The sequence below is a fragment of the Stegodyphus dumicola genome, chromosome 2 (genome assembly GCF_044657685.1).
Source record: "Stegodyphus dumicola isolate Sdum_Otavi_A_Nest chromosome 2, ASM4465768v1".
Lineage (NCBI taxonomy): Eukaryota > Metazoa > Arthropoda > Arachnida > Araneae > Eresidae > Stegodyphus > Stegodyphus dumicola.
The window spans coordinates 11,002,714-11,146,892 of NC_140769.1; the positions used below are offsets into that span (position 1 = coordinate 11,002,714).

A 144,179-nucleotide genomic window follows, 5' to 3' on the forward strand; every position below is an offset into this window, starting at 1 on the left:
ATAACCAAATGTTTAGAATGCAAAACCATTTTTTTTTGGGGGGGAGAGGATTTTTTTTCACTTGAAAAATGTTACAAACAGACTGCTCAAGTTTTTTTCAGTGACTCGTGTAAAACGAATGAAAAATAATGTACTACACTTGCAAAAGTTTTGCATGAATGTGCGAGTGAATATTGTTTATCTAGTTCTGAGTTATCTCGCAGTCAGCACAAGGGTAAAAAATATTTCACATGCCAACTATGAGAATACTTTAATTTTATTTATTGCTCAAAGTAATCTGTTATATCTACATTTAAATAATAAAACAACAAAAAATAATTTAAAAGCATAAAATTTTAGATAGGATCTTGGCATATGTGAACTGATGTACCATATCAGCTTTGGCAACAAGCCTGTTAAGCAAAGATATGTGTAAATAATTCATAAAATATTATTTCTATTATGTGATACACGCAAACAGAAAAAATAAATATAAAATCTGACATGTATATATAATCTTATTATCATATGATTATAGGTTTATCCATCAAATAATATAAGGAATACATCAGTATGACATACATTTTTGTATAATATGTGAAGGGTAATAGGTTAAAAACACTGCATTAGAGAAACCTAAAATCCATTTCTGAGTCAGACCATTGTACATCGTATTATGCAAAGCATCAATTTTTATTTTCATTTTCAAAGTGAAAAAAAAATATTTTATATGTATATTAATATTTTCTTCAATTTATAAATAAACTCTCACAAAATACAAATTTATTGAATCCATGAAAGAAATGAAAACATAAATAGTGGCAACACTAAGTTGTCTACTTGTGATGTTGTAGCTTCTAGTAGTGATGTAAAGATGATGGATGTGGTTACTAATAGAATGTTCCAGATTGAGAAAGTATGACCTGCAATATAGTTTTAAAAAATCAGCATAAAGCAAATTTTATAAAAAGCTGTGAAAATTACACTGAAAAGACAAAAATAGTTCCATGAAAGTAAGTCATATAACCATGTAAATATAGTCTGCATCTTCTGAATGTATTACCTGTATTTGTCTTGAGCTTGTAATTTTGATAACAATGTAGGAAAGAAAAGTTGTCAAGTTTAATACAGAACAAAAGACCTGTTGGGCTGGTGTTCAAAGCAGGTATGACACTGCACCAGGACTGGGTAAAACTAGATATACTGCTGTCTACAAGAAACACTTCTCCACCTTCAATCGTCAAAGCAGATATGAGAGCTATAGTATAAATGTGAGGTCGCCCTGTGGGCCATCACTGAAACACCACTACTTTCATCATGACTCATTTACTGATTCATTGAAGCAGACACTAGTCTGAAGAAACTACATTTCTTGGTCCACATAATCTGCTTTGAAGATGACCTAAGCGATTGGGGAAATCCATTCTTGCATTTATATCACTTTTGAGACATTTGGTATGTTTCTGCCTACCCTTTCTTATTTTCATGCTTGACTATACTTATATCTATAGCAAGTCTCCAAGCTAACAGCCTTTAGATGATAAAAGAATGTAAGTTACAGAAATCGGCATGTATGACCCTTATGAGACAAGAATTGGCTCTCGACTTAATGATACAAAATGATCAGATTTGGGCCATAATGAATTTGAGACTAGATATGCATGCAGCCTTTTAAACATGATATTAGACTTCCCACTGAAATTCAACTTTTAATTTCCCTGATTTTCTATGACCAGATGAGGGAAAACTCCTCTGAACAACATAATGTACTTAGTTATCAATGCCTGAATACTTAAATAATTCTAACTAAATTGAGTAATATTGTACGACTACTAAAAATACAATGCAATAACAAAGAACATAATAAAAATATATCTCATCTACTACTGTGAACAAATGACAGAAATATATACAATAAATATGAGTAGTATTTTTAAAAAGAAATTTAAATTCTGGGGGGGGGAGAAATTCATTCTATATAGAAGAAATTTGAAAAAGTACATCATAATAAATACTCCTCTTGTGGTGTTTCAAAATAAAACTGAAGAGCTTAGAATTACACTGAACTGAAACAAATTTGTGTATTTAATATAATATATAGAACTGCACAGTGTTATGATTTCTTCACTAATAGATAGAGAACAACTCACTAATAGAGAACTATGGATAGATCGAATGGTATCAAATATAGTGTAAAATTTCTGCAAGAAAAAAAATACAGTAAGCTTCATTTACTTCCTTTAACAAAAGCAATTTTCGTTTATTGTGCATTATAATTTTATTTTTTGAGAAGACTGATCTGTACTTTTTTTCTTTAACATGAAAACCTTTCAGAAAAAATTCATATTTTTTGCAACTTTGCCCAGTGATTTTTCATTTCCCTGAATTTCTAGATGAGAAGAAACCCTGTATTAATTGTTCTTTCTGCTATATAAATTTAAAAACAAAATTCAAAATAGATATAAATTTTTGCTTTAATTCTGCACATCCTTTAACTATTGGAAGCATTTTTTATGTCAAAACATATACTATCTTTGGAGTAGTCCACTATAAAATTAAAATGCAATAAAAAAAATTATACTTTATCACTTATGGTGCATAATTTTGAATTATTATGATTCTAAACCTCTCTATGTATATGGATTCCAAAATTCATTTATTTCTCCATGATCTGAAGAAGGAGGTGAATGCTTTCATAATCAACACTCTCCATACTGTTTTTAATTTTTTTTATTTACTATTGGATTTTAAAGTTTCATAAAATTTTTGCAGCTTTACACATTTATCTAGATAGGATTTATATTTTTCTTCAAAATTTGAACTTCAGCAAATAAAAATAAATCAGTATAAGCTATTAAATTTATACCAAAAAAGTATCCTGAATACCTGAAAAAATTCTTAAAAATTGCCTGGAGATCAGGTTTTTAATGTCACATTTTTTAAAATTCTGTACTTTTACAACAGCTGCTTACATATGTTTTATTTTCCAATTGTATTTCATTTATGCAAGACAAAAAGATTTATCCAACAGATTTTGGAACTTAATTATTTTCTCTTTCTGCTGACAATAAGAAAAGAAAACATACATATTTAATAGATAAAGATGTGTCCATTAATATTACCAAATACTAACTTCATCATCTTTAATGTCACTTGATTTGAAAATAACTAAGCAATTAAAAACACAAACATGAATTCAAAGACATATGCATTAAATTATTATAAAAAAATTAAAGAATTCCTAAAACTCACCAACAGATAAAAATGGATAACAGCAAACTAACTGGGAAACAATTGCACAGGCAGTCCCTTCAAATGTTTTTTTGGAATCTAATTTCAAAAAAAAGTTTACATTTCAGGAATATATTCGAAAACAAAGAAACTTTAATCCCATATATTTCCATTTACCTGATACTCTTGACATCTGTAAAATGACTAATTGATACCAATAACTTTTTAGTCGGTCATTCTTTACATATCAGAATAACAATGATATGTAAAAATGTTTAATTTAAGATTTAGAAGATTAAAAAACTGCCATTTTAAGACACTAAGTACAAGTTCTACATTTTAGCAGATGCATTCAATACACTATATAATGAAGTTTTTTAAACTTTTTTTATTTTTATGAACTAACTTCATAAGATAAAATAATGTTCCATATCAAAAGAAAGCTTAAATAATACTAGTTAGAAAATGCTTTAATAGTAGTTAGAAAGCCTGTCCGGTTTGATACTTAGTATGTCCTTCAAAAAAGCATATAACTATACAAATATGCTGAGGCATTAACTTCATGAGTGTGTGAAAGCCTTCTGTACGCAATGACACCTGTATTTTTATAAAGTGGTTCCTAGGATTCTACAGTGTGCATCATGGTATCAATGATGCGTGTGGTAACACTGGAGGTCAGGTGACTTTTATGGCTGTGCAAGATTACAGATTTAGAAGAATGTTCCTTTAATTTTCCTAGACTTGTGTGGCAACACATTATCTCATTAGATGAAGCCAAACGCATCAGAATGATAGGGCTTTAACAGTCATGGCTTATCTGAAAAGATATGCACCTGGCATTTACCATTAAACACAACACAAAGTGCAGCTAAAGAAAAAGCTACCTGGAAGTATCTTAGTAATTCAAACTCATGCTAACAGCTAACAACAACTGAGAGCAGATGCTCTCTCCGGCCTTATACAGTTTTCACCCAGTTGCCAAGATATTTCTAGTACTTCTCAAAATTACTAGATTGTTTTGGTTTGATTTATGTGATTATGGCAAAGCCTCCAGGGCTAATCTGCCTAAGGGGAAGGATGCCTTCGTAGAGGACTTTCTAAGGGAAACTGGCTCATATAACATTAAGAATGGAGAAAACCATGAAAATGCCCAAACAGCCAGGCCATTTGCAGCATTTCAACCTCAGACTGAACTACCAGTGTTCAGTGACTTTACCACTTGGCTGCTGGTGGGCCCTCGAAATTACTGGAAGGAATTATGAGGGTCGAATTATGCTTACAGTTAATATAGTGATCAGTTACATTTATTCGATTACAATACAGGGATTGGACCAAATGGTTGCCAAGTTTGGCTATTTGTCACCAAATTACCATGATACCCATTTATTCAGCATTAAACAGACCTGCCCTTGTATTCTTAATTTTCCAGGCTTGTCTCTGTATTATTAATTGTCCAGGCTGTCTTAGCTTGTCTCTTAAGATTTTTCATGTTGCATTATACAGAAAAATATAACAATTTCACATATAATTGCACTAAAATCATTTATCTATGTACAATATTCATAACAATAGTGAAGTTATGCATGAAATACTGTACTATAATATATCCTCACAAGTCAATAAATATTGGCCTATACTTCTGAATGATGAGTATGTGATAGTATTAGAATATAACAATTTAATTATTCTCTTTATTTCCTAACAGAATTTTATATTTTCAGAAAAGAAATTAACATCTATGCAGTGCCTGAAAAGCAATAATTTTTGAAAAACAGTATTTTTTGCTTTTAACTGATTTTTGTGGAATACTGAAGTATACTACCCTGGGTCGACAGTAATTAGCACAGGAAAAGTAATTGCAGTAATCAGCTGGGTTCATCACTGGCCCATGGGATGACTCTAAATGCAGCTGTTTATAAGAGCACATTTATATGCCTTAAAGAATCTTTAGATGTTTCAAAGGGAAAGAAAAATATCCCTTTGCAGAAAATCTCTGCAAAGGGATAATTCTCTGCTTTTTCTCAAATGGGTATTTTTCTCAAATCTTCGCAAAGGGATAAAATCTCTGCTCTTTCTCAAATGGGTATTTTTTATTAGTAAACTGTTATTAAAATGCTTTTAAGCAAATGGATTTTAGGATTTTATTTAGACAAATAAAATAAATCATATGAATAAAAATATAAGATATGACCATAAAAAATTAAATATTTTGCATCTGCAGGTAGATAATTACTATACAGTGATTAATTGTGAGATTCTAATTATGATCAAACTAAACTTGTGTGGTATTTCAAAATGGGAATAAAAATATGAATATAAAAAAAACTTACTTTTCCAAAAATGTTTACCAAATAGAGAACCACCTAATGCAGCTGCAGTATCACCAAATCCAACTGATATAATTCCACTTAGCAAGCATATGTGATAACCTACAGGGAAAATATAAAAAATTAAATTAATTTTTCCTTGATTAAATATAACTCCCACCAAAATTTTGAGTGTTCATAAACATATCAAGTTAGAAGTCAACATTTCATTTTGCCACTTAAAACATTAATTTAGAATGCTCATCATTGATATGAATATGATTCTACTCTAGATAAGAAACATACTAAATTAAATTTGAAATCAAGCATAAAAAGCAATCTTGAACTAATATAGATTTTAAATTGAACTCTTTTGATATTGAAGGCAATTTGATTTAAATCTTCTTCAAGCCATGATGGCATAGGGAACTATTAAATGCAATACAATAAAAAATATCACGCTTTTGCCTATTTGTTTAAAATCCTATATTTTTACTTCAAATTGACAATGAAATAAGAATATTTTTAAGACAAAATTTTCTTCAAATATTTTAATTCCAAGTCATTCTAATATATCATTATTTTTCTGATATAATTTAGTTAAGTCATATTAAATAAATTGGTACATGAGATAGGTTTCAAATATTATAAATTTAGAAAATTCTAATTTTATTTAAAATTTTGTTTACCTGTACAAATTTTCAATTAAGCAATTTCTTAAACTTCAAAAGCAATTAATGAAATGAATAAAACAAACTTATGGGTGAATGATATGAAAAACATTATAGCCATTCTTAACTGAAAGTGCAACAAAATGTCTGTTTACATTAAGGAACAAAGTTCTGCTTTCAAAAAGAATTTTAGGAGCACCTACTGATGTCCCTAATGAACCTAATAACTCATACATGTTAATTAACTAATATTCTGAAATTTCTATTTCATACGAAAAATAACTTTACAGTCACTGAAAATTATGTTGAACAAATGTATATTCAAGCAGAGAAAGAGCATCCTGTAAAAAAATTTTAAAAGTGGTTGAGCCAAATTGGCACGATTTGTAATCTCAGTATTAACGCTATTTTAAAAATGTCTTGCTGTTCATTACAGATTCAATATTCTATATATCTATGCCTTGTATACTGAACAGTAAGAATTTTGATTGCATAGAATGTTGATCCATTATGAAATGCCCTCAGAGGCAGATTAAATCTTATTTTTATTTCAGTAAATATATCGCGGTCACAATTAACTTGACACACTGTTTGTGCCTATTTCAAAATGTTTACATTTTACAGCTTTGCAGTAAGAAGAGACGAGCAGGCAGCAGTGCAGATAAGCCAAAGTGTAGAGAGCAAGTGCAGTTATGTTCAGGATGATATCTTAATTCTGAATGAGTTAATTTTAGTTCTCAATTCATTTGATTAGATAATTGATACTACTGTAAAATCATCATTGACTGTTTGAGTTTCAGTTCCACTTACATCACCATTACGTAAGAGTTACATTAGTCTCAAAATGATGTAGCGCAGAAAAAGATTACTAATTTTAGAATAGACAGCAGAAATAAAATTAAGACTTAAGGAATGTTGCTGATTGAAATCGTAATTTATATTTGCATATATATTTTCTTAAATATATTAAAAAGAACACTTTCAACAAAAAATGGTGTTCTTTATTCTTGAATTATCTTTACTTAACCTCCAACAAAAACTTAAGAAAAGTTATTTTTAACTTGCCCTCATGCATTTCTATTCAGCAGATAAGGTGTGGAATTTTTCTGAAATTGTGTGTTTTAGATATTTTAGTTTGCACACATGGCACATCAAAAATAATTTTTTAACATTCATACATTTATTTCTATATTCCATAACATAAGATATAAAAGAAAGAAAGAAAACTTGGCACTGACCTTTTGTTAAACTGTAAGGGTACAACCATAAAGGGCATGAGCAACCTATGAGGAGGTAAATATGAGTTAAAATTAAAACTCCAGAATCCTTCTCATCCAGAAATATTTGGAATGCGTTATTGATGGCAGGACCAATGATATAAACATCAAGAACTCGATACATCTAAAATTAATAAAAGATAATGCATTAAGAACTGATTTAAAATGTTTTGTATATCAAATATCAAATTTTATACTCAAGTTCCAAATAATATGACACAATAAACATTTTATTTGAAAAATCCACTACAAATTTCTGAATATCTAGAATATTTTTTCAATTTTTATAGTAAGCATGCTTTTAAAATTATAACTTCTGATGTATCATATTATATATTTATATGTTTATGAATGAAGGCAGAATTATCATGTAATAAATTAAATATTCTTTAGATAACTATTTTAAGGCTTTAGTAATTATAAGACTGCAAAAATTTGACTTGAAAACTATTTGATTTGCAATGAAATAAAAAATTTTATAGAATGAATAAAAAACAAAGAAAACTGCGACAACGAAAAAAAAATTAAATTCTGTACCAGGAAAGAATATCAGAGAAAATTCTTCTAAGCCTTATTTGAAAATATCTTCTAAAATATTCTTATAACAAAGCAGAAGTTTACTGCTTTTACATGAAAGAACTGATAAAATTCATAATTAGAAGCCTAGAAAAAACGTATCTTAAATAATCATCTCATCTAGATGCTGTTAAACAGTTAATAGAAAGGATTTCATTATTCTAGAAAGTTTGGATACTTCGAATGCATATTCTGCATATTATTTTGCAACAGCAAAGCAAGTAGTTTCTAAATATATTATCAGATGCCGAAAATAAATGAAGATGTCAAAATAAAAATTAATACAGAGATGATATTAGGCCTATGCAAATAACAGACTTTATCAGATTAGGATAATCACATACCCAAAACCCACTCAATTTTATACTTTGATTTTGATTCAACCATTATATATTACTTAACACTGCATTGGCAGTTTGAACTTATTGGACAACAATGGACTTATAGTGGAGCTTGTGAAAATGATAAATAAACAAGAAATCCTTAGCCCACAGAATAAAAGACTATTAGCATGCTTCTAGATAGGAAATGATCTCAAGCTCCCAGAATTTGACTAGGTTAATAGCAAATAATATGGAGAAGAATGCCTATAATGATAGATGAGTGGGATGTTCTCCCACGTCTCCATTACAGCCTAAATTTAGCCCCTAATATCATTACATCTATTTGAGAATAGATATGCATCCAGTGAAACACCTCAAGAGAAGATATAACAACTTCCAGAATGCTTGAGAAGATACATAGTGCAGAGTTCAGTTAGGTTAGATTATTTGTGTATGGCAAAACCCACAAAGGCTGTTTGTCTAAGAAGAGGGATGTTTTTTGTGGAGGATTTTTTTAAAGGAAACTGGCTTGCATTCATGTTATACATAAAGAAAACCATGAAAAACACCCATGCAGCTAACCCATTTACCTAAGTTACAATCCAGGTTGAATTTCCAGTATTCAGCAGCCTTAATATTCAGCCATTGGTGCTGCATTGCAGTGAACAGATATTAATTCACATAACAACATGCTTTGCAAATGTATGTGAACACTGCATTTTTTCAATCATTCCATTTTTCTGAATCATACTTGAATTCCCTAGTGAAGTTTTTATACGAATTTTCTTCAAAATTACTGTTTATTCTATGAGACAAACGTACTTTATCTTGTATCAAATTAAGCAAAACAGAAATAAGCCATTAAATTTCCTATATTTCAATTATTATATTTTATTAAATTAATTTATCATATTCATACAATAAAATTATTTCTAACAAGCATAACATTATAATAACTTAATATTTCAAATGTAATTCTTATAACATTATATATAATATATATAAAATCCTCCTTGCACATACCTGTTAACAAACAAAATTATATAAAATTCAATTTAAAGAAATATATTTTAAATAAATAATATCTAATTTCATATAAATCTATAAGCAAGCTACAATTATCCTCTTTAGATTGCTATCTTATGTACAACAGACACAGAGATTCAAATTATTATTTTTTTTGTGCATATCTTTAATCACACTACATACAAAAGAAAGAAAATATAATAAAGTTTAGTAGTTGTTGGTTATCCTTTATTTGCTATACATCAACAAAAATAGCCCACATGATGCAGATCCTTGCAAGTGTTTGGTAAACCTAAAAGCTGTTCTGGATTTGTCTACAAAGTAAGATTTTTATTTATTTATTTTTTGCTAATGTTCTCTCTCTCTCTCTTTCATTTTTGGGGAGCAAAGGTAAAAGGAGTATGGGGATGCTTTATTTTTTTAATTTCAATGTTTACTTCAATCTCAAGACTGACATCAACGTGTAATGGAATGCATGAGAAGATCAACAAAACAGAGGATTTAAATAACAACGTAGAATCACTTATCTTTTTACTTATCAGAGTTCATATAGACAGAAAAAGGCAAGTTGCAGAGAATAACAATCTGCTTGTAGCCATTCTAAATGTGAATGCCACGTAATATCTACTGGAGATTTAAATATATGTATATATCATCTCCAAAAGGTGCCAATAGATAGATGGTGGTTACTAGACACTTAGCAGCATAGATGTGTAATGCATCTTAGCGGCACAGATGTGCAATGCCAGTGCAATAGATGATAATGCCCCTCCTCTTTATTGTTTTTCCCAACTTTAACCACATTTTTTTAAACTTATGATTGATTATTTTGTTAAGTAGCTTTATATACTTTAATTAAACAAAAATGCTTTTGTTAAATGTCCCAATGCTAAGATGCATTGCACATCTATGCTATCTTCATTGCACATCTATGCTGCTAAGTGTCTAGTAACCACCATCTATCCATTGGCACCTTTTGGAGATGATATATACATATATTTAAATCTGCATGCTATTGTATGTTATTTATGATCCCTGTTTAATCCTACTAAAAGTAAATAAGAATATGATAGCTGAAGCTATTTGACATCACAGAGAGTGTAATATGAAACATATGCAATATAATTAAGGTAAAATTTTTACTAGCAAATTATTCAGTATACTTTATTTTTACACTTGGATTAGCCCCCCCCCTCAAGTCCTGTTTTCTAACTGTTTAGAAAGAAAACTCATTAATTATTTTAGCAAGGTTAATTTTTTTGGGCTCAGTTATTCTCAAATGAGAGCAAAGCTAAATTGGTGACCTTTCCTGTCTCACATTACTTCATAAATATTGTTTGGTTAATTTCAGTTTTTAGAATGATTATTCGCCATTAGCAACAAACCATAAGATGCTGTTTATACATCAGGAAAACTCAATGAAACTTAACTGTGATTTATTATTCACAATTCTGGTTGAAAAATGAAAACATAAATATCATTAAAATGTTTAAGCATTCAATCTTTTAAAATAAAATTTCAAATATAAAAAAAAAATGTATATTTCTTCTCACTCGGGAATCCCTAAGCTCAAAGCAGCCCTAAGGCACTTGCTCCAGCAGTAGTTACAGCCCTAAAGGGATACTTCATGGTGTTTTGTTAAACGGTGAATAACCAACAAATACCAGAACTTCTTTGATAAAAAAAAATTAATAAATGAACATTATCATTCATAAATAATAAGAAATTACCTCTAATACAATAAAAACGGTTAATGCGATTCCTGATGCAAGATGCAGTAGTTCAAGGTCATATATAATGCCAGGTATAAATACAGCATTTACTATAATGTGGAAATATTTCCTAGTTATGGTTGATACTTTTTGATTTTGAACTTGGTTGATCCATATCACAAAAAAGATAGATGTAAATGTAGACACAACCCAGAACAGGAGAAGAAAAATCTTAAAAAAAATTTTTTTAAATTATAAGATTTACAAAAAATATTTCTACTTAGATTTCTTTAAAATTATAAGTTTCTAATGGTATAGTATTTTATATATGAACTCAATACACTGTTCAAATTTAATGGTACAGATTAAATTTAACGGTAATTCAGAATACTGGCAATAGATAGAAAATTTTTCATAACATGAAACATTTAAACTTAAACAGAATAACTATAAATGACACAAATCATTTCATTATGAAATAAATACTTGCCATAATGGATAAATGAGCAAACTTGTATTTATGCTTACCCTTATCTTGTTTTTTAAACAAAACAACAATAACCACATAACTGGATTTTCATCAAGGACATAGCTCCAGACTAGTAGCATCAAAAGCCCAAAAGAAACACAACAGATGTGGAAACTTAATCCATGTCTTATTTGTGTAAATTTATGCAGAACATACACTAATAAAAGACACCCTAAAAGTAAAACCTGTAAGTTCAAAACCAAGAATATTTCAAGAAATATCAAAGAAAAAAAAATCAGTTTTAAATTTTATTATTACAATTTTTTAAAAAAAATGAAATACCTGCATAAACTTTACAGAAACTGGAATTATATTTTGTAATGATTTATCAGGGAAAATATCCAGCTGGAATATTAAAAAAGTGTGCATTCATATAAAGCATATTAATTAATACATAATTCACAATATTACTATATAAGTTATACCATTTATTATTTGTTGTTAGAAAATGTATTAGGCCATTCAATAGAAAAGTAGCAAAGTTCTATTAAAATTGCAAGTATGGCTGATATCATTGTGGTATTAAATAATGACTTGCAGTTACCAGCAGATGATGTTAACATAGCTATGATGTGCATAGGAACTTAAAAAATAGTTCCACAAAATGCCAGAGCCTTTTTAACAGTACAAGAAGAGTGGACTTTTCAGTGACAGATTTAAGAAGAACATCTCATGTAAAATTTTTATTAGCATTAAAATATTCGCATTAACATTTTAAGGGCTATGTTTACTATTTTTAGAAATGAATTAATGATTTGGGACCCTACTGCAGCATGGGACTCTTCGGATTCGGACACTTTGCAACTTTAGCAGCTAAATAAATTCACCTCTGGAAGATTTTTGTTAAACAAAAGAGTGAAACCTATATAAGTTCATTATAGGATGTGAATTCAGTATGGTGATAGGTGTATGAATTATGTTGTTGTTGTTTTCTTATTCTATATGATCTAGCTACAGGCTAGACAAAGTCCACGGGCCTAAGAATCTTCAAAAAATCATACACAGGACCTGCACAGTTCAATATATGATTGGGAGAGGCCTATGCAGAGCTGCAGTTCATGCACATCAGATCAGTCTTTTGCCTCTGATCAAATGAGACATACCTCACGTGTCAACTTGTGAGCCTGCTAATGGTGGATTGAATGACTCTATCAGCCTTGACAGCAAGTGCACCACTTGGAGCCTGCCATTTATACCAGGGGTGAACCAGGGGGATTTTCCATAGCTACTGATTTGAAATTTCTATCTTGGAGCAGATCTCAGAGAAGGTCAAAGAGTGATTTGAAATCAACAAATGTCAGAGGCTCCCTCCTTGGCCAAAAGGTCTGCAATTTCATTGCCAAAAAGACCAATGTAAGAAGGAATCCATTGAGAGTAGATTTTATGCTGTTGAGAAAGTTGTTTAAGAGTATTAAGTACTGAAATAACTGTTTTGTCACCAGCCTTATTCCAGTTACATATGTGCTGGATAACATTACGATTGTCTGACAAAATCCAGATATTCACAGTTGGTGTTACAGATTTAATAGCCCTGGGAGCTGCATCAATAGCTATTAGCTCAGATCTAAAAACAGAGCAGAAATCAGGATTCTTCATCTTAAATCTAAGTGAATAGTCAGAGGCCTTGATGAAGATTCCACTACCACAATAGCTGTGATCATCTTTACTGCCATCAGTATATATATGAATAGCAGTTGCTGGAATTTGGCCAATGATTTGGTCAATGAGCAAGCTGACGTAGATACTAACACAAATCTTGATTTTTGTTAATATTAGTCACAAGTTAAGGTTGAAAATGTAATTCAGGCAAGCCCACAAGGGGATTAAAGATAGCTTTCAAGAAGTGTCTCTCAACTTCCTGATCCAACAAGTCCATCAAACAAATGAGAGAGAAAGGACTGTCTTTCTTTAATTTCTGCCTGTTACTCCAAATACTGAGATAAGTTGCAGTGCAATTTTGAATGCTAAAACTGTAGAGCTTGTTATAATACTTCGAAAGTAACTAATTTCTTCTCAATTTTAAAGGCTGAATATCACTTTCAAATAATACCAAACCTATGGGGCAGCAATGTCTCATGCCAGTAATAATAAGAACAGCACTTAATTTGACTCTTTCTAGTTTTGCTAAATTAGTGGGTGATGCACAAAAGTAAACTTGGAAACCATATTCCAATACAGGTCTGATCACAGATGTATAAGTTAATGTGAAGATGCTGGCATCTGTACCCTAGTCTCTTCCTGTAATATATTTATGAATAAATGAATTATGTATAAGTATATACATAGATCAAAAAAAGATGAAGACCAGTGTTTTTTAAAGTAGAGTATTCTTTTCTCTTGAGCCTAGCAGTCATTGAAGAGAATATTGCAGCCAATAAGAACATGATATGGGAAAACTGGCACAATAAATGACAGAAGTGTTATCATTATTGCACATTAATATTGGATCACATTATCCCATCAATCCTGACCATGTGAAATTCCACAAAGCATATATAAAATGGGTTCACAAGAACTTGACACCTAAAGCATTATTTACACTGAGCTTCTGCATCACTATGACCCTGAACGTGAAGTTTCCCAGCAGCATATTGCCATTACCTACAGCAGCTAAGTGCACTTCTGCATGGAATGCATTTATGAGGTATAGTGAGGTTTGGTTATCAATGCATGAGGGATATAAATCCATCAGAAAGGATCTGTAGAGTACCCTTTCAGGCACTGGCATAAATTAAGGACTGAGTTGAACAGCAATATTATTAGTTCTTCAGTGTTTGCAGTAGATATTCTTGAAATAAAAAATTTTAGTTTTCCAATGAATGTTTTAATATAAGAATGAAACAGATAATTAAATATATTTATAAGAAGTTGCAATATTCGTTACAGAGTGGTTTCAGATTTTTACAAAACTCCCATTTACAAACTACTTGTTTTTATGTACTATCACACTAGTCACAAAAATTATTCTCTAGAACCAATGGCAATTTCCACCCTGATTTTAAAATTACAATTTCACATTCTCTTTTTCTTTCTCTTTTTTAATTCATATTCTTATTTTCTTTACACTTCTATGCCAAGAATTCGATGGAAGATGAAATTTTCTTACACTTTCAATGCACACAGTTTATTAAAGTTCTTTTGGTAAAGGAATAAGCAACACTGATCCCCAGCACAGTAGAGATGAAATCTTGATTGCAAGTTATACCAGAATAACTTAAAAAAAAAAAAAAAAAAAAAAAAAAAAAAAAAAAGTTTTTGAAGATCTAACCTTTCAGAATTCTATGAATGCAGATCAGAATACACAAGCAAGCACAAATAAATTATAACGAAGCAAATTTTTCCTTGCTTTCTTACCATATCAGATGTTTACAAGCATTAATTTTATGGAACCATATTTTTATTAAAGTATAGTTATGAGGTAAATAAAAGTTGGTGAGATTTTTGGAATCTAAAAAATAAAAGTTGAGGCATATTGTATATTTTTGCTTTTTAATTGCATTTCAGTTTACACAACCTTGATTTTATAAAATCTTTAACAGTCCATGCGAGTTTGTAAAATCATATGTCCATTGCACAGAATTAAAAACCCCATATTACAGATCATAGCTTGAAAATTTCCACAAAATCAATCATAGCCACTCTATCAAATTTAAAAAAAAAAAAAAAAAAAAAAAAAAAAAAAAAATCAAGTTAGAAATTTTTTAAAACATTTTAAAACAAAATATCATATAAAATTAAATGTTCCATATAGAAATCTATCAAACTAAAGTGGCCTCAGAATATTCCTATTACTTGGCACTTTTATCCTTCATATATAAAATGCTAAATTTTCTTTTTTTTTATACTTTACAAACATGCTACACTTTAACATCAGTACGTATTAATATTATACAATTGAAATTTCAATAATTAATATAATGTTTATTGAAACACAGACTAAATAAAAACATATTGAGTTTCAGTAAGTATGGAACATTAAAGAAATCTTAAATCTTAATACAACATATAATATTTTACATTTTAACAGAAACATTATAAAATATTTCTCCCACTTTTCCTAGCGTGCCTTCGTGGTGTAATAGTTCAGCTCGCTGGGCTGGTATTCCAGAGGTCCGTGGTTCGATTCCCGTAGAAGGCAGTTGCATATTTTTCATCTTTTCTGCTTCCACTCAACCTAATGACTTTACAAGTGGCACCCAAACTAAAAGGGTTGTGGATAATGATTCTCCGCACCCAGGATTTGGCGACTAGGTCCCCTAAAACCCTAGTTTCCCTTTAAAAAGGGGAGTATATAAGGTATTTCTCCCACTTTCCCTAGCGTGCCTTCGTGGTGTAATGGTTCAGCACGCTGGGCCGGTATTGCAGAGGTCCGTGGTTCGATTCCCGGCGAAGGCGGTTGCATATTTTTCATCTTTTCTGCTTCCAGTTAACCTAATGACTCTACAACATAATTTATATTAATATTTTTAGGACCAAATGCATATTTATATTTTAGTTGTACAGGGTGTCTCAAAATTCCACATAGAGACCACATAGAGGGTAGCTAGACAGCATTTCTTCATAAAAGCTTTGATGCCATACAGAGAATATGAATCATATGAGGAATGCTAAATTGACAGACATGTATACTGTAAATCAGTTGATGGTCTTAGACAAAACACTACAAGAATGTATCAGGAAAAGTATCCAATGAAACTTGAACCATAGCACCAAATGTTTTGCATTTCCATCAGAACTTCTGTGAACATGGTTCCTTCAGATTTGGGATACAAGAGATAGGATAGCCATGTTTGATTTTAACTCTCATCATGAAGGATGGCACGTTGAATGCTGTGGATGGTGATCCAGGCACAAGCATATATGCAATTGGCTACAGCAATAGATGCATACTGAGCCAGTTTATTGTGCATGCTGTAGCCTTACATCTATTTCATCTGCAGTGCATCAATTACTGCAGATGGAAGATTACCTAAGACACTTAGCATTTAGCAATGTATATTCTGTTTCAGGATGGAGCATTATTTTTCCACAAAAGGGTCTTGTTTCTAGAATGGTAATGAGGGCCCAGAAGAATCCATACACTATGGAATCATCTGTTGTACAAACCTATTTCACATTTAATGTGTAGGCAGGTATCATGGATGACTGTTTAGTTTGCCTATACTTGTAACCACCCACACTGAATGCTTAGAAATAAACTTGTCCAAAGGCAGCTTTGTCTGATTGACTGAATGATGCTCCCATGACCTTGCATCATCAGTTTGACATTTTAAAATGAAGGAGCTCCAGCTCAGTATGCTATTCATGGTATTTGGATTGGATCTTTGAGAATTGATGGATCCACCACATGGCTCCCATATTTACCAGATTTATCTAGCATAAATTTACTTTGCATGGAATTTTCAAGGTCATTGTACACAAAGTGTTCATGGCTTCTGACATGAATTGCCATTGCAGCTGTTGATATCTCCGAAACTTCACGTATCTTTGAAAACCTATCCAGCCTGTATAATGGTTAGTGACACTAACTGATGTAACAATGGGCCTGGGTTTAAATCTCAGTGAAAGCATGGATGTTTATAAACGTATAGTGTCTATGTTATAAGGGGGCACTCAAAATATACAGCAAGCTGAAAGTCCTCTCAAGAGATTGATGGTAGGGCAAGAGGGCAGAAGATCCTCGAACTGCCCTCCCCAGGGTATTTTCCCTTAACAATGGGCAGTTAACAACAGTCAGCAGAAAGTTAGCAAGGAATGATGCAAGGCCAATAGTTAGCAAGACCTAATGATACCTAAATATACCTATGGAAAAGTACAAATTCCAGCCTTGCTTCAACCTGAACTTGTAACTTTGAAAATGTTTGGCAATCTTTGTGGCATCAGTAGCCGACATGCATCATTGTGAAAGATGGTATATTTTAAACACTTTTTGAGATACGATATTTTTTATCTAACACTTAGTGTACTGTTAAGGTTCCCCTAATAAAAGCTCTTTACACTGCTTTCCATATTGTGCTCTTTCTGTGTATTTGTGGCTCTTCTATTTCCTATGAGTGATGTGTCCAATCATGCTTTCGTTTGTGAATATGGTTCAGATGTATATCACCTCCCCTTAAAGTCTGTACATGGAGTTTTGATACACCCTGTATACTATTTAAAACAGATAATATATTATTATATAATCTTCATTCTTGTTAAACAATAGTGTTTAATAAATTATGAATGACACATAGACACTTCAATTTGCTTTTAGCAACTCAATCTCAAATTGCTTTAAAATATAGCTGTTAAGTAAAACATGGTAACTGGCTGTGTACTATTACCTATTATTAATCAATTAGTACACTTTTTGCTCTTACATCTTTGATATTACTATCTGTAATATTCAATTGTTTTATTAAACATGAAGATACATTAAGCATTAAATGCAGCAAAAAATATATCTTCAACATATACAACTAGAATATTAGTTTACTACTACCATTTATTACTCAAATTTATCATAAAAACTTTCCATACATAATTTTAATAGTATTAATTTGCACTATTTTGTGACATATAAAGTAATACCAGGTAATGTAGGTATTGGCAGACAAAAGATGTAAATTTAAGAATCAGAAAGTACAACATAATACTATAAATGTGTATTTCCTTTTCCTTTTGAATTAGTAATGAAAAAAAAGTAATAATAATTATTTTTAAGAAAATTTTCCTTATGACTGTCTTAAATAGATTATTTCTCAAACCTTTCTTTAAATAAAAAATATGGATACCTCATTCAGAAGTGACAAAATGCAAGAGAGAATAAAAAGCAAGATTCCTTGTGCTATTATTTGAACTTCTCCTAAAGTAAAAGTCCTAGGGCAGTTTGTTAACAGGATAGAGATAAGTAAGTTATAATACACCATCATGAAGCAACATACAATGAATGAAAACCATATACCTATAAGTAAACCAACAATTAATATGGGATTAGAAACATATGATGTACATGTATGCATACATAGTAATATATGCACCATTTTCATAATATAAAATTTTGAATTTTTCTGTACTTTTTGTTTCTTTTATATTTTAGAATATATTAGGCATCAACAACATCAACATGCCCATACTGTAATAGAAGGGATTATTTTTTTTAATATGAATATGGAACATGAAGACTACCTGCCTGGAGAGGATTCTTTCTTGGAGAACTTTCTAAGGAAAACTAGCTCTTATTCATGTTACACATGGGGGGGGGGAAATGAAAATCAACAACACACCCAACCTGTTTTTTCAACCCATAACCACTTGGCCATTGGTGATGCCTACTGTATCAAAAAGAAGAAAGAGCACTGAAAAATGTTTGCACGTAGAACACTAGTTGATTGCAAATCAACCAAAAGTAATTCAATATAAAAATCTGCACACAAAATAAAAATGAAATATCACCAAAAGTAATTTAAATTTTAACAAACATGTATATACATAAAAAAGCAAATTTAAAGTTAAAATAATAAGCAAACATATAACAGAATTAATTTTTGAACTAATATACAATATCAATTCAGATAGCATAAGTAAATCAAGTGCAAAACAAAAACATGAAAATAAATTCACCAATTTAGCAAATTAAAATTAATCTAAATTTTTTTTAAAAAAAATGCGTAAGTGAATGACTGTTGAGCAGGCAGGAGACAGACTAATCAAGGGGAAGTTGCCTCCTAATTTAACTCTTCAATCATTCAATTCGTGTTTCGTCATTCATGCAAGCAAGGGTAAAATATTGTAAATTAGTTCGAAAATTAATTCTTTTATATGTTTGCACATTATTTTAACTTTAAATTTGCTTTTTTACGTATACACAAGTTTGTTAAAATTTAAATTTCATTCCTTGCAGCAATGGCGCAAAGAATTAATTAAATTTGTATTTATTCAATTTATTCTTTTGAAACCAAGAGTAATTTTATTGAAACTAGCCCAACATTGTCAAAGCACTGTTGCTACTATATACATATTAAAAGTTAGTATTAGGTAAAAAGAAGAGATTTATTTTTAACATGTTGACTGCCAACTATGAGATAACTCGTAGATTGCATTTTTTCCTAGAACACCAACTATGAGTTATCTCGTACTGCGTTTACTTGCCATTTTTGTGCAGCTACGATTAAACTCGGAATATATCAGTGCTAATATTGATAGATGGCTTCTGGGAAAAGAACAAAAAATCAATGCTGGCTTGCATAAACAGAAAATTTATTAAAAAATTAACAAAAATATAATTATAAAAATTAATAACATAATATGATTACATCGATTTGGCTTCTCGGACCAGAATCCGAAAAGTGCCATGGCAGTCAACGTGTTATTTTTCTGAAGTATTTATTTTTGCTTCATTACATTATGGTTGACCTTCAATAAATTTCTAGCGCTAACTTTTTTTAATTCTGACAAAAAAAGCTGCACAAAATAATTTTCATTACAAATTTAGTATTTTAGTATTCGTCACTGCTTTCATCAGTTTTTAGTTAGTGAAAGGGCGAAGAAATGATACTACTTACTATTGTCACCATAAATTACACTTGTTTAATTATAGTTCTCCATCAGAGTTGGGTATACAGGTTGCTAAGCTACTTTCAAACAATAAACTTCACGACTATATAAAACAATATTCACGACTATATAAATCACGTATGCAAATAGGAAAAACTTGTCTTTGAAGGTTCGAAACTAAAAGTTAATGGACCAAGTAAAAGAAGATCAAATTTAGAGTAAAGAAAGGGAGTTGAGAATTCCAGCCCTTTTGAGTTAATGGCAAAATATGATGTACTGAACAAACTCATACAGTGAGCAGTAAAACATGAAAGACAGGTTGCATACTTTAACAGGCACATTAAGAATTAGTAATTACAGTTATTCCCAATGAAATTACTTAGTCAGAAAATGTAGGACTATGAGCAAATTATTCAATAGCTACAGTTCACACATTGTAAGCCACAAAAAACAGCTGAAGATGATTTATTAAGAGCACTTGAAGCCCTTTCAAGATCTGTTATTAATAAAGAATATTCTTCTGAATGTTATGGGATTGGAAATATCACTTGAAAAATCCTTAATGAATTACCTGAAACAGTGAATAATCAGTTAATGTCTCAGCTTTTTAGTGTTGATAGATTACAAAATGGCATTTGTCTTCAGTAGTAGCCTTGGCAAAAATGTTGATTTGATGGGTTTTTGCAAATGCAAGAAACAATGTTTATGGCAATGATCTGCATATGTGCGTTTCTTCTATTGTTCCTTTTAAAATATAGTGGTTTTTCATGCATGCTTATAGTTCAGGTTTCTTTGGCTAGGGAAAAAAATTCACTTTTAAAATATAATTTTTTTTGTTGCAACTATTTATTATGGCTTCTATTTTTAATTTAACATCCAACTGAAATAGATGCTATACTTTTTCTCCTAGAAAAATTATTTTAAAAAACAAGAGAATTTGTACAAATGAGCATAATATGCAATCATATATTAGAAAAGAAACCATTTGGGGATGCAACATCCAAGCACCAAGTCAGCAATGATAATGTGTTTGAGGCATTATTAGCAGCAATTACTAAACTGTGGCCATCAAAATGAATTTGCAAAAAATGAATTTCACAGTATGTTTATCTATGTTACTTTTTAAAACAAACTACTAGCAGAATTGTATTAAATAATATAATAAATAAACTTTTATAATTTATTTAATTAATATAATGAGCAAAATTATTAAATACAATATCAAATACAAATTCATATTAAATTCCTTCTATGTGTATTAATTAAATAACTTAAGTTGATATTGAATAAAACTGCCATTTACTCAAAACTTATTTCTGATTTACAAATACCAATGAAAAACATTTTCCTTCATAAAATTTAGTTTCTCAGTATATATACAGTTCTTTATCTTTTGAAGATATACTGTTAAATAGAGTAAATTTTATGTAAGTGTTGCTCATTAATATTAAAATACTGTCCTATAAGATTCAAATAAAATGTGTTTTTTTGATAACAAAGACAATAATATGATTCTGACATAAGAGAAGAAATAGTTCTTATTTCTTAAATGGTAAATGTAAAAAACTGGATTATTAAACTAAGATATACAGTACAAAGTCTTTAATCCAGACGTCCATAATCCAAAATGATCTATAATCCGTACCTCAAAGCTACAAACTTTCTGCACAAGCATAAATGCATAATGAGTGTATGCATGCGGATAATACCTTTACGCATGCACGTTTAATGTATAACGTACAGTATAAGCTAGGCTAAAATTATCTATTTCAGTTAATGTTGCAGGTTGCGTTGTTCCTTAATCTTCTAATTGGATACGGCTTATTATTTTTATCAGACTGTTAGAACAGTTTTATAAAAAGTAAGCTTGAACTTTTGATTACGTCAAAAAGAGTTTCTGATTCTGGAGCTGCCGAAGGATCTACAAAGCGAAAGCATGTTTCGATGTCCATCAAACAAAAAGTGGAATTGCCACAAAAAATGGATAAAGGCATATCCTTTGTTTCTCTAACCATTCCGAAATCTGTTTATCAGTTTCACGGTGCTCTGTGGGGGGGGGGGGGAATCAGAGCGCGCAATGAACTGGAAGTTTATCTGTCAGCACTATCCTCATCTTCAGGGCAGATGTTTTTATTTTATTCGACTTATAATTCCTTACTAAATGTAGTATTTCATCTCGATGTACTCCGTCTTTGAAGCTTTTTTTTTTTTTTTTTTTTGTAAATTTGGATACTGTTTAGATCATAATTGCTCTTTATTTCATAAATTACGGTTTCATATTTTTAATTTTATAATTTCTGCATGCCATCTTACCAGATTTAAATTGATGACCTATAATCCGGAAAAAACCCTAATCCGGAATCGCTGAAGTCCCGACGAGTCCGGATTAAAGACTTTCTACTGTAGTATATTCCCTAAGAAGATAATTTACAGTTTCAAGCAATACTGGTCTTTGAAAGAAATAGTTGACTTAGAGAGGTGATATTCAATACTGGTGTTAATTTAAGTTCTAAGAAATATTGGCCATTTTTAGAGAGGGTCAGTATAAGAAGTATATATGATAAAATATAAAAAAAAGAATATAAATATTCTATAAAATATAAGCCAAAAATTGAGGATATTAAAAGAATAATATTTAGCAAATACACAATATTAATATTATTAAATAAAGAACTTGAACTTACTCCATGGATGGATGTACCAAACTACTGCTGAAGCAGGAATGGCAAGTATATAACATATATAATTAGCAGGAACATTATGCTTAATTTTACACAAGAACAAATTTTCCCATAGATAACCAGATATGATAAGCCAGATGCAAACTGTGAATAACAACCTATAGACACCTTTAAAGAAAATTCATTTTGCATAAGCAAAATTATTATCACATTATCACAAAATTAGATAAATTATTACATTTTTTAGCAAAGCAAAATGCTCAGCAATTGATATACTATATATTTTGACTCTTGTTAGAAATGAAATAATAATCTACTAAAATTCAAATGTGATATCAGATCATACTTAATATTCAAATCATATGCAAGTACACTTAAATCCCAATTTAATGATCGCCTAGAAATTAAAAATAATAATTAAAACATAATTATATTGCAAATTGTTATTATAATATAATTATATTGAAAATTATAATTAAATTAAGGTTATATTAATTTGAAGAAAAGTCTTAATACACTTTTAAACATATATTATAAAATGATAAAACTTCTGTTTGTATTTATCACTTAACTAGACCTCTTATGTGCTTTAGTTAAAACATAGCAAAAATATTATTCTTTATAAAATATTTTGAATACGAAAAAAATTCCATAGTATTTTTTATACATTTGAAATTGCACAAATCACAGCAATCATTAAATCAAGATCATCATTAGACTAGAATAGCATTATAAATGATAAATTCAAAAATTACTATTTAATCATCCTGGTTACAATTCATGTATTGCTATGATTATCAGGCACAGCAAAATTTAAATTGTTACAATTAGCATAAAATGCAATTCAATGCACAGAAAAATTTTATGATTTAAGGGGCCACACTCAAGTTTAAAAAAAATAGAGCTAATCATTCTAGTTATTTCACAACTCAGCATATCAGTCAGGACACTGGGTACCTTTTGATTATTTTTACCATTACTATAAAATTGCAAATTTGTTGAGGATTAAATTTTCACCAAGCTGATAACACCAAAGATAAGGGCCATTTTCAAAATTGCAGTGCACGAAGTATTTCATAAAAGAGCAACCAATCAATAAAATGAGAAAGAGTGAGAAACATCAGTAATAAAACACGTGCTTTTTCCAAGAAATCCTTCTGCAAATTTTCTGTACTGTTGCTCACCCCATTTACACAGCAATTTGTTTTCATAAAATAATAATAATAATAATAACTGGAACATAAAATTGTTCTTTGAAAGATCCGTGTAAATAATGTAGCTTCACTGGTGTTGTAATTTTACTGGTACTGCATATTTGATGCAGATAGCGATTTTTCAGAAATTTTGACTCAACCGTTTTGTTCCACTATTTAGCTACACTTTCTGAAATCTGCATTTTTTCCTTACTATGCAGCTTGTGGAAACTATGAGTATATTAATAGAAAGCATGGTGTTATAAAGTTCTTTCCACCTTATGAGCCATCGATGAATTGAAACAAAATTATCCTATATATTTTAGATTTTTAATACTTTCTGATTATCTACACTTTTCCAAGAAATCCTTCAGTAATTTTTTAATTTTTTGCACTGCTGTTTGCCCCATGGAAACAGCAATCTGTTCTTACAGGGAGTTCACAGAATTGCATGAACTAGACAGTGCACACAATTTTGCACTGTGCACTAGGCAACAATAACTAAAGCAAAAATTTGCAGTAAACAAGATGAAGTTATCTTCAAAGCAATTTCCAAGCTGTGTTTGATCAATTTGCTTACAATTTTTCACATTGCATTTTCATAAATCATGTCGTTTTAGAAACATAATGTCATAGAATGCAAATTTTTGCATTTTCTATTGTTGGGGTAAATGCCACATTTCTGCAGATACATAATGTTTTCTTTTTCATCAGCCAGCAAACTCCACAATCGCATTACAAGAAAAACAAATATACTCAATACCAAAAGAAACACTAATATACTCAAACAGATGTGTATTACATGCATAGCTGGGCTGCCATATATATGATTTTTTGGTGACACAATGAGCTGCCACATAACTATTTTGAAGACATACTGTACTACCTCGTGAATAAATTTCACAACTCTTCAGCGGGATGTGAATAAATAGAAAGTACTAGATACTGTTGCATGCTACAGTTCCTAAAAGACTTTCTTAATAACTATACTGGATAACATAAAGAAATTCAAACTTAAATAAATAATAGTGCACACAGCAATTTAAACTAGGAATAAATAACCCAAGGAGAAAAACAGAAACAATGTCCTAAGTGCACAAAGAATATCACATATGAACAAAAGCAGATAAACCCAAGAGAAATGCTCTCTAACAAAACAATCACACACAGAGACACACACACGTCAAATGGTGTCTCTTTAACAAAAAAGTATCAGGTGCACTTTTGAATATTTCAAGAAAAACCATTCCTAAAAAACTGAATATGCATTTTCTGGGAACATCCAGAATGTCATCAAGTTGACATAGCAAAATGTCACCTGTTTGGCACATAAAAATTGTTGCTAAGGCACATTAGAGGGTTTCTCTACCCATATCACTAGTTCTCTTAAAGGTATCCTTATAATTCAACTGTCATCTATTCCGGATTTAGGATTTTTCTTGGTATTAGATCATCAATTTAGATCTAGTAAGATGGCATGTAGAAATTACAAAACTAATGAAATAGCGAACCATTTATGACCTTAAGGGAATCAAAATTTACAAAAAAAGCTCAATATTTATTTATTTATTTGCTTTATTTAACATTCCCTTCAAAGTAAATTGTTTTTCATTGTTGTTTGTTTCTTGTGCTAATACTTTCTCTTTAATTCTATCTATAGACATAATTTCTTGTTCAGTTATAAAGTTCCATTGTTCGAGTCCTGTAATTACCACATTGAGAATTCCCACTAAATTGTCAACTGAATTTTTTTCATTCTCAGCAACTCCTCTATCACTTTCTTCACTATTGGTAGAAATATTTTCTGGATTTAAGTCAATACTACAGATTTTTGCCATCCTTTAGTTGACTGAAAAACTGAATATGCATTCATGCTTATAGGGCATTGTCATCATAATGAAAAAAATTTGTCATATCAGCTTCATTTCAAATTACCACATCTCCACATTTCTTTACAAATTCCATTATCTGGAAAATTTCACTTTTTGTTTGCAATATTTAAAAACTATCAGATTTACAGCTATCATCATAAGACTTTAGCTACATCCACTAAATACTATTGGCGATGTATCATGAGAATGAGAATAAAGACATGTTGTTTTTTAAAAATTTGTATTGCTTCTATCCCATGCTGATGAAAGTAAGCCTGAATTAGATTAGTTTAGTTATTTATTATACTTACATCTCTTTCTTGCACATACTTAAGGGCTTATCCAAGTTCTGAATAAATAAATTCCTACCCATACTTGAAGTTTATCCAGGATCGGCTCAGTCTATGCGGGTCCTAAATTTTGATGCCAAGTTCCTCCCTAAATTCTAAAAATTTTGCTGCCCCTAATTTTGCATTCCACTGCCTTTCCTGAATTCTAAAGATTCTTTTAATTTTGTTGCTAGATGCTTTTCTTAAATTCTAAAAATTTTGCTTCTCCTAAATTCTGTTGCCTGTTGCAGCTCAACCAGCTCTGCTGCCATCCTGGGCTTATCTGAATAACAAATCAGTTACTCTGAATTCAGAGTATTAAATGCTTTTGGCCTATGAATACCACTGACAAAATGTATTTTTAGCATACATAGAGAAATTTCTGTTAAATTTCTTGTCATCTACTTCCTAGCACAGTAAGCTGAAGTATGCAATCATCACCAAGCATACATGAAAGGTGCTCTTTTGTATTCAGTTACTACTAACAAAAGTTTCGACATCGCTGGGTGAATCACTTCTCAAGCTGCTGCATGCTGATAGTCATGCGGTGATAAAAGCAAAAAATAATAAATAATGATTTGCCAAGTTGGCATAAATTATTCAGTAGGTGTAAAATCAATGATGTTTTGATGTAAATATATCAGTTCTAGATGTGTGATATGCAAAAAGCTGGCTGTAGAGCCAAATTATTGATCATACTGATTTATAATAATAAATGATTGTTTCTCCAATATGGAGACCTTTTATTTAGTGCTAAATTTAATTTAAGGAACAGGACACTCTACATTTTGTTATGAAAAAATATCATATATGCATGCATAAAGCATACAAAAAAAAGTGTTGCAGCAGGTCCTGATTTTAGATTATTCTGGATATTGGATGTCAGGATTTTAGATTTTGTATTGGATTTTGGATGTACAATCCACACACACACAAAAAGGGAAGTTCTATATCTCCTCTTCTACTGGGACGATTGATGAAATTCAAATTGCATTCTTCATGTCTCGAAAACGCAACTTAGGATGTATATTAGATTTATAAATAGCACTATTCTAACATAGGTATTTTGACACAAAAATCGTACTTTTTCTGAAATAACATACCAATTTTTTACATATTTCGATTCTACGACTAAAATTATGCCTAAATATGAAATTTTGTAAAATTTGGTGCAAAGTTTATGGAGAAATTCAACAATTTATGTTGCTGTCTTTTTTTTTTTTTTTTTTTTTTCAAGTTTACGCCAAGAATAGCAGGGCTGTGGAGTCGGGCAGATTTTGGGGTAAAAGGAGTTGGAGCTGGAGTCGCTAAAAACAGGTCGACTCCGACTCCATGGACAGTTTCAATTTGAAATGAAATTAAAATTAATTGAAAAAAATTAATGACAAGCTGAGTTATTCTTTTTATTTATGGACTGTATACATTAATAAATAGCTATTTTCTATTTTACTGACCTATTAATAAATAAATATAAGGGAGGAGGATGGACGTGATATTTGCCATTAATGATTAAACTGATTCATTTAGTTACTTCATTTAGTTACAAATATCACTGGTAAATTTAAATAAGCAGCAATAGCAGCAAGAACTCCTAAAATTGATGCCATTCTTAGGAAGCAAGCAGGAAAAGGAGCAATTATTGATAAAGCAATGCGATAAGAAAGTACATATTTGATGATAAAGAGGTTTTTTAGAATTAAGAACTTTTTAGAAGATGTAGATAACTCTAATGTTTCACTAACAGAAAGACTGTGAAATGATCTTTCAGATCATTTCACAGTCTCTTCTTTCTATACCATATATAGCCACAACAAACTCTTCTTTCTATACCATATATAGCCACAACAAAGCTGCAATTTGAAGAATTGACAGGAGGCGATAATGGGATGTTTGTTCTTTCTGAAATGGAGGGTTTATTGCAGAAGGAATAATTTCTTCAATGAAGAAAAGAGAAACTAGTTTGCTAGACAATGAGATCTAGCTGAGTTCAACATATGGAGATCTGAAACACCGAATTTTCTTGGATGATGAACAAATTAAAAAGGCAAAGAAAGCCATCTATGAACTTTCACTAAAAATGAATTATTCTCAGAACAATTGGAGAATTCGAATCAGGACAGTCAAACTGAAGACATTGCAATTGAGTGTCTATCATTCTTTCCCACTGATGAATTAGATTTTGAGAAATATTTTTGGATAATATTGAAAAGGCTAAGATAAAGTGAATGAAAATAAAAAATAAAATAATAATAAAAGAAATAAAATAAAAAAAAAAACACCCAAGAGCCTTTCAATATAAAAATGAAAAAATACAAAGAAGATTTCTACACAGCCTTTGAAGAAATAGAAAAGTATGATTGCACTTGCAAGACACCTCTTTTAGAACTTATAAAAATCTATCCCAAAAAGTTAAAAGAAGTAGCCCATAACAGTAACAGCTCTTCCTTCTACTTAAGTTAGTGTGGAAAAACTCTTTTCAGCTCTGAAGCTTATCAATAGCCCTCCAACAAAGAAGATCTTGCCGAAGCTATACTGTTTCTTAGAAATAACTAATGCCAGTTTTTCCATTCCATAACAAATGCTAATTAATATAAATAATTTGCTATGCCATGAATTCTTTTTCCTGTAGCATCTATTACTTCTTTTATATTAAAAAAATAAGCTGTAACCCATGTGTATATGTTTACACACATATATGAGTCAGAGTTGGATTCATTAAAATTCCAGGAGTCGGAATTGGTCATTTATCCAACCGACTCCACAGCCCAGAAGGCGAACTTCTTAATATATGGCAACTTGGTCACTTGGCGAACTTCTTAATATATGGCAACCTATTTTCATTTCCCTTTTTACATCGTAGGTGACAGGGAAAAAAGTCACAATTGTTCCTTCTTTCAAATAATGTTCTTTATATCATATTTTTAATTATAATTGTAATTATTTTAAGTAATTTATTCTTTTTGAATTTCATTTTAATGGTTTAAGTTGTATAGTTTCTTTCAAATAACTGATTTAAAAATTTCTATTTACTTATTAAAAGTGCATAGTTTAAATAAAAGGTGCATGGTTATTTTTTTTTTTTTTCAAATAGTTTTCTTTATACTATATTTTTTAGTCATAGTTATTATTTTAGGTAATTTTTTAATTTTTAGACTTTTAATTGTTTGTGTTTCATTGTCTCTTCAGATAATTGTTTTAAAATTTTATATTTATTCATTCAAACTGAGCATTTTAAATATATTTATTAATATACATTTTCCAGCATTTGATTTTATTTATTTTAATTGTGTTTCTTTCGGAAGAATACTTTGTGACCCAGACTACAATGCATTTGAAAACTGCATATATTAAAAGAGAAAATACAGTAAAGCACAGTTAACACGTCTTTCAATGTTCCATTCAGAAAAGATATTTATAAATAAAAGAGATGTATATCTGATATTTAATTTAGGATGACTTGCATACATTGCTTTAAACAGTTTTATCATTGTGCCCATTGCTTTACACAATTTCTATCATCCTACATTTAGTTTCTTAAAATGTTATTCATGTTTTAGTCAAATATTTTATTTTTGAAACCGCAAGAATCAAATATAAGATCAAAAAAGTTCTAATTTAAAAAATTACTAAATTTTATTCAAAATTTTTTTTTTCTTCTTAATGACTTGCTCTTTTTCTTCAGGCAATCTGCAAGTATATTAAAAAGCATCCAACTTTTTCAAAACATCTTGGTATTTCTGACATTCATTTTAAATAAAGTTATCACCTTCCATTTCATAAAGGCCCACAAACAGTTGAGTGGTAAAGTCATTGAACATTAGTAGAGTTTGCTTCAAGGTTTGAATCCCGGCAAAGTGGTTGCATGGGCGTTTTCCTGGTTTTTCTCATGTGTAACGTATATGCTAGTTGGTTTCCCTTAGAAAGTTCTTCACGAAGGCATCCTTTCTTTAAAGACAGATAGCCTTGCTTTGCCATAATTTAATAATCCAATTCAATCCATTTCATCAGTATATAGTCAAAGCCGTTCTCAGTCTTTAGAAGCTAAGCATTTTGAAGGCATGAGATGAAAGAAAAGACTGGTTTCATCAAGATGGAAAATGTCTTTAGATGATATCCATATACGTTTTAGAGACATTAGGATTTTTTGGAAGCAGGAGACTTGAAAAATGTGCAATGCCCTCACCACGAACCTTTCGAATACATGCAGAGTATGCAGATCATTACACCGCGAAAGCATGCTAAGAAGGTGAGAGAAATACCTTATATACTTCCCCCTTTTAAAGGGTGACTGGGGATTGGAGGACCCAGTCGCCAAATCCTGGTGGTGAAGAATCATCATTCACCACATTTTAGTTCAGGCGCCACTGTAGAGACATTAGGTATGTTTTTTAGAAGCGGGCGAAATGAAAAATAAACAACGCCCTCTCTGGGAATTGAACCACGGACCTCTCGAATAGGCACTGAGCGTGTAGACCACTACACCACGAAGGCACGCTAACAAGGCTGAAGTAATACTTTATAACATCACTGGATAAATTCCTGAATCTTCAAATAATTTGACTGAGGAAATCATGGAATGTTCCATTTATGATACGACATGATGCTCTATGATGTAATTTAAATTTTTGAAAATCAGTCGCTCTTCAATTTAATCTGCAATGATATGGTTTTTGTCTTTTCTGTTAGTACTAACTCAATTGCTGCTATTTGCCGGTGTGCACGGTGAAGTGTTTTCTCTCTGAATACCCAACTTCTTTGAAGTAGATTCCCCTTTAAATTTTTGCTTTTCCCCTCTCTAATTTACTTCTTTACTTCTACATTTGTTTTCAGTGCTGATACAAGAAAATTAAGATTTTTTGATTGTTACACTTCCATCATTTTTGAATTCTTGTCAAATTTTTTTAAATATTTGTTGGATCAAATGCGCAGCTGAATATAGCTTTTCATTTTCTAGACATTTTAACTATAAATAAAGTTTTAAAGCAAAGTCCAAAGAATAAATATTTGAATTAAGAGATTTTTGTTAAATGAGAAAGAAATAAACCACTCTTCTTCTTCTTCAATGGCCAGACAGCCCAGGATGGGCCCTTGCCTTCTTCAGAATCGAATTCCAAGCTCTTCTATCCCTGGCTATGGACATCCAATTGGTCATTTTAATAAACCACTCCAGCAGCATTTATTCTGTACCACGGAGTGGCCCAATTTTTATATCGGGTGCAAACACCCGATATAAAAATTAAGTTACTATTTAGAGTTTTTAAGCCTTATAATTTCTATATTAAAGAACATGTTTTTTATATAATCTACAAAATGAGAGAAAATTACTACTTAAAATATTCTTTAAGAGAATTAATGTAAAAATTTGTATTTATATATATATATTTTTTTTAAAGCTGGTACATAACCCAAACTTTCAACGTCCTGTTTGCTTAAAAACATTGTGAAAATAAACATCAAACGAACTTTCTCAGTTTTAGACAATTACATTTAAATGAAGTAAAGTAGCAGATGATAACACACCGAAGGTAAAAATTTACTCTTACAAATATATATGTTAAAAAAAAAAAAAAAAAAAAGTAGAAGAAAGAAAGAAATTTAATAAAAAAGTTAAAAATTTGAATAATGTCATCGATAATTTAAAAAAAAAAAGCTTTTCATATAGTATTAATAAATATTTATTACACACTATTGAGGAAAAAAGTTCAAACTTTGAAACTTAAGGTTAAAAATAGTTGTGGCAACTCACTTTAACAAAATCCATAAACCACATTTGGCTTTATTATCACTAAAAAAAAAAAAAAAAAAAAAAAGAGGAGGAAGAAGATGCCAAATTTCAAAATGCAAAAATATGTAAATTCGTGTAGACTTAGAGAAAATTTTGAATAAAAAAACTCTAATTTTTTGCTTACTTTAAGATGATAGTAAAAATTTTATAGGTTATAATTGAAAATTTTTTTCAAAAAATTTATAAAAATTATTTAAAAATACAAATTTTAAAAATAAATCATAAAAAATGAGTAAATTTTATTTGGAATAAACTGAAATTTCGAAATACAAAAGGAAGAATCAAAAATGTTTCATAAAAAAGAGATATTAATAAATATATACCAAATTCAATTAACATTGAGGAGCTAAAATTTTGACAGCTAAACTTTTAAAAACTTCTCATGTGATTTTTACAAAATTTGGCATTTGGCATAATTTGAGTCGTAGAATCGAAATATGTAAAAAAGTTGGTATGTTATTTCAGAAAAAGTCTGATTTTGCATCAAAATAACTCTTTTAGAATAGTGCTATATATAAATCTAATATTTATCCTAAGTCGCGCTTTCGAGACATAAAGAATGCGATTTGAATTTCGTCAATTGGCCCAGTAGAACGAGAGATATAGAACTGTCCCCCCCTTTTTTTTTGGCGCAGTGTACATGAAATAAATATTTTATACATATTATAAAGGCCATAAATTTGAATTAAACTAAAATACACCATAAAATTATTACCTAAAATGCACTAATGAGTATATAGAAAGAGTTCATACAACTAAAAATACATAAAAGCTAAATTACAAACAAACACAAATATTTACAAAATTTATAACAAAACTAATAATATTTCAAGATCACCTAAAAGCTTTCAAATTTAGATTATTATTTTTTTCAAACAGCTGAGAGAATTAAATGGATGAAAATGGTTAGACTATTTCTATCTTTTTTAACTTTTTAGGTATTTTCAGTTTTATTCTCTAAAAACGTTCTAATACCTAACTACTACTGACCTAAAGATACAACACCTAGCACTTTAATTGTAAATTTTATTTTATATATAAATAGAGCTCATGAATATTTCCAAAGCACAAAAAAGAACTATTCTGGTTTCGGGACTGGATTCAGGAAATGTGTGTATGGGAGTATGTGTTCATGTATACATGTATAAATCTAAGTATAAGAATATGTACGTACACTGAGAAAAAAAGGGGGACAGACCTATATCCCCATTCTACTCGGCCAACTGACAAAATTCAAATTGCATTTTTCATGTCTTGAAAGCGAGACTTAGGATATATATTAGATTTATATATAGCATTGTTCTACCATAGGTATTTTCACACAAAAATCGGACATTTTCTGAAATAACATACCAAAATAACATCGGATAATTTCTGAATAACATTTTTTTCCCATATTTCAATTCTACGACTCAAATTATGCCTAGTATTAAATATTGTAGAATTTGGTGCCAAATTTACGGAGAAATTCAAAAATTTATTTTGGCACATTTTTTTTTTCAGTTTGGCCAAGAATAATTCACTTAGCAAACTTCTTAATATTATGGACACCAATTTTCCTTTTCATTCTGTTATGCCAGAGCAGGAAATAAAGGCACCTCATCCGGAACCTTTTTACATTGTGTATGAGTGTAAAAAATGTCACATCCTTTCTACTTCCAAATAATTTTAGCAAAGTGTTTAAACCACATCTGATGTTTTATCGCTTTCAACAAATATGCCAAATTTCAAAACTCGCCAATATATAAATTCACGTATATCTTCGGAAATTTTGAATAAAAAATTGTAATTTTTTGCAGGTATGCTTAGAAATACGTCTACTTTAAGATGATGGTAAAAATTTTATAGATTATAATTCAAAATTATTTTTGAAAAAATTATAAATTATTTAAAAATACAAAATTTAAAAATAAATCATAAAATATGGGTGAATTTTATCCGGAAAGAACCTAATTTCGAAATGTGAAAGGAAGAATCAAAAATGTTTAATAAAAAAAAAAGAGAAATTAATAAATATATACCAAGCTAAAAAAAAAAAAAAAAATTGAGGAGCTAAAATTTTGAGAGCTAATTTTTTAAAAACTACTCATGCCATTCTTGGTAATACATATCCATAAATCTAATACATATCCTAAGTCGTGCTTTCGAGACATGAAAAACGCAACTTGAATTTTGTCAATCAGCCCAGTAGAACAGGAGATATAGAACTGTTCCTTTTTTTTTTCGCAGTGTACATATGTATGTGTATACACACACATATATGTACATACATACATTTCTGAATCTGGTCCTCATAACAGAAGAGTACCCATCAGATAATTGAATCAAATTTTAACTAGGCATTAATGTTGTTTTGTGCATTTGCTATTAATATCACAATTTAAATGTACCTACTGATATTTAAATTTGATAGCTGACAAAAAAAAAATTTAAAAACAAAAAGGAAGAAAACATCTCCAAAGCTTTTAAGCAAAATTAAGAAAAGTATAGATTTTAATACTTAAAAAAGGTTTATTTTTATATGAATTTCATAGATTTTAATAAAAATTAAAACAAACATATTTGTTTAAGAAAATCAGTAATAATAATGATACTAAAAATATATCTCACCAGAATTAGGGGTAATTGCGTATGGAAGAAGGCACAACGGTAACAAGAATGAACACCACAAGCCATGATCAGCTCCTAGCCTTTAACAAACAAAACACAGAAAATTTTATCAAATATGTGTGGATTGAATAAGTTTATTTATCAAGATAAATCTTTGACATGATGAGTTTAAAATACTTCTTTAAAATTCTCATAAAATTAGAATAAGGAATAATGAAAAAAATCTATATCCTGGTCACCTCAAAAGCAATTTTCTTCTTTGTCACTATGTGCCTTTGTGGTGTAATTGGAAGCAGATGTAGCTAGCATTTGTAGATATGGAGTTTAAATTCCAGTGGAAGTATTGCAGGTTTTTCCTGCTTCAAATAGCCTAAAAGATTACAGTGGCATCCAGTTATAATGTGGTGGATGATAATACATCCCTACTTGGATCTGAGTGGCTGAGTCCTCCTTCTCCCCGTTCACTAATTAAATGAGGGAGAATGTAAGGAATTTTCTCCTTCCTCAGTATGTCTTTGTAATGTAATTAGATGGCCATTTGGCTAGCAATCAGGAAGTTTTGAGTTTAAAACAAGAGCAATACTGACTTTTCCTGTTTTCTGGTTTGAGAAGCCTAATAGCCTCCACTACCTAATTCTTCTAAAACAGAAATTCCTAATCTTTGGTATGCATACCCCTGGGGATAGTGATGGCTTAATCATGGCTGCATGAAAAAATTATCAGCAATAGTGAAAAACAGCCCAGTGTTTTAATAAATGCTGATAAAAAATAAAATATTAAAAAAAAGTATCAGCTTGGCATTGAATAAAAAACAAAGCAATTCTGATTACTTCTGATGTGACTGTTACTAAATAAAACATGCTCAAAAACAATGAAAGCTGTTCCCTTAGGCATCGTATCTAGCTGTTACCTTTCCTGCTCTATCAAAATATGGTGATTGTTGGCAGCTAGTAATGTTTTCAGTGCTGAGTTAATCATCAAGTCAGTTATACAGATCTCTTTCTTTAAATCGTGATGTGCAAATCAGTTTGAGTGTAGTTTTTGTTTTAAATTCTTGTTTTTTTAAAAATGTTAGCTTTAAAGTATTGTTTATGTAAAATTAGATAAGTAGTTAAAAACTAGATCTTTGAGCAGAACAGAAACTGCTGGTGGATAATAGCCCTGCTTCGGTGTATGTTCCAAACACACTTTTGGAGACCACATATTTCAGTTAATACAATGATGAATGGCTTCAAGACTTGCATAACTATCCAATATTTTTCAAAATAAACAAATAAATAACAGTTTAGGACTGTCAAACAGTTTCACAAATGTTTTCAAAGTATCTGATAAAAATTATTTGATGCTCCCCAAAAACCCAAATTTTTTTAAATAATCTATTGAAAAAACTCAGATTGAATTATTTGAAAAATTTTATAGACTCCAGTCAAATGTATGAGTTTCAAGTTTCAAACAAAGCTATAGAGAACATAATCATCCACTTAAAAGGGTTCCATGGAAGACATGGATCTAGACAAGTAATGATTGATGAAATGAGAAGGATAATTAGATTTCAAACCCTTTCAATGAAGATTAAGAAAGCCTCAAAAATTATGATTCCCTACAAAAAAAAAAGAACAACTTATATTTCCTGATTTTTATTCATTGCAGTTTATTACTTTTAAGATATTAAAATAATGATATTGGACATATGCAAGGATACTAGAGGGGGAGGTTTGAGATACCCTAAATTATGTGTCATAAAGGAGTATGCAAAATAATAATTACGACTATTTTATACAGTCATGGAGATTGGTGATGTTGAAGTGACATAGCTGATAAAAGTAATAAACTAAACTCAGTGGCATAACAGCCCTAATGGGTCAAGGCCTGCAGTACCCGAAATCTGAAAATAAAAGCTATTACTTGATAAAAGCAATATCTTTTATTTAAAAAAAAAAAAAAAAAAAAAAAACTCACACTGAACACATTCTTGCTTACAAAAGCGTAATCTTGATATGAAAGAAATACAGTCAAAAGTCTTTAATCCGGACTCATCGGGACTTCGGCGATTCCAGATTATCGGTTTTTCAAGATTATAGATCATCACTTTAAATCTGGTAAGATGGCATGCAGAAATTATAAAATTAAAAATATGAAACCGTAATTTATGAAATAAAGAGCATTTATGATCTAAAGGGTATCAAAATTTACAAAAAAAAAAAAAAAAAAAAAAAAAAAGAGCTTAATATTTATTTGTTTACTTTATTAAACATTTCTTTCAATGTGCTCATGCGTAAAGCATACATTACACATAGTCGAAATTAGAAAATTGCAACCAGAAAACTATTTGATCTGTATTCGCGATATTTATAATGATGATGAATTTCATTTAAATCATATCAAAGAGGGAGTACATCGAGATGAAATACTACATTTAGTAAGGAATTATAAGCCGAATAAAATAAAAACATCTGCTCTGAAGATAAGGATAGTGCTGACAGATCAACTTCCAGTTCATTGCGTGCCGTGCCGCGTTGTTTCCCCCTTTCCGCAGAGCAGCGTAAAATTGATAAACATATTTCGGAATGATTAGAGAATCAAAAGATATGCATTTCTCCGTTTTTTGCAGCAATTCCATTTTTTGTTTGATGGACATCGAAACATGCTTTCGCTTTGTAGATCCTTTGGTAGCTCCAGAATCGGAAATTCTTTTTGACATAATCAAAAGTTCAAGCTTACTTTTACAAAATTGCTCTAACAGTCTGCAAAAAATAATAAGCCGGATTCAGTTAGAAGGTTAAGGAACAAAGCAATCTGCAACATTAACTCAAATAGACAGTTAGATAATTTTAGCTTAGCTTATACCGTCCGTTATACATTAAATGTGCATGCGTAAACGTGTTACATGCATGCGTAGATGCATATGCGCATGCGTAAAGTATTATGCACATGCGTTAACACATTATGCGTTGACGCATGCGCAGAAAATTTGTAGCTTTGAGGTCCGGATTATAGATCATTCCGGATTATGGACATCCATTCCGGATTAAAGACTTTGTACTGTGTATCTTAGTTTAATAATCCAGTTTTTTACATTTACCATTTAAGAAATAAGAACTATTTCTTCTCTTATGTCAAAATCATATTATTGTCTTTGTTATCAAAAAAACACATTTTTTTTAATCTTATAGGACAGTATTTTAATATTAATGAGCAGCACTTACATAAAATTTACTCTATTTAACAATATATCATTGAAAATCTTCAAAAGATAAAGAACTGTATATATAATAAGAAACTAAATTTTATGAAGGAAAATGTTTTTCATTGGTATTCGTAAATCAGAAACTTTAAAGTAACTTTAGTGTTTTTATTTATTTCTAAAAAATAGAAATAAAAGAAAATAAGGAATGGAAATCTATATTGTTCTCCCATCCAAAGGTTTCCATGTCTTCCTTTTCTTCAACAGTTAATTCTTGAAGAATCTGAGCAAAATCAGCTGATAGCACATATTTTTTTTCCACGAAAACCGATATAAAATTTACAGAGCCAAATGTATTCAAATTAAAATAATACACGGCAATTATAACACAAAATTACAAAATATTTGAGGAAAAAAATATTTTCCAAATTTTAAAACACGACCCGGCGTGTGTCATAACTTTTATGAAAAAGCTGCCATGTAGCACAAAAGCCCAGTTAAAAAAAAAGGGAAATGACGTCCTGTTGGCACATTGCATGATGTAGGGAAGGGTAGAAAGGAGGAATAGAAATGACCTTCAGACATCTCAGCTTCGATATGCAAAAAATGTGCATTAAAAACTGAATTTGTCATAAATTTTGCGCATACGCGCGTGCTGGAAGGTTAAGCACAACATTACAATTAACAAAAAAAAAAAAAAAAAGGCATTACATAAAGTTTGGATGGAGGCAAGAGTCAATAAATACAACATCCATGACGCCATGGCTAGAACCTGTCTACCGTGGAACTGTTTGCTCTATGAACTGTCTCCCTGACAGGTGGTGCCATCTCTTGGGTGTAACCAAAAATGACACAGTACCACTCCAAAGTACCACTGGTATGTTACAAATATTTTGGATTAAATCTAACTATTCATCCAGATCTGGAAGTTTTTAGCTGTTCAGCGACAGGATTTAGATCTTCTGCTGTTGATAATGTTGATGGAAATGTTGTTGGATCTTTCATAAGAAATGCTGCCTTGAGATGATCTATCCCAGTCACTGATTCTTTTCCACTGCACAGGATGGTGAAATGTTTAGGTGCAGGTTTCACAACTCTGAATGAACCATCATATGAAGGTGTCAAAGTTGGTTTAACAGCATCATTGGCACAAACACATAGGAAGATGTCTGACGTGGAGGATGTATAAAAAATAACTTGATACATTGTGCACAGATGCCAAAATTGGGGAGATGCTAATCATTGCATCACATAAATGTTGAAGGATCAATGCTTGGTGTGGATTCTGGATGAAAGAATTCACCAGGTAGAAGAAGGTCTGTGCCGTTGACCATGTCAGCACAGGCACTATCAATGCCTTCTTTGAATGATGTATGAACTTCGAGCAAGTCAAGAGGTAACACTTCTGTCCAATGTATGCTAGCTTGTTTCAGAGATTGGTGAAATCGTCCCACCATTCCATTTCTGGATGGATGATAAGGTGTTGTTCGGAAATGGCAAATGCCAAGAAGAGAGGTGATTGCTGAGAACAAATGAGATTGAAATTCTCAGTCTTGGTCAGCAGTAATAGTAATGGGCATACCAAATCGTGAAACCCATTAGAAGATGAATGCCTGAGCTACGGTTTCAGCAGAGATATTTTCAACAGGAATTGCTTCGGGCTACCGTGTGAAATGGTAGATGCAGGTAAGAATATAATTATAACCATTTGAAGGAGACAATGGGCCTACAAGATCTATGTCTATGTGATCAAAATGCCTTGATGGAAGATTAAACTGTTGAATGGGACTGTGAGTGTGACAAGAGATTTTACAGCGTTGACTTGAATACATGAACGAATCCATTCCGTCATGTCTTTGTTCATTGCTGGCCATACAAATCTGCCTGAAATTAGCTTTTTGGTGGCATGAATTCCAGGATGTGCCAAACTGTATAAAGCATTGAAAACTGACAGGGATATAAGGATGTATCTTATTGCTGTATGTGTCACAGTAAATTTTAAGTGTTAGATTAATGTGGAGTGGTTGTAACTCAAAGGAGGTTTGTGGATTCGATATCAAGCTCTTGAGTTCCTCATCATGCATCTGGGCTTTTGCAAATTAAAAAAAAAAAAAAAAAATCTGGAGTGGTGAGTTGAATGTTACATATCCCGGATAAAGTGTCAGAAACACAATTATCAGTACCAGAGACATGTCTGATGTCTGTTCTAAATTGAGCAATAAAATCCAATTGTCGAAGTTGATGAGAGGAGCATGAATCTGCGTTTTTTTTTTTTTTTAATGTGAAGATTAATGGTTGATGATCAGTGAAAATGATGAAGTCATGCTCTTCCAAATTGTGTCAGAAGTACAAAGTAACCAAAGAGGTTCTTGCCATTTCTGATATGGCATCGGAAGCGTGAACCCCAACATAAAATTAGAGTCCATACTTGGGGAAGAAGTGGTTAGGGAGTCTGGAGATTGCCCAAGAGAATAAATATGTGTTGCATCAGTACTTCAAACATAACTCACACAGCGACTGATTGAAATGCACACTTCAAAGGTGCTCATTCATTTAAAGTGGGCCTGCCAGCAGCAGCATCAAATTGCTGAATTTGCCAGACCTTTGGGGATCTTAGCAAACGAACTGCTAAGCAATGGTTCCAAAAGTTCCAGGTCAGGGGATATTTTTCTTATTGATGCACCACGCAGTAGGCCACAAGCGCTGGATGATGAGGCCCTGAGTGCAGCCATAGAGAGTGACAGTAGCCAAACATGTGATGAGCTTGCTGCACACTTCCAGGTATCTGATGAAACGATCAGACTCCATTTGCACCACATAGGAAAGGCATACAAGCTGAGCAAGTGGATATCCCACCCACTGTCCGATGCACACAAGCAACAGTGTATAGCTGCCTGTATGTCATTACTTACTTAACACAGCAATGCATCTGTATTTGATAGAGTACTGAACAGCGATGAAAAGTGGGTCCAGTATGACACACCCAGGCATTCCAGACATTGGTTGTCACCACGGGACCCTGTGCCTCACACACCACCCACAAAAGATCATGCTCTGTATCTAGTGGACTAGTCGCCAAGTGGTGTACTATGAGCTCCTGGCAGTGGGCAAAATCATCACAGCAAGCTGTATTCCCAGCAGTTGGAACATGTACCTCAAGCACTAATGCGTTAAGAGCCAGCATTGGTCAATCGTATCGGTGGGCTCCTTCTCCATGACAATGCAAGATCGCATGTGGCTCGGAAGACCAGGGACACCATTAAGCGACTGGGCTGGGAAACACGACCCCATATACCATACTTCCCAGACCTCGCACCAACAGACTACCCCTTTTCCATTTCCTGAATAACCATCTTTGTGAGAAATCCTTCAACAACCTTCATCAGACCTCGAAAAGGCCCTCATGGACTTCTTTGCATTCAAAGCTCTCGAATTTAACTGCGAGCCACTCATTGGCAAAAGAAATTGGATGCCGATGGTGATTACTTTGAGGATTAGCCGTGATTATTATTTGTTTTTCTTTCTGACTGTCCAAAATGGTAAGAACTTTTTTGGTTACCTTGTATTCAACAGCACATCAAACAACAAGCTGTCATATGTGCTGTATTTCCTTTCAGCAGTGGTAAGCTTCCTTGAAAAGAATGCCATTGGACAAAGTCCTTTAGTTCTGTGTGCCTGAAGCACAGCTCCTATGGCTGTGTCAGATGCATTTACCATTATAGACAGCTGATCATTAAGTGAGTGATAAGAGAGTGTGGCTGCATTTGCAAGATCATTTCTGCATTACACAAATACAGCAAATGCCAATTCAGTTCATGGGACAGCTCGTTTGTAATTTTTTTTTTTTTTTTTTTTTTTGGCTATCCTTCAGAAATTCATGAAGAGGTGCCTGTGTTTTTGCAGCATTTGGCAAAAGCATCTGTAGAAATACAGCATTGCTGAGAAACGTCTCATTTCAGAGATGGTTTTTGGTTGAGGCAGGTCATTGACTGCTTTGCAGGGTTCGTACACATTTCTGCACATGGAAATTAAGTACTTTTAAGAACCATTAATGAAAAAAATTAAGGACCTATGAGCAAATGGGAACTGAAATTTAATTAAGAATATTATCTATGCCTGAACTTCACTTTTGTAATGCCATCCTAAAAAAAAATAGAGAGAGATCCGTAAGTAGAATGCATTATTATTAAACATAGCTTAATTAACATAATTATTAATAAGTTTCAGAATAAAATTAACTTTATGAAATTTATCAAGTAGCATTAAATATTTTACACTTATAATAATTGGACATATTTGAAAGAAGATAAGTGACATTTTATTTATGTTTTACTAATAGTTAGCTTTATGTTTATTATTATTATTAATGTCAGTCTAAAGGCTTAGTAAATAGTAAGCAGATTTTATGTCAAGTGGCATAGGTTTAAATGAGAAGTAAGATCCTAATCAGCATGATTCATAACAAAAGACTGGCTGTTGTCGACGTTCCCTAGAGAGAGATTTGCTGATCAGAACAAACCTAAGAGGCTTGATGTAGGCACGGTTGGTAAGTTCTGAAAGTTAGCTGGGCTCCGTCTGACACAGTTAGTGTCATAATTTCATGTAGAGTTCCAGGGGTTGTGACTCAGATAATATACGTTAAGGTTCTATTAAGCCAGCACAAGAAGTGCTAATAAGCACCAGAGGTGATAAGTTATTTTTCAGTATTTTAATTGTCACTAGATGTGAAGAATAAGTTTTACATGAATTTTTACATTTTTGTGTTTTATGTTGTGACCATGGTAAGGGTTAATGAAAGGCAATAACTTGCTTTAATATGCAGATATAATTTTTAAGGGTAAGCAGTTAATTATAAGTAATTAAATTAGGTATTAGATAACCTTAGTCGTTATGCATTTACGTGGCTACTATTAAATTTTAGGTTCTTACATATTAATGCAACCCCCTTAGCGGTCCCTAAATTTGCTGGAAGTTCCTAAATTTTTGTATGCGTCTGTTTTTGTTCTATTCAAAGTTCCAATGGTTTTTATAAAAATATTGAGGTATTTTTGCCTTAATTTTAAAATATGAGTTTGGGGAATCAGCCAGCAGTAGAAGAAACTGCCCTTAAATTTCTGCCGGAATACAGAATTTTGCTGAAAATTTTCTAAAGGGAACAACGAGAAAATGCGTTTCCTGGATAGCTGTCATTACCGAGGATTGCTTGAAGCTGAGTCTCCGCAATTCTCTGATTTTTTGGCTTTCTTTCTTTTTTTAAGCTTTAAATTTGCTTTTTTACTTTTATACATGTTTGTTAAAATTTAAATTTAAATTTGTTTAAATTTATAGACTGTAAATGTTCTTTTTAAATCAACTTTTTTATTACGATTATTTTTTTTCATATATTGATAATACTTATCGATCTGCAATAAATATCGGTAGTTTGGAAGTCTTTCTTTTGAAAAAAAGGCTGGAAACCATAAGCTTACACCCGATGAGTACTTTTTAACCTTTCCATCTTAAAAAATTGTCAACTTGCGTCAGGTGGTTGCGTTAATACATAAGTACCAAATTTTATTTGTTTTTTAACAATATTTGTTAAAAAAGCCCTATTAAAATCACAATCTAATGAAATTTGACAGTTTAAAATACCTATAATTTATGACATTGATTCTAAAATGATACTAAGATAATTACACATTAAAAGCTAGAAAACATTTATGACATTTATGTTTTGTAGAAACAATCCTCAACAAAATACTTATGCGTCTTTTTAATTTGAATCCTTCCCAGACATTTTGGGTAATTTATATCGATTTCCTTCTATTTAAGCATCTTTTCCAATAATTAGAAATTTGTCTCAATACACAAAAGAATGTCCTCACTAGTTTCTGTGTGTTTTATCTCCTAGCCTGCCAACCTCTCCACAATGTACTTATGAGGGTTTATTTGATCTGGTAAAAGTTAAATAGTCTAAAAGCCCCTGGCAGATGTGAAGCAAATTATTGCTGTGTCTGAAAGTAACTACAAAGTGAGACAAAGGTTTAAATAAGCTTCTTATTTAAAAAAAAAACTTAGAACATAGAGGCATGTTCTTATGCTAACAAAATCAACTGCAGCTCATGGTGATGTAATTAGACAAGAAGAGTCAAATTCAAACTAAAAATATCAACTAGTGGTCAAAGACTAATTTTAAGACAACTAATTAATTTTAAAACAACTAATTTTAAGCTGGCTTAGTAACTCTAAGTCATAACAAACTCAAATGTTTGCAGCGGTAATGCAAAGACAAATAATTACAAATTATCAGAGCTGGCAGGAACTAACGCAGGGAACAAGTGGAGGTCAGAAACACTCTTATCTTACACTCCAAAAACCTCGGTTTAAAAACCGCATAAGTGATTTGCATTCTGGTGAGGAAATAGAAATAGGAAATTATAGTAAAGGCTGAAATTGTAAACAACTAATTTGTATAATAATAACTGTACACATCATTGAAGAATAATTTTCTTTCTCTTTATGTATTCAGCTTCCTTTTCATTTTAGAATTTTTGGATTTAATTAAAGATTTCTGTTATTCTAAATAAAATAAAAGAAATTAGAATGTATAGAAAAAGCTGCTAATTTTACTTCTTTAGTAATACGAACATTTATAAGAAATATGAAATATAGATGATAAGGTCCGGTTACAGAGCTAATGTGGCATAACTTTTAGAATTTAGTGACACACCGAGCAGCAAAATATAGAAATGGCAAAACTTTTAGCATTTAGAACAGGCACTGGAAGCAGAATTTAGAAAGGCACCAGGCAGCAGCAATTAAGATCCACAAAGACTGCATCAGGTGGAAAAATGCCTAGTATCAGCCATGTGTATGATGCATTAAGACATACTACATGAATCCCTTAAATTGTCAGTTTTCAATTTCTTTATTAGTAAAAAAATTTCTTTCTATAATGCCTGTCTGTATGATAAGAAGCATTTCTGATATTTTCCATGCTCATCTCTAGTGAGAAGTAGAGAAAATAAAGGGAAGGTAAAAATGTTAAGAAAAAGATTCTAGTATCAGAAGTGAAACATTCAACTATAATGTTTTCATTGTTCTTCCAGACGTTCTCCAAAAAGTAAGAAATTACATTTAAATACCATGGAGACGTTTTCCATTTTGTCACATTTTTCTGGAATCTTCTAGAATCATGGGTCTATAAATCTTGCCTTCATATCTTTCTAAACTTTCCAAGCTGCAATGTCTAAAATCCTAAAGAAAAATTACTTCTACCAATTCTGTAAAAGCATAAAGCCAAAAATATTTTGAAAAAAAAAAAAAAAAAAAAAAAAAAAAAAATCTCAGGGAAAAAAGTGTAAAATTAATTTTATAAAGAAAACTAGGACTTAAATTCTAAAATTATGTACTAGACTTAAATTCTAAAATTAGATGTGGAAAAGAAAAAGAAAGGAAAGAGGAGCAAAAATAAATAAATAAATGACTAATAAAATCATTAATAATTAAATAATTATTAAAATAATTCACTAATTAATGCTTAAAATAATTAAATAGTGTAAGTTAAATTTTTTCAAAATACAAAGAGATAAATTAAAATTTATTAAGTGATTTTTAATATAATTTTATTACTAAAAATAAAATTTTCAAGATGTAATTTCTACTGAAATTTTGCTCAGGTACATAAAAGAAGTGTAGGCTCCAGGTAGACTTATGATTTAACTGCAAAGTTAAGAAGTACTGAAGCAGGGATCCTGTGGGCTCGGTCGTAAATTAAGCTCTGGAGAAAACTGATGCAGATTCTGAGAATTCTGAGATAATTACATGGGAAAAACTCTTACTATAAAAAAAATAATAATACATTTTTAATTAATTACATAGCTATTTTGCTATTGCTAAGAACTGTTTCGTAAAAGGTGCTTTACAGCATCATACCTTGCTTATTTTTCACATTCAAAAATATTGTATAATATGTGGCAAAAATGGAACTTTATAATATGACAGTGAAAAATACAAATGATTTATTTTAATGTTATTTCTTAAATATAATTTCAAAATATTAGCATTATTTAAATGAAATTTATCAATGTTAGAATGTTCTGAAAAAAAAAAAAAAAAAAAAAAAATCGTTGAAAAATTCCCAGATTAGTTCTAGTATTTACATTCCTGGTCATTGTAGTGACATAGTCTATCTTTCAAAATTCATCATTCTTCTCCAATGTCACTCTTGGGATCTGTGGTCAAGACATTCATGCGAGATGCTAGACATGTCTGGCTCAATTACCTTTACAAGGTAATTGAGCCAGACATGTCTAGCTCGGTAAAACCATCGAAACTAGTCCTGTGAACATTTTGTAAATATAACGCTGACTTTTGTTGTTTGACTTCTGAATTAGTATGTCTAGCTCAGTTACTGCCAGATATTTTTCAGATATTGTAACATTAATATTACAACGTATTATTAATGGAGTGTAGGAAATTAAATTAGTCACATAATTATTTTCTCCTTTTGATTTTCAGATGATAAAATTAATTTAAACAAGACAAAAAATAAGTGAGTAAATACAGTAATTCTTTTAATATAGTTATGAATTTTCACCAAAATAGTGTAGTTACAACTTGTAAAGTATCTTCAATTTTTTTGTGCAAAAATCCTATAACATTTCCCTTTCAGACGCTAATAAGAAGTGTAAAATGTGCTATTTTTAACACACAAAACTCAGTAAAATTGTGAAAATTTATTAAAATCATGTTTTGAAACAGCAGTTTCAACAATCTGATCAAAATTAATACCCACTGCTTAGAAACTAGTCTACCACATTAAATATACTCTCATTCATTAAATAAAACATCATATCCAAACCAAATTTCAAAAGAAAAAACATCAAAACTTAATCATGAGAGAGATGAAAGAAAATTACTTATTTTAACTTAGCAATACCCATCTTAATCTGACTATACTCTCTTCCAGTCTTAAAACTACTAATATATGAATTTAAAATGTGTCATCTGGAAATTAATTTGCATCATGCCATTACATAAGATTAGCTCTCTGGATATTTTTTATCCAATCACAGTTCAAAATTGAAGCAAAGAGGCCAACTGAAAGGCACACTCACTTTTCTGCCTTCCTCTCGCTGTGCTAACATGTGCTACTGATTTGTTTGCTTCAACTATTGTCTAATGATATAACAAGCTATATAAAATTGTGGGAGTGCTTACCACACACATAATGATGATGTATACAGAATATTTATCCTAAAAATTAATTATAAGGAAATAAAATTATGTGCTGAATTCTACCTCTCCTATCATTTATATATACTATAAATAGCAGATCTGTAATGCAATCCAGGAAATATATGAACAAGTTTCTACTGTATTCTTTTATCACATATATTTCTAATTGTATCTGGATTTGTTATGGTATCCATTGCTGAAGACATTAAGAATTTTTTACTACTGTTAAATTAGGAACACAAACTGAAAAAAAAACTCAAATGACATTGATTGTAACATTTTTGTGGCTGATTATGATAGTTTTACTAATATCTAATTAGCCAAAACTTTTGCAAAAATTATTAGTGTACGATATCCTGGTAAATAAATTAAAATACTCTTTAACAGAATCACAATAAAATGCACAACAAAACTGCTATGAAACAAATAAGATTAAAATGATCAGAATACAGCCTATTCTTCTCCACAGCCCCCTTTCATTAAAATTTTAAATTCCTTATACTAAAATGTGAACATTTAAAATAATTGCACATATTTGTAATTATTTTTAAATTTACAACTACAGTAAGAATTTTACATGTCAACCAAAGTAATTTCTGCTTAGAAATAATCATACTTCCGAGTGAATAATTAAAAATTTATTTGATAATAAAGAAAGTAGCAAAGTAAAAATGAATTAATTGAATAGGAAATTTTTATACAAAAATTTTTAGATAAAATATTCATATATTTTATTACTTATATCTAGTTACTAACTAACGCAATTTATTGGTGTTTTTCAATATTTTTTTACTCCAAAACGGAATTTAAAGTTCTAATCAAAGTGCCAACATTAGAACTAATAAATTTTTAAAAAATATTCATCTTAATATATCTTAACGTCGTATCTTCACAGACTTACAAGTTCACATGCAATGAACGATTTTTACGTTTTCAAAAATAAATCACTAATAAACAATAATAATAATAAACAATAGTAATAAATTTTCACATTACTTTCAGAGAAAGAGAATTGGAGAGTCTTCGATTCTCACCTTCTCCAAGACGTTCGAATATATATATATATATATAAAGAATTTTTACTACTAGATTTATATCAAATAATTAAAATGAAAATGCTATACTGATAAAAGTGAATAAATTTATCTATATATCACAAACAAAGTACAGAAAAAGAAAATAATTCTATTACCGAAACTTATAATCCATAAATTTATCTAAAATAATTGAATCGAAGTCTAATACAAGAAATTAACTGGCACAGTCAACATTGCAACAATTCTTTATCAGCAAGATTATCTGTTTTATCATACCTAAAACAAAAACTCATCGCGCCTTTGCTTTTTTCTATGCACACTATGTAGCTACCAACTTTCATCGCTAGATGGAGCCACCACCGCAAGATCTTGCTATCAAGTTGACTAGTAGTTGAGTACCTCTTTTGCGTGATTCTGTTATAAACTTGTGAGAAAATTCAAAAAATCAAAATGTGTAAATATAACCAACTAGCTCTTCTATATTGTCTGATTATCGCCTACTCCTTTAAGATCTTGATCTAGGCTATTAGATTTTAGAGGCCGTAGGATAATCCAGTGGCGAATTTAACATGCTGAGGGCCCTACATCTTCTGAACTTGGAAGCCTTTTATCTTAAACCAAAGAATATGTTTAAAATATTCTAAAAATTAATAAATGGTCTGTAAATCCATTGCAATTTCAGTATCACAAATCTGTCTGTAATGATAATTATTCTCTAACTCCTTATAATCACTTTCCTCTCATCTTAAATCAAAGAAATTGAGGACCTACGAAAATTATATGCGTAGCTCCTTTAGTTATATTTATAAGGCCTAGCTCACGCAATAAAAATTTTAACAACACATAATAATCATTAAAAATAATTTTATTTGTAAAAACCATATGTTTTCAGAGGCATAACTTGCATAACTGATGTTGAATTTCTTAAGATTTAACTTTTTGTTCAGTAATTTTAATTTCTTTTTTAAATATATATATATTTCTTTTTAAATTATTATTTTACTTACTTGAACTTCGATTTAAGCAATTTTATCGTTTTTTTTATTTCTTTACTCAAAGGGCAAGAAGAAGCTGAGAAGTGTGGCTGTAGGCGTTGCCAAGTGAGCTGGTGAATTTTGCTTCTCACTTGATCATCGTTGTTTATCACATGATTAAAAGATGTCTGTGAAGGTAGGAAGAATGCCGAAAGAAATTAGTTCAAGTGCTGCTGCAAAAGAACATACTTTGGTTGTGACGAGGGATTTTATATCTCAGCCAAGAATTAGTAAGAATTTTTAATTCCGAGTCAGATACTCAAATTAACATGTATATATGATTGAGCATATTGGTATTTAATTTGGGCGTTTTAAACATTTACTAATGTAAAAGAAGCATAAAAAAATTAAAGCATTAAACTGTGTTTTCGTAATATAAAAAATAAACATTATTAAATGATAGTGGTTTCAAAAAGTATAGAATTGTAGTTTTACTTAATTATGAACAACATTTTTAATGCACTTATTAACAATATATTATATTATATACCTTGCAATATATATATCATATACCTTGCAAATGATGCTTTACATTTGAAAATCACCTAGAATATCTTAGATTTTATATGTATAGAGAGCATATAGATATACTTAAGAATATGCCTATTTCTTCCATGTACCTTTGCTGTCTTCAGACAATAGAGTCATAAATTCCTCTACTTATCTTTTCAGGTATTGTTGAAGTAGGACATAAAATTGAATTTTATAGCGTTATTATTGAAACCTTTTTTTTTTTTCATTCATTCTGTGTGGGGGTTGAAGGGGTTGATTATGAAAGCTATAAAAATTAGTTAACTTTTAGTTTTCATAAAGATTTAATTTTCCAAATCTTATTGTTCACATTGGTTAGGTTTGCAAATATGAGATCTAAATTTTTTAGATTTTCATGTATATAGGTCATCTAACTCAATGCATAATTCTTAAATCTCTAGGTATATAAGCATTTAAATTTAGATTAATTTAATAATTGTATATTGCAATTGATCTAGGTCAGTATTTTTTTACCTTTCTGGTAAAGCAGCTTCAGATTATTTTTATTACATTGATTATAGTTAGTATTCTTTATATAAAAGTAATTTGCAATTAGATTTTATTTTATTCCTCTTTCTTTTTTGAATATTTACTGTGATATATTTTATACATTATTTAAATGCTAGTAATTAAAGATATAACTTCTGAGAGAGATTTTCATTTTCTCTTTTATGAATGACTATGGAATTTAATTAAAATTTTTCCTAAAGAGAAACCAAGAATTATTTTTGATTTTATTCTTCCCTTTTTTCTTCCCCCCCTCTCCTTTTTATTATTAACCTGTTTTCTGAAAAATTGACTAAATGACATAATTTGGATAATTGCGTAAGATCAATAAATAAACTAGCTGAAGAAAAATAATTTTATCACTAACTTAGCACAATATCAGATAGTAAATACTGCATATTGAAATTATTTTATTCAAAAATAAGGATGGATTATTAAGAATGTCATACTGATAAAAGTTTTACAAAGGAAAAGTATAAGTATTTTAATTTATATTTTTAAGTAAAGTGGTATCATGTACCATTTAATGCAATTTGTGCTGCTCAGAAATTCTGCTCCATTGCTTTAGAGGTTATACTGATCTTAAGAATGATTATGGCCAGAATTACTATTCTGAAAACTCTGATGATTCAGAGACAATATGGATAATATAACTTGAACTAAACACACTATATGCTAGTAATATTAATAATTTGTAATTATTATTATTCTTTAATGTAATAATAATATTAATAAAAATCTTAAAAGTATATAAATAATAATGATTATAATTTTAGTGAAAATTGAGCTTAGCAATTGGAACTCTGCTGTATTTTAATGTATGCTTATTGGTAAGGCTCCCTTAAATTTTCTTCGTTTATTCTTTCTATTTCCATTTAATAGATATTCACATTCTTGCTCATAATAATAATTTAGATTTTGGGATTAGAGTATTTATCGTTGAATTGTGAATGGAAGCATTTAGATGAATTTGCAGTAGTATCTTTCATATGTTATTTAGAGTTTTATTACAATTATTCTTAAGATGTAGAAACTGTTTCAGTCGTGGCTGAAGAGAAAGCAGCTTAAAGGAGATAACATGACTTAGGCAAGCATCAGTGAGAAGAAATGAGTTATATATGCTAGTTTGCTGGAGATGATTTCATGCTCTTCAAATAATGTATCTGAAGAGATATTCAAAGCAAGTCATGGCTAATTTGAAATGTCTGAAGGGCAAACTGTCATTCATTCCATCATAAGGCAGGTAAAGCAGCAGCAGAATTCCTCAAAGCTTTTGTAACACGGATAGAAACTGTAGGTACAGACCTTCCCAGCATGTCTTCAACTGTGACAAGATGGCTGTTCTGGAAAAAAATCTCAAGCAGGACTTTCATAATGGTATAGAGGACAAAGGTAACCACAAACTCATGAAAGTTTGGTTGACCCTTGCGCTGCATTCAGATTCAATTAGCGACTTACAAAATAAAATCAGCTTGTATACCATTTACGAAATGCTGGCAGTTCTTCGTAGAGTGGATCAACCCGGCCTTTGGTTTTGCTGTTGAAAAGTATCTGAGGAAAACTAACCTAGCAGCCCTTCTTTTACTTGGCAATGCTGAACCAGAGAGTTAAAAGTTAGTTCTCCAACACCATCCCCTCAGGCCACAGATCAACACATTTTGAAGTTTAGAAACTCCTGAAACCTTGAAAAGTTCAAGGGCTTTCAGCACTATCCCTATTCTATAGCCCATACATCAACAGATGATTTCAAATTTTAGAAAACTCTTCTTTGGACACTTGTTTTGCCTCTGCTTTGATATGATGGACAGCATTAATCTCTCTAATGCAAGTTCTGGAAGAATCATTAAATTTTTTCAAAAAGCCTGAAAATTATGAGTTTGGTAAGGCAATGTGTTTCAAGCAGAGCCAGAACTGTGTTGAAGAAGCTGCAGTCTGAGGCTGTGTCCAAAAGAGATTTGAGATTCAAACTCGAACCTGTAGAGGAAGTGTTGAAGGAGATTCTGTGCCTTGGAAACTCCATAGTCTGGAGGTGAATGAGGAAAATGTAAATGAACTTGCTGAGGATCATTCAGAGAAACTTAACAATGAAAGAGTTAAATAAAGTACAAATCAAGGAGCGTAGAAAATTTTTGGAAGAAATTAATAATGAGGAATTGGAGGTATAGGAGTGTATCATTTCAGATTAAATTAAGGGTATTCTGGGATGCAGAGTCCTACTTCACTGAAAAAATTGCAACATGCTGCGTTACAGCCAACGCTGTGGAGTCTGAATCGGAGTCAGGCAGGTTTCGGGGTAAAAGGAGTCTGAGCTGGAGTAGCTAAAAACAGGTCGACTCCATGGACAGTTTGAATTTCAAATGAAATTAAAATGAATTGAAAAAAATTAATGACAAGCTGAGTTATTATTTTTATTTATGGACTGTATACATTAATAAATAGTTATTTTCTATTTTATTGACCTATTAATAAATAATATAAGTGAGGAGGGTGGATGTAATATTTGCTATTAGTGATTAAACCGATTCATTTAGTTACAAATCTCACTGGTAAATTTAGGTAAGCAGCAATAGGAGGAAGAACTCCTAAAATTGATGCCGTTCTTAGGAAGCGAGCATGAAAAGGAGCAATTATTGATAAAGCAATGCGATAAGAAAATACATATTTGATTTATAAAGAGGTTTTTTTAGAATTAAGAACTTTTTTAGAAGCTGTAGATAACCCTAATGTTTCACTAACAGAAAGACTGTGGAATGATCTTGCAAAATTAGAGACTCATCTTTCTATACCATGTATAGCCACAAAAAAGCTGCAATCTGAAGCATTGACAGGAGGCAAGAATGGGATTTTGTTCGTTCTGAAATGGAGGGTTTATTGCAGAAGGAATAATTTCTTCAATGAGCAAAAGAGAAGCTAGTTTGCTAGACAATGAGATCTAGCTGGGTTCAACATATGGAGATCTGAAACACCGAATTTTCTTGGATGACGAACAAATTAAAAAGGCAAAGAAAGTCATCTATGAACTTTCATTAAGAATGAAATTATTCTCAGAACAATTGGAGAATTCGAGTCAGGACAGTCAAACTGCAGACATTGCAATTGAGTCTCTATCATCCTTTTCCATTGATGAATTAGATTTTGAGAAAAATTTTTATATAATATTGAAAAGGCTAAGACAAAGTGAATGAAAATAAAAAGAAAAGAGCCTTTAGATATAAAAATGAAAAAATACAAACAAGATTTCTACATGGCCTATGAAGAAATCGAGAAATAATGATTCTGCTTGCAAGACACCTCTTTTAGAAGTTATAAAAAAAATCTATCCTGAAAAGATAAAAGAAGTATCCTTAACAGTAATAGCTCTTCCTCCTACTCAAGTTAGTGTGGAAAAACTCTTTTCAGCTCTGAAGCTTATCAAATCGGATCTACAATAGCCCTCCAACAAAGGAAATCTTGTCGAAGCTATAATGTTTCTTAGAAATAACTAATGCCAGTTTTTCCATTTCATAATAAATGCTAATTAATATAAATAATTTGCTATGCCATCAGTGTTTTTTTGCTGTGGCATCTACTACTTCTTTTATATTAAAAAAATAAGCTGTAACCCATTATATGTTTACATATATATATATATATATATATATGTATGAGGGAGATATATATATATATAAGGGAGACAGTGTCGTTAAAATTCCATTAGTCGGAGTCTGTCATTTTCCGTACCGACTTCACAGTCCTGGTTACCGCACTTGCTTAACACATTTCAGAAAGACTCTTAAAAAGAGAATGAAACAAACTTCTTTGGACAAGTTCTATTGAAATGCATTTGAATGAAACTTGGAATGAAAGTAAAAGAGTAGTGGAGGAAAAAGGTAGCAAAAGCTGGTAATATATAATGAAGGTATGATATGTGTAAATAAAATACAGGAATTAAACTCTATAAAATTAATTTATTTCTTTATGTTCTCTTTTACATACTTGTATTATGTTTTATGAAAGTTTTATTAGCTTTCTATATAATACAATGCATAGGGGATTATTTAGAGTAAAGGAATGAGTTAATGGCATTTAAATGTATTTGAATGGGAAAAATTATTTCAGGTTATAAATAGATTGGCATACAAGCTTGGTCTTGTAACAGATTACTCGTATGCAGAGGTGCCGCTGTGTTTTTTAATTATTTCATATCTTATCTATCGTATCACATCAAATTACAAACAAAATGTTTAATATTTTTAATTAAAAAACTTTCTTTTATACACCAGTAATGGACGTTTCAATTAGGTGAGGTGCTCTGTATTTCAACAAAATATGCAAGATTTGGAGGGGGAAGATCTGTGTTTTTTTATACATTGTCATTAACATAGTTGCTAAAATATATGATTAAACATAGATAATAGCTGAACTGGTTATTGGGGAAATGTTTTATTAAAAGCATTCAGAATATGTACTTAGGATGTATTATACTTTATTTATATTTTTGTATGCTATTTGATTTTTTTTAAAGGTTACTTAAGCCAATAGTGTGTATTATGAAAGTGCTTGTAGTTTATATTTCAATGTTGCATAATTATTAACTAATACAATCTAAACAACCACCTATTCATGAAAAATAATTTTAAAACTGAAAATTAGTTTTACACCATCAAGGGTAACTTGTCTGCCATTATCATTTGATAATGTACAATTCATTCAGAACTGTTGCATTTTTTTACTATTCATTCAAAAGTATTCTATTTATCCTTTTTTTGGAGGGTGGCTGCTAGAACACATCTAGTATTTTAATTATTTTATATGCCATTTTGTCTTCTCTTTTTAGAATTATATCATTAGTATCATTTTTATAGGTAAAACATTATGTATCTGTTGTTATTTAGTGCTTACTCTTTTATATTTTAATTACATCATTGGATCTGAATAAATGCTACAAACATTTCCATGATGTTTAAATGTAATTTGAAAAAAAAAAATTATTTAAAGTGATTATTCTGATTTATTTGACTGTGATGATGAATATATTTTGTGGCATATATTTTCTATTAATATTGATTATTAACATTTTTTTAAGCATACAAAACAGTTTCTGGTGTAAATGGCCCTCTTGTCATTTTGGATGATGTTAAGGTATGTTTTATATTCATAAAAATGTTTTTCTATTTTATGCATCATGTTTTTATGTTATAGCTGCTAATTTCAAGTTACTGTGGTTCTAAATAAATCAAACTCTAGTTTAAATATCAGGTTTTTTTTTTTTTTTTTTTTTGTTTGTTTGTTATAAACATTTTTTATATTTATCTTCTACTATCCCATTTTACCTTCGATATCAGAAGAATTATGATGGAAAATGAGTATACAATCAATTATCCAATGAAAGACATCTCGTCACAACACAAACAGTTTAATATTACAATTCTATTTACAAGTCTAATTAAGTGTTAGTTTTAGCTTTGACACCTCAAAGCAATACTCAGAACATTAAATGGCATAAAATATTACTCATCAGGTTTTAAATACTCATGAAAAACATCTCAAAAAGTCATTATTCTCATTACTTAAAACGAAAGTAAACAATAGAACAAACTCGAAAACGTAGATGTCAAAACTCAACTGTTGCCAATCGCGATTTACTAAATTACATCAAAATAAAGATAATAATCAGGTAGAGGTTCAACTTCACATCCTCCCACCTAAGTTAATATTTTTACCTCAAAAATTTAACTTACAATAGAAAATTGTGAATATTTTATAAGTTACAAAAAGAAAATTATAAGTAATTCATAAGTCCAGTCTCTTAGGTACTTTGATTGTACTACCTGCTCTAGTCTTTTGAAGCTGAGGTTCAAGTCCACACACGTTATCAAAGGAAGAATTGGCACAGGTTTCACCTCCCACCTTCGCGGTTGAAAATTTCTCAATAATGGGATCATCGTTGGAAACTTCAAGTGGATACAATCTTTGAATTGGTCTTAGCAAGTGTCCATTAGCTGTTTTAAGCTTGACAAGTCTTGTAATTCCATCTTTTCCTGGAAGAATCTGAATTATTTTACCTAATGGCCAATTGATTAGCTTGGTGTTATCACTTCCTATCAATACAATATCACCAATATTCACTTTCACAGATTTTTTTGTTTCCTGCTTTTTGAATAAGTGCTCCTAAATATTCAGACCTAAACCTGTTTCTCAAATCCTTTTGCAAGTTTTCTCTATATTTGACTCGCTTATTAAGACTTTTATGCCCAATGTCATCAAGATCTGGAACACCACTTATTTGATTATCTTGCAGAAATAGAGATGGACTTAAAGGCATTAAAGTAGCATCACTTTTAGTTACATATGTCAATGGACGGGAATTAATTACTGCTTCACAGTCACAGAGAGTCGTGTTCATTTCTTCAGAAGTTAGCGAAGCTCTTCCTAATACTCGTCTCAGCAATTTGTTAAAAATTCCTATCAATCTCTCCCACCAGCCTCCCCACCAGGAGGCAGTTGGTGGGTTGAACTTCCACTGAATTGGTGGTATAGATGTGTCTTCAGTGATTTGCTTCCAGTTTAAGTCTTGAAGTACATTTGAAGCACCAACAAAATTGGTTCTGTTGTCACAGTATATGATTCTGCTCCGTCCTCTACGAGCTATAAATCTTCTAAGAGCTAGTAGAAAACTCTCAGTAGACATCGATTCAACCAACTCTAAATGGACTGCCCTATAAATGGCGCAGGTAAATAAACAAATCCAAGATTTCTTGTTGCCTTTCAGGATTACTGGTCCCGCAAGATCAACTCCACAGATTTCAAATAAAGCTGCTTCTCATAATCTATCTTCTGGAGGAGCCCCAGTATAAGTTTCTAGGTTCTTTGCAGAAAATCTTCTACACACTGTGCATTGATTGATGATAGATCTCACAGTTTTACGAGCATTCAGAATCCAAAATCTCTCTCTCGTAGAATATTTATTAAAATTTGAGTACCAGCATGTGCATTTTTCTCATGATAGTATCGCAGTAGTCTCTTGACAACCTCATGATTGGATGGAAGAATAGCTGGCGTTTTAAAGTCTTCTGTATCCTCACGATAAGTTTAGTTTTTAGTCTGAGGATTCCACTTTGATCCTTGAATACTCCTAAAGTTCTTAATTTCTTATCCTTTTCATTCACAAAACAATCTTCTTGAACCATTTTGATCAATAACTTCTCAGCCTCAAAAATTTCATCAGAATCAAGGTTTCCATGCTTTCTCACTGTTTTTTCTGTTCGACAATTGGAGGTGAATCTTAGGATCCAGGCAATTAGATTAACTATCCTTTTGTATTGGGAAAAATATCTGTAATACCAGTCTCTCTTGGTAACCAAGCATGCAGAAACTAAACATTTAGTTACAGAAGAAACTATGCTCTTTTTCTTTTCTCTAACAATCTCAATCTCATCTAAATTTAAGTCACCTTTAGGCCAATCTTCTTCAGGCAAGTAAAGCCAACTTAGACCTAACTACCACTGAGATTTCAATAAGGAGAGAGCTGAACAACCTCTACTCGGAAGATCAGCTGGATTCATGCAACCAGGAATATGTCTTCAAGAATTTTTATTTGTTAGTCTTCTTATTTCCTTCACCCTATTCTGGACAAATACACTCCAGGTTTCTTCTCTCGTTATCCATGCTAAAGCAGTAGAAGAATCAGTCCAGAAGTAAACTTCTTCACTCTGTATCTCAGACAAAATTGAGGACAAAAGGCAAGACGCTATAGTAGCTGCAAGTAATTCCAATCTCGCGATAGTAGTTTCTTCTTTTCCAGTTGGTGTAACTCTACTCCTGGCTTGTATCAGTTCTACTTTAGTAGAATCAAAAGTTTTTATACGAATGAAAGCAGCCACGGCATAAGCATGCTTACTGGCATCACAGAAAATATGTACTGAAGTATTTTCACTCGTACTCCTTGAACCAAAATATCTTGGAAAATGGATCTTTTCCAGATAGTCAATATCTTTCAACCATTTTAAAAATGTAGTTCTCATACAGGTATCAACTTCTTCATCCCAAGTTATCTTCTGCTTCCAAGTTTCTTGAAGTAATAACTTAGGGATAAGGATAACAGGACAACATATACCAAGAGGATCAAACAATCTATGAGCTGTAGATAAGATTAAGCGCTTAGTCACTTTTTCAAAACATAACTCTTTTATACTACCAGTATTTATCCTTAGAGTGTCAGATTTTTTATTCCATATTAAACTGAGCACATTTATATCAGCAGAAGCATCAGCATTAATATCATTGAACTCCCACCCTCTAAGCTCAAATTTTCTCTCAGCCATTACCTCAGTTGATACGCTAATAAAATGATTGAGTTCTTCTTCATTTTTAACACAACTGACGCAATTGTCAACATAAAAACTATGCATAAGTTTTTGAATGACACCTTTCGTATATAAGGATTCACCGGTTTCTATTTTCTCTAAAACAGTTTGTAAATGAAGCTGAATAGTAGAGTTTAGAAGAAAAGGGCTACTTGCTACACCAAAACTACACGGCAGTGCCTGTATACTTTCATTTGACCATCACTATCAAGCCATAAAAACCGCAAAAAGTCTCTATCAGTAGGTGAAACACTTATTTGAAGAAAGGCTCTTCGTATATCAGCAATAACACCAATCTTTTCTTTCCGAAAGCGTGTTAAAATACTCGGAAGCTGTTCTATTAGATTTGGGCTTTTTTCTAAGCAGTGATTAAGACTAGGAAATCCCTTTACTTTGGCTGAAGCATCAAATACTGGTCGGAGTTTTGTAGTGCTATTCTTTTTGATAACTTCTCGATGAGGAAGGTAAAGAACTTGCCCTTGATAATTTTTATCAGCCTCTTCAATTACTCCCTCTTCTAGCCATTCCTTGAAAACATCTCCATGAGCTTCATAATTGGACTCGATTTTAAGACGTTTAACAGTTTTGTTCAGTCTTCTCTCGGCTAAGTCAAAATAGTCTGTTAGTGGTGGATGATATTCCAACCAGGATAAATCAACCTCAAAACGATCATCGACTATATGAACTGTATTTAGAAAATGTAACCAAGCAGCTTCTTGTAGTTCAGTCTGGTTTTTCTTGACTGATGGGTCAGTGATCCCAAGTCCATAGATCTGTTATGGTCACCACAGTAGATAACAAGGATGTAACTAAGAACGATGATGAAAACTCACTTTTCGAAGTATTCGGCATTCGTCCCATAACTGACCATCCAAATTTGGTCTCGATAGCTACAAGACCACAAGGCAACTCACGACGACCACCTGTCATGAGTTTTCCAGCTACATCAGCCCCAATAAGAATCTCAATAGGATTTTGACAATCATCCACAATATTTATATTACAGGCTGCTAACTCTTTCAGACAAAGCTTGTTGACAATAGGTGGCACTGACTTACAAATAATTTGTTGACTAAGAACTTTAAAGTCGCAATTATAATTCCCATGCACACTCGATAAATATAAAGTGTATACATCATGCTTGCATATCCCTGAGTCCTTCCCTCCAAATAAAGAGTGTTGTAAATATTCACAACTCTGACGTTCATAGTTCATTTCTTTAGCTCTACTTTTTAATGAATATGATCGCTGTGAAGCAGTATCGATAATAGCTCTTGCGACGGGTTTTTTCCCATTACTTCTAATTATAACTTTGAATGTTTGAAGCATTACGTCCGGAGTAGAAGATAAATTTGAAAGAGATTGATCCACTTCAGCACTAATGTTAGTTTTCTTTTCAACTTCAGGTGATTCTTCATTTTTTGACATAGTTATTTGGTGCATCTTTCTACACAGAAAAATATGGTGTTTTTTACCACAACACAAGCAACCAGCTTTCAAGTTACAATCCTTGACTGAATGTCCAGATTTCAAACATAAAAAACACTTGTGAGATTGATGAACCAGTGACTCCCTCTGCCTTAAAGGTATTTTTTTTACTTTTAGACAGTCTCCAGAAAAATGTGAATTAGAACAGAATATGCACTGTTTTGATACTTGAGATGAGGTTAGAAGGTCTGTTGCACTAGGTATATTTGAAAACTTTCTACTCTTACATTTGTTCTCTATTACCTTTTTCTCATATGAAAGATTATGTTTTACTTCTGCTTTTGGTTTCGATGTTGTTGAAACTTTGAGAGGCTAAAAAAATGCGTTCTTCAGCTTCGACTTCGGCTTGTAAAAATTCTAAAATGCATTCTAAATCACTTTTCTCAATTATAGTTTTACTTTCGTCTGAATCATCTAAATTCTTCTCGAATTCTACGATGAGCAGATCTATAGCGCTGCCAAGCAACAAGAGTTTCTTCGGGTAATGATGATTCAACTAGTGGAAAAAGCATTGCAGCATATTTTTCCCTAGTAACACCTAATAATTCAAGTGATCGCAGTTTACTCTCAAGTTGATCGAACAATTTTCTTAATGAATTTTTAGAAGTGTTCTGTTTTTGAAGAACTAATACTAATAAGTCTCTGACCTATACCTGAATCAATAGTTCCTCTCTGCCGAAACGCATTTTCAGCTGTTTTAAAGCTTTTTCGTAACTATTACCCCCTGGGGGATAGCTTTTAATTAATTCTTCAGCAGGACTGCCTTTTTACATTGCTTGAGATAAATACAAAAATTTATCGTGAAAATCGATATTAATGTCCTCATCAATTTTTTGAAACCCTCATAAGTATCGCCAATTTCTTACACTACCGTCAAAAGTAGGTCATTTTATTTTTGGGTAACGTAATAAAGTGTTCGGCTGCGAAACAATGTTCAAATTTTCATTTTTAGAAGATAATTGTTCACTCACTAGTGTTTCTAGCTTCTGTTTTAAAGATCTCCATTGATCAATATACATTTCTGACTCATCTACCTCTTTCTCTATTTCGGTATCGGAAGTATTTTCAGAATACAACAAATGTTTATATTTCTCTTCACATGTTATTATTAATAAAGCTTTCTCTTCAATTAGCTTTAATTTATTAATTTTATCAGCATGATTTAATTTGATTTCTTCCTCATCAAAAGTATTACATGCTCGAGTAAACAATCTTCTAAGTTGCTTTCTATCTTTCAAAACAATATCTATAATGCACAAAGAATAAAAGAAAATATAAAATATTTTTTCACTCACTCTTAAAAATGCAGTCCTGTCTCTTGGATGCCAGATATCCCGTTTTACCTTCGATATCAGAAGAATTATGATGGAAAATGAGTATACAATCAATTATCCAATGAAAGACATCTCCTCACAACACAAACAGTTTAATATTACAATTCTATTTACAAGTCTAATTAAGTGTTAGTTTTAGCTTTGACACCTCAAAGCAATACTCAGAACATAAATGGCATAAAATATTACTCATCAGGTTTTAAATACTCATGAAAAACATCTCAAAAAGTCATTATTCTCATTACTTAAAACGAAAGTAAACAATAGAACAAACTCGAAAACGTACATGTCAAAACTCAACTGTTGCCAATCGCGATTTACTAAATTACATCAAAATAAAGATAATAATCAGGTAGAGGTTCAACTTCACATTTACAGTGGCCTTGGTGAAAAAGCAGGCATAGGAGCAATTTGAGCTTACAAAAGGTTGATTTTTGTTGCCATATGTTATAAATATTCATCAAACCAAAATTGATTGTAGTAAATGATAAATCGACAATTCATTCAATATCTATTCAGTACAAGCTATTTAATGTATACAAAAAGAAGGAATTTATTACAGTATTTACATTTATTTAAAGTAACATAATTTGACAGAACTTGTATAGCTTTTAATTAGCGTATTTAATATAATTATGTAAGTAATTTAAAATAACATGTATTAAAAAAAGTGCCAGAAAATTTTGTTTAATATTAAACATACCCCCAGAAAATTACATTTATTATTTTAGTTAATATAATTTTATTAGCAATTTATTTTTAAAAAAAAATGTATAAACATACCAAGAAATTCGTTTTTGCAGACTTCTGGTGATTAATATTCAGCAGTTGCTGCTAATAATGCCTCAAACATCAATTATAGCTTCTTTTTCTATTGATGGAAGGTTGAAAATATTATGTAATAATGGGTATTTTATAATGAAAAAATGCTATATTGACACAGTGCAATTATGAAAAGACTTTTACTATTTGTTTCTGACAGGTAATTGTTTGTTTCTTCCACTTGCACAGATCAGTAACCATTTGTGTGCAGAGATGCATCGATTCCACTTTCTTGCCAAGGCTGCTACAGAAGACAAATACCAAATTTTCTTCACTATTTTCGTTATTTTATTTTCAAAAGAAAATATAAGATGTCTGTCATGTTTTGACGTATCTGAAATCTCAACACTTAGCAACTCTTATTAAATTAACAGCTTTACAACAATATAAACTAATATAATACACTTTTATTTTTTTTACTTTTTGTTTCCTTCACGTTTACTTCTGTAAAGAAGCCATTGTTGATTTACAAAGAATCTGTGATCAACATTGTAGTTTTTTATGCCAACAACTAATTCAGCAATGCCAGCCAGGAAAACAGCAGTTCTGAAGTAAATTTTGAAGTTTCAAAAAAGATTGAAAAAGAATTAAAAGATATTGTTGCGTGCGTACGGGTTCGTTATGAATTGAATATACAAGTTCGATGAAAAATGGATAAAATTTATTATTATCACAACAAATAAAACAAAATGCTCAAATTTCCTCAAATATTCGTACAGTATTACAATATCTTGCAGTAGTTATCTTTTAACTACTCAAACGTTCAACAGAACTTAATTCAAAATAGCTAGAGAAAGCTAATCTGCGAATTCACTACAGTTAACAAGAGCATTTTCTAAACAAACTCTTAAAACAATAACTAACTAAATTGAGATGTTTTCCTCCTCCTTTTTATAAGCTTTTTAAGTCACGCGAGATTGTTCTAGCAATTTCTCGAAATCAGAAAGATATTTATTTATTAAATGTTAAATGCAAGTGCTCTTGTATTTTTAATTTCCCGGCTTATCTTTCTCCATCACTTGCTGCTCTGCACAGGGAATAAAACAATTTAATTTATAATTCTACTAACATTAGCTATTTAAATACCAAATCCATAACACTGCCCCTTCCCCAAGGACTGCACGTCCCGGGCAGTACAATCCCTGGACAAAACTAAACCTGGGAAAACTTATAACTAAGGCATAAATGCAATAATAAACATTACATTATAATAACAACTACATGAACAATAAATGCAATAACTAACTTAAACAAATCAAATGCTATCAAATATTACATACAAATCAAATACTAAATACAAGTCAAATCAAATACACATTTAGAAACAAAAAGGACCATGGTCATACACTATTTACAATTATTTACACTACGTACTATGGCCATAGTAATGAGCTAACCTGTCGTAATGAATGACTTTAGGTTTAGAGTTCAAAGACTTATGGATCCGAACCACGACGTCATTCAGCCTGTTTAGGACTGTGTACAGACTATCCCAAGATGACTGTAATTTCGGACGGAGTTCTTTCCATCGAGTCGGATTCCACAACCACACCTTTGTTAAATCATCTAAACGAACCATCAACTGATCCACTGGCTCGTGGACTCGTAGAGCTCTGACTGAGTAGTGATCTTTACAATTTTCTTGCTGGGCTGCCTCGAATTTCATGACATACACTAGAGCGTTTTTTATGTCCTTCACATCTGCCATTTGCACAGCTTTCTGTATTTCAGATGCCATCCATGAAGTATTGCAGGGACAGGATTTCCCTTGTTTCTGTCGGGCACTCCGAAAAGGTGAAATGGGACAGCCTTTCAACATCTGTGGCAAGTTCCTGGAGTGTTTCCGTTCTCTTGATGGGACTTTGAAGCCTGGTGTAGTCTTTTAAACATTTCTTGCTTAACTGCAGCTCCAAGGTGCCGGACAGATCTTCGAAATTTAGCCTAGGTTTTGGGGAAGAGTCTGAAGGATAGCCGCTGCATTTGCTCTCAAAGAAGCGGCGAAATGACAGGTCTGAGCTTGGGGATCCCATCCATTTGCTTCCACCACTATAGAAAATTGTGTCTTATATACTTGTCAGGAGGTCTTCCAATCGTATGTGGATAGCTTCAGAAAGGGACGAGTCGGCATGGGCAGAAATTTAAAGCCATTTGATTTGCTCCCTGCCATTGCTACGAATTTCTTTAAATTATCAACTTCTTTGGCTACTGCAGAAATCCTGTCATCAATTTGTTGTCCCATATGTTCTTGGACGACAGATACTTTTTCTTCAATTTGTTGTTCAATTCACTGTTGAACGGCTGGAACTCTTGCTTCAATTCATTACTCCACAGTAGAAAGTCTCTCTTCTATTTGTTCTTTCACAGAAGAAACTCTTTCTTGAATTTCTGCAGCTTTATTTTCAACAGCGTCTATTCTGCCCTCCCTACAATCAAATTTTTCTATTATGCAGGTAATCTCTTCTTTAACTGATTCTTGGCCCAATTTCATCTCTTCCTGCCTCACATTCATTTCTTCCTTAAACAAGGCAAAGGCTGATATCAACTGCCTTAGTTGTTCTTTCATCGCTCTTGTTATTGACATTCAAATCCCACTGCTGCCACCAAAAATTGTTGTGTTCGTACGGGTTCGTTATGAATTGAATGCACAAGTCTGATGAAAGATGGACAAAATTTGTTATTATCACAACAAATGAAACAGAATGCTTAAATTTCCTCAGATATTCGTACAGTATTACAATATCTCACAGTAGTTATCTTTTAACTACTCAAACGTTCAACAGAACTTTATTCAAAATAGCTAGAGAAAGCTAATCTGCAAATTCGCTACAGTTAGCAAGAGCAAATTTCTAAATAAACTCTTAAAACAACAACTAACTGCATTGAGAGGCTTTCTTCCTTTTTATAAGCTTTCTAAATCACACGCAAGATTGTTCTAGCAGGTTCTTGAAATCAAAAAGAGATATTTATTTATTAAATGCACATGCTCTTGTATTTTTAATTTTCTGGCTTAGCTTTCTCCATTACGCATTGCACTGCACGGGGAATAAAACAATTTAATTTATAATTCTAACATTAGCTATTTAAATACCAAATCCATAACAATATCTAGTATGGACACCACATAACGTCCTTGTACAGCCTATTAAATAATACACATTTTTGCTGCATTTCACTAAGCTAATTTCTTCAAATTTTATTACAGTTATATTTCTCATGAATCAATTCGGTTCTCACTTTGCAGCAAGGCAAAAATGTGTAAAACTTAAAACATCTTTATTAAAAAATTGTTATACAGGAAAACATAAAATGCCCAAATACAGTTAAAATAGTTTTAAAAAATTTTTAATATTAAAATTGCAGTTTTTATGCCAAAACGAGCAGTTTGGCCAACAGGTATGAAGGTATATTTTATAGTGCACAAAATCAAAGCTTACTTTTGGGCCAACTCAGTCAAAAACACTGAAGTTGGACCAACTGACTTAATTCACTATTTTACTTCTAGTTTCTCTAAAGGAATATAAATGAATGACGGTCTCGTTAGGACCACTTTAAAATTTTTCAACATCAGCCATTATTTCCATGCCTTAATTTAATGTGCTATTGATTCAATTGATAATCTTTATCTTGATCTGTTCAGTCCATTGCAGATGTGACTATAGAAAGGGTTTTAAGATACAATGCCTTTCAAAAAAAGCTGTTTTGGTAAAATTAATTTGAGATATGTATGTCAGGGTTGAATTAATGCAAACTAAGTACACTTTATTGAACCTCTGTATGGGTTTAGCCAATGGTACAACTCTAATATACTCCCTAATTTCACCAAATGTGGCGATATGTGTTCTGCGCTGGTTTTTGGTGCGATTGCGTGTTCTATGGCAACCCTGTTGACGTTGAAAAATCTTTCCCTGGAGCTCGTTGGTTCGCCTCTGTGTCTGAGAAGATGGGAGGGAAAGATAAAATGGTAGTTCGGCAAAAGGAAATATGATTGTGGCTATCCTGTTGAGGGGTAGTCGGTATTTGGAACTGTGGAAAGAGGGTCTGGGAGATTATTTTTAATGGCAGTGCATGATAGAAGTAGGGATTTGTGATTTTATTTATTTGTGAACCATAGTATAAATTTTCTGGATAGTGTGTCTGGCTGTCATGTAAATACGATAGTGATTACGTGGCGGCATGTTAAAGGCGGTATGAAATTTATATTTCTGCTATTCGAAAACGCATTAATTCATGGTAAGTGCATTTTATTTTATCCTTGTTCTTATTTTGTAGAATGTTATGTTCATTGGTTCTTTAGTATGATTTTCTGTCGTTATTGTTGTTTTTTTAAATTGTTTGAAATTTATTTTAGTTTATTTTGTTGTTTAGTGTCTAGACTGTACAATTCGTAGATGTTTTTTAAAGTTGAAACAGAACGCTGTGTACATGGTATTATTTGAAATTTATTGTTGTTATGTTATTTTATTAAAGCGAGGAGTGCGTAGATCGTAGATTCCTTCCTCGCCTAAATTGTGCAATTCGTAGAATTTTTTTTAAGTTTAAACAGGATGCTGTGTACATGGTTTTCTTTGAAATTTATTGTTGTTATGTTAATTTATTAAAGCGAGGTCTGCGTGGTTTGTAGATTCGTTCGTTGCCTACAGTGTGCTATTCGTACATGTTTTTTTAAGTTAAAACATGTCGCTGTGTACATGGATTCTTGTCAAATATTTTTGGTTAGAAACTTTACGTTTTTGCTGTCTAAATTTTTTGTTTTTGTTTCGGATTTTTAGCTAAATTGTGTGTTCAAAACGTAGTTTTTGGAGACATTTTAGGCTAAAAGTTCAAAATGTAGACAAAAAATTTAGATAGTAATATGGCAGCTTAAAGTTTCTCGCCAAAAATATTTGGCGAGAAATTTGGCGACTTGAGGGCGCATATCAGAGTAGTTCCTAGCCAATTTTTAGAGCTTTTTTTCTGCTTGTTGGCTATTCAGAAACTTTCTCTGCTATGACCATTGTTGTAGTCCCAGTAGCTTCCAAGGTAATATTGGAAAACCAGCACCAGCTCGAGGTATTTTCAGCACTTTAAGCAATCAGTACAGTTTCCAACCCATATAAATTGACTGTTTATATTTCAAACCATAATATACTTATATTCAATTAATTTAAAATGTAATTATTGATGTGTAACTGGATTGAAGAAATTTTGTTTAAATTGCTTTTCTGAATCTCTTCAAGCTTTATGACTTATGGCATAAAACAGCAACTGTTTACTATTGGATTTTTACTGTGCATGAATATTTGATTCTGATTATATATAGCCATTATAATTACTTACAGAGTGCAATTTTTTTATTAGAATTAGCATATAATTGTAAGTTTTTCCCCTCTCAGTTCCCAAAGTTTGCAGAGATTGTGCAGTTAGTTCTGGCTGATGGAACTGCACGTACAGGGCAGGTATTGGAAGTCAGTGGGAAAAAAGCTGTTGTACAGGTAATAGCTTCTTTTAAGTATTAAAGCCATTAAAAGTTTTTATTTATATGAAACACAAATTATAAATTCTTAAATTATTAAAAATATTTGTATGAAATGAATTGTACTGGCATAGTGTCCTTTTTGAGGAGATGTTGTAAAACATTAGTTATTTGGATGTTCTTCTTTCAAGGCTATGCAAATACGAGGGCTATCCAGAAAGTAGATTACGTTTTGGAATAAAAAAATAAACAAAGTATAGGAAACAAATTTTATTATATACAGATGAAAGCCACACTCAAATACTACTTTTCTACATAGTCACCATACAAATTAAGGCATTTATCGTAGCGATGTACGAGCTTGGAAATTCCTTCGTCGAAAAATTCGGCCGCCTGCGCCTTCAACCACTTCGTTACCTTTTCTTGCAGCTGTGCGTCGTCATCAAAACGCTGCATAGCCAGCCACTTCTTCATTGCTGGGAATAGGTGGAAGTCGCTCGGTGCCAGGTCGGGACTGTACGGCGGATGAGGAAACAACTCCCACTTAAAAGATTCAAGAACTTTACGAGTGACATTTGCCGTGTGGGGCCGGGCGTTGTCGTGAATCAACAAGATCTTAGAGCTCAACATTCCTCTGCGCTTGTTTTGAATTGCTCTTCTGAGTTTTTGGAGAGTTTGGCAATACCTTTGAGAGTTTATTGTAGTGCCTCTTTCCAGGAAGTCCACCAAAATTACACCTTTTCTGTCCCAAAAAACAGTCGCCATCATCTTCCTTGCCGACATTGTTTGCATGCATTTCTTGGGTTTTTGGGGAGAACTTGTGTGCCCCCACTGCATTGATTGCAATTTCGTTTCACAGTTCACATGTTTCACCCATGTTTCGTCACCAGTAACGATGCGATCGAGTAAAGAGTCACCATCCTTATGGTAAGCGTCCAAAAAGTTCAACGCTGCAGCCATTCGCTGATTTTTGTGGTCCTCTGTCAAGATTTTTGGAATCCATCTTGCACAAAACTTGTGGTAACCAAGCTTTTCGCTGATGATTTCGTGCAACAAACTTCGCGAAATTTGTGGAAAACTCAAAGAAAGTTCCGTTATTGTGAAATTTCGATTTTCACGGACTTTAGCATCGACTTTTTCGAGAAGTTCGGCGGTCACTATGCTGGGTCTCCCACTTCGATCTTCGTCGTGAACATTGGTTCGGCCATTTTGAAATCTTATGACCCACTGACGCACTCCACCTTCAGTGATAATGTTGTCCCCATACACTTCACGAAGCTGCCGATAGATTTCTATCGGTTTACAGTTTTTTGCAGTCAGAAACCTTATTACTGAGCGCACCTCGCAGCTCGCGGGATTTTCAATTAACGCAGACATTTCAAACCGTCACAGTATCTGAACGGAGCACAGCACGAACCTCTCACTAGCACGGCTAGATGCAGACTGAGCTGCGCAACGCTCTGACCCCAAGATGGCCGCGCTAGCCCCGCCCCTAGCGGACACAGACGGAAACGTAATCTACTTCCTGGATGGCCCTCGTATAAGTTTGCTGTTAAATTTTACATAAATGTTTATTTTTCATTTATACATTCTCTGTCGAAATTAAAGTGTATAATGTATTCTAAGAACTATTAAATGGAACCAATAAACAGTAATGGACAGTATAATTAAATTTTAAGTGTAATCTGAATTACTTAAATGAATGAACAAAATTCACACTCCTTTCAAAATTAAAAATATGGGATTTCTAATTACTTATTACTAACCATATGTCTACATTTTTTTAATTTGGGAATAAGCTGTTAATAAGTAATCACAATTGTTTTTAAGGGACTTTGCTGTGAAAATAAATGCTTACTTAATTGAAATATGTTTGTTAACATGCCAGCGTATCTCTTATGGTAGAGTTTAGGGCTCTCTTTAGTGTAGAATTGGGTGCCCCTTTGATTAGTAACAATTTTTTTAAAATTTTGGCGATGAAACCTCACTTCTGGTTATCATGATAGTTTTAACTTTGTTTAACTTCCTGATTTTATTTAAATGAAAATAGATTGACGTGTACATGGACAAATTTAAAGCAGTGCACAATGCCTAGTTTGTGCAATTCTAAGATGTTTTTTTAGGTGAAAACAGATCGATGTGTACATGGGCACAAAGTTTGTGCAATTCTAGGATGTTTTTTTAAGTGAAAACAGATTGATGTGTACATGGACACAAAGTTTGTGCAATTCTTCGACTTCTTATTTTGGTTTTGTGTAGCAGTCATCTTGAAATTGTGCCTTCCTGGTGCCAATTTTGGTGTCAAAAAAGAAACACCAAAAAAACAAGGGGCACCCAGTTGTAAACTTTTACCGAGTTTAGTTTTTCATTGCACTATTTTATATAATATCTTGTGTTGTTTCTTATTGTTGACTTGTTGGGCATATCAGCATTTAAATAAGGTTTTTATTTTTGCATTATAACAGACAAAAACGATTGTTGATTTATAATAAACCAATTATGTTTTGATATGAAAAACTGCATTTCTATTAAAAATCTGAATAAAATGAAAAAAAAAAAAATTAGGTTTTTGAAGGCACATCAGGAATTGATGCAAAACACACACTATGTGAATTTACTGGAGATATTCTGCGAACCCCAGTTTCTGAAGATATGCTGGGTAAGGTATTTGAAATATTTTTGGAATTTTGCATGCATTGTTTAAAAATTGGTTATTTTTAAATATAAATTTAAAGTGTTAACTAATATATTAAAATGATGTAATTTATATTTCCTTTTTGCTAGGGCGAGTTTTTAATGGTTCCGGTAAACCTATTGACAAAGGACCACCGGTCTTAGCTGAAGACTTTTTGGATATTCAGGGTTAGTTTATGCATATCAGTGAATTTTGTTTTTTTGTGTTGCATGAGAATTAATTTTTAGTTCAAAGGGGTAATTTGTCCAGAAGGACCATTAATTTTGTTTTGGCATTTTCCGTTGATACACTATAAGCATTGTTTCACTTTTCAAATTCTTGCCACTATCACCCTGTATTATATTTAAAGAAATTAAAAAATGAAGAATCTGCATAAATGTATGTTTCTCGCATTGTGATAAAACAACGGCACCTAGAGCCATCAAATTTTGAATAATGTAATCCTCCTGCGAATATGAGCATCTTGAAGCCCAAGTTTGAATTTGTTTTATTATCGATTTCACATTTTGTAAAACTTTTAACGAATCTTTGATTAACAAACTTAAGGATTTCAAATTGAGCAATGGCAACATTGTACAGAGAAAACATTTTTATCTCCAGTGCACGAGACTGTGTATTGGAAATTCTAAAGATATGGTCATTTTAAAATAATTGTGCGATATTGCTCTTGAACTGAATTTTGTGGTTTAACTGTGAAGAACGTATTTAATAAATAAAGGTAACACACAAAATGTTAGAAAAAGCCCATTTAGACATAATTTAAAATCTGAAACCTTTCTTTCTTTCTTCTTCTTCTTCTTTTTTTTTTTTTTTTTTTTTTTTTTAATGTGTGTGTGTGTGGTTTAATTTTATAATTTATAAATTTTCTTATAATTTGGTTTTAGGTCAGCCAATTAATCCATGGTGTCGTATTTACCCAGAAGAAATGATTCAGACAGGTATCTCAACAATTGATGTTATGAACAGTATAGCTCGAGGTCAGAAAATTCCAATATTTTCAGCAGCTGGTCTACCTCATAATGAAGTAAGTAACAGAAGGAATCTTGTAAAACAAACAGCATTGCATTCAGGGCCGTTCCTAGTGGGAATGCAGCGCATGAAAGAACACTGGTGGCGAAAATCGGGGATGGCCGAACTTTTGCGATACCACATCTAAATATTTTTAATTCATTAAATTCATTGTAAGTGCTTCTTATACAATTTGCAATATGTAAGTACTTAGTATGAAATAAAAATTTTATTAATCATTGAACTTTTTTTTTTTTTTTTTAATTTGGGGACGGCAATCTGAGGAATGTACGCGTGTAGCCAATGACCTAGAAACGGCCTTGATTGTATTGTTCATAATTTCAACTAGGAAAAAAATCTGTGTAATTGTTCTTCATTTCATTTATTTGAAAATCCTTATATAAGTGAACACATGCCACTTAATTTCACATTTTCCGTTACTTTAAGAAGCATTAACTGTTTTAATCATAATTTCACTTTTAAACAAAAAGCTACCTTCTGTAAAAAATTATTCCTCGTATGTTATGTCTTTTTTTCATTTCCTCTTCTATTTCCTGTTATATGTGAATGTAAGCAAAATAAATATCAAACACTGTGCTGTGTAAACTTGTTAAGTCATTTTTTAATGTGAAAAATGTTTTAGTGGAATCTTTCTGTGGTTTTGAGTCATTATATTTGTTACATTAAGCTACTATGTATTTGTTGCTACTTGATTCAGCAGATGTTGCCATTGTGAGAAACAGAAGATATGTCTGTAATTTGTCTTGTACCTAACTTCACAAATAGGCAGATCTTAACAGTGTAACCTTTCAGCAAAGCATAAAATCTTTGTTTTTCAAACATAAACAATCCTTAATTTCTTGACAAATTAAACAGTTTATAGCAAAGAATGCACTTCTTAATAATTTAGATTTTCTTTATTTTTTAGCATTCTATCAAATAGATATAACTTAAAATACAATTTAATGTTATAAGACAGAACATTTAAATAGATATTAAAATTTTTATCAGCATTTGCAATATTATCTATTTAATTTAAAGGAATATTTCTAATGATTTACACCACATACCATATGTGGCCAAAAATTGTTTAATTTGCTTTTTTCCCCCTCATTTTATTGATTCAGATATGGAAAATATTTATTTCATATAGGGCCATATGTAAGTTTAGCGTGTCCAAAAAATACAATCTGTATTAAATTTTTGGTACTTTTCCATTTCGCCGGCACAAACCTTGCCAAGTAGACTTTATTGGCGAAAACACAGAGTATACACATAAAAAGTGTTGACAAACGTTAGTTTTAAGAATTTTTTATTTTGAAGGTATAAATATTTTAATATAGTTTAAAATTTTGTGAAAAAGCCAATAAATAAAGACAATAAATTGGTAAAAAGACATTAATTTAAGAATTTACTACGCTTTCATCGTACAACATCCTGATTCGCCAGTTTATATCACGTGACCCCAAGCGATCTCATCTCACGTAAACTACGCACAAAAATCTAATTCTCTCAGTAATTATCTACATTAATTTCAAGTTAAATCTTAATTTGGAATACAAGTTTAAATGCAAGAATTATTTCAATTCGTACGAATAGCTTACTCAGAAATTATGTAAAACCGCAGTGCTTTACTTCGCTAGTGCATTCTCATTAGAATTGATGACCCTTGGCTTTGCCTTTTCTATATTTTCGCCTTCGGGTAAGGGGTGTGATTGCATCCTAATCAACTTAATTACCGCGAATGGCTTTAGGGCATAAACTGAACTATCTGGTAAAAATTCTATGTAATTGTATGCTAGCATTGAAAGAAACAATCAGTCTGATAAGAAATAGCTGGGACTTGTTTTGAAAATAAGGCGTAAAAGGTTACCACCGAAGATATTACGTTTGGCATGAGTTGTACCATTATTAGCGACTTTATCGCCTGCGCCGGCAAAACGGAAAAGTACCAAATTTTTGTATCTCAAGTTGATTATAACAAATCTTTCCCTCCTAATTGAAAAACAAAATTAAAATTTTCAGAGTTTAAGATAATTATATTAATTTTAACAACCAATACTGTAACTTATATTTGTCTTCTTACCTATTCCTACCTAGGTTTTTAGCATTTGATTTCGATTTTTGATTTATGAAAGCAATGTACATTGTACGCAGGTATGGAGAAGTAAAAATATATAATATGAAAACCAAATGAATAGAACTGAAAGCAGTAGCATAACTGACTTCTTTGAAATGTATAATATTAGGTCATTGGATTCTAAATGTTTTTTAATCTGCTGAATTCTTCTTTAGGGTATATAGGACTTTCTTTAGGTCAATAGGCTTTAAAAGATCCTGGCATATCAGACATCAGGTTTAAAATGGGATTCTGGTTTCAAGAGCAGGTTTTTGCCAAAAATTAAAAAGAAAAACAAAATTTGAACAAAAGATGCATCTAATTTTTGTTGCTAAAATTTAAGCAAAATATTTCATCAAAAAACCTAGGATATTAAAGATTAGAAAACTGAAATTAAAGCCAAATATTATAATTCATTATTTAATTAAAACTGCTGTGCAATTGATTTTAAGTAAGAGTCTCTAAAATGAAACTTTTAAAAATAGTAATAAATAAAAAAATAGTAGATTTTCAATGTTAAATTGGCATATTTTTAAAAAAACTATTTAAATATAAAAACTTTTCATAAGAATTATAAAATAAAAAATAGTAAAACTTTTATGAGAATATATGAAACTTATATGAATGTTTTTCCTCTTTAAATTTTCACATTTTTTGACAGTTTTTACAGCTTTAATCATTAAATACTAAAAAAAAATTTGAGGGTTTTAGATTCTTTAAAGTAATTAATTGTTAATGGTAAATTACATATTTATTTTACCTATCTGTTGCAATTTTCTCTGGTGTACATTTTTCATGTAATTGTATATTTTTTTGTAAAATGATAAATGACTGCATTTAGTGAACAGTTTTTTTTAAAAGTATAATTCTTTATAGATTGCTGCTCAAATTTGTCGTCAGAGTGGCTTGGTTAAAAACCGAGATGTTATGGATCAGGAGCATGATAATTTTGCCATTGTGTTTGCAGCTATGGGTGTAAGTAAATATTTGTATCTTTTATGGACTTTAAATTAATGGTTTAAAAAAATGATGGATTTGGTATGAAATAAATATTGCTAAATTTTTGCTGATCTAAATGTTTCATGAATAATTTATTCATACAAATAATTCACTTGCATAATTTTGTGTATTATATTGTTATGTCCAAAGAATGTATATTTTTTTAACGTGACATTAATAATGTCCTTATTGTACTTTTTTCAAAAAGAGTTTTATCATTGTTTATGAAAGAATTATAAATAATTACTGTCACTTCTTAAAAATTCTATGCCAGTTTTAACAAGTAATTCTTGGAGCATTCAAAGCATTTTAGATCTGGAAATTTCTGTATTACCTTTACTAACATATATTTAAAACAAGTGGGGGTGGAAATTTTTATAAAATTTTGGTAGGTGCAAATGAAAATTTTAAAAAAACAAATGTAATTCATGAGAAGGTACTGCACAGCTGTGTTTCTGAATTATATTTTTCAGTAACACAATGAAAATATATTTAAATGAAATAATTTAATTTGTTTTAAAGTTTTCTAGAAGGTGTATGTTTTTATTGCATACTTTTTCATTATTGGGACTATATTCAGAAATGCACATATGTATGCATACATTATTTGTATATGTACGTATGTGTGTATATACAGATAAGCTTATTTCTGAAACTGGTCACAATAACAGAAAAGTGTGTTATATTGCATAGGATTAACATATTGTAGAATTTTTTTATTATCCTTTTCCTTTTATATAATCGGTAATTGGTACTTTCATAGTATTGCAACCATTTTGGTGCAATTTGGCAATTTTTTAAGGATGAAAATGTATAGCATGTGCAAGTTGGTGGTTTTCACTCTTTTTTTTAGAAGGATTCCCAAACTTTCGATATTTACAGTAAGTTTGGTAAACAATATCAATATATGAAAAGAAAACATACTTTACTAATTTAAAATACAAATTTGAATTATAAAATAAGGATTGTATCATACATTAAAAATATGAAACACATTTTTCTTTGAATCTCTTTGTAATTTTCTTTTCATTATTCTTCTCCCGAAGTACACAGCGGTCTGTTTTAACTTAATCAGAGAATTGCGGAGACTCGGTTTTGTGCAACCTTTTGCAACAGCAGCTATCTAGAAAACACATTTCCTCATTGTTCCCTTTAGAAAATGGTCAACGAAATTCTGTAATATTGCTGAAATTTTACTGCAGTTTCTTCCATTACTTGTGAATTCCACAAGCTCATATTTCAAAACTAAGGCAAAAAATATCATGATTTGTGTATAAAAACCGTTGGAATTTGGAATACAACAAAATAGAACGCTTACAAAAATGGTGATGTTGCTTGAGTGAAACTATTGTTATGAGCATAGTGTTGCTGGAGTTTGAAGTTTTCTAAAAATTTGGCTATTTCTATTAAGATGGTTGCAATAGTACCTAAGTACCAGTAATTTATTATATATGTGTGTAAAATGTAATATTCTTTATTTATTATTAATTTCTGTGTGCGTTATGGAGTACTAGTAAGATTAAGATTGTTATTTTTTACACATTACATCTTTCAGCAGTAAATTTTTTGATGTGGCTAAAAGTTTAATAAAAGCATCAAATGAAGATTTACATTAAGAGAGCTTAATTTAGATGGTATAATTAAGTGATGTTATTAAAGTAGTAATTTTTTGTCAATTAAACTCAATTTATATATATTTTATGGTATTCTTTTTTTTATGCTATCCGTGACTCAATAAATTACTGTTCTTTAACTTGTAATAACTTAATATTTACAGCACTTGTCATGTGCTGTAAATATTAATGAAAGATAAAGGCTAATTGATGTGATAATTCTTCAATTATAAAGTTAGATAAAATATTTTTAAAAAGTGTGAAATTTAACTGATAATTTCAAAACTTGTGCAGAGAGACATCTGAATTCTAAAGCTAGCATATGAAAAAATTATTAGATGTTTTCAACCTAAATTTTCTTTCAGAAATATTATGTGTTATAAACTGATGCGTAAAACTATTTCTGAAATAAAATAGTGTTTAAATGAAACTAGGTCAATATGGAAACAGCTAGATTTTTCAAGCAAGATTTTGAAGAAAATGGATCTATGGAGAATGTGTGCTTGTTTCTAAACCTGGCCAATGATCCTACGTAAGATATTTTTTTTGGTAACATTAAATCAAGTTTTTATATTTTCCATAAAAATGACTGAAATATCAAAAGTTTATCTCTTATTTTGGTATTTGCTATGATTTGAGTATTTTTTTAATTGTCTGTATCTGTTAATTTTTTTATTTAAATGTACAAAAATTTAGAATTCTATCGTTTTTAAACATTTATATTGCATTATGAAAAATGTAACTTAAATTATTGAAAAGTATTATTTTTAATATCTCGATAGATTTAAAAATGTCCTCTTTATTTTAACATAAAGTGTAACTTTTGCTTTCAGTTCTATATCACATTTCTTGTATTATTTTTTATCTAATAATAAATTATTAAATATTTTTATATATGGGGATACAATGGTTGGAAAATTTGTTCATAGTTTTTACCAACATAATGCTTATAATTTTTAGAATTGAGCGTATTATCACACCTCGTTTGGCTTTGACAACAGCTGAGTACTTAGCTTACCAATGTGAAAAACACGTCTTAGTCATTCTCACTGATATGTCGTCATATGCAGAGGCCTTGAGAGAGGTAAAATTTATTTTATTTTATTTATTTGTTTTGCAAATGCAAGTTTTCATTCTGATAAAATGAGCTTTTTTATCCTTTGTTTTGCTAGAATATAGGACAGTTGTTATATATCTAGACAAACCTTTCTAATAAGCACAATAAGAAATTGAGCTGTTAGAAAATCAGACTTGATAAGTCAGAATAAAGTTAGAATAAAGCTGTCAATTTATGCAGTTTAGTGTAATACATACTATGCTTTTGTTTAAGTTGTATTATCTAATTTTTTTTAAAGATTTTTCAAATAAAATATTGAATTATTTTCCAATTTTTTTTATGATGATGTATATGGTATTTTAAGTTTCAAATTTCAAATTGCAGGGAAATAACTTGAAATAGTAACATTTAACTATAAAATACTATATCTTTATTTTGGTTATAATTAATATATATATGATGAATAATAGTGTTTAATGCTGGGAAGATCAGTGTACTGTCAGAAGAAAACATAATTCAAAACCTTAAATAGTAGTGTTTATGTGTGAAGTTGGAAATTGTATATTCAAATCTACAGAATTGTAAGACAAAATATAACAGAAAAAGTTAAAAAAAATTTTTTACTTTTATATAGGAATGAATATTGTGTAGATTTTTGCTTCGTGTTTCCAGGGGCTGCATGTGATGTTAGTAGTTGTCAGAAGTTTATTAATTCCTACTCCACTGGTGTATTCCTCAGTTGAAATCCTGAATAATAGAAGGATGTTTGTGATTGCGTAATGTCATTTTGGCATGTTGTTACTTAAAATCCGTTTAGCTAAAAGTTTTCTCAAAAGAGTAGCGTTAGAGGAAGAGGGATACAAGGTTCTCACCGTGTGATACTGTAGATCACGATTGGCATTAACATAGACAGGTAATCCTCATAAGCTTTGCCTAAATGAATAATTTAATCCACCCATATGTTATCAGAATATTGCATTCTGAACTCGCATGCCATTTCAGAGGTGACCAATGGCCATGCAATAAAAGTTGTGAAACAGTGGTGGGCTTTACTCATGATTGTTTCATGAGCTCATTACACAAAGCTTTTACTTTGTGTTTTTTCTCTAACAAATTGTGAATGTGGGCCATTTCCTCTCAAAAACATCTCCTCACAAGCATCTTGTCATGAATGCTAAGTAGTCATGTTATGTATTTTCTGTTATCAAATAATTTAATCCAATCTTAATGCCTCAAGAAGTTTTTGAGTAACCTGCATGTTTTTTTTTTTAACCCAAAGGGCTATTAATTTCATTTTGGCATTTTGCATTGAAAACTTTAAATGTCGGTCACTTTTTCAAATTATTGCCACCAAATATTATTGCCCTGTGTTATGTTTAAAGAAATTAAATAATGAAGAATCTGCATAAATGTATGCATGTTTCTTGCACCTAGAGCCATCAAATTTTTAATAACGTAATCTTTCACCAAATATGGGCATCTGGAAGCCCCAATTTGAGATTTGTTTTATTTTCGATTTCATATTTTGTAACACTTCAATGATTTTTTTTTAAACTTCATCTTATTTTTTATAGTTTGTTCATGTAAATCTGTATTATGACTCTTTATAAGATCATAGCTTATTTCTTTTTTCATGCTTTGATTTTGCAAGTATGGTATCTGTTACCCTTGATTATATATACCATTGAACTGCTTTGTAGATCCAGTCACGTATTCACTGTAATAGAAATTGAAATTGGGTCAGGCCAGTTCAATTTTTGGTATGTATTAGTTTGTAAAATTGATAGTTTGATGCTATTTGAGTACCAGTCAGCAAAATGGTATTTTAAATTTTTTCATTATTGTTCTGTTCTCTTACATGATCAGCTGCTATAAATGCTTCTGTAGGCATATTTTCTGTACTTTTCCAATGCATCCTCTTTAGATTCTTGGCGTTCAGGATTTATTTCTCCCGTGTGATTTTTTACTCTTTATGCAATTGATTGCTGCTCAAGTGATAGATAATGCGTTACTCAACTAGTTTCTATCGAAAAAAGTATTAAATATACTGTTTTATTTCGGTGTATTTTCTTACATTAATGTGCATTGTAGAATGGAATATAAATAAAAGGTAATATAGATTAGTAGTGCTTTTTTTTAATTGTATTTTCTAGTACAATTTATGCTTGTTCTGTAACTTGTGCTTTCAAATTTTAAAAATAAACATAAAATATGAAAAAAATTTCTGAAGCTACTCAAAAATCACAGCCCCCTTCCAAAAAAAAAAAAAAAAAAAATAATCAGATTACTGAGTAATTTACATTAAAAATTCAAAAATTTTAAAAAAAAATATTTAAAAGTATAAGATTAAAATATGTGATTTTGTTTATGCAGATTTCAGTTTAGTAGCTGAAATAATTTTAAGCTAAGCTATTAAGACTACCAGTTTAAGAATCAGTCCCCAGAAATTAAAAACTTAAGGCACATAGCTGTATATATAAAAAGAAGCTGTTCAAAATGGGAAAGGCTAAGTGATAGGAAAGAAAATTTGGTGTATTGTTTTATTTTGTTGTATTTTTTTTTCCACGTGAGATTTGCATGCTTATTTAGTTTTAAAAAATTTAATTATTCAATAGATAGCTATGGCTATATTTCAAATGACCACTTGTGCACGAGGCTAGCAACAAATATTACCCTCCTGAGCAATATTTTTATTTTAAGTTCAAGTTTACTTTGAAGTGCTTTCCAAAGCTAACTTAAAATATAAAAATTAATTTATTTACTTGATAATTCATGAGAAGGGATCTGAAAAGTATAGAAAAAAAGGCACATTTATTTTCACTAAATGTGTTTTAAATTTTTATTTTGGATATTGCTTTCCGGTAATTGGCAGCTCTAAATATTTTGGATATTGCTTTCCGGTAATTGGCAGCTCTAAATATTTTAAATATTTTTTAAAATATTGAGGAATTAAAATTTTATTTTGGTTAAAAAAAGAGTTTTCATTTCAAGAAATAATATATCATGAATCTTTGCTCTTCAAAAACAAGCAAGTATTGCTTTAACTATTGTGTTGCCCTAATTTGGTGTATTTCTGTTATGCCCATAAGCTTGACATATATATATATGACATTTGGAAACTTCATGTATTATCTGTAGTGTTTTACTGCAATTAACATGATTAAAAATTGAAATAGGTTTTTTAGGAAAAGTATATTCTGATATTCTTCTAGGTATCTGCTGCTCGTGAAGAAGTACCTGGTCGACGAGGTTTCCCAGGTTACATGTACACTGACTTAGCCACCATTTATGAACGTGCTGGTCGAGTAGAAGGAAGAAATGGTTCTATTACTCAAATTCCAATTCTCACTATGCCTAATGATGGTAAAAAATGTTATATAGATTTGATTGATATTAATTGTATCTTGTAGTTTTACTTTTTTTATTTTTAAATTTCTGGTAATAGTTGGTAATGGAAGATTATTCAGAAGTGTGCAGAAATGTACAGCACAGACACATCAGAAAATAAAAATGTACAAAATAGAATCTAAAATCATATAAAATTTTAAATAAAAATTTTAAAACATCTAAGAAGAACAAAACCATGCTTAAAAACACTGAATTTAAAATCAGAAGTAAGTCAAAATGATCCTTAGAATGCTTGACTTATCTCCAGTGACATTCAGAAATGTTTCCTGCTAAAGACTGACACTTTTCAGTGTGTTTTGCACCCTTAACTTCAGGAGAACAATGCTACAAGAGTACAAAACCTATGTAAATAACTTGCTACAAAGTCATGTTTCATCTTTAACTATTTTGGTGCTGCTGGAGGCGTTTGCCACCTTCATATGAGGAAGTTTATTTTATTGATAGTAAAGACTGTTTTATTATTCGCCACAAGAGATAACTTTTTATACAGTCTTCCAGTCCTTTTTAATTATATTAAAAGTTTGTAATCATCCTATTAAAAAAATCTACAGTTTTTTAATCTTTTATGGCAAAAATTGGTTAAGATGATTAATTTTTAGATCATATTTAGAGTTCATACACAATTTGAAATAACCAAAATTTATACATATAAGTAAAATGAAATATCAATTTAGAAGAAGAAGGTGTCTGATGTTAATAGGTTAAGTGACAGACATTGTTATGCAGATTATCTTGAATTATGTTGGTGAATATATTTTTCTCAGAACTTATTCATAAAATCATAGAACTTGTCTTTCACAAAGCAGTAGCAGATTTCAATACTGGTACACAGTCAACTTGCAGTATTAACTTCATAAATTAAAAATGAAAAATACATCTAACTTTAAAGATTTTTTTTAAAGATTTCTGTTATGCCCATAAGCTTGACATATATATATATATGTATATGACATTTGGAAACTTCATGTATTATCTGTAGTGTTTTACTGCAATTAACATGATTAAAAATTGAAATAGGTTTTTAGGAAAAGTATATTCTGATATTCTTCTAGGTATCTGCTGCTCGTGAAGAAGTACCTGGTCACGAGCAGGTGACTTCTATGTATCACTTGCATGATTTTAAAATGAATAAAACTTCATAGGAATGTTAGTAACTCATTTTTTATATTTATTACTTGCAAGAAAATTCTTTCAACATACGAAAGTGATAAAATTTTAAATTAAAGAATGTTGTATACCAGTAAATTACAAAATAATATTGAATAATGTTTAAGAGAAATTATGATCCGTCTCAAATTATTTTAATTTTATTTTTTAGCTGATGCCTTATGGTAAACTAAAAATGACATTGGAATTAAATATCTTCTCCAGTGGGTGTTTTATTTTTATAAAGTACAAAATTTTGCTAAATACATCTGTAAAGGTAATGATATAATAATTAAGGTTTTTTTGATGTGGAAATGCTAAAATGTGAATATTTGCATCAGTTAAAATAGGTTTGGAAGTATATGTTTATGACAAATGATTGTAAAAATAAAGGCCACTTAAGGACTTTTGTCTACACTGTGTATGATTTCATCAATGTATACCATCTTTTTTCTTTAAAATGTAGATATCACTCATCCTATTCCTGATTTGACTGGGTACATTACCGAGGGTCAAATCTACATAGATAGGCAATTACATAATAGACAGGTATTATTCATTTTTCTGGGTATTATAAATGTGAATAATTTCTTCATGTTATTTATACATGCGTTTTTGTATTAATTATAATCAGAAAATAAATTTTACATATTTTAGATTTATCCTCCTATTAATGTCTTACCTTCTTTGTCTCGACTGATGAAATCTGCCATTGGAGAAAGCATGACTAGAAAAGACCATTCAGATGTATCTAACCAACTGGTAGGAAGGTTTATTTTTTATTTATTTTTGTCTTTTTAAATATGAACACTTTTTTAAAGTCAACTCATATCAAATTTGCCAACATTGTCAGTGTAAAGGCCGAAAGATTTTTTACAAAATTAGAAAAATGTGTAAAATAAATTTTTGAGAAAAAATGACACATATCTGAATATTCCAGAATAATTACATAAAAGAAATTATTTATAATAAGAAATGAAAGTTAAACAAATTAAAAAAATTAACATATTTACAGTAGCTTTAATGATAAGGCAAAATTTTCATTTTAATATTTTAACAGTATTGTAATAATTGTATTATATTTGTCAAACAAAATGTCACAAAATCCACAGAATTATTTTTAAATCACACAAAATGTTGGTAAGTTGCCAAACTTAGCAGTGCATACAAATGAAAGAATTTTATTTTTGTTGTAATAAAGGGGCAAATTTAAAATATGAACTGTGTGTCTGCCAAGAGTGCATACTCAGAGAATGTTTTTGTTATAAATTGCTAGATTAAATTTTTTTAAACTTGTAGTATTTGTCAAAAATCTATTTTACATAAAGCTAAAACAATTTTCATAAAAATTATGAAAAGTTGATGAACTTTATTATGCATTTTTTCTTGAAAAAAGGTGAACTATCTAACAAGATTAGTTTCATAGCTTCCACTCTACAAATAAATGAAAACTGTAATCAGTATTATTTACAAACTGCCATACCTCTTTCTAAATTATTTTGATGCTCTCTCACTTTACACCAAACCATCTGGTTAATAATTAATGCATTGGTAATGGGGGAAGAAATTTCCGAAAACCACACCGAGATTACTGTGCAAAGCTGTGGTATAATTAAGCTGAAAATGAATTTATTAATGATCTCTTATCTACAGATTTCAGTTTCATACTGTGGCTTTTCCCTTTTATCTTCATGTTGTTCTTAAATCACTGTCCAAAATGTTTTGTTAGGATACAATTCTACAGCTCTCATCATTATTTTCTTTATGCAGGCAGTCTGCTCTATCTTCCATATTAATATTTTAGAAACCTGAACACCAGAATTGATTTCAACCAGAACCAACATTAGTGCATTATAGTACAGGTAGTATTAGTGCACTAGTGCAACACTAGTACTATTATTAGCAGAGCCTTTAATCGTTTTCTGCAGCAGTGAATTATTGCTCAGTCAAAGTATTAGCAGTCAGATTAGCTTTATCAAAAATCAAAATTTCCTTCAAAATTCATTGATTCATTTATTGTTTTTGATTTTTAAATACTTATCTGGGAAGATTTTCTTTTTAGATGTGACTATAACAGATAATATATTGTTATCTTAACAGATAATAATTGTAACAGAAAATATATTGTTAAATTTCCTCGGATATTCATGCAATATTGCAATATCTCATGCTAGTTATATTTTAAACTACTAAAACGTCCAACAGAACTTAATTCTAAACAGAGAAAGCTAATCCGATTTCACCACAAATTCCCTACAATTATTAACAGCAATAAGTAAACAACTGAATTGAAATGTTTTCTTCCAGCTTATATACGAGTACATTACTTACATGTACGAGAAACTTCTCATATTTTCTCGATTTTTTTCTGGATATTAAAAGAGTACGGTTACGAGATATCTATTATTAAAATGTTAGATACGTGTGCTCCTGTATTTAATTTTTCCAGCATAGCTTTCTCTTCAAATAAGTCTCATGCTGCATTGCACGGTAATATAAAACCATTTTAATTAATTCTCTTTGAAAATAGCTAAATCAATACAAAAACCGTAACAATATAGCTTTAAAACATTTGTGATAACCCTGCTTCACAAAAGGGAACTGTTGTGTCATATTTTTAAAATATTTTTCTCTGAAGACTCCTGCATATTGGCTAAATATAGAAAAGATGTTAATAATAAATGACATAATGAACCCATGAAATTTAAAATACATGCATGAAAGTAGAAAATAAGTTTATGCATATTTTTATATCTAACATTAATTGTTAAAGCATCTGCAGGATGTGAAATATTTCGAAACAAACTCCACTTCATAGCAATGTATTCTGATTATGCATTAATCAGTTTGCCATACATTAAATTTGTTAATTTTGAGCCTTCCAACTGTGCTGAAATAATACCAGTGTGATAAAATTAATTAGAAATTAATAATAATTATGTTTCATGGCATATTTATAATTATGAATTTTGTATAATGTAACATGAATGGCCTCAAGAAATTTGAAGCTCTGCCCGAAAAATAAGGTCACAGAGGCAAGTCCATTTAGCATTAAGGTAAATAACTATCTTGCAAAATTGGCGAGATAGTGCCAAGCTGTTGATGGTTTTCATGACTATTTTTTTGTCACCAAACTTGACATTTTGTTACACATATTAACTGTAATTAGGCCCTATATGTAACTGTACCTGTATATGCTTTCCAGCAACTTAAAAGAATCAAAGCTACTGGAAATTTCCTGGCAGCATGGGAAAAACTTTGCAAAACCAGAGAGAACATTGGTTCTCTCTCTCTCTTTTTTTTTTTTTTTTTTTTCTTTTAAATTTTAGAGTTCAGAGTACTGCAAAATCTCCATACAAGCTCACTCCTTAAATTCACTGTGTTGTGTTTAACATTCTTTGTACTTAAGTGGTAACTATTGATTGTGTTCAGCTATACTGAGAAGAGCTACTTTTGTGAAAATTGGCATCCAGACGGTATAGTGGTTAGGGGAGCCTGACTGTGACACTAGAGGGCCTGCTAATAATAGTACTAGTGTCCCTTCATAGGAGGTAACGGTGGCCACCTATTAGGTGCGTCCGCAATAAAATGCCACCACTTCTGGCCTTAGGAGTAGCCATTGCCGTTATAGGCAAGTGCCCGTCACTGGAAAAAAAATACCTTGGTGAAAAGTTCCAGAATTATAAAGTGTATTTTTTGAGAAAATTTTATCAAGCTGTCATCAGGTCTGTGTATGTTCAATCTATTAGACTCATATGCATGTAACAATATGAATGTACTTTTTTTAAGGAATGATATAACATTGTGATGTAATATGCCCCATGTAAGTATAGTCAATGTGATATAGATCTCAAATTATGATGGTTGTGAATTTAAAAAAATGGCTATAAAATTATTTTACTTATTCCTGCAGTTGAACTTAACATTTCCTATAGCATGAGTGTATGTTCTTATAGTTTTTATTTTTAAGAATTAATGTTCATAAATCTTTGTTGGAGATTTTTTGAGAACTATTAAAGGGAATTTAAGTAACATTTTCTTTTATTCAACAGATCTGGAATATGAAAATCAGCAATTTGTAAGAATAACTTAACTTTGTAGTAGAACTTTTATTGTTTTTTAAATTTAAATCCAAGCCTAAAATTAATTAGTAGCCTAAAGCTGAACACAACTGCACACATGCATAAAATAATTTTACTACTTATGTCCTGGCATTTTGTGATTTCATTTATGAAGTAAAAATATTAATAATGTTAAATATTAAATATAGAAATTGGCAATTTCCTGACAGTTAGTATTGTTTTTTTAGTTTTTATTAAGTACAAAGGACATACAAATGCTCTGTTTTTTTCATTTATGTGTTTCATAATTCTTAATTTTTGAGTATATTTCAGTATGCCTGCTATGCTATTGGTAAAGATGTTCAAGCTATCAAAGCTGTTGTTGGTGAAGAAGCTTTAATGGCTGAAGATCTGCTGTACCTCGATTTCTTAAGTAAATTTGAGAAAAGTTTCATTTCTCAAGGTAATTTTTTGTTTTTACAATATTGGCACACTGAATTGATTATACATTAAGTTAAATTTGAAAGTTCTCTCAGTTTAAGGAAAGGTTACTGCAACTTTGAATCAATCAGAATATTTTCTGAAATTTTATATGCATACTTTTTTACACTTTTTTATACTAATGGAAAGCAAAATAAGAAATATACTATTTTTCAATGGCTATGAACTTAATTAAAGAAAACTCATTTTTCATCACTAGTTAAATATTTTAAAATTTAATATGCATGTTCTACTAAATGTTTTGAAACTTTCCTGTAATGTAGCTAGCTTATTTCTAGGTATAAATTCTCTTAAGGTTTTTTTTTTTAAAGTTAACTGTTATCTGTTCATACCAATAAGAATCAAACTGAAATAATTAAAAATTCTAATTAACTCTGCTTTTTAAAATTTTTAATTAAAAGAATAAGGAATTTGTAGTTTCATTGAAGTAATGAATAAAACTTCCTAATCTGACACCATGGAGTTATGCATATCATCATCTTCTGCATCATGCCCCTCATAAATTATTTTCAGTAAAATAAATTTTGATATCACTATGATCTGTTCACTGATTGTTTTCATTCTTGACTATTGTATACTAGCTCCCAAATGTTAAGCATATCATATTAACCTCTTCGTCGTCCGTAAGTCTCTTAGCGTCTGCAGGTCTCTTTGCGTGAAACTTCTGCAGGGCAACCATAATGCACTTCAAGCTTTCTTCTACATTTAAATTTTTTTAAACGTTTAAAACACTTTCTAAATGTTTACTTGTTTGAGTTTTTATTTTTGTTTGTTCTAATATCTTCTAGAGGGCAGTACTAATCAGGCATTCTATTTCTAATTGAATTCCCCCCCACCTGGGTTTTCTGAATATTTGTGCCATTTTGCATAAGATACAAGACAGTGAGAGATCTTCAACATCTACTCAGCAGAAAAAGAGAAAAAATAAGGTTGTGAATTGGAAAGACAAGAAGGATATATGTTGGATGAATACAGTCCATAATAACTCTGATTGATGTTCAAACACGGAAAAGCACTGTAAAAAAACCAATAATTGTAAAAGATTACAACAACAAAATGAGAAGAGTGGACTGCCTGGATCAGATGTTATCAAATTAATCCTGCTGTTAGAAATAAGCAGAGATATTATTACTCCATTATGCTTTAATTCCTTATAATTTTGCTTAATATTCATTTACATTCATCCACTACGAAAGTTATGTATGTGCATAGAAAACAACATTACATGCTGAGGAAAACAAGGGCCGCTGGGAAGAAATTTTCACGGACAGGAGCGGACGGTAAAAGGTTTAAAATCAACAAAAATGAAAAGTAAAGCTTTGATTAGCATCAAATTGCACTTGCAGATAACAAATGAGTTTATGCATGAAAGGAAACATGCATTATATTCCAAAATGAAAGCAGTATTTAATTTTTGTAAAGTACATGGTCTTTCATCTGGACTCATCGGGACTTCAGCGATTCCGGATTATAGATCATTAATTTAAATCTGGTAAGATGGCATGCAGAAATTATAAAATTAAAAACAAGAAACTGTAATTTATGAAATAAAGAGCAATTATGATCTAAAAAGTATTAAAATGTACAAAAAAAAAAAGCTTAATATTTATTTGTTTACTTTATTAAACATTTTTTTTCAATGTAAGTTGTTTAAGTTGCTTCGTTTTATGTGCTAATACTTTCTCCTTAATTCCTTCGTGCCAACTGTTATGTCTACGTGCCAGCAACGAACACACTCACTTCCTGGCCGACACGCAGGCGTGCCAGAGCATTTTCCCCGTTCAGCCCCGACTGTCATGTATTTGTGCCAGTATCCTGGAACGTTTTAAAAACTATAATTTCTGCCACAAGATGGCATTGTATGTCCATATGGTTTCAGATACATGTACATTAGACCTTCAACTCGAAATGAGAGAAGCATGACTCACATACACGTGTTTTTGATTATATAAACAGAAGGGGAAATAAATGTTTCCGAATGGCATGATTTATGACGTCTCTTTAAATTCGCATTTGACCCCTGCTGAGAGGAGCTGCACTGAGTCACCGCGTTTGAATTCTCTTTCCCTCCTTAGACTTCAGCTGGTTTATTACTGTTTTCACATAGCAAGGAATGGTGAGCTATATTACAGGTCTTGCATGGGTCAAGTTTAGTTTTACACAATCGCGCTAAATGGAATTTTGAGAAATGGCGAAAACATCGATTATCTCTTTTTAATCTATTTTTCCTTTCCGCGACACTTTCAAATTCGCAACATTCATGTTCTTTGCTATTACAAAATATTCAGTTTCTTTTAACATTTGTAGTATAACTAGCAGTTGATATATTCCTATTAGTATTAAGCTTTTTATTTTCAAATTTCCTACAATTACTTTTATATTCATTACCTGAATTATGATAATTTTCAGTTTTGCTACTAAATAAATATGTCCTTTCACTAGACCATATCTCTTTGTCTAGAAAGGTAAATAAATTCTTAAAATTTCCAATCACTATCTGGATACGTTCTATTGAATTCTAAAACAAGTTCCTTTGGAATTCTTTCTAACAAAATGGGAATCAATAAAGTGCTGAAACATTTTGTTTCAACTCCTAACGACTCTAAACTTCTAATTTGATTATCAGCTTTGTCAAACAACCTTCTCAATCCAGCTAAATCATTTATACTTCTAATAATAGGAATTTTAAGTAACTCATTCAAATGTGTCTGTATAAGAGTATTCTTATTACCAAATCTACCTTTTAATATATCCAAAGCAGCATCATAATTTTCTTCTGTTAATGCGAAACCATTTATACAATTAGATGCCGTACCCCCTAAATATATATGACCTTAAATAATTAAATTTATCTATCTTTGTAAGATTACTGTTATTATGAATAGCACTTTCAAACTGGTTATAAAATTGTAACCAAGAAGCAGGATCACCATAATATTTACTGATTATCAGTTTAGGAATTTTAACAGTTTTGGTTTCTCTAAAGGTTTGGTTTTCTAGTGTACCTTGAGCAGTTGCGGGAATAGAAAAGGATACGTTACTAATATTCATTTCATCTTTCATTAATCTATCAATTACATTAGTTATCTTTTGTTTCCAGAGGATAATTTTTTCTGAATATTCCTCTGACACAGTAATTTCCTTTTCTATATCATCACAATTACAAAGGTTTTTCACTTCAGCATTTAATCGTTTTAAATTAGTTTCCTTATCTATTATTTGGGCTTGAAATTCCTTTAAAGTATCTACCTTATTCGTAACATCTATCTCGCTAGAATCTTCCTTAATAAAAGCTTTAACTTTGTTAACGTAGACCTAACTGCGCTACGCTTCTTTCTCAACTTGGATAATTCCAACATTTTACAACAATTCAAATTTCAAACAAAACATCAAAACAAAGCCTACCTTCACTTCCTGCAAAATTCCTCAAATTCCCAAACAAAGCTAACTAAACCACTAGAATCCACAGCTTTCAAGACCGACTCTGTCCTCACTGGTGGCTCAAAAAAAAATGTGAGTTATGCTCCTTCAAAACAATATTTTGAATACTTGATTAACATTTACTTTTCTAAGGATGGTAGGCATTTCATATAAGAAAAAATATAGTTTTATGGATTCCCCGAGTCAACAAAGTTTGAAGATTACTGATTTATAACATATTCTATATGTAGATCTAAAATATATCATGTAAAATATTTAGTTTCAGATATGAAATTTGTTGGAATCATTTGTATTATTAATTTTTCACTAATATCTATTATCTTTTTAGGAAATTATGAAAACCGTACAGTTTTTGACTCTTTAGACATTGGTTGGCAGCTTTTGAGAATATTCCCTAAAGAGTTACTTAAACGAATTCCACAAAGCACATTAGAAGAATTTTATCCTAGAGATAGTGCTAAAGGAGACACCTCCAAAGCTTAATATAAAGATATTTATTTTTCTGGTTAGTATTTGTTTATTTTAAGAAAGGAGATTTGTTTTAACTTATTCGTGCATAATTTTTTCCCTCTGTATTTGTTGATTGAAATGTGTAATTTTTAATAAGTATGATGTAATCTGATTTTTTCTATTTCTAAATTTCATTTTATTTTATTAGGTTTGCGTGCTGTTCCATTCCAATCTTAATAAAAGAACATTCTAGTCTGAAAGTTAAATGAACTTTTTGTATATCTTGTATGTGAGAGTGGTATCAGTTTTTTATTGTTTTTTAAGGAAAATTATTCATTCCTTTCATATTTAAGGTAATTTATGATTCAAAATTTCATATTTTCATAAAGTTGTTTTAACAGTTTAATGAGTTTCATTACGTTACTTTTATCTTGTTAGTTGACATATCATTATCACAACTTTTTTGTAATTTGAAGTAATGGATATATATATATTCTTTTGTGAATTTTTAAAGACTGATTGTCAAATTTTTAGTACATTAAATTTAAATATAATAGTTGAAGACTTGTTATATTGCAATCAAATCTGCACATTGTTAAATTTGTCAAATTATGAAATATGTTAGGTATTTTAATTGCTTTATGGACGTAAAAGAAATAGCCATATTATTCATACAGGATATTAAAATATTTTTATTTGATTTTGGTGTGTATTATCAGACATTGATGTTATTAAAGATTTAATATATTCAAGAAATGTTCAGTGGTACACAAGATAGAATAAAATATGCTCATATAGCATATTATTATATCAGATGTACTTAATCAAGAAATTGTGTTAATATCCCATGTTGATTGTGAAATGTATAGAAATAAAGTGTTTAGAAATAAATATTTAGTTTGTTTTTTGTTTTTAAAATCCAGATTTCTGAACAGTTTAAATTCTTGTTCTTAGCATATTTTTCAGCCTGGGCAATAAACAGTTATAAATAACTGGAAAGAAATGGAGAATGAACAAAATTAAAGGCAGCCATAAAGGAAGTTGATCTGCACTATTAGAGGCACAATCAAGTTATTTTGCCTATATTTAGCAAAATTTCTCCTTCTTTATAATGCTGCAAATGAAAATTACTTGTAAAACTTGACTGATTTTATTAAATGTAAATGTCATTTAAGATTTATTTATTTATTTATTTTTATTTTATTTATATTTATATTTATTTATTTATTTATTTATTTATTTTTTGTATTAATGAAGTAGAATTCCCTTTTCTCATATTGTCCCCCCCCCCCATTCTGCACTTTGGTTGTAATTTTTATTTTCGAATGGCAGTATAAAAATAAAAGTTTGATAAATTTTTACTAATTAATTAATAGGAAGTACTTCCTAATTAAAGAGCTGATACCAGAATTGGTTAATTTAATTACTAAATTTGATTTAACCCTCTCGCTGCGCATCCCACAATTTCCATGGGCAACATAGAAGTAACAAAATTTGCGCAACCTACTCTTTCCCCGTTTAAAGGTTTCCTTTCGGCTTTTCTGTGATGTTTAATTGTTTATTTAGATGTGGGCCAACAGATGGTGTTAGTTGTCAACATTTCTGCCAAATATACAAGAATATGTAATGTAGCATTTTGAGCGCTCTTTTCAGAGTTCAAAGATGTCTGGCAGGAAGCGTTTCGCGAGTGATATAACCTATATTCCTGACGATATTTCCGACACTGATAGTAGTTCTGATCCTGATTAAGTATGTTGAAGATAGTAATAGCAAAACTGCAGATAATGAATCTCAAAATTTGGTTTTTATTGAAAACGTTCAACAGCGGTGCAAAATTGATATGCAAATATTTTCATAAGTATATATGTTTTATCTTTGTATTTTATAAAATAAATCATAATTTAACCAATATTAATTTTGAAAGTTTTTCTTTTATATCATTATTTTTCAATTTGAATATTCTGACAACCTTTTTCTATGACCTAATTCTATATTGGGAAAAAAAAAAAAAAAAAAAAAAACCTCTTTTACAAAAAAAAATTTTGTATATTTTAACTCTAAAATATATGTAGATTTGAAATATGTAATAAAAAATATACGCAATTTTTGAACCTATTTTGATAAAAAAATGTATGCAGCGAAAGGGTTAACCTGCAACTCTTAAATATGTCTCAAGGCTTGTGTGATCCTCACTTTAATTTTAATGTATTGAATTGAATTTACTACAGAAAAGTGTACAAATGAGTATGGCAACAACAGCTTTTGAGTTCGTTAAAAATTTTGGTATTAGTTCTACATTATCAGAAGAAGCAAAATTCAGCAGTTTTAAATTCAGTGTTGTAAAGTATTAGAAATTATCCAATTCTAATTTGATTTCCTTTAACAAGTATTAATGATGCAAAAGTATGAGTATTCTACCTCTCAGCAGTGACCTAAAAATAAAAACCATTTATAAAAGTAATGTAAAAATATGGCCATTTTGTGTTGCCAGCATTATTCTGCAGGACACTTAAGAGATGTTATGATTTCTTAAAGAATACACTAAATGAATATGAGTGTATAATTATTTCTTACACTTGCTTTTAACTGAAATTACAAAGAAATTAAAAATGTTATAAAATGGGTTGAAAAAATATCTTTCACTCTTGCATTTCCAGCAGTTCATTATTGTTGCTTTTTTTCAGCAGGGATAAAGAAAGAGCTTCAAGTCTGCTAATTCCATCAATGCTGTAAGCATTGGCTTTTTCAAACTATAAATGTCCCTAATAGGCTTATGATCTCTTCTACTTGCATTCGAAACAGTTCCTATTTTGGTAGCGTGTATATAGGAAACTCCTTAAATCCTTATTGATTGCTGTTCTGCTCATCTAACAGCAATGAAGTACTGAAAATTTAATGCTGATTACAGAGATGCAAGCTAAGTTACTAAAGAGCTGCAAGTCAGTTGTGAGCTCTTGAATTGACGCTTGGCTCCCCTTTCCCCTTGTTTTCATTTGAAACCTGTAATAATGTTAAGAATTTTTAAGTTCTCTAAAATGTATCTGGAACTAGAAGTATTTGTAATATATCTGTGGTTTGTACTTGTAAGCCAATGGTTTGATTGCGATATTATACAAAATTTCATTTTTCTTGTAGTCTAACATGGTGAGAGATTAAATTTGAAAACATAACACATATAATATAAACTTAAAAAAAAAAAAAAAAAAAAAGTAAAATAAGTAACTTCATCTTTTATCTGTATTTACTTAAATAAATAAAATGAGTATGTTACAGCTAGGGATTGTTACTCAGAAAAGACAAAGTAGGAATAATGTCAAGAAAATTCTTCCCTAGCTTCTTCAGTCTCATTAACTGATGAAATTTCATCATTAGACAAAAAGTTAGGAGTGAGGGGAGGATTTTAGGACATTTGAAATGATCAGATTTAATCATTTAATGAAGAATTTAATTTTAATATTCCAAATGACCAGTGGCCAGTCATCTGCTGTAACAGGTGATGGAGTACAAGAACACCCAGTAGATAACATTGGCAAAGGGGTATTTTTCTGCACCCAATGTCTTGTATATTATGTACTATATTTGCTTAAAAATAAAAACTTCCTTATATTTTAGGCCCTCTAATGGCCAAGCAGTAAATTGCTGAAAACAGATAGTTCATCATGGGTTTGAATCTTGGTAAAGATCCTGACTGCATGTTTGGTTTTTATGGTTTCCTCCATATATAACTTACTTCGATATGAACCAGTTTCTCTTAAAATGTTTTCTCTCCTTGTTACCTAACTTTGCATTTTAGAACAAATTTTAAACAAAAGTATAGGTAGATATTAATTTAGCTTGTAGTTTTTCTGAAAATCTTAAATTTTTCCCTTTCCTGCAGAATTTCCTTAAAAAAGTACCATTAGCAGTTGCCTAAATTGACTGTTAATGATATATTGGCAGGAATTTTTCAGATGTGCTTATAGTGGATACAAGCCTAAATTGAATTGCACAGCCAGGTGCAACTACTATATATTTAATCATACTTGTACAGTTGATATCCATGCCAATTACCTGTGTGTCTTATTTAAAATATAAATGGTGTATAGAGCATGAAAGTCTGTCCTCTTATTATTTTATTTCATTTCTCAAACTACCAATTTATAAGACCGTACCAAATTTTAAAAATAAAAATGTAGTGAAAGGAGGTCTTATTTTCGAGTGACGCAAAAATAATCCTGACTTCCCCCCACACACACTCATTTCATGGAAAAGAGTTTTATGTTAAAAAATGTTTTAATACTATACAGTATAAGCTATACAGTTTTTTAATGTAAACTACCCATGTTTTAAATAAGTACGAATACAAGGTACTTAAAAAAAAAATTTAGGTCATTTCTTAATTTTGAATGACTTGAATGTATGGAAAATTCTATATGTCATTAAATGTTAGGCTGGCGAAGATTACTTATTTTCAGAAATATGAGAAAATGCTTCCTGGCAATAATTGAAAAACTTTCTTAAATCATATTTCTAGTTGTTTAATGATAAATGTAAAAGATGTTGTTCTTAATAAATACATGTAATTCATTTGTTTTTATGAATGTGCATTCAGTTAATTTGCACATTAAACCCTCATTAACATGAATTCCATTGGACCAGAAAATCGATAGCTGTTGATAACTGAAATCTCAAATTTTATTTTTGGAACTGTATTTCTACACATTAACCATTTACAGTATATTATAGGTACATATGTGCTACGTATATTATGTATGTCATCATAGAAAACACTACAGTGCTGCATTAATTACTGTATTGTAGCTTGAAAAAATGAACTCGCGGATAAATTTTTGGTGAAAAATTTTTGTACAGTGTGCTTTCACAGATGGGAATGAAAATGCCTGATAACTTCACATTCAACTGTACTGGTGCCTTCGGTAAAACTAGGTCAATTTGGATGTTGCAAAAAATGTTCCAGAATGTCCAACGCATGTGAAACTTACTGGCTGGTAGACAGAATGATATTGTTCTTTTACTTCCTCCTTACAACATTTCTTGGACCTCGGACACAATTACTACAGCACACACAGCAACATTGTCATCTGCGCTAACAAACTCTATAGCACAAACACCAGGGTTTGCAATGGATTTTGTAGAATTTTCCTTTCACCAGGTGAAGTGGTATCATTGTCATCATCTAACTGATCAACCGGATTAGCATTCCCATGCTCTGCCAAAACAGTTCTGAATGTGTTGGATTTCCAGAATGGTGCGATAGGATTGATTGCATCAAGCTCACTCCAACAGAAACAGAACTGGGAAACTATTATAGATACGAGGGCTATCCAGAAAGTAGATTACGTTTTGGAATAAAAAAATAAAGTATAGGAAACAAATTTTATTATATACAGATGAAAGCTACACTCAAATACTACTTTTCTACATAGTCACCATACAAATTAAGGCATTTATCGTAGCGATGTACGAGCTTGGAAATTCCTTCGTCGAAAAATTCGGCCGCCTGCGCCTTCAACCACTTCGTTACCTCTTCTTGCAGCTGTGCGTCGTCATCAAAACGCTGCATAGCCAGCCACTTCTTCATTGCTGGGAATAGGTGGAAGTCGCTCGGTGCCAGGTCGGGACTGTACGGCGGATGAGGAAACAACTCCCACTTAAAAGATTCAAGAACTTTACGAGTGACATTTGCCGTGTGGGGCCGGGCGTTGTCGTGAATCAACAAGATCTTAGAGCTCAACATTCCTCTGCGCTTGTTTTGAATTGCTCTTCTGAGGTTTTGGAGAGTTTGGCAATACCTTTGAGAGCGATGCGATCAAGTAAAGAGTCACCATCCTTATGGTAAGCGTCCAAAAAGTTCAACGCTGCAGCCATTCGCTGATTTTTGTGGTCCTCTGTCAAGATTTTTGGAATCCATCTTGCACAAAACTTGTGGTAACCAAGCTTTTCGCTGATGATTTCGTGCAACAAACTTCGCGAAATTTGTGGAAAACTCAAAGAAAGTTCCGTTATTGTGAAATTTCGATTTTCACGGACTTTAGCATCGACTTTTTCGAGAAGTTCGGCGGTCACTATGCTGGGTCTCCCACTTCGATCTTCGTCGTGAACATTGGTTCGGCCATTTTGAAATCTTATGACCCACTGACGCACTCCACCTTCAGTGATAATGTTGTCCCCATACACTTCACGAAGCTGCCGATAGATTTCTATCGGTTTACAGTTTTTTGCAGTCAGAAACCTTATTACTGAGCGCACCTCGCAGCTCGCGGGATTTTCAATTAACGCAAACATTTCAAACCGTCACAGTATCTGAACGGAGCACAGCACGAACCTCTCACTAGCACGGCTAGATGCAGACTGAGCTGCGCAACGCTCTGACCCCAAGATGGCCGCGCTAGCCCCGCCCCTAGCGGACACAGACGGAAACGTAATCTACTTCCTGGATGGCCCTCGTACAAAGGAATGAGGATACCCAAATGACACATCTCAGTGGAGATCTGTCATTTGCATAGCCCACTTACAGATAGCTGCAATAGAAATGAAAAATGAGGGTTCTGCTGTACCTATGATTGAAGATATCAGAGGAACTATGATACTAATTAAAAAACAAAAACAGGCAAAAGATTACACCTGAAATTCCCTATCATTAAAAAAATTATGATTTTACATGTATTTGAACAGGTGTTAATGCTCCTAATGTTAAACACATGTAACTTTTGATTGAAGATACCCCGGGATCTATTACAACTATAATCAATTGTGAGTAACTGAAATGTTGAACTTAGGAGCCCTTTTATTTTCAGCAAGAATAATCGTTTTACTTATAATAGAACGGGATTACCACTTTCAGTACATATTTGATCAAAAATATCTCGGGAACTGTGATACTTATTAAAAAATGAAAATATACAAAAGTTTGTGCGTGATATGCACTATCATTTAACCCCTTAACGCATTTGCCCGTGTCTCACACGGGCGAAAGTTTCCGGCAAATTTCCACATGCCTGTGTCTCACACGGGCGCCCTTGTATCTCGCGTTATTTTATTTCTAATGCTTGTCTGAGATCCGTTCCAGTAAAAATAAATAGGCTAGATTATAATTAAACTTATTTGACATAGATGGCACCATTATTCAGCATTTTTCTTGTGTAAACCACGTGGCGCATTCTGATGATTAGCTATAAGTTTGCTAGGAATTCTTTGCTATAAAGTAGTCGTTTGGTGTGGAAAAGGTAATATATCCATTTTTATTACGTAAATATAATAAAAGTAAGCAGTTAACTGCAAATTATATTACTAAGTGTTTTTGTAATTTAAAAAAGTTATCTGATAATGAGCGACTCTGACGATGACAATTTTGAATATGCCAATTTATCAGACAGTTTCAGCGATGAGAGTGATGATTTCTTGAGTGATGGAAGTGAATCGGAAGATAATGACAACGAGATTTTGGATATAGCAAGGAATTGGTATCAAATTAGTATAAATCAACCAAACGTTGCACCACCGAGATTTCGATTTGAAGCTAACCCTGGCTGTTGTTTTACTCTGACGGATTACGATGATGCTTTGTCATACTTTGAATTATTTTTTGATAACTCTCTCATGGACATAATTCTAACTGAAACAAACAGATATGCATTTCAACATCCAGGATCATCACAGAACCTATGGTCACCGATTACTATGGAAGAATTATACATATTTTTAGCCATAACTATACTACAAGGTATAATTAGAAAGCCTGAGATAAGGATGTATTGGTCAAAAGTTGAAATTTTTCAATCACCTATTTTTCCGAAGCTCCTTAGCTTTCGTCGCTATTCTGAGATAAAAAGATATCTTCACTTCTCTAACAATGAAACTTACGATGCTGAGATTCACCCCCATCCCAAGCTCAATAAGATATGGCCTGTATTTGACCATATAAATAAAAAGTGTTCTTCTCTATATACACCGGAAAGAGATATCACAATAGACGAAAGTCTACTACTGTATAAAGGGCGAATGAAATGGAAGCAATATATACCACTGAAATGAGCTCGTTTCAGAATAAAGGTGTACCTTCTTTGTGAATCAAAAACCGGTTACTTATATTCATCCATTATATATACCGGAAAAGGAACGAATCTAAGCGATGCATATCGAGAAATGCCGGTATCAACTCAAGTAGTGTTGTCACTGATTGAACCATTATTAGATAAAGGGTACTGTTTGACGACTGACAACTTTTATACTTCTCCACAATTAGCGGATTTCCCGGTAAAACGTCAAACAGATACCTACGGGACTCTGAAAAGTACCAGAAAAGAAGTTCCATCTGAAATTAGAAATAAAAAATTGAAAAAGGGAGATGTTATAGCGTTTCAGAGAGGAAACGTAATGGCGATGAAGTGGAAAGACAAAAAAGATGTCTGTTTGCTTTCAACAATCCATAACACACATCAGGAAAATACAAGTAAAACAGCCAATGATGGCACTCAAATAAAGAAACCGAAAGTTGTAATTGATTACAACGATACAATGGGAGGCGTTGATCAGCATCTCCACGATTACCCAACAACAAGAAAACGAGGAAAAAGGTACTATAAGAAAATATTTTTCCATCTTGTGGATATATCCGTATGGAATTCATTTGTACTGTATCAAAAAAATGGAGGAAAACGGGACCATTTGGAATTCCGTAAAATGCTTGTGGAAAAATTAATTGAAAAATACCATTCAAAAGTGTTACCCAAAAGAACAGGTCGGCCTGGTTACCAACCTGGGCCTCTGAGACTAACTGAAAGGCACTTTCCCGAATTTGTACCACCTACAGAAAAGAAAGCGGCCCCTTGTAGAAATTGCGCCGTTTGTTGCAGTGAAAGAGATGAGAGGGGTAAAAAGATAAGGAAAGAAACAAGATACTATCGTAGGAACTGTAATGTTGGACTTTGCGCAGTACCATGCTTCATGGTATATCATACCAAACTGAATTTTTAGTCAATTTTATGTTTGCAAGTATGAAAATTTGATTTAATTTGATTTTAATAACTTGAAATTCAAAATAAACATGTAATCAAATCGTTTTCACTTTGTTTGTATAATATATATATATATTTTTAAATTAGCCTATACTTGTACCCCTGTATGTTGTCTTTTCTAATACAAAGGAGCATAACAAAAGACAACTTTAAGTGAAATTATTCCAAAATTAAAAATAAGATTTTTTAATTAAATTTTTAGTTAAAAATTACTTTTATTTGTCAATCATGTCTTAAAATGCACTAGAGAATATGATTATGCAAGAAAAAAAATAGGTGATTTTTTGACCGAAAATTAGAAATTAATGTGTGCCTTAAGGGGTTAAAAAAACGTTTTCTTCATCTATAACAAAACGGAAGTTCCATTGGGTTTACCTATGATCGAGCATAACTCGTGATCTATAATACCTATTAAAAAACAGAAAAGCCAAAAGTTTGCATTTGCAGATTCACTTGCATACAGAATTTCCATTGTACCTATAATAGAAAGAAAACTAAAGTTTGGTATGCCACTTACATTGTACCTATGATAATTCATCCGAAACTAGTGATCTAGTAAAGTTAGAGTGATGAACTGTACATCAACGTCCGTTCTTAAATAGTGCTGTCATTACCTCAGCTGTTCCATTCTATCTGCAGTAGAAATAAAAATTGGAAGCTAAAATTATTAGAAAGGAATGAGGTTAGTTAAAGAATGTAGTTAAGATCTGTTCTTTATTTCTTTAGGATTATGGCATTTGTGTTTTCTTTTCAGCAGCGTAAGATGCAGTCCCTACAAGTTGCCCACGATAAGATCTTTTCATAGGAGCAATAACACCTTGATCCAAAGGCTGAAGACAACTTGTTGCATTTTGGGGGCAAAGTGAACTTTTGCGTTGATCAAGTTAAAAAGCTTTGAAAGTTTGTATAAAATGAAAATCTAATGACGCAACAGACTGAAAAACAGTTCACAATTCATGCTAATTGAAATTCACATTAATTGATGACTACTTATAAGATCATATACATCATTGCTGGGACCAAAATTTTGTTCATGTTAATCAAGTGTTCACCTTAAGTGAGTTCATGTGAATAGGGATTACTGTATACAGAAGTTATTTCATTACCCTTTGAAGATGGGATGGTTGTTACATTGGCTTTAGCATTTCCCATCTGAAAGGACAAGGATGTTCAGTTTAGTGATCATATTCTTTCCCCCTCTTTTCCATATTTTTCCTTTTTTTCTGAAAGGGTGAATGAGCTGTCAAGTTTGATGTATGTGGAGATTTAACTACTTATAACTTCCAAAGTTTTGTGTTAAGGATTCAGTTTTCCCAATCAGTCCCTTTTCATTCTTGCAGCTTCAGAATTCGGGATAACTTCATTCATAAACAGAACCTTGCATTTCTTTGGAATATATCATATCTTTGCGAGATTTGGAAATATTTTGCTTCGTTTTATTGCAATATAGCGAAAGAGTTTCTACAAGAGTCTGTGAAGTGCTCAATTATGTAACATTATAATACAAGGTACTTAAGATAGCAAATATCTTGTAGCTTTTTCCCATTCTTTCAAAAACTATGCACCATACAATTTGCAACAACTGGTGACAGAAGTGGGATTTGCGAGTGAATGCCAGTGACCAGCCTGCAGAGGAAACAAAGACTTTGATGAACTTCTTTGCCGAAATCAACAGTTTTCATAACTTCACTATCAGTTTCTATGAACTTGACAGTCGCATCATGTATACAGTTCACCTCGGTATTTCTTGAAAGCCAGTTCCACTGTTTGCACCAGAATCTCAAAAAGAATCCAATCCTTTACTAGCCGAAGTATCCAGGTTTAGAATCAAATCCTTGTTGTGTGGATTTTCTCAGCTTAATATTCCATTTTCACTCTAATAAACACTTTACAGTATTAATTTTTTTTTTCCTTTTGGTTACCCATTTTTTTAATGGTTTATCAAATGTATATGGAAGTAGATTTGTCTGAAAACTTCATATACATATTTTTCAGTGGACATCAAGTGCAGCTGCAGGTCATCTGGCACACATCAGCCACTGAGCATAAAGCATGATCAAAATATATCTCTGAATTTTTGGAATTGTTAAAAATGCAAGTTTTATGTGCTTATTGAAACTGTTTAACGATTTGTGATCTTAATTATGCCTGCAAATAGAAATAAATAATCATCTACATTTCAAAAAACATTTTCAGATTAATTTCCTTATATTGTTTTGCAAAGAAAATGTAATACATTTCTTATGTGTACCATTTGTTACTGTCATTTTTCAACTTTATGTGGTGGAATGGCCAATATACAAAACCACGAGGTAAATTGCAGTGAAGAATTTTTTTTCCTGTGGAAACAATGCAAAATGCCTACTTTCTGCCTCTTCTACTGAAGGACAATCTGCCATTAGATGCCTCTGATCTTGCTGTAGTTACATTTTTAAAAAAGTTTCCTGATAGCAGAATAAGTAATTTTCATAAATAGCAACTATTAAAAATAGATGTTTAATAAGATTTCTCAATGAAATGTTTAAAAATGACAATATAACAATTTCTAAAATAAAAAATATTTTATCAAGGTACAAATTAAAGGCAAAAGAAAAAACACATAGGCTAGTAAAAAGTCCATTTTATGGCAACCCTAAAACTGCTTTGCGGGGAAGCCATCTTACCACGCCTGTACATTTTGTAAGAAAAACATAACATTTTTATTTTGCTGCTTTTTAGTTTCAATAATGTTTTTCTTGCTGTCTTATATCCAAAAGATAAAGAAATTAAGAAAATGATTAAGAAAGCATTAAAAAAGTCTATTGTGGGCCATATCTTGAAATAAAAATATCAGCAATTCTTTCCCTGTCCATCTGGTCAACATCTGTATAAGTATTTTTATTTTGTTGCTATTTAGTTTCAATAATATTTTTCTTGCTCTCTTACATCCAAAAGGTAAAGAAATTTCTTTAAAAAAAATTTCAATTTGTTGAACTCAGAAAGTGATTCATTATTCTCAGTGTATACAATATTTTTCCATACTTATCCACATACAAGGTCTAGCTAAACATTTTAAGATTTATTGAAATATTAACCAGCTGAATAGTGCTATTTGTTTGCAACAAACAGAAATCTGTAGTAAAAAACATTTTGATTCTAATCTGCTAATTGCATGAGTTAAGGAGAAAATTTATCATTTGATGTTTGAATGTTATTTATGTTTGTACTGGAATCGTATTTGGAATAGAGATGTGCTCTAAAGTTTTGTAAGAGGAAAAACTGCTAGTGAAATCTATCAAATGATACAGAATGCTTATGGAGAAGAGTGTTTGCCGCATTTGAACACGTTTTTGAGGTTTAGCAGATTTTGAGACAGTAGAGATCAGGAGGAAAACAGAAAATTATCACGCAAGCCGAACATCGAAGCTGTCTGTGCTAATGTTATATCAAGATTGCCGATTAATGATTAGAATGCTTGCAGAACATTTACATTTAAATACTGATAAAGAAACTGTACAATAACTAGTGAGGATTTAAGAAAAAGGAAATATTCCTCAATTTTCTTGTGTGACAATTTTGTTCCACATTCATTAACAGAATACAAAAATGATCAAATGGTGGCTTGTCAGGATCTTCTTGACACACAAAATCATGATCCAGACGTTTTAAAAAGTCATTACAGGTGATGAAACATGGTGCTTTGCCTATGATGCAGAAATGAAGAAACAGAGTGGGTTGGCCAAAATTTCCCAAAGCCAAAGAAGCTGCATTTCCAAAAATTCAGGATAAAGACAATGATAACTTTTTTTTTTTTTTCTGGACTTCACAGGATTGATTCACCAGGAAATCATTCCTCAAAGAAAAACAGTGAATGCGTTGTTTTACATGGGTGTATTGGATCGGTACTGAAATGCATCACGTGTGGAGCATCCGAAATTTTGCTACACAATAATGCACTATACCGCAATTCAGCTATTATTCATGCATTTTTAGCAACAAAAATGTAATACCCTATTCGCCAGAACATCACTACCAGATTACTTTTTGGTTACTAAAGTTGAAAGAACATCGCTTTGACGTTATCAACACAATCCAACAAACATTACAAAGAAGCTGATAGGCACTCCACTCCAGCTGAGGACTTCCAACATGCTAAAAACTTTTTACTACATTTATTTTTAATGAGCTCAGTCCTAAAACATTTTAGGTAGACTGTGTAGTTCGGAAAAAATTATTTATGTGCTCATATTTACCAGTACTAGTGAGAAATGAAAAATCACCATCTTAATATCCTCAGGATAAAATACATGGGAAAAATAGTCATGATATGTCAAATTGCATCACAATATACTGAAAGAACTATGAAGTTTATATAATACCAAAGGAGAAATTTCACAAATAACAGTCGAAATCCGATCATAGAAGTTGACAAAAGCTGAAAAAAGAAATTAAGCTAGCCATTTCTCCTTTAGAAATGGATATTTTAGTGTTTGCCAAGAAATTAATAAACACATTTTTCTCTCATGCTTTAATCGTTCATATAAAACATTCACATTAACCTGTACAAAAGGGATTAGATACATCTATATTTGAGGATTTCAATCAGAATGCTGTTTCATAGAGCTAGAAATAGATTACTATCGATTAAATATGAAATACAATGTTATTTTGTTTAATAATGATGTCTTATTTGACAACTTAACCCATATCTATCTGCTAAGCATCACAAAATCATTTTGACCCCAGCAAATGGAAAAGTCTATTTTTAAACTCAATAAATTTCTAAAGAATAATTTAACAAAACATTCAAACACATTCATGACGGAACAAACTGCATTGTTTTTAGACAACATAAGAGGAAATAATGAAATATTTCAGGATATTTTGGACATTTCCAACCCTTGTCAAAAAGAGATTTTTAGAATAACAGAGGCTTCATTATTGATTTCTTCACTGACAATGACTTCTCCATTGCTTAACTTTGAAAATTGTTTCTTTGATAACTGCTAGTCATTTATTTCATTTTGGATACCAGTTGTTATATTTTCATAAAGATCTCTTAAATAAATAGGATGGATGAACAGAAAAACTTGATTCTTCATTGCAGCTCCAAATGATATTGTTTACAAATCAAGCTGATTAGTTAAATGTAACTCAAGGAGGAAAAAGAGACAGCTGTAAATTATTCTTAATGCAAGAACAAATATTCCATTTCAGGCCTAAAAATGCAGACTATCATGATTGAAAATCAACTATCAACAATCAAAGTGTAAACATGTAATAGAATTTCTAAATTGCATGCAAACCAAAGGCTGAAATTACTAAGGAATAAACATAACACATTAATCTCAGGCAATAATTTTTTAATCCTCAGGCAGGTAATTTTGAACTGAGTCATAGCACCTTCCAGCATATTACTGCCAAAAAGGGAAGAGAATCAGCAAAATATTCTAGGTAAAAATAAAATCCTATGATCTGCAGTTTCTCCTAAAATGGCTAGAAACTGCCAGATATATTCAAGGCTTGATAGTATCAACAGCCTACAGTTCTGGTTCTTAAACTATTTTTACAATTAAAATTACAAGCATTATAGTAGTAACAAAACATATATAAATATAATATGTGGCCATAAAATTAAAGATTAATCAAAATATAAAAAAATAAATAAGTACCAAATAAATAAAAAAAATAATACAAAACAGACAAATGCTGCTATGTTTTCAATAATATACAAAAACTTCTTTAAAATCAGACACATTTCGATAATGATTTATTTAAAAGATTCATGAACTACAAAAATTTGGCAGTTAAATGTGTGAAGAACTCTGAGTTAAAGCAAGAAGTCTATTGCTATCATGGAGGTAGGAAAGGAAGGAGAGGCCAATCGACACTAGAAGTGAAACACTGCTTTGAAGCTTGGGTCACCAGATGGGGTGTTCTTTGTTTACATTCAGAAGCTCGCTTGACAGGATTCTGATAGTATTTCGACACATGACAGTTCCATACAAATCGAAAAAGGGACACTTTCACATGAAAGAAACATTCATAGTGTGATGGATAATAGCAACTTGTATTTGATATAACAAATTTTTTTCACATCCATATATTGTTGCATATTATTGCAAAAACCATGTATCTGCCTTTGACAAAATACATAAATATTCATTAAATTATTTATAAATGTATTTGAAATGAATTTATTCACTTATAAACAACTGTGAAGAAATCTAATTATTAAATGTATCTAATTTATAATAATTATAAATGTTATCTAAATATATAATAACCTTAATATTGAATTGTAAACATAAATTGAAATTCTGTTGACAAATACGTTATAAAACTATTTAAGCAAGAATTGTTCGTATTGGAAAGCAATCTGTTAAAAGGTATTGTAAAGCAAATGCTATGAGATGCGCACTTAAGAACGTAATAAAGAGTTTTGGATTATGTATTGTTGAAATGAAGAGTAAAAAAAAATATGATAAGTATAATTAAAAGAATTATTCCCCTTACATTTTATAATAACTCAGTTACAAGGTTTAAATAATACTTAAAAAAAAAAAAAAAAACTTATTTTATTCCCTTTCAGAAATGTTCAGAGAAAGTCAAGTACTATTTAAAGTATTTTGCTAATTCCTAATAATTCTCTAATTTAAAATGAACCGAACAGAGCATTAATTATAAATTGACTTACATTTTTCGACTTAAAAGATGCCTCAGAAGCCAAAAAATCATGTCATATTTAAGAAAGTATTTTAGGAAGAAGCTCTATAAATAGAAAAGAAATAATACATAATTTTAATATTAATAATACAATAAACTTTGATCTTAATTTTTGTACCCTAACCGAATAAAATCGAATTACCTTAATTTTTTTTTCTAATGTAATTAACGAAAACTTGTGAAAATATTTCATTCAAATTAAACCATTCTGAGAAAACTGTCCTGTGAAAAGTATAGCATTTAATTCCGTTCAGAATGAAATGTTGTTTAAAAATATGTTGTTTTCACATACTTAGAACTCTGAAGTGTTGTAGAAAAAGAAAATATATACATTTATATGTATATTTACGACGTAATTACAAAATATTAACATCCGAATGCGTCAAATCCCATTGAACTCAATGGTAAATGACCCAATGTTTTGGTCACCACGTAAGGATCGCCGGTGCTTCAGAGCAGGATACGGGAGAAACTTGTTTAGGGCGAATCCATCTTACTTCCTACCTCCATGATTGCTATACTTGTCAAAGAACAGTTTTTTTTCCCCACCCTAAGTAATATAACAAAACGAACATATTTAAGTTCTATAAATACTAATTTTAAAAATGGGAAACAAAAATTAACTATGGAAAATCTAAATTGAAACAGAATATATCTCTCTAACTGAACACAAAATCACTGAGTGTATCAAATTCTACGTAAATTTAAAATGATTACATAATCAGTTTGAGTGTGATTGCTGATTTCCAACAAAAACTGAATAAACTTTGAGAATGGCATTTGTTCAAGCAGAAATAAATACTATTGTATGTTTACATTTTATTACAACTCGACATAATCTTGCAGTTTTGACATTTTAATTTCATTACACTAGTGACAATATAGAAATTAAATGAATTTCAACTTTATTGCTTCTTTTTTGGCTTCAGGTACATATACAGACCAAGCAGAGCTAGAGCACCATATGTGGCAAATGTTATCTGCAATAAAATATTAAATGAGTAACATGCAAAAAATATTAAATCATCTATAAAATCAACTTATTTTGAACTGAAGGGTGTTTTAGTGCACAATTTAAAACTTTTGAATTTTAATGTTTAAGAATATATTTCTGCCTTTGTATAGCTTATACGAGGGCCATCCAGGAAGTAGATTACGTTTCCGTCTGTGTCCGCTAGGGGCGGGGCTAGCGCGGCCATCTTGGGGTCAGAGCGTTGCGCAGCTCAGTCTGCATCTAGCCGTGCTAGTGAGAGGTTCGTGCTGTGCTCCGTTCAGATACTGTGACGGTTTGAAATGTTTGCGTTAATTGAAAATCCCGCGAGCTGCGAGGTGCGCTCAGTAATAAGGTTTCTGACTGCAAAAAACTGTAAACCGATAGAAATCTATCGGCAGCTTCGTGAAGTGTATGGGGACAACATTATCACTGAAGGTGGAGTGCGTCAGTGGGTCATAAGATTTCAAAATGGCCGAACCAATGTTCACGACGAAGATCGAAGTGGGAGACCCAGCATAGTGACCGCCGAACTTCTCGAAAAAGTCGATGCTAAAGTCCGTGAAAATCGAAATTTCACAATAACGGAACTTCCTTTGAGTTTTCCACAAATTTCGCGAAGTTTGTTGCACGAAATCATCAGCGAAAAGCTTGGTTACCACAAGTTTTGTGCAAGATGGAAGGCAAGAAGAGGTAACGAAGTGGTTGAAGGCGCAGGCGGCCGAATTTTTCGACGAAGGAATTTCCAAGCTCGTACATCGCTACGATAAATGCCTTAATTTGTATGGTGACTATGTAGAAAAGTAGTATTTGAGTGTGGCTTTCATCTGTATATAATAAAATTTGTTTCCTATACTTTGTTTATTTTTTTATTCCAAAACGTAATCTACTTTCTGAATAGCCCTCGTATATAGCAATTATTTCCATATTTTAAAAGAAATTGATTTGAACATTAATAAAACTGATATATGAATACATATAACTAATAAAACTTTTAATGTATTTCAAATTATTGAAATATAAATAAAACACATAATTTGCTTATATATTTAAGAATCTAAAAACATTACTATAAGATATACTCCAAAGTTTTGAGTTAGTTATTCAGGAAAACAATAATGAAATATTTATTACACCTTATCAAAGTATTTATCAGAACATTTAATGTTTACAATTATTGCACACATTTTTAAAAATAATCAAACTATTGGTTTTTACTTGAAATACCTTTTTAAATGGTTTCATAAGCTTCTGTAAATGAAGAGAGTTTCTCCTCAGTGCCTTTTTTTGCCAACAAAAAGCAGTTTTTAGCCCAAATCAGCAGAGATTAAATAAATATTGGGAGGTTTAGCAGAACTATACCTTTTTGTGGAGGGAGGTAGGAATTCTACAGTTCTTATAGCTGGAACAGCAAGTACAATGTCTTGACATGAATACAATCCTCAAAGAACGAATTCTGAATTATTTTTTTGGACCATTTATCTGGCACACTTTATAAACATTTGAATATAATTCGACTGTAATTATATTTTATGTTGTTGACTTTAAGTTAAAATTTGGCTGCTTTAAGATGTGATTATGGTTTTGTTTTCATTAACAAATTGATTGACCGATGTTTCATTATCAGTCATATATATATACATGTATTCATATGATTAAAATTTCACTTTAATTTTAGATTCAGTAATTTCATTTTAAATTAGGAATCTCATTTTCAAGTTCTATTTATTTTTATGCTATTTCAGTTGATCAAAAATTTAATGTATGATCATTAATTGGTGGCCTCCTTAGAAAATTTAGATTAATTAAAATATTTTATATAGTGTAAAAATTATGCATATGTGTTATTACATTTAATGTTATCAAAATGATTATTCATAGTTTGGAAGAGAAAAGTTATAGTAGGATTTATTATTTCACCGTGTACCTTCCACAATCCCAGGAATAACAGTACAATTTTTTGTAACTTTATTTGTAACCTATAATTATTATTTTGTGATCCCCCTCCCCCAGATTAATCAGCCAATGTTTGTCTGGCCCAAAATCTAATCCACAGAGGCCAGTTAATCAGGAATTTAATTTATTATCATAGAATAAAAATGTATAGCAATTATTTCTTAACAAACTAATAAACATTCCAGATTCTTTTCCTCAAAGAAAGTTGGATAAGTTTCATTAACTCTCACAACTGATAAATAAAATTTTCACAGTATACATACATTTGATCTTCCACGAATGGTGTAGGTATTAAAGTATTTCTGCCATCCTTTGAATTGTGCTTCACTTGGCCCAGCACCACCACCAGCCATTTCTGAAATATATATATACAACTGTAATTTCAGAATAGGCAAACATTTTAGAGCTAAAGAGATATGATCATTTATTGTCATAATGAATTCATTTAAAAAAAATGTTCTAAGAGATTTAAACTTGTAACAATAGTATTTATTTAAAAATAAAACAATTTCATTATTAACAGTTCATTTTAAATTAAAAAGAAATACTGTAAATGAAGATTTAAATAGCTTCGATCACCTCTCAGTAAATTACGGTGACATTTAAAGATTCGGAAACTGATGCTCATATCAACACTATGGAAGGTACAAACAGTCTAGGATAAGAAAAGCTCTCACTAGTTAGTCTGCAGCTGTCTGTTGCCACAGAAACGAGCCTTGATCCATTTTTCGTAGGGGTGTCTTGAAGATTTACTTTTCAGTTTACCTCTCAGCTAACAGTGAGCAAAAACAAAATAACAATAAAGCAACCCTTGTTCGGGCCCTATATGAAATACACTAGCTCTGTTGCTATAGCAACTGCCAACCGCCAGACACTGTGGAAGCTGTTCTTCCCTAGACAGAGACAGTACGTGGGGTGTAATAAAAAGGGATTTTTTGAAGAAATGCCTCTGGTAGTAAGGAGGATATCACTGATTTTTACTTTTGTGAATTTATGTGGCGACGGCAGTATATAGATTCTAAGGCTGCTATCACACGTCGGTTTGTTTCAGAAGAGCAACTGTTTGGAACAATTTTTCTGCTTTGTCACGACAGCCAATCACCATAGATCGCTTTGGGGTAACACAAGGAAAACTGGTTTGCCATTACAAACAAGCTGATGGCATTCGAAGCTGATAGCTGATTGGTTGAAACTGAACAACTTGCAATTTTTTTGGAAAGGAAGGAAAAAGTAGCACGTCTTTCTTTCAATAGTAAACCAGGCACAAATATTGTTCGAAACAGTTATTTGCATGAAAAAAACATCATGTGATACAGGCCTAACAGCTGTTGGATACTGTTAAGCAATTCTGTGTACCACACACTGAAGATGGAAATTTCTAAATAAGGCAAGTTGATATTTGCTTTTTGTATTGTGCAGATTAGATAACATATACTTCCATTTTTATGTTATTCCCTTCTTTCATTTTGATTTAAAATGCAGTTTATTGAGATTATAATTTTTTAATGTTTTAAATATGTTTTGGATGCTATTTTACTTGGAAGGGAATGGTGCAAAAAAAAAAAAAAAAAAAAAAAAAAAAAAAAAAAAAATCCCCAATTTTCGTTAAGAGATACCCTGAAATATATTTTTCCCGCAACATTTTTTCGCATGTACTTTCTTCACATAAATTCCATATAATATGAATCTGGAGCCATGCCCCATTGTTTTATAATACAATTTACCCATTGAATATTTGCATCAGATGTAAGGAACACACATATCTCGTGTAATTGTTCCAATCCATTGCAGCATTTTTGCACATAGTATGCTATTTGCCAAACTATTTGATAGATATCAGTTCGTCAGCCCATGAATGCACAAATCTAATAGCAGTGATAAATGATATTCTGGAACCACTAAACCAATTTCTAAGATGGAGACCTTTTGGTTAGAGTAGACTGAAGGGTACGCCTTGTATTATCGCAAAGTTGTTTCATTTATTGCCAAGTCAAAGGAGTGCACAATGCCAAGTTTGTGCAATTCTCTGATGTCTTTTAAAGTGAAAATAGGTTGACGTGTACATGGATAAAGTCAAAGAAATGCACAATGCCTAGTCTGTGCAATTCCGTGATTTTTTTTAAGTGAAAATAGTTGAATGTGTACATGGATACCGAGGTTTGTGCAATTCTTTGACTTGTTACTTTGTCATTTGATAAACTAAAGACTTTTTTTTTTTTTTTTTTTTTTTTTTTTAACCAATGCAAATTAAAAAAAAAAAAACCTCAGTGAAAACGAACATGATGCTAACAGAAGAACACATGCTGAGAGCAAAAATTCAACACAATGCTAATATAAGAACACGTGGCCAGATATCTGACAGATTATATTCTGCTAATATCAATTAGCAATTCAATCTCAGGGCCACTATAACAAAGAAGTACCTGTATAATTATCCATTTTGTGATTTTCTCAGAAAATTTTGGAACGAACTTCCAAGACTTTTGTTACCTATGGAGTTTTAGAAATGCAATAAAGAAACTCAAAATCCTTTGTAAAAAGAATCTCTTCAGTAAAGCTTGGAATGAAGTTCAAAATCTCCACAAAAGTCATCTTTAATATTGTACAACAGGAAAGTTCTCCTTAAATGAAAATGTAAATAGACAAGATCTCGAAGAAAACTAGTGAAAATTTATGACATCAAGTTATTCTGGTTTGAATAATACACGGCATGATTAAAAAGACAAAAAAAGTAGTAAAAGTGAAGATGAAGGTGAAACAGCAAAGATCAACTATAATGGAATATTGAAATGTGCAAAAAGTTAAACTAAGAGAGTCAACAAATAAAATATGAATTCAACCACGTCTTATGACTGGAATGTTTGCCATGATATCCAAGAGAATGTCATATGATGGGAAGGGGTAATTTTTCCAGATCTAAGCTTTATTATCAGTTCAGTAAAGCCTAATCTAGCTTCTTAAATTAGGTAGTTATTTATTATACAGTATTCTAGGACATTTCTGGATCATTTATGTGCATCCTTGTATCATAGATAACCAGAAGTTCAAAACACATTCAAAAACAAGTTTAAATTTTTTAAATTCATTTAAAAATTCCTTTCCAAAAGAAAGATTAAAAAATGGATTTAAGAGGTACTATTAGGATTCTTCAAAGAATTTTCATCCTGAAATGCTAGTAAGGGCAGCCAGTACCTTTAAAATGAACTGTAAAAAATCATTAAATATAAAAATATTTAACTGAAAATAGTAATTTTAAAAAATACAGAATTTTCAAAAGTGTTATAATCCTTCTATTTTCTGTTGCAATTCGGTTTTAATCATTAAATTTGATTCATAATTACTTTGGCAAGAAGTAACACTGCAAATTGAATGGCAATTTATGCACTTCCAAATCGAAAAAGGGGAAGGTACTAGTTACGCTAATATTGAAGAAAATTTAATTTTTTATTCCAGGAATAAATGATGTAAAGTTTGAAATTAACCAGGAGATAGTAATTCTTGATAATGAAATTGCAATTTTACAGGTAGAAATAAATAGCATTTGCACCATGGGCAGTTTTAAATAAAAGACGTAAAAAACACAAGTTACCTAAGTTCAATATACATATCTAAAAAAATATCTGCATATGTTAATAATTAGCAAAAGCCTTAAAAAAGCATACACGAGTTCTATAGCAGTCTATGGAGTCTGCCTATTTCTTAAATATTGCTTAACTTCTCAAATACATTACAGAATACTGTGTAACTTCCATAAATAGTCAAAACTTAAATTAATTAGAATTGAAGTCTGCTACAATAATTGATCTTATCTTAGAAATTTAGCTAAAACAAAAATCATGAACTGCAAATTAAATTCAAGAAAGATCTTTTGCTTTAATATGTAATTATTCGAATAAGTTTAAAAAACCGTACATAACTTAGATATAATTATAGGGATTACACATAAAATAAAGACATATTCACTTGAGTCTGATTATATGCAATTTTACTTCCAAAGAACTCACCACAAATCTATCTCCAATTCACCATATAATCTCAGTAGAAATAAATATTTTCATGAAAGCCCGACCTTTTTACTCGAGAAGATTTAAAAAAAAAGAATCAGGTTTTTCTCAATATGAACTACACTATTGCACTAAAAGAAAGCAACATCTTGCGCAAACACAAGGCAAGTTTACTAAAATAATTAATCAAGGTTATTTAAAACAAGGTTAGGCAATGGAGTTGTCAAAAACAGGTTTCTAGTAAAATTCATATATACACAACTGAAGGACTACACATTTATAGACGAACCACACCGTATAAAGAATGTTGTGCTTTTAGAGAATGAGACAAAATGTATTAAATATATATTATCAGGAAAATAAACAACGGACTATTTATACCCTGAGACTACTTTTATATGACACGTTTATAGCACACATTTTTTGCGTAATTAAATCTTACAAGAATAACAATAATATCAAAATTACCTTCCAGAAATAATTTTACTAAAAATTAATTTTATCTTCAACAGACTTCAACGAAAGTCACTGAAAGTCACGAAGACTTCTCTACATACAGTTTTCACAAATAAGGCGTTGAGTGCACTATCATCTGCTGGTAGAATTACAAAAATATGAATTATATAATAATTGCTAAACAATATTGTTAATACAACATTAACGTACGTGTGATAATATTTGATTTTTACAAAGTATTAAAAGAAAATAAGCTAAAAATCGATAGTACATCGCCGATTTTATCCTTTAGAGAAATACCTGTTCGACAATAAGGAAAGCAATATTGGGGCACAGTACAGATTGTAAATGTAAAGGAAAGGTAAGCGTGCTGTGATCTATTAGGATTAGAAAAATGTATTTCTGTTCCCACAGAAAATTCCAATTAAGGCTGCACGTTGATCTTGTCCGACAACAAAGAACATAAGCTGTGGAACATGGAATTTATTTGTTACCATAGCAACAGAAAAGAACATGCTTGTCAGTGATATCATCATTACAGCACTGGTGGATATTTAAACCAGCTTGAAAAGTTGTATTTGGTATCTGACTGAAGATATTCTTTCCCTTACAAATTCTAAATAAAATTTAAATAATGACTAATCAAACAATTAATAAATAATTGTTCAAGTCGTCGGTAAATTAAGTTTTATAAAATATTTTTTGGAAGTTTTTCGATCTAGTTTTTAAAAGGTATGAAATTGGCAAGTGTTTTATATTATTAATAAAGAATGTATAATACTGTGTGCATTATTATGTACTGACTTACTTAGTTTTAAATAGAAAATTTGCAAAAAGAACTGCAGTATAGCCTAAAAACATATCTCTATTTTTATGTTATGATTAGTCGAAAATCAAGTTTGTTAGTAATTTGCATTCAAATTATTAGAAACAAAAAACACTTTTTTTTTTTCACTTTAGATGTAAATTAATAAATTAGGTTTTTAAAAATGTTTGCCATTATTTATTCCTATTTGTTCATATTTTATTTAAATTATTACTCATGTTTTATAGTAATATAAAAGAAAGAGCATTACATATAGCATGTAATGCTCTTTCTGTATAATCATATGTGATTAGATATTTAATATAATATGCATAATTTTTACAATATTTTAGTGCCTTATGTGAGTTAGTATGAATATATTATTGAAATATATTAACAAGTGTTAAAAACATTGTAATAATAAAATAATAAAATGAAGTGTTGAATGCATAAAAAATGTGCAGTGGATATCTATTTAATATGTATTAGTTTAAAGCTATTATTAAAAAATTTCTGTTTGTGTTAAATTTTAAAATAGCTTTAACTGATATACCTGTTAGTATTTGCAACATATAAATATTAAAATTCTGGTCTTTGATTTATAAAATAATGTTGATGTAGATTACTTGTTACCTTATCTGCAATGTTTTTTTAAATAGCTAATCAGCAATGAATACATCAACTCCTCAAATATTCAGTATTGATGAATGGTACAGGAACAATCAAAGGCGTTTTAATCAATCTGATGTTTCACGAGCAGAATGGTTCAGGTAAAAATAATTTTAATTCCTTATATAAAAAAAACATACATCTTTATTATTATTCCCTCCGTTATTTAAATGGTGCAAATACACTCACGTTTGTGAAAATTGCAACACCATGAAGGACTTACGCGAGTGAGCTGAAATTTTCAGGAAATGCAAAGTAGCGCATGATATGCAAATGATTAGAATTGCAAATCCGTAGCGCATGCGTATGCTGAGCAGCGCCCTCTGAACGGCTGATGGATCCGAATAAATAGACGGCTGTAGCGAGGCGTGTATGGTTATCGGTGGTTATCTGCTAGTGGTAAACGTTAACTCAATCTGTACTTATGCCTCGTCGACGAAAGAGAGCGAGATTTGAACAACTTACAGAGTTTGAACGAGGGAGAATCATCGGCCTTCGTGAAGCTGGATTGTCGTATCGTGAAGAAAATGCAAAGTGTGCCTCTCGTGTGCAGCGTAACAGCAGCACAGTGATGCGCGTTTGGAAGCAGTGGACGGACGAGTGTCGGACAACTCGGAAATCCGGGAGTGGACCCCAAAATGTGACGTCAGCTCGCGATGATAGACACCTGGTCCGCATGGCGCAGACGGACCGTACAGCTTCCTCTAGACAATTGGCAGCACTGTGGTCAATAGCTACAGGTGTTTCATTGTGTGCTTCATCAATTCATAGACGTCTGCTGCAGTGTGGACTGCGCGCACGGACTCCTTTATACAGGATCCCCCTAACGCACGACCATCGCCGCCTGCGGCTACAATGGGCCAATCAGCATAGAGACTGGCGTGCTGATTGGCAGCATGTCGTGTTTTCTGACGAATCCCGCTTTAATTTGTGGTACCATGATGGCCGCATTCGTGTCAGACGCTATGCCGGTGAATGCCACCTTCCGGAGTGCATTATCGAACGCCACAGTGGACGGACACCCGGAGTTATGGTCTGGGGCACCATAGCATATCATAGATGATCTCAATTGCTACGAATTGTGGGCAATCTGAACAGCAACCGGTATATCCGTGAAGTTCTACAGCCCGAAGCTGTTCCCTTCCTTCAAAGCTTGCCAGGCGCTGTATTTCAACAGGACAATGCCCGCCCTCATACTGCTCAGATTGTTAAATCCTTCTTTGCAGCACAGCAGGTACAGCTTCTTCCTTGGCCTGCGTGTTCCCCGGATATGTCGCCAATTGAACATGTGTGGGATGTCATTGGTCGGCGTCTTGCTCGTGATCCTCGTCCTGTTGCGTCTGCAGACGAACTTTGGGTACGCGTACAAACGATATGGAATGCTCTTCCTTAGTCAGACATTCAAACTTTGTTTGACTCCATGCCACGTCGTGTAGCAGCACTTATTGCGGCGCGTGGTGGCCACACAAAATACTGATTCTGATCTCTTGTTCTTGTTTGTTTGCTTTGAACATTTAATCATTTATTTGTACCACTACCACTCAACTGTGTATTAAATTGTATTCAATTATGACGATTCCTTCTTGGTGTTGCAATTTTCACAAACGTGAGTATATTATCAATAGATCATCATGGTGTAATCATTCGTCAATTGGCAATCCCTAGTATATTCCTCACTGCTTCATAAACCAAAAATTGTTATTATTTTTTGGGAAAAGGATGGAAATAGAATTGTCACACATAGCCTACTTAGAACACTTTATATGACAATAGGAATATAAGTGAGCATGGTTAGGACTATCAGCTGTATTGCCAATCTGTCAATAATTTAGGTGCTGTTTAAATAACAAGGGTTGTAATAATAAGAAAATACCTGAAAACATAATGATCGATATTAATAAATAATTTATAAATTAAAGAATAATCTCCATGTGTTTTTGTTTTTTTTTCCCTCAAGTTTCCTTAAACTATGAAATCTACATTAAAATAATTTCAACATACATTTTTTAATCATTGCATTAAAAATATGGGTACTTATCTTCTGCAATGGCCTTGGTAAGAATGTTGAATTGGCAGAGGAGCTTTATGGTTACCGAGCCAAGCATATGTGTTCTAGCATCGCCTTTAAAATACAATAATTTTTTGCTCATGCTCGTAGTTCATGTTTCTTCAGCTAGTAAAAATTTTTAGTTTCAAAATATAGAAATTTTTCAATGGTTATCAATCTGCACATATGCATTTCTTCTACCTTCAGTTTTAAAATATAGTAATTGTTCAATGGTTACCAATCTGTGCTTATGCATTTTTCCTACCTTCAGTTTTAAAATGTATAGTGTTACCAATCTGTGCATATGCATTTCTTCTACCTTGATTTTAAAATATAATAGATTTTTATTTGTGTTTATAGTTCATGTTTCTTTGGCTAGTGAAAATTATTGCTTTATATAGTAGCAGTTTTTTATTGCAAATATTTATCATGCTTACTGTTTTTCAATCTAATGTCAACTGAAAAGGAAGTTCTAGTTTTTTTTAGATGAAAAAATATTTTACCAAAATAAAGAATTTTTTTAAAATGGGCATAAAACGCAATTATATATTTGAAAAGAAACCATTTACCAATGTAGTATAAGCAGTTGTAAAAAGAAGAAAAGTCTTCATATTGAGAACTGGTTAAGTGGATAACATATACCATTTTGGTTGGAGTTGACTTTATCCCTTGTGTTATCGCGAAGTTGTTGTTTCATTTATCGCCATGTTGTTCCGTTTATTGCCAAGTTGTTTCATTGGTTAATCTTCAGATTATGGTAACTTGGCAATTTTTTGGCGAAAATTTGGCGACCAACCTTGCTACAGCAACCTGCTAGTTTTTTCTTGGACGGCATTTTGTTTTCACAAAGTAAAGGCATTTTTTTTTTTAACTCAACATTTTTTTCCAACAATCTGCTAGCCGAATTATGCTTATGCTAGAACTTTTATGGAACAAAAGTGCTTAATCATGACGAAGATTAGGTGTGAAATTGGGAGAAAGTGCAAAATCGCCCACTGTTTGCCGCGTTTTTAAGAATTGCACATACACGGTATCCATGTACACATTGACCTATTTTCACTTTAAAAAAAATCCCAGAATTGCACAAAAATGGCATTGCGCACACTCTTGACTTTATCCATGTACACTGCTAAAGTTCTAGCTAGTAACCTTTATCGCCTTACCAAAATGTCGCCAAACTACCTGTTACCATATTCCAAAGATTAGCCATTTCATTTATGGTAACCTGAGTAGTTGAATGTTATGGAAAACCTATTATGACGTAATCGTTTGCATCATTCCGGGAAATTTTGAATCATGCGATGTTTTGTAAGGGCTTTTGTGGTGTGTGCGGTTAGGAAATGAATTGCTTGTTTCATTGTTTAGACGGTAAAGTGGCTGAATGTAGTAAGATTAATTTGAAGTTTCTGTATGATTTGGAACAAAAAAGGGAAAGTGCATTAATTGACTGGTGTGTAATGAAGGTTTACTTAGTACGTAGGATATTTTTTACTCTTATTTTTGTGGATTTATGTGGCAATGCCAATATATGGATTCTAGTTCAGATAGTTTTAGGAAGTTTTTGTATGCTGTTAAGGAATTTTGGGTAAAAGTATAGTTTAAGGTACCCCTTGGCGAAACTTGGCGATTTTAACGGTACATGGATATTGATTTTGTGCAATTCTTTGACTCATTATTTTGGCTTGCGATTTTTGGTCACAAAGCCAAAATAACAAGACAAACAATTGCACAAAGTCAGTATCCATGTACACATTGACTTATTTTCACTTGAAAAAAAATCCTCGAATTGAACAAAAATGGCATTGTGCACTCCTTTGACTTTATCCATGTACACATCGACCTATTTTCACTTTTAAAAAAATTCCCGAATTGCACAAAAATGGCATTATGCACTCTTTTAACTTTATCCATGTATACATCGACCTATTTTCACTTTAAAAAAAATCCCAGAATTGCACAAACTTGCATTGTGCGCTCCCTTTACTTTGTCCATGTACACATCGATATATTTTCACTTAAAAAGTCAAAGGAGCACCAAATTCTACAATGTAGGCAAACAAAAATACATAATCTCAATAAAATACATTTTAAACCAAACAATAAAATAACATAAAAAAGGAAAAATATGTTATACATTTAAGCACTACCAAAAGCAAATATTCACTTACCATGATTTTCGAGTTCGCTTCGTACACCCAGAGCCACATAAAAATCAAAATATCAATCATACTCAAATGACTTTTTTCAAACCAGGTTCTGATCGGAACGCTTCACATAGTGACCATCTGAACCTTTCTTCCTATAAACCCATTCAAATCCATCTAAACGGTTTTTACGTTCGACTAGACGCATATCCTTCCTACATACAGGTCACTTATAATGGCTCCTAAGTAAACCTTCATTTACACTCCAGTCAATTAAAGCTCTTTTTTCCCTTTCGCTCCAAATCGTACAGACACTTCAAATTAATCTTACTACATTTAGCCATTCTATTGTCTAAAGAATCAAACCAACACACACCACAAAAATGCTTACGAAACATTCCATGGTTCAAAATTTCCCAGAATCATGCGCCCGATTACGTCACAATAGGGTTTCCATAACATTCAACTACTCAGGCTATGATAAATCAAACAACAACTTGGTGATAAATCAAACAACAACTTCGCCATAATACAAGGGGTACCTTAAAGTCTACCTGAATTTTGTGTACCACAGAGGTAAGTGGATATTTGCTATTTGTAATGCTTAAATGTATAATGTTAATGCATAATCCTTTTTTATGTTATTTTATTGTTTGGTTTAAAATGTAGTTTATTGAGATTATGTATTTTTTGTTTGCCTCTACTGTAGAATTGGGTGCTCGTTTGACATTCTAAGTGAAAATATATCGATGTGTACATGGACAAACTCAAGAGAGTGCACAAAGCCTACTTTGTGCAATTCTCTGATGTTTTTTTTAAGTGAAAATAGGTCAATGTGTACATGGATAAAGTCAAGAAAGTGCGCAATGCCTTTTTTTTTTTTTTTTTTTCAGTTCTGGGATGTTTTCTTAAGTGAAAATAGGTCAATGTGTACATGAATACCGAATTTGTGCAATTCTTTGTCTTGTTATTTTGGCTTTATGTAGTGGCGACACAAGCCAAAATAACAAGTCAAATACTTGCACAAATTTGGTATCCATGTACTGCCAAGTTTCGTCAAGGGGTACCCTAAAATATACTTTTACCATAATTTTTTATGGTGCTATGGAAATAAATAAAATTAACACAAAAATTTTAAAAAATAAAAAAACAGCACAGCGGTATGGCTTGCCATCACCTGGATCTTATTTAGCTGAGTTCCTGTTCAGGCACCAAGTCGGCCATGTGTTTATAATTAACAGCAACTCTGAACTGTGTCCACTGGAAAGAATTTATAAAAAATGACTTTTCCAGTGCATATGTTATTTTTTCATAAATTGCTAAAAAATTGTATAGGACTAAATAAATTTAATGCTTTAAAACTTGTATCATCTTTGAAAAATAACAAGCACAGTGAGTATTTTGCAATGAAAAACCATGATACTGACAGAGTTCAAACCATGATATTGACAGTTGCATATGTTTCTCACACACATGCAAATTGGTAACTGTTTGTTTTTTGCTAATGCTGAAACACCAAATCAGCATTCTTATCAAGGCCATTGCAGAAGACAAGCCCTGTATGTATAAAAAATGTATTTATAGCTGTAAAAATTTTTAAAGCAGCTAGGCACATAAAAAGAGCATTTTACCCAAAATTAAGATTTTCCCAAAAATTAATCATATCGCTGAAAAACTTTTCTATTAAAAATTAAATTATTCCTAATAATTTTTTTAAATAGTTCTAATTAATCATAGTTTTAATTTAGTTAATAATTTATAAATTAGTTGTATCAAATAGTAGTAGCATTATATTTTGTGTAATAATATACAGTCAAAAGTCGTTAATCCGGACTCGTCGGGACTTCGGCGATTCCGGATTATAGATCATCAGTTTAAATCTGGTAAGATGGCATACAGAAATTATAAAATTAAAAATATGAAACCATAATTTATGAAATAAAGAACAATTATGATCTAAAGGGTGTCAAAATTTACAAAAAAAAAAAAAAAAAAAAAAAAAAAAAAAAGCTTAATATTTATTTGTTTACTTTATTAAACATTTCTTTCAATGTAAGTTGTTTAAGTTGCTTCGTTTTTTATGTGATAATACATTCTCTTTAATTCTATAAACAGACATAATTTCTTGTTCAGTTACAAAGTTCCGCTGTTCAAGTCCTATAATTGCTGTGTCTACCGACTAATTTGTCAATCGAAATTTTTTCGTTTTCAATAACCTCTGTCACTTTCTTCGCTATCGGAAGCGAATTATAGTGACGAGGAATTTGATTTCAATCATATCAAAGACGGAGTACATCAAGATGAAATACTACATTTAGTAAGGAATTATAAGCCAAATAAAATAAAAACATCTGCCTTGAAGATAAGGATAGTGCTGACAGATCAACTTCCAATTCATTGCGCGTTGCGGCATTAAAGATAAACAAAGCTTAGATAAACAAACGTTAAAGTTTAGATAAACAAAGGCTATGCCTTTATCCATTTTTTGCACGAAGTCCACTTTTTGTTTAATGGACTTCGAAACATACTTTCACTTTGTAGATCCTTTACATATTAGTAAATATATATCAGAAATTCTATTTGACATAATCGAAAGTTCAAGCTTACTTTCATAAAATTTCTATAACAGTCTGCAAAAAATAATAAGCCGGATCCAATTCGAAGATTAAGGAACAATGCAATCTGCAACATTAACTGAAATAGATAATTAGATAATTTTAGCTTAGCTTATACCGTTTGCTATACATTAAACGCGCATTCGTAAACATATTTTGCGCACACGCATATTCGCAGCTGTAAAGGTCTTACGTCCGTCGCATGCGTCGAGTTGACGCATGCACAGAAAGTTTGTAGCTTTGAGGTCCGGATTATGGGTGTCCGAATTAACAACTTTTAACTGTATTCAAATTCATTGGGTTTATATCAATGCAGTAGACTGATATGTTGGAATAAACTTAAAATTTTTATTCCAACACACCATTATTTTGAAATATGAATTCTAATGTTTGTAAAATGAATTTTTATAGTTAATACTATTTTGCAAATAATCTGAACTCTTTCGTAATGGAGAAATTATCAATTTTGAGATTTTTTATTGTATTTTGAATTTTGTTCTGAGTGCATTAGGGAAACACTCATTTTTATTATTATTATTATTCATGTCGCATGTAATCTTTTTTTGATCCTGTAACACAAGGGTCCTTCACCAGGGTGAATTCTGCCCTGGAGAAATTTTGTAATTTCATAAAAGGAATGCTTCAGACTTTTATACGCCTGTTAATACAGTCAAAAGTCGTTAATTCGGACACTCATAATCCGGACCTCAAAACTACAAACTTTCTGCGCATGCATCAACGCAACGCATGCGCATAGGCATTTACACATGCGCGTTTAATGTATAATGGACGGTATGAGCTAAAATTATCTATTTCAGTTAATGTTGCAGATTGCATTGTTCCTTAATCTTCAAATTGGATCCGGCTTATTATTTTTTGCAGACTGTTAGAGCAATTTTATAAAAGTAAGCTTGAACTTTCGATTATGTCAAATAGAATTTCTGATGCTGGAGCTCCCAAAGGATCTACAAAGCAAAAGTATGTTTCGATGTCCATCAAACAAAAAGTGGAATTGCTGCAAAAAATGATAAAGGCATATCCTTTGTTTCTGTAACCATGAATGCAACCATCAATCTGTCTAACCATGAATCTAACCATGAATGTGTCTCTAACCATGCAAAAAATGATAAAGGCATATCCTTTGTTTCTCTAACCATTCCAAAATCTGTTTATCAATTTCAAGCTGCTCTGCGGGGGGGGGGGGGACATTGCAGCGCGCAATGAATTGGAAGTTGATCTGTCAGCACTATCCTTATCTTCAGGGCAGATGTTTTTATTTTATTTGGCTTATAATTCCTTACTAAATGTAGTATTTCATCTTGATGTACTCCGTCTTTGATATGATTGAAATCAAATTCCTCGTCACTATAATTCGCTTCCGATAGCGAAGAAAGTGACAGAGGTTATTGAAAACAAAAAAATTTCGATTGACAAATTAGTCGGTAGACACAGCAATTATAGGACTTGAACAGCGGAACTTTGTAACTGAACAAGAAATTATGTCTGTTTATAGAATTAAAGAGAATGTATTATCACATAAAAAACGAAGCAACTTACATTGAAAGAAATGTTTAATAAAGTAAACAAATAAATATTAGCTTTTTTTTTTGGAAATTTTGATACCTTTTTTTAGATTATAATTGCATAATTGTTCTTTATTTCATAAATTATGGTTTCATATTTTTAATTTTATAATTTCTGCATGCCATCTATTCAAGTTCTGCTGTTTATCAACTTTTTCTATACTTTTTTTTTTTTTTTTTTTGGTACTTTTCCTTTTCGCTGGCGCAAATCTCGCCAAGCAGTCTTTATTGGTGAAAACACACAGTACACACATAAAAAATCTTGACAAATGTTAGTTCTAAGTATTTTTTATTTTGAAGGTATCAACATTTTAATGTCGTTTAAAATTTTGTAAAAAAGCCAATAAATTTGTAAAAAGACATGAATTTAATAATTTACTATGCTTTCATCGTACAACATCCTGATACCCAGGTTCATATCACATGATCTCATTTCACGTAAATTACAAAAATCTAATTCTCTCAGTAATTATTTACATTAATTTCAAGTTAAATCTTAATTTGGAATACAAGTTTAAATGCAAGAATTATTTCAATTCGTACGAAGAGCTTACTCAGAAATTGAAACCGCAGTGCTTTACTTTGTTAATGCATTCTCATTAGAATGGATGAATTTAACCCTTGACTTTGCCTTTCTATATTTTCGCTATCGGGTGAGCAGTGTGATTGCATCCTAATTGACTTACTGCCCACAAATGGCCTTAGGGCATAAAACTGAACTATCTTGTAAAAATTCTATGTAACTGTATGCCAGTATTGAAAGAAAAAATCAATTTGATAAGAAATGGTGTTGCAACTTGTTAAAGTAAAAGGTTACCAGTGAAGATATTTCGTTTGGCATCGACTGTACCATTACTGGCGACTTTATTCCTTGCACCAGAAAAACAGAAACCTTTTTTTGTTGTTTAATTTATAAAAAAATAATCTAAATTTAAATATATGAATGCTTTTAGTTTTGGCAAAAAAGGGGGATGATTATCAAGCGATGGTGAAAGAAGTGTATGGAACAAAAAATGTTGAGAACCACTGCTACAACATATTGCTGAATTGTGTTATACTGCTGCTTTTGTTTTTATTCAACCAGCCAACTATACTCCTAGAGTTCTAAATGCATTTAAGAGTGCTGCTTACAACTATATGCATATGTTTGTTGGCACGATATGTCTTTTGCCTGGAGAACTTTGATAGTACTGGTAAAGAAAAATTTTTGGTAAAATTACCATCGCAAGCACTTTGGTGACATTTAAAATTAATTTGGCAAAGACTAGATGAACGGCAACCTTCAAAAAATGAAAAACTACGGTGTATGATGAAAAATAAAATTTTTTTTATCTTTGTGAAGGTCACAATTTAGCAGCTATTGCTGTTAGAATCAGTATTAGTACTTTCTGATTTTCACCCAGATTTAACTGTCTGTTGCACTGTCTCATTAAAGTTTGGTCTTCAGCCCAACAGTATAAGAAGCTCAAAGCTGTAAAAAAATTGACCCTGGAATCAGGAAATATAATGTGCATGCAGGTTCATAATGAATTGAATGCACACAGAGCCAATAATAGCTTGATAAAACTAAATTTTCCCAAAAGTAGCATCTTACAGTTCTGGAACTTTTCACAAAAGTATTCGTACAGCTCTTCTCAGTATGACAGAGCAAAATCAGTAGTAACCACTTCAAACTACTAAGAATGTTAAACACAACATAATGTAAAAAGTCTCAAATGTGTAAGCTCGCATAGTGAATTCTCAGTACATGCAATCACAATTATACAGGAACCTGACAAAAATGTCACCAGATAATCACCAGACAAAAATGAATCATTAAAAGTATCTCCAGCTTGGCATTATCTAGCCAAGCCATTTATTTCAGTGTTAAATGAAATGTTATTTTTCTGGCAATGATTTTCATCTTGAGGCCTTTTATGTTACTAGACATACTACATATATTCAAGAGGTATGTAAGAGACAAGAGAAAACTACAATTTACATATAATTTCAATAAAATTATTTACAAGTATACAAAATTTGTAACTGACAGTTTTTTACTTGCATCTGCAAGTACAATAGTATTAAAACTAGTTGCGATTCGTTAGTTTTGGTTAAAGACAGAAAAATTAATCCTTCAAATTCATCCTTTAAAACACCTATAAAATGTATTTTAAAATATTACTATAATACACATAGGGTAGAAAAAAAGAAAGAAATGTGTAATTTTTCATTTTTTAGATGAATAATTCAAGTATTTAAATTTATAGTTAAAATAATTTTTAATGAATTTTAATTAAAGTTTTGAATAAAATAAAAGGTAATTTATTCTAAATTAGCCAAAAATTCTATGTATTTAGAACAGAGGATTTCAACCAGAGGGGATACTTTCAGAAGGGAAATGCAGTCAGCCTTTTGTTTAGTTTTAGTTTATAAATATAAAAAACTACTTTTATTCAAATTTTGGCATTTATCAACATTTTCCATATCTTGTTGTTGTTTCTTTTATAAAAACATGTTAAAGAATAATTTAGATCAAAATAAATATATATTTATTTTTCAAGTTTAGAAAAAGAGGGGGAGGCAATAACCTTATAGCAATGGTGGAAGAGTTGCAGAGCAAAAACATTGAGAACCACTGATAAGTGAATACAAGCATAGGATTTTATTCTTCAAAGAACAAAAACTGTCCCTCAGAATATATAAAGTTTTTATATAGAACCAGTTTGAACTTTTGTACCTGGTTATTGATACATTTACCAATATGTATTTGCAGTTTAGAAAATTTTGAAAATAAAATTTAATTTATTTTCAGTTTTTTTAAAATATTATTGGTGTTGTTTTGTGTTTAAATCAAAGTGTTTGATTACATGTACATTTTTCCCTTGTTTCAGAATTTGCCAACAAAGCAAACAATTAGCAAAAGAGAAACAGATTCTGACTGATACAGTACAAGATGCCGTGACTAAGAAAATTGCAGACAGAGCTAAAGAAACATATGACTGTCAAAAAGATTTAGAAAAAACTATTGAAGAGTTAACAACTGAAATAAAAAAGTTGTTGTTGGAAAAGAAAAGGCTTGAAAATGCTATTAATGAAGTCCAGTTAAGTCTGATAGTGGCCCAGGAAAGTCTTGACCTGAGGGATCAAAGAATTTCATCAGATTTGGTACATGATAGATTACAGGAAGAACTTCACAGAGTAAGTACTATTTATTTTGCATTTTAAAACTTGTATTAACTTATGATTGGAATTTTTAAATTTAAGTATTAAATATCATACAAATAGTAATATAATATGCCAAACATTTAAATATTATCAAAAGAATCAAAATTTAAAATGTATAAATAAATCTGAAAATAACATATAATAATAAAAAAGAATCATTTGGATGAGAAAAGTGTTCAACATATTCAGTTTTTATAACTTAAGTGTATTGTGATCATACAGAAAAAATATCAAGCCACTATGAAAATTTATAATAAATTATAAAATTTATTTTTTTAATAATGACCTAAAAATTCATATATTAATTGCAAATGTTTGATCCAGACAAGTTGTTCGAGACACTAAAAATATATAACTGTGATGCCTTTTTGAAAGAATTTTATTCTTTTAATGGTTATAGAGATTTTATATACATTATACTAAGGAAATAAGTAGCATGCTATGCTGATGATATTGCTATCTGGCAAACTGAGGCAGTCTGAGAAATCCTTGGGGCACTTCTTAAAGGGAATATTGAGATAGGCAAAGTCTCTGAAACTGACATTTAAGTATTAAATATCGTATTAATCCACAGGAAACATCTTACAGTGTTTTTTCCATGGATAAGAAACATAAATATCTCTTCTCACCAAATTTATCCCTAAACAACCAACCATTTACAAAGAAAATGCCGTCTATTTAGGACTAACTCGGGATTCAGAATTACATTTTACAATACTGAAAATTCTATTAAAAAAAATCTATGTGGCTTAATTGGGGAGCAAATGCTATGATTTTAAAAACTACCTATACTACTCTTATCAGGCCCATCAAGGAGTATGCAACACCAGTCTGGTCTTATGCTTCAGAATCTGCATTAGAAAAGCTCGTTAACATACAAGCAAGAGCAGCAAAAATAATTATCAGAGCAGTCTCATTTGCAAATAATCTGAAATCATTGCAAGAATGTAGCATAGAGACCTTATAAAATAGAAGAAAATTCGGTGTTACCAAATTCACCAGCAAGATCAGATCATATTAGTAAAAAAGCTTTTCAGATGTGGAGTGGAAAACCAAGTCTTAAAAGATCTTCCACCTTGAAGTACATTCAAAAGATTAGATCAAAACCATAGAATTGTACTCAGAGAATGGCTGTGTTTGCATCTTCACAGATGGATTTTCAGATGAAATTCTAATTAATAGTGGAGCTGAAATAAACTTTATTTTCCCAGATGGTACCATAAAACAACATGAGATTGGAGCAGGAAAAATTGCTTCAAATTACACTTGCAAGCTCATTGCCATACAAGAGACTCTAAACATCTATATCAAGCTTGAAAATTTCAAGAAGACTAAAGGAATAATAATCTCCAGTGACTTCAGAAAGGCTGCTGTTCAAGCAATTCAGCAGGTTTTCTCAAGACAGACCCATGAAATACATAATGCCCTGACCCAAATCAATCGACTAAATAAACGCTGTTTAATGCAGTGGATACCACCTCACAATGAAGCTGCAGACACCCTGGCCAGAGAAGTGAGACAACTAAATGAAGAATCTCATCGTCCCACCTCACTGAATAACATGAAATCTGTTGTTAAGTCAAAACTGAGAAATGCAACCATCAGGCAGAAATTTCAGATATGTGAACTCAGTGCCAACAAAATTACTTCTAAAACCTTGGCATGACTTATAGGTCATTTCAGATGGATGAAAATCTTATCAGACAAAACAAGAACCTATACTGTCTGCAGAAACTTCCCTGGAATCAAACTTGGGCCAAACCACATCTTTTCCTTCCCCACCATCTTGGTTGTAATGCAGCAAATTAGTGACTGCTCACAGGAAGACATCTATGAAGAAAATTGCCTCAAGATAGCTAAGGTGATCTGCACTGCCCGTGGTACCATCTGACTGACTTCATGGGCACAGCAACAAGCAAACAGACAATCTGAGAAAATCACATTGCTGTTGGATAACATTAAAAAACAACCAAATTTTCTGCATAGCTGTATTTCTTTATAAATTTATTCAAATTCAAATGTTAAAAATTATAAAAATAAGATAGAAGTTTTTCTGCATAAACATAATAGCAGAAAAATAGCATCTTATTTTTGTCAGTTAAATGCTAATATTTTATTATACAAGGTTCTGACCAAACAGAAACACTGATGTAGGTTGTGACCAGATAAAAATGCTTGTATACTTTCTGAAAGGTAATGTTTGAACTGTTGGGGATATTATCAAAAACTCTTCTTTTAATGTTACAGGAGGAAAAATAAATTTCAGTATATGCATATATGGAACAAACACATGCCAATACAAATATAAAATTAAACCAAAAGTCAACCTCAGTTTGACAGTGGCTCTTCTGAAAGTTATAATGATTTTGAGAAAATCAAGCAATGAGATCTGTTTCATTTAAGGAGTAAAAATGTGTACATATGTCAGGGGAATGTAAATTATATTGACAAGGAAAATTAACCATTTTTTTCTATTAAAGTTTTACATCTGCAACACTAAAACGGGATTAAAATTTCATATGGACTTCATTGTTGCTTTGACAGCCACACAAGTACTTTTATTAAAATTGCAGAGATATTTTTTTATATTGATGAATAAGATTCATGTGTAGCCCAAATCCACCAAAATCTATTTTAGTTAATGATATTAATTCCAATCAAATTTTCCCCATAACTTTTTTAATTCTAATACTTTCTTTTATTTCTGTTTTACCAGATAGTGGTGCTATGTTTATTCTATTCATTTTGACTGTTTATTTGGCTTTTAGTGCCTTTGCCCCAGTGTAAAATCATTTTGCTCCTTGACAAGAGTAGAAAGAAGAGTAGAAAGATGGTCTCATTCCCTAATTCCATCAAAATCAGCAAAGTTCCTATGAAAGCATTCTCAAACTAAGGTTTTGGCTTGGTGTCTTTTGTGTTCAGTATATTGTTTTCTTTAGCAAAATATAGATTTTAAAATTTGTAAAATAATAAGACTAATAAAAAATTAGCTGTTTATCTCTTGAACATGATGTGAGTAGCACAGTATTATAATTTCAGTTCACATTTCTGTTACGTGTCTAATATACTGCCACAAAAGTTTTCTGTTACGTTTGTGGCAGTATATTAGAAGACCCACAGAGGAAGTAATTAGTTTAACAGTATTGTTAATAAGTTAAAATATATAAGGCTAAGGTGTTAGTTAATGAAAAGGAATAAGAAAACTGATGGAGTTTTAGTAGAGATATTTGGTATTGTTCTGTTATTGGGACTGGAGTCATTGCCAAACATTTTGCTAAACTTGCCAAGAAATTGGTTCATATGAAATTCCAATGTCTAGTTTTAAAGTTGTTTTGATTTTTATTAAGTAAAAGTATGCCTTTTCAAAATTGATAATGAGAATACAAGTTCTAAAGATGTAACAATCGCTTCTGTTTTTAATATAGTTGTATTTACCATAGATATGAAAATTTTGGACTTTCCTAATGATGAAACATCTGCCATACAATTTCTTCAGGAATGTGGAATAATTCACTTTGGAAGAAAGTGCATGAAAAACCATAAAATGAATCCCTACTTCCAATTAAAAAAAAGCACCTTTGTTTTGTTTTTATATTGTTGCGTGCGTACGGGTTCGTTATGAAATGAATGCACAAGTCCGATGAAAAATGAACAAAAATTTATTATTATCACAACAGAAATGCTTAAATTTTCTCAAATTATCATGCAGTATCACAATATCTCACAGTAGTTATCTTTTAACTACTCAAATGTACAATAGAACGTAATTCAAAACAGCTAAAGAACGCTAATCCGCGAATTCGCTACAATCAACAACAGTAGTTTTCTAAACAACAACAAACTAAGCAACTACTACAAACTGAGATGTTTTCCTCCTTTCATAAGATTTTAAAATCACGCGCTAGAATTTTCCAGCACTTTCTCGAAATCAAAAAGAGATATTTATTTATTTAACGCACGCGCTCTTGTATTTTTTAATTTTTCCGGCTTAGCTTTCTTTTAATATTCGTCATGCGAGAAATAAAACCATTTAATTTATAATTGAACTAACATTAGCTTTTTAAATACCAAATTCGTAACACTGCCCCCTTCCTAAGGACTGCACGTCCCGGGCAGTACAATCCCTGGACAGGAAGCTAAACTTACAACTGTGGCATAAATGCAACTGAGGCATAAACATTACATTACAATATCAAACAACATGAACAATAAATGCAATAACTAACTTAAACAAATCAAATACTAAATACAAAACAAATCAAATATACATTTAAAAACAAAAAGGACCATGGTCTTATACTATTTACAATTATTTACATTACGTACTATGGCCATAGTAATGAGCTAACCTGTCGTAATGAACGACTTTAGGTTTAGAGTTCGAAGACTTACGGATCCGAACCACGTCGTCATTCAGTCTGTTCAGCACTGTATATGGACCATCCGAAGGTGACTGTAATTTAGGACTAAGTCCTTTTCGTTGAATCGGCTTCCACAACCACACCTTGTCTCCTTTGTTGGATCTATGTCTAGTAGCTCTCCTGTTGTATCTGGACTTCACTTTCTCCGTCGCCAGGCTGACTCGATTTCGTACGGAACGGTGCGTCACTTCAAAATGGGCCTGGACATCTTGGATGTATTCCTCAGGCGATGAAGGCGCACCCGTATGGCGATCAAACGGGCGGTCACAAGGCAGACGAAGGTCATTACCGAAGAGCATTTGTGATGGAGAACAGTTGGTAGTCTTGCATTTCTTTTCGACCCTAGTATGATTTCGGCAGCTTCCCGAGCTGGGTCTTTCGGACAAGGCGTCGGCATTTCCAGGTGAGGATCCCTTCTGAGGATGGATAGTCATGTCTTCAGATCCTGAAAGCAGTTTATTGTTTTTGAAGTCTAAGGAAAAATTGTATTTCCTTAAAAGTCCAATCCGAGTATGCATGGATCTGTAATATCCGCCACATATGCCGTGTGATGGTAGGCGGCACTTCCAAATGTGATTTTCACGTTTAACTTCCCAGCTATCTCGATCTTGTTACCAGACGCAGTCTGAAGGGTAACACAGGATTGCGTCCAAATAAGTTTATCTTTAAACTGTTCAGCTAAATCTTTCCTAATGATGGTAACATTAGCTCCTGTGTCAATGATCATACTGCAAGGAACTCCATCGATATTCCCATTAATGGACAGTCCGTTACTGTTGTCACTCACTGTATAAATTTTAAGCGCTTTAAAACAGGGTTTTTTTATTATCTGGCAACCTCCGTTCCTCGATATGGTCACTAATTTGTTTACTGCGTCGTTGCTGGGAAATGGTCTCAATTTCCGTGCTTCGGGGTATTCTGCAGTTCCTTCGCACATGGCCTTCTGCTCCGCAGTTCCAGCACTTTGGTTTCTTGTCAGTCCTTTTCCTTCCCGTGACATTTAATTGTCTGTTTAAATCGTATGCCTTATTTTCCGTGCTCTGGGGTGTTCTGCAGTTCCTTCGTAGATGGCCTTCAACACCGCAATTCCAGCACTTTAGGGTCGGTTTCTTTTCACCATTATTCCGTCTTAAAGCATTCACTGGTCTTGTCAACTCATGCGTTTCATTATCCGTGCCCTGGGGTGTTCTGCAATGCTGTCGTAGGTGACCTTCAGAACGACATCTCCAGCACCTTACAGCCACTTTGTTCTCACTGATACTCTGTATCAAAGCATCGACTTGTCTGGATAAATCCTCTAAACGAGCCATCAATTGGTCCCCTGGCTCGTGTACTCGCACAGCTCTGACTGGGTAGCGATCTCTACGAGTTGCTTGCTGGGCTGCCTCCAATTTCACGGCGTACAACAGAGCGCTTTTTACATCTTTAACATCCGCCATTTGCAGTGCTTTCTGTATTTCAGGGTCCCGGACGCCATCGATGAAACATTGCAGCGACACAATTTCCCTCGTTTGTCTCGGGCACTCCGTAAAGGCGAGGTGGGACAGCCTTTCAACATCCGTGGCAAGTTCCTGGAGTGATTCGGTGGGCTTCTGTTGACGGGATTTTAATTGAAGCCTGCTGTAGTCTTTTAAACATTTCTTGCCAAAGCGCAGCTCCAATGCGCCGGATAGAGCTTCGAAATCTAACCTTTGATTTTCGGGAAGCGTCTGCAGGATATCCGCTGCGTCTGCTCTCAGAGAAGCAGCGAGATGACAGGCCTTAGCTTGGGAATCCCATCCATTCGCATCCACAATGATAGAAAATTGTGTCCTATACACCTGCCAGGAGGTCTTTCCATCATATGTAGATAGTTTCAGAACGGAACGAGCAGGCATCGATAAAAATTTGAAACCTTCAGAATTGTTTCCTACTGTCGCTATGCACTTTTTTAGGCTGTCAACTTCTTTGGCGACGGCAGCAGAAACCCTATCATCAATTTGTTGTTCGACGGCAAAAACTCTTTCTTCAATTTGTTGTTGGAAGGCCGAAACTCTTCCTTCGACTCGTTGCTCCACAGCCGACACTCTATCTTCTATTTCATCTTTGACAGATGAAACCTTTTCTTCAATTTGCCCGATTTATTTTCGACAGCTCCTGTTCTGTCTTCCATAGCCTCAAATTTACTTTCTATTACGCAGGTTATTTCTCTTTTCATTTCGTCTTGACCTGCTTCAATCTTTTCTTGTACAGCTTTTATGTCTTCTTTAAAAGTTACTTGACCAGCTTCCAACTTTTCGTGAACGGCTTCCATTTCCTTTTTAACGGATCTCATCTCTCCTTTAACGGAATCTTGGCCCAATTTCATTTCTTCCTTAAATGCAGCAAAGGCTGATATCAGCTGTCTTAACTGCTCTTCCATCGCTCTTGTGATTGGCATTCAAATCCCACTTCTGACACCAAAAATTGTTGCGTGCGTACGGGTTCGTTATGAAATGAATGCACAAGTCCGATGAAAAATGAACAAAAATTTATTATTATCACAACAAAAATGCTTAAATTTTCTCAAATTATCATGCAGTATTACAATGTCTCACAGTAGTTATCTTTTAACTACTCAAATGTACAATAGAACGTAATTCAAAACAGCTAAAGAACGCTAATCCGCAAATTCGCTACAATCAACAACAGTAGTTTTCTAAACAACAACAAACTAAGTAACTACTACAAACTGAGATGTTTTCCTCCTTTTATAAGATTTTAAAATCACACGCTAGAATTTTCCAGCACTTTCTCGAAATCAAAAAGAGATATTTATTTATTTAACGCACGCGCTCTTGTATTTTTAATTTTTCCGGCTTAGCTTTCTTTTAATATTCGTCACGCGCTGCACTGCGCGAGAAATAAAACCATTTAATTTATAATTGAACTAACATTAGCTTTTTAAATACCAAATTCGTAACAATATGTTGGGTATGTGCTCAGTGATGGTAATGTGATGTACACAAACATCGTTTATTCTACATTGCTAATCTACTATATTATATTACAGTTATGATTAATAATAATAATAGATACAATTACATATATAAAATCTCCTTTTTTATCAAAAAAAATAATAATAGTAAAATTAATCATATTCTTTTAAATAATAAGGTTTCTTAACAGTTCTACCAGATCAAGTAACGTAGTTATGTCCATTTGAAAAATTTGATGATATTATACCTCTTTCAGTATTTGGTGATACAACACTTCTGTTCGGTTTTGAAGGACTTATAAGCTCATCTAAATTTGAAGCGCTCCTGCTATTCTCTAGTATCTCAGGTTCATCTATAACTTCATTTTGTATTGCAAACTCTTTCTGATTAGTTCCTTTAAGAATGTCTCTTCGGTTTCTTTCTACTATTCTTCCATCTGTTCTTAAAATCCTGTATGAACATGATCTTTCTGCTTCTTCTATAATTTTCCCACTTTCATTTAGTTTTTTTTCCCTTTCTCTTTCATGTACACATGATCTCCTACCTTCAGTGTATTTAACGGTCTTGCATTCCTATCATAATAGCTTTTTTGTAAGGTTTATTTCTTCAGTAAGTGTTGTTTATGGTCTTCATATCATTTAGTTTGAATGAAATTCTCTTTTATAGGCATCAATCCATTTACTTTTCTTCCAAACATCAATTCTGAAGGGGACTTAATTTCATCTGAAATAGGAGAGTTACAACATTCCAGTAATACTAAATATGGATCCTTATTGTCAACTACAGCTTTTCTAGCATTCGCTTGACAGTTTGAATATGTCTTTCAACCATTCCATTAGATTGTGAGTAATTTGGACTTGAAGTTCTGGTTTCAAAATTCCATCTTCTTGCAAATTCTTTAAATTTCCCGCTACTATATTGTGGACCATTATCCGAATATACTATTTGCGAAATACCATGTCTTGCAAAAAATCATTTCAATTGCTTTGTCACTGCTACATTTGACAAATCTTTCAAATGTCCAATTTCAACATATTTGCTAAAATAATCTATAACAATTAGATAATCCCTTCCTTGAAAGTAAAAGAGGTCTGTTCCCAATACCATGGAACCCATGGGCCGTTAGGTATTTCTTTAGGTATCATTGGTTCTTTAGTATTAGCTTTTTGTAAATTTAAACATGTTGGACAATTCAGTAACAAATCTTCAATTTCTTTTGACATTCCTGACCAATATAATATTTCTCTTACTTTGATCTTGCATTTTACTACTCTAAACGACCATAATGAATTCTGCTTAACATATCTTTTCATAAACTTCTTGGTACAACAACACAGGAATTTTTAAATATCAATCCATTTGCTTCTGATAGTTCTCCTCTGAAGTTAAAATATGGTTTTGCCAGTTCTGGAACCATATATTTTTCATCTGGCCATCCAGTTTTAATTAATTTTCTTAAAACTTGTAGATCTTCATCTTTTTCTGTTTCCAGTTGAAAAATTTCCATTTTGCCTTTAGACATTGGTATACATTCTACAACCAATCCAACATCAGCATCTATGTCTCCTTCAAAGAAATCAGATCCTTTATCAGTAAATGATCTTGATAATGCATCTGCTATAAAAAGTTCTTTTCCTGGTTTATATTTTATCTCAAACTGATATGGCTTAATCTTATATGCATTCTTTGTAATCTTACAAGGCATTTATTTAATGGCTTTTTTTAAATTGATTCCAATGGTTTATAGTCACTTTCCACTGTAATATACTTTCCAAATATATACTGGTGAAATTTCTCACACACAAATACAATAGCTAAAGTTTCCTTTTCAATCTGAGCATAATTCTTCTGTCTATCTGTTAATGCCTTAGACGCATATGCTACTGGTAAATTATTCTGCAGTAAGACTGCTCCTAGTCCTTCTTGAGATGCATCTACAGATAAAGCTACTGGCATGTTTATATCATAATACTGTAAAACTGGTTTATTTACCAACACATCTTTTAGTCTTCTAAATGCTTCTTCATGTGTTGCATTCCAGTTCCATATAACTTGTTTTTTCAACAAATCTCTTAAACATGATGTCAAATCTGATAAACATATCTTTTCATAAACTTAGGTATAAATCTAGAAACATGTAATCATTACTAGGAAAGTTTCTAATTCTTTCTCATTTTTTGGTGGTTTTATATCTACAATAGCCTTAATTTTGTCTTCATCTGGTTTAAAACCATCTTTAGAAAAATATATGTTCTATATGCTTCACTTCATTCAGCCCAAATTTACATTTATTTAAATTAAATTTAACATTCTTTTCGCTGGCTCTGTCCAACAACTTCTTTAATCTCAAATCATGTTCTTTTTTATCTTTTCCCCAAATTAATAAGTCATCTATATATATTTAAACTCCTTCTAAATCACTAAAAATTTCAGAAAAACTTCTGGTGATGAACTCAGTCCATATGACAACCTTTAAAAGCAATATCTACCAAATGGAGTATTAAATGTAGTAAATTTGCAACTTGAATCTGACAGTTTAATTTGCCAAAATGTTTTGTTTGCATCTAAAATACTAAACACCTTTGCATTTATTATTTGAGATGAAATTTCTTCAAAGGTTGGTATGTGATAATGTTCTGTCAGTATATTTTGGTTAAGGTGCTGAGGATCTAAACACACTCTTAAATTACCATCCTTTTTTCTTACTACAACTAATGAATTCACGAATTCTGTAGATTGGTTAACTTTCTTTATAATACCATCTTTCTCCATTCATGCTAATTCCTTTTTTAATGGATTGAATAAGCTATGTGGAATTTTCCTACAGGGCTGTATTTTACCAACAGCTCCTGTTTTAATTTAATATGATATGTATATCCAGTTAAATTCCCAGTTCCTTTAAATAAATCTTGTCATCCTTTTAAAGATTCTGGTAACTTTTCATTAGAATCATAATTCACTGTACAAATCCTTTGTACTAGGTTTAATTTTTGCAATGTAGGTAAACCTGAAGTAGCTGGAACAGTTTTATCACATGCTACAACTTGAAATTCTACTTCATCCTTGTCCCCTTTCGATGTCTCACATAATAATTTGCATTTTCCAACTACATCAACTGTAGTACCATTGTAATTAAATTAAACTGACTTTTGATTTAGTCAAACATTTATCTCTTAAATTTAATTGTTTAAATTTAGGCAATGGCAACACATTACACTGAGCACCAATATCTAACTTAACAAATAAATATTTAGATATGTTTACTTTTAGGCTTTCAAACCATTTTGTTCCATTTTTAGAAAATGGATATGTATCTTCTACTGACCCTAAAATATATTCATTACCATTATTATGCAACTCATGCTCTAAATTATTCTGTACAACATTAACATTTTTAGAAGTGCACATTTTAGAAAAGTGATTTTTTTTTTTTTTTTTTTTTTTTTTTTTTTTTTTTTTACAGTACAAGCAAATCTTATTATAAGCAGGACAATTGTATAACTTATGAAAAGTTCCACATTTTTCTACATGGTTTTGGATTATTATATGCATTTCCTTGGTAATTTGTAGATGATTTAGTACTTTGTTGCTTTTATTTTACTTGATATTTGTTCTTGCAAGGCTGACTTTTTCCTCTGAAGGTGGAAATGTATTCTGTTTGATCACTTCTATTTTATTTTCTTCAGTTAAAGTTTTCAGCTGGAGATATGCTACTTCAAAAGCTTTACACATTTTAATACATTTCTCCAATGTTAACTGATCTTCCCTTAATAACCTGTCTTTAAGATTTTTATTCAGAATTCCACTTACTATTCTATCTCTTATTAAACTATCTTTTAATTCTTCAAATACACAGTTGCTGCTTAATTTATTTAAATCTGTTAAAAAATCATCAAATGATTCACCTACATGTTGTGTTTGACAGAAAAATATATATCTATCAAAACTTTCATTTGCTTTCGGTATGAAAAAATTTTTGAAACCTTCAATTACTTTGTCAACATCCTTCTTATCTTCTTCACTTAAATTAAAAGTATAAAATTTTTTAAGTGCTTTATCACCAATGATATGTGATAAAATAGTTACTTTAATTTCAGGGGATTTAGTAATACCACCAGATGCTAACATATAAATTTGGAATTTTTGTTTCACTTCTTCCAATTTTTGCTTAAATTACTTAATAATAAATACTCTTATATACTCTAAAATACTCTTATAATAAAACTATAAAAATTATTGATTTTTGATAAAACTTTGCTAAGCGAGTATTTAGCAAATGCTTTACTTATCAAAGTATCTGTTTTGCTGCAAATTAAAGAGAAAAATAAATAAAGAAGAAAACTACAAATTACAAACTTGTCCTTACAGTCAGCTAAGACCATCTAGAAAGTAAAAAAAAAAAAAAGTTAAATTAAAATAAATAATGAAATAGTCAAAAACTGAAACTTTGCAAATGAGATGCTCATACCATATATGGGCAAATCAAACTGGGAAAAGTGTTGTGTGATTGTAAGTATTAATTGTTAAGCAGTTTAAATTTAAAATTTATACAGAACCAGATTTTTGTTAACATCTGCATTACCTTTATCATTAAGTGCAAATATACTATTCTACTTTATGCTTCATTGTTTTTTAGTAGTAAATACTTTAATATTGCTTTAAGTTAAGATACAATAACACACCGAACAGGTATTAAGTTAGAAGTCAAACAACAAAAATCAGCGTTATATTTTCAAATTTTCACAGTAACTGACCATAAGTTTACTGTGAAAATTTGAAAATATAACGCTGATTTTTGTTGTTTAACTTCTAACTTAATTGCTTTAAAGTTTAATTTTTTTCCTTTGAAATCTAAGCTACAGATATTTTTAAATAAAGTCAAATATATTAGTTTTGTATTTAGTGTATATGTGTATGGTTAAATATGAGAAATAAACATATCATCGAGGCTGAATTTAAAATTAATCTGATGTAAGAAATAAAAAATGTTAAAATATAACAAAATTTTGAATTTGGTATACTTTAAAGATTGCTTTCTTTGTTAATAGGAAATAGAAATCATTCATACTTATCAGGATCTTACCAAGATGATTGTTGGAGAATTAGAAAATCAAATAAGGTCAGTTTTAAATACTAATAAATAATTAACTATTATTAAGAAATAAATGAAACATTAAAATTGTTAAAAATCTTATATAATTTTTACAAAACAGATATTTATATGTTTTATGCAGTTTTCATGAAAATTGATTTTTATCTAATTCATAGAATATAATTAATTGGAGTGTATTTGAAGTAGTTATAATCAGTTAAAAATAATAGTATTACTTATAATTTTATTTTATTGTTAACTGGTACATAGGTCAAAGCTATTTAAGAAAGCTCCAGTAATTTAAGACATTTCAGTGAATTAAAGAAACCATATATAGAGAAAAAATTGGAGTCATATCTTCCATAATAGAATGCTGAAAAAATTAATTAAAAAGTGTAATTATATAAACCAAATACATTGTACTAAAAGCATCACTTTTATTAAAAGATGATACTTTCAGCAAATGAAAATTTGCTATTATCTATTACTTGCAGTTTAACTGAAGAATCAAAAGTTACTCAAGTTTAATACTGTCATAATTATATACCTTTTTCATTATGCACCTGCCTCAAATTTTGATGGGTTTTCTAATTATAAACACATAATTAAATGTGTTAAATTAAACACACATACACACAAAAATGGTTAGATTCACAGGTGGAAAGGAAAAAAAAATGGCAGGTGCATGACAGATTGTATCAATAATTATAATTTGATCCATGGCATCAAATTATACTTTTATCATAAATTCATTGATTTAGCCCAATAGACTGGAATCAAGTGTTTAATTCAAAATTCTCACCTTCAGTCTTTGCTTTGAAAAGGTCGCATTCTAAACTGCAAGAAATTTTAAAATGCACTTCTGAAACAAAATATAATGAAAATTCTGATAATTGATATTTTCTGGTTTATTCTGCAATCATTGTGGTTATCTCTGAAGTAAATGCCCTAACTACAGTTAAATAAATAAATTCACTGAATACAGAAAAGTTTCTTTTAGATTACCAACCTAAGTGAAGAGTTAATTTTGAGAAAATTATATCCCCAGTAACAAAGGCATGAGATGGCATCACATGGCAATTTAACTCAGATATGAATATCAAAAGATATACTTAACCAGCAAGTGTCAGTTTGGGGGGGGGGTGTATTAAGAAAATTCAAATAATTCTAAAAAAGGGCCTAATATGTATTATTGTTAAATTTAATATTGATACTATATGCTGTAATCATATTGTTTTATATATGTTTTCAAAGTTGCACCTATGGAAATCTGAGTTACAATAATATGCTGAATGACATTTGTTGGAGGTGCTAAAGCAAAAAGAATCAGTGTTATATTCACATAACTAGTTCAAAGGTTTAAATATAAAACCTGCTTCTTCAGCTTTAGAAGTGCAAATGGCAAAATAGAAGTCTGTGCCCAAGTGATAACAATGACAAGATTGAAGTCAAGCTACAAGCACCACCTTTTGATGAAAACTGAAATCACCGTGAAGTAATTTCCTTAAAAGCTGAAGGTAAGGACAGATTGGAAAAATTTTTATGAATGTGAAACACCTATAAAAAAATCTGATTCGCCAATGGAAGATGTTTTTTGCTTGGTTCAGGAAAATGGCAAATGTGATTTTCAGACCTTTTTCCTATGAAGAAATATGAAATTTTAAGGCCTTTTTTAATTTGAGCAATAGAAATTCAAACATATTGGCAAGGAATCCTCTATATATTCCAGGAATTCATATCTAGAATGGGGTTTTTAAGTATAAAACTGCAAATTTTATTGATAAAAGAAGAAAACGTCCCCAAAATAAAATTTCTGTAAAATGCATGTAATTTTACAGCTAATAGAGGGAAAGAAAGGAATGACAACAGAATTCTTGTAATCATCTGAATATGTTGAGATGAGAATTTTTTAACCACTTGATCAGTAGCAAATGCTTTGAAGTATGCAATCTCTTGATAAAAAACTAAACAACTTAAATTACTCCCCCCCCCTAAAAAAATCATCCGTTGGTAAATTAGATTGTCTAGAGCTGTTTCACCTTCATAAAATCCACCTTTACCCTCAGCTTTTAAGGAAATTACTTCATGGCATTTTCAGTTTTCATCAGTAGCTGTTGCCAGTATCTTGATCTCCTTCCTCTCATTGTTATTACCTTAGCACAGCTTCTGTTTTGTCATTTGCACTTCTGTAGCTGAAGAAAAATGTTCTATATTTAAACCTTCAAAACTAGTCCTGCAAATTTGTGAATATTACACTGATTCTTGTTGCCTTTAATTTTTGAATGAGATAAGAAATTACATAATTTCCCAAGATACAACATATGAATCATATGAATGTGCATTCCCATGTGAGAAAGAACAAATGAGTAATCATATCTGAATTGATAATTCATCTGATATATGAATGTAAAAAGTGTTATGCAAAAATTTTTTGAATGTGGTCACTATACAAATTATTTGCTAAATAACAGCAGATAAAAATAATTCATATATATATCAGAATTTAATAGCTTTTCATGACTTTCAGGAGAGATCAACAGGCTAAAATAGAACTGGAGAGAGACTGGAGTGATAAATGGGAAGCTTATAACATCGACACAATATGTGCCCATATGCAGAATACTTCTACTGAACAAATTGCATTCTATACAGGACCACAAAAAATACCTAATAAGTAATGTGTACTTTTATTCTTTTTTAGTTTATATCAATATTAGATCTGTGGAGCATAATCTACAAAGTTTTTCATCTAATAAATACAGCTTGATGAATATTCCTTTTGTATACAAACTCTCTTCTAATTTTAAATACTACCTAAAGACTATTTTTTCCTTCTTATACATATGTGTGCATATATATATATATATATATATATATTATTTGGAGTTCCACGCCTTGGTAAGTCAAATCAGCAATGATCCATGCTGATTGTGGCTGTTGCTGGATTTTTCTCCAATCATATCTTATATGTGCTTGATGGGAAGATTGATTGATTGGGTGATCTTGCAAACTAAAGCAACATGTCTACACTCTGCGTAGCATATTGGATGATAGCAGTAATATGGAGATGAGCAATATCCTGTTAGAAAATGTACCATCGAATACTACTTAAGAATCGCAGCACAACCAATGCAATGACCAGTCTGATGTTCAAGTTTGGTGACAAGGTGTATGGGATAACAGTGAGAGTGCTTTTGCTATTATAAAAAATTGCTACCCCCATAACTCTTGATGTAGGTTCAGTGTGTCTATGTCACAGACAGCTTGGTTCCAAGCACTCACCTGGCCTTCTTCTAACTCAGGAGTTAGAAGAGAATGGCTAGTTCATACAGCTTTTCCCCCTGAAACATGAAATGAAGAGTGATGACATAGTCTTGGTAATACTGACTGCAAAGACATAATTCACAATAAAGAAATTAACATTTTAAATTTGAAAAACCAGCTTTAAAATTAACTGTGCATGAAACAAATAGCTATAATTTAGAAGAGAAGATGTTATTGCTGGATGCATTTATAACATTTAAAAAGTTAATAATATTTATTCATTAATTTTCAAATAATATATAAAATATGCTCGAGTTTCATTTTCTGAAACCTTTCAGTTTTTTCTCCCTCCTGTGCATTGATTATTAAATCATGAAGAAAAAACTATGGTGTTCATCATCTTATCTTCATTTGAATACTGAGTAGGAGAATTCTACACTTTCTAAGATAACCATAATAACAACTTTTTAAAATTAGCCCCCTTCCTGGATAAAAAGTAGTATTAGATTGGCATAGTTTTTAACATATATGGAATTTTTTTCCCTGCTGCTAAAGAAGAGAAACTTATGTTTGTTAGTCCTTGAAATTGATAGTTTTATCCAAAATTTAATCTGATCTAAGATTGCTTTTTCAGCCTAATTATATTGGCACGTTTCTCTCCTGATTTGACAGTTTAATTATAACAGTTATTTTTTAAAGTAATTTCTAATTTATACTCATATCTATACACATACATTACATTTAAATAATACAAGACCATTGCTTTAAGTCTGACAAACAACTTTGCTCACAGTACCTAAAGAGAATTATTTAATTTTTCAAAAGAGAAGCTAAGGCAGAAGATCTTTTTATGTGAAACTACTTTGATATTTTATACAATCACAAATTACTTAAAATGTTCATCTAGCCTTATTTTTTACAAATTATCAATGAATTCTTGTTTATTTTTGCAGGTAGGGCATTCAGCAAAATTTACATCATCATTTGTGAGTTTTGTTTTAAAATCATTCGTATCTGATTTATTATTCTTTGTCATCATTTTTATATTTGGCTTCAAAATGAATTTTCTTCAGACTTAATTCATGTAGTCTTTGGAAAGCCCTCTGCAATATTTCTCCTTTTTTTATTACAGCATTAGATTTTAATTTTTTTAATTTTTTAATTTTAGAGGTATTTTAACAGTTTCTTTTGCATCAGACCAAGCAAGTGATTTTTCATGTCATCTTCATAAACATGGCATAAAAAATGTTCGCTACAAATTTTTATATTATTGACATTAACTGAATCCTGTCTTCAGCACATGTATTTATTTTTTTGGCTGAAAGCAAACTATCCTTTGGGAAAACACAAAATACAATATCCCTACCTTTCTTATTTCCATCAATGTTATGGCATTTTGCTACAGCGCAAGAAGAAACATAAACAACACAAAATTTAAAACAAAAAACTGACTAAAATTATAGATACAAAATTTCCTAAATATTTTATATTTCTACAAAACAAATATATGTGGTTAAAATTAATATGGGGTGTCCACATTACTAGAATATCACTTCGCAGCAGAATAGAACTAAGGTCAAAGCCAGATTTGATGCAGCATAGTGATGTCAGACTACTTCCTGTTAACTCCCAGTACAAAGATCGTGTCGGTGAGGGGTCACTCAGAGGAATGACCTAGCCTTTATCTTTAACCCTGCTTTTAACCAACATACAGCCATTACTGTCATCAACAGAAACGGTTTTCGTCTTAGAACACAAGCGATTTTTATTCCACCTTCCAATGAGCTCTATTTTAACACCATCAAGATAGAGTGTAAGTCACTGATGGCAGTGATTTGGAATATAGGGCACCTGTCTTTAAGCTGTCTCTGAAGCAATCGATTTGTTTCAGTTTATGGTGTCACTCTGGTGCCAACAAAAGCTCGAATGGCTACTGCAGATGTAATGCGATGTGCAACAAACATGCGGCGTATTCAGTGGTCATCCCTTTGAGTAAATGGCACATGTGCAACTAGCCCCCATCCTTCTTGAGAGAGTACCTTCCCATGACCACTGCTGCCAGTATACATGCAAAGTGGATACATTCTTGCCAGGTCTTGCCACAGTATTACAAAAAGAAAATCCACCTTCTTGTTGCTATATTATATAGCCTCATTCAAAC

General features: G+C 31.2%; 4 protein-coding genes across 8 annotated transcripts in view; 2 read left to right on the forward strand and 2 right to left on the reverse strand.

Annotated features, from left to right (window-relative positions):
• Positions 1-233: 233 nt before the first annotated feature.
• On the reverse strand, positions 234-48,417 carry Dolk (Dolichol kinase). 2 transcript variants are annotated; one of them, XM_035360559.2, is made up of 11 exons: positions 48,351-48,417; positions 34,635-34,714; positions 22,850-23,014; positions 18,404-18,573; positions 11,913-11,975; positions 11,630-11,815; positions 11,120-11,332; positions 7,426-7,588; positions 5,541-5,639; positions 3,232-3,309; positions 234-902 (listed from the first exon to the last, which is right to left on the reverse strand). In XM_035360559.2, exons 1-11 carry the CDS (start codon positions 48,413-48,415, stop codon positions 763-765), a joined length of 1,422 nt encoding a protein of 473 aa, XP_035216450.1. In that variant the 5' UTR covers positions 48,416-48,417; the 3' UTR covers positions 234-762. The 2 variants fall into 2 exon arrangements, with proteins under 2 accessions (XP_035216450.1, XP_035216451.1); XM_035360560.2 differs by having other exon boundaries at positions 48,230-48,402.
• A 719-nt stretch (positions 48,418-49,136) lies between these two features.
• Positions 49,137-90,976, forward strand: Vha55 (V-type proton ATPase subunit Vha55). Its single transcript, XM_085810429.1, has 15 exons — positions 49,137-49,338; positions 55,212-55,267; positions 67,508-67,606; positions 70,153-70,246; positions 70,372-70,449; positions 71,167-71,306; positions 74,286-74,384; positions 76,456-76,553; positions 76,982-77,105; positions 80,291-80,441; positions 82,099-82,181; positions 82,290-82,394; positions 86,027-86,156; positions 89,964-90,140; positions 90,294-90,976. Exons 1-14 carry the CDS (start codon positions 49,233-49,235, stop codon positions 90,116-90,118), a joined length of 1,518 nt encoding a protein of 505 aa, XP_085666555.1. The 5' UTR covers positions 49,137-49,232; the 3' UTR covers positions 90,119-90,140; positions 90,294-90,976.
• A 15,635-nt stretch (positions 90,977-106,611) lies between these two features.
• On the reverse strand, positions 106,612-113,350 carry LOC118189867 (ATP synthase F(0) complex subunit k, mitochondrial-like). Of its 2 annotated transcripts, none has more exons than XM_085810435.1 (3): positions 113,227-113,350; positions 109,018-109,109; positions 106,612-106,787 (listed from the first exon to the last, which is right to left on the reverse strand). In XM_085810435.1, exons 2-3 carry the CDS (start codon positions 109,105-109,107, stop codon positions 106,713-106,715), a joined length of 165 nt encoding a protein of 54 aa, XP_085666561.1. In that variant the 5' UTR covers positions 109,108-109,109; positions 113,227-113,350; the 3' UTR covers positions 106,612-106,712. The 2 variants fall into 2 exon arrangements, with proteins under 2 accessions (XP_085666561.1, XP_085666562.1); XM_085810436.1 differs by lacking the exon at positions 113,227-113,350 and adding an exon at positions 112,759-112,879.
• Positions 113,351-113,436: 86 nt separating this feature from the next.
• LOC118180504 (tektin-4-like) overlaps positions 113,437-144,179 on the forward strand; it is a 40,214-nt gene continuing 9,471 nt past the window's right edge. Inside the window, exons 1-5 of one of the 3 annotated variants that reach the window (XM_085810432.1) lie at positions 113,437-113,575; positions 114,679-114,789; positions 125,951-126,257; positions 138,711-138,781; positions 141,282-141,428. In XM_085810432.1, the coding sequence (XP_085666558.1) occupies positions 114,689-114,789; positions 125,951-126,257; positions 138,711-138,781; positions 141,282-141,428 (626 nt within the window). In that variant the 5' untranslated portion in view covers positions 113,437-113,575; positions 114,679-114,688. Of the gene's footprint in view, positions 113,947-114,678; positions 114,790-125,950; positions 126,258-138,710; positions 138,782-141,281; positions 141,429-144,179 lie in introns of all 3 variants that reach the window. The other 2 variants (XM_085810430.1, XM_085810431.1) reach the window with 2 other exon arrangements.

Coding starts and splice junctions, on each gene's coding strand:
- Dolk (XM_035360559.2), bottom strand. CDS start 48,415: ATGAAAGTTGGTAGCTACATAGTGTGCATAGAAAAAAGCAAAGGCGCG. Junction 11,976..18,403: donor TTTTGTCACTTCTGAATGAG/GTATCCATATTT, acceptor TTAATATTCCAG/CTGGATATTTTCCCTGATAA. Junction 3,310..5,540: donor TGGTAAACATTTTTGGAAAA/GTAAGTTTTTTT, acceptor TTTTGAAATTAG/ATTCCAAAAAAACATTTGAA.
- Vha55 (XM_085810429.1), top strand. CDS start 49,233: ATGTCTGTGAAGGTAGGAAGAATGCCGAAAGAAATTAGTTCAAGTGCT. Junction 70,450..71,166: donor AGACTTTTTGGATATTCAGG/GTTAGTTTATGC, acceptor ATTTGGTTTTAG/GTCAGCCAATTAATCCATGG. Junction 76,554..76,981: donor AACCTGGCCAATGATCCTAC/GTAAGATATTTT, acceptor TATAATTTTTAG/AATTGAGCGTATTATCACAC.
- LOC118189867 (XM_085810435.1), bottom strand. CDS start 109,107: ATGGCTGGTGGTGGTGCTGGGCCAAGTGAAGCACAATTCAAAGGATGG. Junction 106,788..109,017: donor CCATTCGTGGAAGATCAAAT/GTATGTATACTG, acceptor ATTTTATTGCAG/ATAACATTTGCCACATATGG.